We start from the raw sequence: 144179 nt of genomic DNA, 5'->3' as shown, positions 1-144179 counted from the left end.
TCTCCACATGTCCCTTCTTAGGAGACAGGAAGAGCTGAGCATGGTGGAATTATTTATTATTTATTTGATTAATTTAATTTGATTTATTTAATTATTTATTAGAGAGAGAGAGAGAGAGAGAGAGAATGGGCGTGCCAGGGCCTCCAGCCACTGTAAACAAACTCCAGACGCATGCGCCCCCTTGTTCATCTGGCTAATGTGGGTCCTGGGGAATTGAAACTGGGTCCTTTGACTTTGCAGGCAAACGCCTTACCTACTAAGCCATCCCTCCAGCTCTTCTTTTTTTTTTTTTTTTTTTTTGAGGTAGGGTCTCACTCTGGCTCAGGCTGACCTGGAATTAACTATGTAGTCTCAGGGTGGCCTTGAACTCATAGCGATCCTCCTACCTCTGCCTCTGGAGTGCTGGGATTAAAGGTGTGCGCCACCACGCTCGGCTAGCAGATGCACTCTTAAAGGCTGGAGATGAAATTCCCAGGCGAAGAACATGCATCTCACACCAACAGAGAAGCAGCATGGTTTGGCTCTTATCAAGAAAGCAAATAACAAATGCTGGTGAAGGTGAAGGCATGAAGATACCCGCAAATACTGCTGGTGTGAATGTAACTGCTGCAGCCATTATGAAAGTCAGTATGAAGGTTCCTAAAAAAGCTAAAAATAGCACTCAGGAGGCAGAGGTAGGAGGATTACTGTGACTTTGAGGCTGGCCTGAAACTACGTAGTGGATTCCAGGTTAGCCTGGGCTAGAGTGATTCCTACCTCAAAAAAGGGGTGGGGGGCTGAGAAGATGGCTTAGTGGCTGAAGGTACTTGCTTGCAATGCTTTCAGGCTCTGGGTTTGAGTCCCTAGTACCCACTTAGAGCCACATGCAAAAAGTGGTACGTGTGTCTGGAGTTCATTTGCTGTAGCAGCAGGTACACCTGTTCTCAATCTTTCTCTTCGCTTTAATCTTAATTAAAAAAAAAAAAAAAAGGCTAGAGAGATGGCTTAGTGGTTGAGGTGCTTGCCTGCAAAGCCTAAGGATCCAGGTGGTTTGACTCCCCAGAACCCATGTAAGCCAGATGCACCTGGAGTGCGTTTGCGGTGGTTAGAGGCCCTGGTGTGGCCATTCTCATTTTTTCTCTCTCTTTGATGAATGATAATAAATGAATATAACTTTTTAAAAAGTAACTTTAAAATGTTTACTATTAATATTATTAACAAGATGTTTCATAGGGATATATTATGTGTTGGTACCTTCTTTTCACTTGTCCCTGCCCCCATTCCATTGGGGATGCTCCTCAGTGGGGTTGCAGGTGTTCCCCAAGGGGTTGTAATTTATGCATTGTGGGAGCAGCAGTCAGTTACTTTGGTGGGGAGGGAATGCCTCCGGGCATTATGTCTCAACCTGTGGCTCTTACAATCTTTCCGCCCCGCTCTTGCGCAAAATTCCCTGAGCTGTGGTGGGTGAGTTTTAAGTCTACTTCAGTGATGAGCTCTTAGGAGTTTCTAGATCTCTTCTTTGTTAAGTGTTGAGTATCCTCAGGGTCTGTCTCTTTCACCCTGGTGCTGATTATCAGGTTCAGCATGGAAGTGGCACTCTTGCTTATGTCCCTGAGAGACCAAATATAACCATTTTAAGTATAAAAAAAAAAAAAAAAAAAAAAAAGGCCCAGGCCTGACTTAAAGAACTAGCCAGCCAATGTGCTGACCTTTTGCTTCTGTCAACTTTGCTTGCTTAATTGCTGCCTTTTCCTCTAAAGTTTCTGAGGAATCTCCACTTCAAGGTCATTGCAGAGAAACACTCCACTGCGGGGGGCCTCTGGCCTCTGACCACCTGCTTAGATAAGAAACTGAGGAATCTCCACTTCAAGGACAATGGAGATGACTTCATCTGCCTGGAGTGCCCCTAGCTCCTGCCCCCAACTTTGCCCGCTGAAACCCCAAGCCAATCAGAACTGTTTACATCAACCACTCATGTATCTATCCCCTACTTCTTTGTCTGAATTTCTATATGAACCCCTTCCCCCAAAAGAAAGGGGCTCCCTCCCTCACTACCGCTGTGCCGGACTGTGGGGATGGAGCCCAGGCCTAGGCTTGCAATAAAGAAACCTGTTGCTTTTGCATTCGAGTGTGTCGGCTTCTGTGGCGGTTCTCTGGGTGACTCCTGGGTGACTGGGGGACTTGGCTCCTGGTCAGGGGTCTTGGCACAATAGTCCCCACTTCCTCTGTGGATTCAGCTGTGGTTTGGCTGAAGTGCGAGGGGTAGTTTATTTAAAAAGTAACATTTTTTTTGGTTTTTGAGGTAGGGTCCCATTCTAGCCCAGGCTGACCTGGACTTCACTCTGTAGTCTCAGGGTGGCCTCGAACTCACGGCAATCCTCCTACCTCTGCCTCCCAAGTGCTGGGATTAAAGGCATGCGCCACACGCCCGGCTTTAAAAAGTAACTTTTTAAAAAAGCTAAAAATAGATCTACCATATGACCCAGCTATGGTATTCCTTAGAATATACATGAAAGAACACAGGTCAACCTACCCCAGAGACACTTGCATGTCTACGTGGACTGCAGCACTGAGCCCTGGAACCAACCTAGGTGTCTGTCAAAATCTACATGACATGGAAGCAGAAGGGAGACAGACGGAGGGGCGAGCAAGGGAACCGGCAGGAGTTTAGAGGGGTGAACTGGAGAGGCTAGTGGTGAGCAATAATGAGCAAACTACATGATATATGTATACTAAAATGTCATAGTTAAACTTTTTACTTTATATGCTAATTTTAAAAATAGCCAGGCATGGTGGCACATGTCCTTAATCCCAGCACTCAGGAGGTAGAGGTAGGAGGATTGCTGTGAGTTCGAGGCCACCGTGAGACTACATAGTGAATTCCAGGTCAGCCTGAGCTTGAGTGAGACCCTACCTCGAAACCTCCCCCCCAAAAACGAACACTTTTTTTTTTGAGTCCACTTAACTCCCTTTTCCAAACTCTTTTGTCTTGTTAAACTTTCATAATTTGCTACCTTGTCTATCTCATTCAGCATGTATATATCTGCCTTGAACTGTGTCTTTGAGGCTCTATTTCCTTTCTCATCCTTAGATGTGTCTGGGATTCCAAATGCCACCACAGCATGCAGCTTTTTGCCTGGTGCTGGAGCTCTGAACCCTGTGCCATTCCTGCAGGGCCAGCGCTTTATTCAGGGAACCATCACCCCGCTCCCCTCCCAAAGATTTTAAGTGTTCCAACATCACCTTCTGAAGGTGCCCTTTTACTTTCACTCGGCATGTGATGGTGTGTCCTTTATAAGGTCTTCCAATGTCACTCTCGCGTGTGTGCCTAACATCTCTGGATAGGTTCAGACCATGAGCACCACTGCAGATCGTTCTTGGCAAGGTCAGCTGAGTGTCCCTCATCCTGTCTGTAGGTGGCTTAGAATTGCCTTTTGCAAACAGAACCCAGGCTAGAACTGGAATGCAAGTAGAATCTGTGTCCTCCTAGCTCTGGTAGCTTGTGTCGTCCCCCAGGCCCACGTTTGGCTTTACTTCTCACAAGGAGCTGAGTTTGAATCCCCAGCAACCAGTGGAGTGTGGCGCCACATGCCTATAATCCCAGTGCTGGGGAGGCAAAAAAAGAGATTGCTAGCTAACTTGCCTAGCCAAATCAGTGAGCTCTAGGTTAAGTGTTAGAGCCTGACTCAGAAATGAGGTGAGAGGACTGGAGAGATGGCTCAGAGGTTAAAGGTGCTTGCTCCCAAAACTTGATGACTTGGGTTCAGTTCCCCAGTACCCAAGTAACACCAGATGCACAAGGTGACACATGTGTCTGAGTTTGTTTGCAATGGCTAGAGGCCCTCATACACCCATTCTCTCTCTCTCCCTCTCTCTCTCTCTATCTGCCTCTTTCTCTCACATATAACTAAAAGAAAGAGAGAATTGGGCATGGTAGCGCACACCTTTAATCCCAGCACTCAGGAGGCAGAGGTAGCAGGATCACCATGAGTCCGAGGCCACGCTAAGACTACATAGTGAATTCCAGATCAGCCTGGGCTAGAGGGAGACCCTACCTGGAAAACAAAACAAAACAAAAAAGGAGAAAAGTGATTAAGGAAGAGAGAGACACTTACCTCTGGCCTCTATGCCGTCACTCGGGCATCCACCCACATGTATGCGCACACACACACACACACACACACACACACACACACACACAGATGTAACTGAAAAGTTAGCTTTAGCCTGATGCACAAGGCGGAGCATGCATCTGGGGTTCATTTGCCATGGCTAGAGGCCCTGGCATGCACCTGTTCTCCCCGCACACCCATAAACAAATAAGTAAACAAATACATAAAATATTCTTAACAATTAGCATTAGGCAAGAGAGCAGGCACTTCCCCTCTGAGGAGGAGAAAAGCAGCAGGGGTGCAGCAGCTGGAGGGTAAGTCCCCATGACAGTGTCCTTCTTGCAGAGGATTTAGATGGCCACCTGCCCCCCCCAACCCTTTGGGGCCATGTGGGTCATATATTCCACGCACCATCAATCTGGAACTCAGGATACTGAATCTGGAACAACTTCACGGAAACGCTAATGACATGACATCTGTGTCTGCTGTACCAGTGTCCCTCTCCACTGTCACAGTGAGATGGCACCCGGGCGTGCCGTAGCTGTGTCCCTCTCTACTGTCACAGCTAAAAGAAGCCTCGATACACTTACTCCACCTTTACTTTCTGGAGCTGCCTTTGCTCCAGCTGTTATTCCCAGCCTAGTGATGGGCCAGGCCAGGGTTGCAATCTTCCAGTACGCTTCTCCCTGACCACAGCCATCTGTGGTGTATGCAGTTCAAGGGTCCTTGGTGGACTTTGGAATGAACGGAGAAGTCTGTCATCTCAGATCTGACTAAGTACCAATTTCTCTCACTTTACCAAATAAGAATAGTAAGTACTCTATGGCTGTCAGGATGTCAGTAGGTTCAAGCAAAATAATAAATATGAACTATTTTCTTAATCATATGTGTATTTGTGTATAAACTTATTTTTATTTTATTTATTTACTTGAGAGAGAGAGAATGGGTATACTGAGAGTGAGAGCGAGCGAGCGAGCGAGTGAGCGAGAGAGAGAGAGAGAGAATGGGTATGGGTATACCAGGGCCTCTAGCAACTTCAAACTCCAGATACCTGAGCCACTTTGTATATCTGGCTTTACACGGGTACTAAGGAATCAAACCCAGGTTCTTGGGCTTTATAGGCAAGCACCTTAACCACTGAGCAATCTCTCTCCAGCCCTTGTTTTAATATTTTTTAGTTTTGTAGAGGTCGGGTCTCACTATAGCCTAGGCTTACCTAGAACTCACTTTGTAATCGCAGGCTGGTCTCCAAGTCATAGTGATCCTCCTACTTCTGCATCCTGAGCATTGGGCTTAAAGGTGTACACCACCACACCTGGCATTGTGCATGATCTTGATTAAAAACAAAAGTTATCCTTGGGCTGGAGAGATGACTCAGAGGTTAAGGTGCTTACCTGTGAAGCCAAAGGACTCAGGTTAGATTCCCCCAGTGCCCACATATGCCAGATGCACAAGGCAGTACATGCATCTGGAGTTCATTTGCAGTGGCTAGAGGCCCTGGTACACCCATTCTCTCTCCCCCTCTTTCTCTCTCTCTCAAATAAATAAATAAATAAATTTAAATTATTTTTTTTAAAGTTGTCCTTACCAAACTGTTTCTCTGTGTATAATTTGATGTGTATAATTTGACTCTAGATCAATGTAGGGCAGAAATTCTCCCATTTTAAAGATGTGGAAACTGAGGTTCAGAGAGGCAAAGTGATGCCCTTAAGCTTACCCAAGGTCTGGAATTTGAATCCAGGGTTTTTGATAGATAACATGGTCACAATCATTTAGAGTTCGGGCTGAGTATTCAGGGATATGAATGTCACTGGGTCGACCTCCAGGAAAAGGAAATGAAGTAGAGGTTTAGAACCTATGACCACAAGATTTGTTGGCATCCCATGGTTGTTATGAAGAGGAGGAGAGTGATATGTGCTGGTGCTTGCCTGGAGAGGAGAAGCAGCTCAGAGGTGTGGAGCAGAGGATCCATGCCTGTTCAGTGCCTGAGAACAGGGAGCTGACAGATCTGGGTATTTCCATGAGGTCAGCATGAATGAGGGCCGAGCCAGCCCAGTGGACATGGCTACAGTGACATCACCTGCGTTTAAAGGATACCGTAGTGAAGATTCCCCAGGCTGAGCCAGGTCAAACTGACAAATAGTTTAAAATATTTGCTTTTTGCCAGGCATGGTGGCACACACCTTTAATCCCAGCACTTGGGAGGCAGAGGATTGCCATGAGTTCGAAGCCACTTTGTGAATACAGAGTGAATTCCAGGTCAGCCTGAGCTAGACTGAGACCCTACCTTGAAAAACCAAAATAATAATAGTAATAATAAAATAAAATATATATGTGTGTGTGTATAGATACTTCTTTCATAATAGTAGATATATGAGAGTGGTATGAGGGAATTATCAGGTTTATTGTCTACACTTACAGAAATTGCCAATAAAAAGTTAGTTTATTTTAAAGTAAATATAGGGGCTGGGGGGATGGCTCAGTGCTTAAAGGCAATGCTGGCAAAGCTAGCCTGCCTGGGTTTGAGTCTTCAGTATTCAGTAAAGCCAGATGCATAAGGGGCATATGTGTCTGGATTCATTTGCAGCGGCTGGAGGCCCTGGAGCACACATTCTCTCTCTCTCTCTGCTTCTTTCTCTCTCAAATAAGTAAATAAATAAAACATGTTTTAAGAAGTAGATATAGGGCTGGAGAGATGGCTTAGTGGTTAAGCGCTTGCCTGTGAAGCCTAAGGACCCCGGTTCGAGGCTCGATTCCCCAGGACCCACGTTAGCCAGATGCACAAGGGGGCGCACGCGTCTGGAGTTTGTCTGCAGCAGCTGGAAGCCCTGGCGCGCCCACTCTCTCTCTCTCTCTCTCTCTCTCTCTGTCTGTGCCTCTTTCTCTGTCTGTCGCTCTCAAATAAATAAATAAAAATAAACCAAATTTTTTTTTAAAAAAGTAGATATAAACAAACAGAACAGCATGAACAACATCTTTCACTGAATCGCCTACATTATGCTTGTCACTAGTTCTCATTAATCTTCTAAATGGAAATGTTTCCAGAAATGAGAGAACATAATTGTAATTTCTAAAATCATTTTGTGGAGTTGAAGGCGGCTACTAATTTTCAGAACATTTTTCTATTGGTCACATGAATAATGAATAGCTTTTCATATACATGTACTTGTGCAATTACAGCACTTTTTAAAAAAAGAGCAGTATTACAAGCAATGTAAGGCTATTTCCTACTATACAGGACCAGGCAGTAGATATGCCAGTCGGACGTCAATGAATTCAGGTAAGATAGTGCACATTCTCCTCTATATCTTCCTGGGATATGATGCCAATGCCCTCTCTTTATCACAATGGGGATGAATTATTTGTATTATATAATGTGATCATATTTTCTTTGGATAACTTTTTTTTGTGTTGTTTTTCTTTGCCACATAGGGTCTCACTCTAGCCTAGGCTAACCTGGAATACACTCTGTAGTCCCAGGCTGGCCTTGAACTCATGGTGATCCTCCTACCTCTACCTATCCAGTGCTGAGATTAAAGGTGAGTGCCACCATGCCTGGCTGGGTAGCTTTTTTAAAATCTTATTTTCAAAAAAAATTATCTAAAATTGTTAATCCCAGCACTCATGAGGCAGGGGTAGGAGGATGGCTATGAGTTCGAGGCCACCCTGAGACTACATAGTGAATTCCAGGTCAGCCTGGGCTAGAATGAAACCCTACCTCAAAAAAAAAAAAAAAATCTAGAATTGGGCCTGAGGAGATGGCTCAGGTGTTAAGTATACGTCCTGCCCAAGCATAAGGGCCTGACATTGGAAGTGACCCAGTTTGAGTCTTCAGATCCCAGGAAACAGCTGGGTTTGGGCTACATGCACCTGCAACCAGCGTCCCTCACAGGAGCAGAGACCAGGAAACTACTCAGGTCTGTGGAAAAACAACAAGCTGGGCGCCAGTAAAGTGACTCCAGCTCAAATAAGAGCCAGAAGAGCAATGGAATGGGACCGCCCAAGAGCGTAGGGGCGCCACAAGGGTGCATAGATGTGTGCGCGCGCACATGCACACATATTTTTAAAGGAAAAAAAAAAAGCTCTCTAAAATTGGTCATAAAAATCAATTTGGCTGGGCAAGTGGCACATGCCTTTAATTCCAGCACTCAGGAGACAGGTCAGATGATCGCTGTGAGTTCGAGACCAGTCTGAGACTACATAGTGAATTCTAAGTTAGCCTACAGTGAGACCCTTCTTCAAAAAACGAAAAAAAAAGTAACAAAATTATTAATACTGTGTTTGCATCATCCAAATTTACTATTTTTGTCTTTTGTCTCTGGTGAAAGACCAAAAGAGGCACCCTGGCTACTTCCACCATGGTAAAGCAAACTCGAGCAATACCTCCACCAGCGCGAACTTGGTGACCATCCATCCAGCCTCATTTCTTTTTTTTTAAATTTTTTTTATTAAAAAAAATTTATTAGCATTTTCCATGATTATAAAAAAATATCCCATGGTAATTCCCTCCTCCCCCACACACACTTTCCCCTCTCATTTCTTTTATTTTTTTTTCCCAACAATTTATCAACTCCCACGATTATAAAAAGATACCCTATGGTAATGCCCTCCCTCCCCCCACTTTCCCCTTTGAAACTCCATTCTCCATCATATCCCCTCCCCCTCTCAACCAGTCTCCACCTCTGGACCCACTGGGGCCGCTGAGCTTAGTCCTAGATGTCCAGACCTGGACATTGGCCCATCCTGTCAGAGCTGCGGTCTTTTGCTCGTGTTTTGTATATTATAGGCACCAAAGAGGGCGGGAAAGAGAGAATGAACAAAGGAGTCATAGTATCCAAACATGGTCTGTGAGGGTGGCAGTTATCAAATCAGCACTGCTCTGCTTACAATTTACGTTCATCCGCTCGGTGGAAACGGGCTGGACTCTGCCCAACACCTTTCTCCTTCACAGTGCGCACTTTGGAAGGTTTGGTCAACAGAGGGCGCTAGAAAGACATTACAGGAATAAGACTGCTGGTTCCAGTTCTTCTTTTACCTGCCCATGCAGGCAGAGGTGTCCCTGGACCATCTGACAACCCTCTTGACGTGGAGGTGGGGGCCACACAGCTGAGCCTGCCTAGAAGAACCATCCTGGCCAGGATGGCCCAGGAGGCACTTTGGTCACCTGCCCAGAAAGCTCTGCCACCGTCTCACCCTCCTGCCCCTGGATGGTCCCATGACTGAGCACAGAGACTGACAAAATGCTATCCGTTCCCAGGGAACTATTGTTCGGGCATCTCCACCGGGTCAGCCTGAAGCCAGGCTTCAGCGGAGACCCTTCCTACGGAGCTGGTCCAGTCCTGCTGTTCTTGTTTGCTTCTAGCAATCTCTCTCAGCATAGGTATCTGTTGTAAAGGTGCCTATTTCATCTCTGATTTTATTCATTTGTGTCTCTTCTCTTTCCGTCAGATTTGTTAAGGGTTTATCAATCTTCTTTATCCTTGCAAAGAACCAACTCTTTGTTTCATTGATTCTTTTTTGTTGTTGTTTGTTTCTATTTCATTTTCTGCCCTAATCTTTATTATTTCTTCCTGTCTACTGATTTTTGGTTTGCCTTATTCTTTTTCCAAGGCTCTAAGGTGAAGCATTAAGTTGTTTACTTGTGATCTTTCTAAATATAGGCACTTAAAGATATAAATTTCCCTCTTAGGACTGCCTTCATTGTGTCCCAAGGTTTTGGTATGTTGCTTTCTCATTACCATTTCATTCTATGAATTTTTTGATGTTCTTCTTGATTTCTTCATCGACCCATTCATAATTTACTAGTGCACTGTTTAGTTTCCGTGGTTTTGTTATGCTGTATAGCTTTTCTTGCTGCTGATTTGTAGTTTAATCCCATTGTAATCAGATAGAGTACAAGGAGTTATTTCAATTTTTTTTATATTTGTTAAGATTTGCTTTGTGTCCTAAATACATGGTATATTTTAGAGGATGTTCCATATGCTGCTGAAAAGAATGTATATTCTGAAGCATTTGGGTGGAATATTCTGTAGATATATGTTTGGTCCATTTGTTCTATGATCTCATTTAATCCAGGTGCTTTGCTGGTTTTTTTTTTTTTTTTTTTTTTGCCAGAATGACCTGTCAAATGATGAGTGTGGTGTATTGAAGATACCAACTACAGTTGTGTTTGGTGTTATCTGTGACCTTAATTCTAGTAGTGTCTGTTTGATGAAATTGGGAGTCCCATGTTAGGTGCCTATATGCTTGGAGTTATAATTTCCTCCTGTTGAATTGTTCCTTTAATGAATATAAAGTGACCTTTTAAAAATTTATTTATTTATTTTTAGTTATTGAAGTAGGGTCTTACTGTAGCCCAGGCTGACCCAGAATTCACTCTGTATTCTCAGGGTGGCCTTGAACTCAAAGTGATCTTCCTACCTCTGCCTCCCAAGTGCTGAGATTAAAGGCATGCACCACCATGACTGGCTTTAAAGTGACCTTTTTTTTTTTTTTTTTTTTTTTTTTTTTGAGGTAGGGTCTCACTCTGGCTCAGGCTGACCTGGAATTCACTATGTAGTCTCAGGGTGGCCTTGAACTCTCGGCGATCCTCCTACCTCTGCCTCCCGAGTGCTGGGATTAAAGGCATGCGCCACCACGCCCGGCCCATTTTTTTTTTTTTTTTTTTTTTTTTTTTTTGAGGTAGGGTTTCACTTTAGCTCAAGCTGACCTGAAATTCTCTATGTAGTTTCAGGGTGACCTTGAACTCATGGCAGTCCACCTACCTCTGCCTCCCAAGTGCTGGGATTAAAGGCGTGCGCCACCACGCCCAGCTCAAAAGTGACCTTCTCTATCTTTCCTGACTAATGTTGGTTTGAAATGTATCCTGTCAGATATTAGGAAAGCAGAACCTGCTTGTTTTCTAGGTACATTTGCTTGAAATAATGTTTTCCATGTTTTTACCTTAAGATAGTGTCTGTATTTTATGGAAAGGTGAGTTTCTTGGAAGCAACAAATACAAGAATCCTGCCTTTTAATCCAGTCTCTAAGACTGTATCTTTTGGTTGGGCCATTGAAGCCTTTGATATTGAGTTGTTATTGAATGGTATGCATTTATTTGTGCCATTCTTCTTGTTTTCTAGTTCTTTCTGTTTTTTTCTTTACTTTCTTATATTAACTATTATTTGAGTATGGTTTATTTTTTCCCCTGGTTCCTTATATGTGTGCTTTTCTTTCTGTTCAGCATGAAGGATCCTTTGAAGTATTTTCTGTAGAGCTGGTTTAGTGGTCATATATCCCTTTAGCCTGTTTTTGTTGTGGAATGTCTTTATTTTTCTATCAATTTGGATAGACAGCTTTGTTGGATAAAATAATCTTGGTTGACAGTTGTTATTCCATACCCTTCTGCCTTTAAAAATATTTTTATTTATTATTTGAGAGAAAGAGGGGGAGAGAGAGAGAAAGAAAGAGCAGGAGAGAGAGGGAGAGAGAGAGAGAGGGAGAATGTATGTACCAGGGCCTCTAGCTACTGCAAAAGAACTTCAGACACATATATCACCTTGTGCATCTGGCTTATGTGGGTCCTGGGGAAGTGAACCTGGATCCTTAGGCTTTGAGGCAAGTGCCTTAACTGCTAAGCCATCTCTCTCCAACACCTCTTCTGGCTTTTAAAGTTTGTGTTGAGTAATGTGCTATTATCCTGACAGGCTTTCCTTTATAAGTGATGATCTTTCTAATTGCTTTCAATATATTTTCTTTGGTTTGTGTTTAGTAGTTTAATTATAATATGGTGATGAGAGGTTCTTTCCTGATTTTGTCTGTTTGGTGTTCTAAAGGCTTTCTATATTTGTATTGGCATCACTTTCGCTATTTTTTTTTTTAATGTTCATAGCAGCTTTATTTATAATAGTCCAAAATGGGAATACCCATACATTCCTTCAACAGATGGGAGGTTAAACAAACTGTGGTACATCCATTCAATGAAATACTACAAAGCAATGAAATGGAATAAACTATGGATATGCACAATAGCTTGTTGAATTTGCAGGAAATTCCATGGAGTGGGGCAAGCCCATGCAAATGTTACACCCTATATGCTCTCATGTCAAGCATTTATTTATTTTGAATAGTGGCAGACAGAACCCTGGCTGACAGAGCGTAGCAGTGGGGGTCAGGGTGGGGGCCACGGATGGATATGGTTATAAAAAGGCCATGAAAAGAACTGTTCTGGGGCTAGGGAGATGCACACATGAAAAAGCACTTATCATATAAGGATCAGTAGTTGATTTCAAATGCCAGAACCTATGTAAAGTCAGACACTGCAACTGATGCTTGCGGTGTGGCAAAGTGGTAGAGCCTAGCAAGCTGGAGACCTGAGGTTTAATTCCCAGCACCAGAGAACAAGGAGAGAGGGAAAGAGGAAGGAGAGAAGGAAGAAAGAGAGAGGGGAGATAATCAAACAAAAAGTTTGTTCAAAAATTGTATACTCGAAGGGGACTGGAGAGATGGCTCAGTGGTTAAAGGCACTTGCTTGTGAAAGTCTGATGGCTCTGGTTCAATTTCCCAGTATCCACATAAGCCAGATGCCCAAAGTGGTGCATACATCTGGAGTTCTTTTACAGTGGCAAGATGCTCTGGTATGCCCATTCTCTCTCTTTCTCTCTCTGCCCCCGGGCCCCTGCTCTCCTTGCAAGTAAATAAAAATATTTTAGCCAGGCATGGTGGTGCACACCTTTAATGCCAGCACTAGGAAGGCAGATGTATGAGGATCGCTGTGAGTTTGAGGACAGCCTGGGACTACACAGTGAGTTCTAGGTCAGCCTGGGATAGAGTGAGACCTTACCTCAGAGAAACTATATATATACATAATTTTAAAATGTATATATGGCTGGAGAAATGGCTCAGTGGTTGTAGGCACTTGCTTACAAAGCCTAATGTTATAGGTTCAATGGCCCAGTACCATGTAAATCAAGATACATGTAGGGATGAACACATCTGGAGGTCATTTGCAGTGGCAGGAGGCTATGGTGTACCCATACACACTCACTCTCTCCCACTCTCTTGATCAAACTAATAAGTAAATAAATAATATTGTTTATAGTCTAAGTGGAGTCAGGGGAGGGGATAGAGGAAAAGAAGGGATGGGGAGGATGGTTAATCCACTTTCCCTATTTAAGGGGAAATTTTCTTCTATGAATTTGTTGAAAATACCTATTATGCCTTTAGAGTGAAATTCTTCTTCTACTATACCCTGAATTCCTTTTTAAAAAAATTTAAATGTATTTTTGAGAGAGAGAGAGAGAGAGAGGCAGATAAAGAGAGAGAAATAATGAGCATGCCAGAATTTCCTGCCAATGCAAATGAACTCCAGATACATGTGCCACCTTGTGCATCTGGCTTACATGGGTCCTGGGGAATTGAACCTGGATCTTTTGGCTTTACTGGCAAGTGCCTTAACCACTAAGCCATCTCTCCAGCCCTTGTCTTTCTTGTTGTTGCAGTGTACTATATTCGCCACATGTCTTCTAGTTTAGATTTCTGTCTTCTCCTTGATCAAATCTACTAGTGAGACTTTGTACAGTTTTCTATTTGACTTACTCTGTTTTGAATTTCTAGTATTTCTGATTGGATTTTTTTTTTTTTTTTTTTGAGGTAGGGTTTCTTGTAGCTCAGGCTGACCTGGAACTTACTATGGAGTCTCAAGGTGGCCTCCAAGTCACAGCAATCCTCCTATTTCTGCCTCCAGAGTGCTGGGATTAAAGGCATGAGCCATCATGCCCTGGTGGAATTTATTTTTATTATTTCTATTTCTTTACTCATGTCTTATATTGACCTCTTTATTTCATTAAGTTGGTTTCCTGTGTTCTCTTAGGATTTCTTCAGGAGTTTATTTTCTTCTTTGATTCCTTAGATTTCTTTCTTTCTTTCTTTTTCTTTTGAGGTAGGGTCTTACTCTAGCCCAGGCTGACCTGGAATTCATTATGTGGTCTCATGATGGCCTCGAACTCACAGCGATCCTCTTACCTCTGCCTCCCAAGTGCTGGGACTAAAGGTGTGCACCACCACACCTGGCTCCTTTGATTTCTTTGATATAATATATAGATATAATATATAGATATAATCTTTTTATTTTGAAATTGTTGTCAGACATTTCATCTAAATCAGTCTCACTGGAGGTCATTTCTGGTGGGTTTATAATTTTTGGTGGGATTAGATTGTCTTGATTTTTTGTATTATAATGTAGAGATTTTTGCATCTTGAGTTAATTTGATACTTGGGTCCATTTGAAGTGGCTGCAGGCCCTGGACTGCCTATTCTCTCTGTCCTTCTTCTATCTCTGTCTTCTTGCAAAGAAAGGAAATAAATGAATGTTTAATTTTTAAAATCTCTTATTTAAATATATTTACTCATTTGTGAGTGGGGAGGTGCATAGGGCCTCCAGCCACTGCAAATGAACTCCATATGCATGTACCACTTTACATGGTTTTACATGGGTAATAGGGAATCAAACCCAGGTCATTAGACTTTGCAGGCAAGCACCTTACCTGTTGAGCTGTCTCCAGCCCCCCAAATTCTCTTGAACATTCATTTGAAAAAAATTTTATTCATTTATTTATTTGAGAGAAAGAGAAGAAGTGAGTATGGGTATGCCAGGGTCTTCTGTCAGGGCAGGTGAACTTCAGGCACATGTGCCACTTAGTGCGTCTGACTTTACATGAGCATTGAGAGCAAGAGAGACAGGGGGCGGGGAGAGAGAGAGAGAATATATGGACACATCAAGGCCTCTTTCTGCTGTAAGTAAACTCCAGATACATGCACCACTTTATGTGTCTGGCTTTATGTAGGTACTGGAGAATTGAACCCAGGTTGATAGGCTTTGCAAGCAATCACCTTTAACTGCTGAGCCATCTCCCCAGTCCTATTTCTCTTGTTAATCTGTTTTTTTTTTAAAGATTTATTTTTATTTATTTATTAGAGAGAGAGAGAATGGGCACAATAGGGCCTCCAGCTACTGTAAATAAACTTCAGACATATGTGCCACCTTGTGCATCTGGCTTATGTGGAACCTGGAGAATTGAACCTGGGACCATAGGCTTCACAGGCAAGCACCTTAATCACTAAGCCATCTCTCTAGCCCTGATCTGTCTTTTATCACTTTGATTTGTGGACCCCCACACCTTTGAAGGGAAAAGACATTTCCCTACACTCTCAAAACACTTGCCTCCACTCCTGTGAAGTGTTGAGGTGACTGGCATTGAAAAGACTCCTGTGGTAGGTCCTAGGAGGGAAGCAGTTACTGTGGTTTGTCCAAGTGAAGATGCTGTTCTCATCAAAATGCCTCTAAATTCTTGCCGGGCGTGGTGGCGCACGCCTTTAATCCCAGCATTCGGGAGGCAGAGGTAGGAGGATTGCCGTGAGTTCGAGGCCACCCTGAGACTCCATAGTGAATTACAGGTCAGCCTGGGCTAGAGTGAGACCCTATCTCGAAAAAACAAAAAAAAAAAAAAATAGTTATGCTTATGCCCCTAGGCATAAATATTTGGTCATAGAAGCCTCTTTTTTGCAGTGGGTAGTGACTACTGGGAGACTCAAAACTCATCAAAATTCTGAGAACAGGGCTAGATATATGGCTTGGCAGTTAAGGCACTTGCCTGCAAAGCCAAAGGACCCAGGTTCAACTCCCCAGGACCCACATAAGCCAGATGCACAAGGTGGCGCATGCATCTGGAGTTCATTTGCACTGGCTGGAGGCCCTAACACATCCATTCTCTCTCTATCTGCCTCTTTTTCTCTCCTCTTCCCTCTTTCTCTCTCTCTCTCTCTCAAATAAAATAAAAATAAAACATATTTTTTAAAAATGTTGAAAATAAGTGACTATTGAATGCTCAGTATTACGGGGACTTCTATGTAATTCCTTTCAAGGCTCAGAACCTTTCAGAAGAGGGGTGGAAAGAATGTAAGAGCTGGAGAATGGGGCGAAGTGCTGTGGAATGACATGGCACTCATGAGTCACAGTGGTTGCTGTTATCTGCACAAGATCAGGCCTGTCAACATTCCATCATGGATGGTTGAGGGGCTCATAGGACCCCACCTGTCTCTAAGAAGTTCTTGGCAGTCAATGGTTTTAGGGGGAATAGGAGTCATTTTCTTTAGTGATGTTGCCAACTGCTAAATAGTTCATGCTCTGGTAAATAACTCCCCACCCATGCTCCTGTAAGCAATCCTATTAAAACTCAGTGGGACACGACACGTAAAAAAGCATTGGGGCTGGAGAGATGGCTTAGTGGTTAAGCACTTGCTTGTGAAGCCTAAGGACTCTGGTTCAAGGCTCGATTTCCCAATACCCATGTAAGCCAGATGCACAAGGTGGCACATACATGTAGCATTTTTTTTCAGTGGTTGGAGGCTCTGGTGCATCCATTCTCCCTCCCTCTCTCTCTCTCTCTCTCTCTGTCTCTATCTCTGTCAGTCGCTCTCAAAAAAAAAAAAAAATCTTAAAAAAAAAAGGCCAAGTGTGGTGGTGCACCTTTAATCCCACACTCGGGAGGCAGAGATAGGAGGATCGCCATGAGTTCGAGGCCACCCTAGACTACATAGTGAATTCCAGGTCAGCCTGGGCTACAGTGAAAAGAAGGCATGGAAGAAGGGGCAGGACTAGTTGTTCAGAAGGAAGGAAAGGAAAACAAAAGAAGGTAATGGGAGTGAATATGGTCAAAATACATATACATTTTTTAAAATTGTCAAAAAACAAATTTTATAAAAGAGAAAAGGGGACTATAGAGATGGCTTAGCAGTAAAGGCACTTGCCTGCAATAAGGACCCGGGTTCAACTCCCCAGACCCCACATAAGCCAATGCACAAGATGGCACATGCATCTGGAGTCTATTTGCAGTGGCTAGAGGCCCCGGTGTGCCCATTCGCTCTCTCTCTCTCCCCCCTATCTTCCTCTGTAATAAATAAGTAAAAATAATTTAAAAGAAGACCCAGTGGTGATGAGGACCACAAACTATGACTACCCATGTCATCAGAGAGGATCAATTTGCAAAACAGAGCTCACCTCAGATAAGGAATGCATCCCCATGGCTGACTGTCTCCCAAAGGCCCATGTGACAAATAAAGGCTTGGTCACCAACCTGTGGTGTGGTGGCAGTGACAGAAGCTTGAGGAGGTGGGGCCTAGTGGAAGTGAGCTAATTGGGGGCATGTCCTTGAAGAGATTATGAGAACCCTGCCCTCTTCTCTGTTTGGTTCCCAGTTAGCATGAGGTAAACAGACCTCTCCACTGTGCTCTCTTGGCACTGTGCTCTGTTGCCCAAGTACGACGTGGTGAGGCCAAGTGACTATGGACTGACACCTCTGTAACCATGTGCTAACACCAACCTTTCTAAGTTTGTTATCTCAAGTGTTTCGTTACACCAATGGAAAGCTCACTCCCAGATGAATGAATTACCATAGAAAAGTTCTCTTCTTCAGGGGTCATATTAACACAGCTTTCCCCCTGCCTCTTCTTAAAAGTATGCTGTATTAGTCAGGATTCTCTAGAGGAACAGAACTGATAGAATGAATTGTATTAAAAGGGAATTTATTGGATTAGCTTGCGGCTGTCCAACAATAGCAGATTGCAGGCTCAAGATTCAAGGAACCTGGTAGCTGCTCAGTCCACGAGGCCGGATGCCTCAGCAGTCCCCATCCACCACTGAAGGCCTGGAGGTGTCCTGGAGAGATGCTGCTCTGCAGTCCTCGATGCTCTTCAGTCCACGCTGCTCTGTGGTCTACGCTGCTCTTCAGTACATGGTGCTCTGCAGTCCACACTGGTCTTCAGTCCTCGCTGGTCTTCAGTCTGCACTGGAAGGCAGCAAGCAGCACTGCAGCCAGGCGGAGGAAGGGATTTTCTCCCAGAGCTTCCTTAGAGAAAGCCCCTCTGAGAAGGGCTGCCCACTCTGGGGGAAGGACTTCCTCCTGCAGTTAATCCTTCCTGGAAGCAACCTCAGAGACTCACTCATGAGGAATGTCTGGATTCCTGAACAGATCAAGTTGACACAGAACTCAACCATCACATATGCCATTAGGTAAAAAGCATTGCTGACTCCAGACCACAAGTCCAGAGAGTCATTCCTGGCTTTTCTTAACTTTCTGACTTGATAGCATTTCCTAGTTGTCTAAAAAATAAGATTATTATTTTTTTTTTTTTTTGAGTGTGAGACCTCTGCTGCTCTCAATACCATATATATGGGACATTGTTCATTTATGTTAGTTTATGAGATGGAGGGGCACTCATTTCCTTCCAAGTCACTTGAGCACTTGAGTTACCTGGGGAACAGTTTCCCTGCAACTCCTCATAAGGACAGCCAGGGATATCACCAAGGCTGGGACCTGAGCTTCTCAAGTAAGGTTCCAGAGGTGCCCTATGGAAGAAGAGATACCCAGAAGAGGTTCTGTATTTTAGCTTTCTCAGGAGCCTATATCTAACACTGGAATCCAACTAACCATTGGTTGTAAATGAAGCCACGTGTCAGTAAGAATCAGTAACCAGCAGTTGGAAAGATGATTAAATGGCTATAGCACCTGCCTGCATGCCTAATGCCCTGAGTTTGAGTCCCCATATCCATGTAGGGCCAGGCTCACACAGTGGCACACGGGTCTGAAGTTCATTTGCAGTAGCTAGAGGGCCTGACACGCCCATTCTCTCTCCCTCTCTCTCTCTCCCTCTCCCTCTCCCTCTCTCAGCTGCGGAGTGGTGGCACACACCTTCAATCCCAGCACTGGGAAGGCAGAGTTAGGAGTATGTATGTGAGTGTGAGGCCAGCCTGAGATTACATAGTGAATTCCAGGTCAGCCTGGGCTAGAGCGAGACTCTACCTTGGAAAAAAAAAAATCAGTAACCTGTCAGTCATGCCTTTGGAAGAAATGGTGGGAAAGACTTTCTCACTGCTGGATTGACAAGGTTTGACAGAACACTCTCGCTTGACAGGAAGACAACACAACACGCATCCTACGTCTCTGGGCAGCCAGCCTGTCCAGAGCATGTGCTGGCCTCACCAGCAGAAGGGCAGACACTGTCATGGGGCATGGATCATTCTACCTCTTCTGGGTGGATTCATGCCTTCTTTTGTACTTTCTCCCTAGGGCCTTAGCATCTCCTAAAGAGCACATGTCCCTTACAGCCCACCATTTTGGCAAAGGCAAGTGTTTTGGCAGCAAGGCCGTTAGTGATAGTAGGGGCTGATGGTAATCTCAGCAGCCAGGGCTCAGGGGAAGGCAGACAGCTATTACTGACAGCTGTTAGAGCCTCGTTTCTGTGCGTTTTAGTTTCCCCAGCAGAGTACACAGACATCACCATCATTAACATTTAATTGTGATTTAGTGTGTCTGCACAGGCTGAGACAAGTAAAGTGCAGCCCGCTGCCTAGATACCAGTTCAACCCCTCCAGAGGTCATTCTGAACTGCACCTGCTCAGGCTCAGGCAGCTTTTCAAGGTCATTTCCATTTCTCAAGGCTTCCTCCTGCTGAAGCCTTCAAAGTTAAGCCTGAGTGATAGTAAGAATGAGAGTAAAATTTCAAAATCTTTATCTTCCCTGTGACTATATACTGAGAAAAAATAAGAACTAAAATTAAGTTAGGGGCTGGGGAGAACGCTCAGTAGACAAGAGTGCTTGCCACGCAAACACAAGTTGAGTTCAGTCTCCAGCATCCACGTAAACAGCTGGCCATGGCCACACATGCCTGTAACCCAGTTCTGAGGGGGTGGAGACAGGAGGATCGCTGGGCTCACTGGTCAGCCAGCGCCAGGTTCAGTAAGAGACTTGTCTCAAAGAACCATGTGGGAGAGCAACCAAGGACCTCCCATGTTCTACTCTGGCCGCTGCACAAGTGTCCACAGGGCACATGCAACTGACACACAGGTATATGCGGTATGTATGCATGCCACACACTAGAGAAAAAAATCAAGTTAAATCCCAGGGTTTTGTTTTGTTTTTCTAAATGGGGGTCTTACTCCAGTCCAGGCTGACCTGGAATTCACTATGTAGTCTCAGGCTGGCCTCAAACTCACTGAGGTCCTTTAACCACTGCCTCCTGAGTGGTGGGATTAAAATCATGCACCACCACACCCAGCATATCCAGTTTAAAAATATTTTATTAATTTGCAAGCAGAGAGAGGGAGAGAGAGAAAATGAGGGGTGTGCCAGAGCCCCTTGCCCTTGCATGCTCCAGATGCCTGTACCTCTCTGTGCACCTGGATTCGTGTGGGTACTGGGGAATCAAACTGCTAAGCCGTCTCTCCAGACCTATCCAGGTTTACTTTAAAAACAGAAATATCGGTCCCAGTGACGTCTTTTTTTTTTTTTTTTAAGAAATACTAAGCTTTGGGGCTGGTGAGATGGCTTAGCAGTTAAGCGCTTGTCTGTGAAGCCTAAGAACCCTGGTTTGAGGCTCGGTTCCCCAGGACCCACGTTAGCCAGATGCACAAGAGGGCACATGCATCTGGAGTTCGTTTGCAGTGGTTGGAGGCCCTGGTGCGCCCATTCTCTCTCTCTCTATCTATCTGCCTCTTTCTCTCTCTGTCTGTTGCTCTCAAATAAATAAATAAAAATAAACAACAACAACAAAAAAGAAATACTAAGTTTTGTACTTCTAGCTCCTTTTTAAAGTGTTACTTGTGTCTGGAGTTTGTTTCCAGTGGCTAGAGCCCTAGCATGCTCATTCTCTCATAAACAAATAAATAATAAAAATAATATAGCTGGGCGTGGTGGTGCACGCCTTTAATCCCAGCACTCGGGAGGCAGAGGTAGGAGGATCGCCATGAGTTCAAGGCCACCCTGAGACTACATAGTCATACATACAGGTCAGCCTGTGCCAGAGTGAGACCCTACCTCGAAAAACCAAAAAAAAAAAAAAAAAAAAAAAAAAAGTTAAAAGTATTACCTATTACCTAACAAAGCTCTACTAGAATGCTACTAGAATTCTATCTCAGTAGCTGGTAATAAATGAAGTCTCTACCTTGCTGCAGAACTGTTCCTTTAGAAAGCTTGCAGTAGGGGCTGGAGAGATGGCTTAGTGGGTAGGGAGCATGCCTTCAAAGCCTAATGATCTGGGTTCAATTTCCTAGTACTCATGTAAACCAGATGCACAGAGTGGTGCATGCATCTGGAGTTTGTTTGTGGTGGCTAGAGGTCCTGGTGTGTCCATTCTCTTTCTTTCTCTGCTTGCAAACAAATAAATAAAAAGCATTTTTTAGGGCCAGAGGGATGGCTTAGCGGTTAAGGTGTTTGCCTGCAAAGCCAAAGGACCCAGGCTCTATTCTCCAGGACCCACATTAGCCAGATGCACAAGGTGATGCATGTGTCTAGAGTTTGTTTGCAGTGGCTGGAGGCCCTGGGACACCCATTCTCTCTCCTTCTCTGTCAAATAAATAAATAAAAATTATATATATATATAAACTTTTTAGGAAGGGCTCGAGAGATGGCTTAGTGGTTAATGTATTTGCCTGCTAAACCAAAGGACCCAGGTTTGAGTCTCCAGTACCCACATAAAGCCAGATGGACATAGTGGTGCATGCATCTGGGGTTCATTTGTAGCGGCTAGAGGCCCTGCCGTGCCCACTCTGTGTCTCTCTTCTCTCTATGCTAATAAATAATAGATAAAATATTAAAGAAAAAGTAGCCGGCCGTGGTAGCGCACATCTTTAATCCCAGCACTCGAGAGGCAGAGGTAGGAGGATCGCTGGGAGTTTGAGGCCACCCAGAGACTAGTGAATTCTAGGTAAGCCTGGACTAAAGTGAGACCCTACCTTAAAAAAAAAAAAAAAAAAAAAAAAAAAAAAAGAGAAGGTTGCAGTTGCAGACCCTTTTGTTTTCCTCCTACCTCTGCTTGCCAGGTGCTGGGATTAAAGGTGTGTGCCACCACACTTGGCTTCAAGGACTCTTTCTTTTTAAAATATTTTATTTATTTATTTGAGAGAGAGAGAAAGAGAATGGGCATGCCAGAGCAAACAAACTTCAGATACATGTGCCCTTGTGCATTTTTTTTTTTCCAAGGTAGGGTCTCACTGTAGTTCAGGCTGACCTGGAATTCACTGTGTAGTCTCAGGATGGCTTCGAACTCAGTGATCCTCCTACCTCTGCCTCCCGAGTGCTGGGGATTAAAGGTGTGTGCCACTATGTCTGGCTATTGTGCATCTATCTTATGCAGGTACTGTAAAATCGAACCTGGATCCTTTGGCTTTGCAGGTAAGTGCCTTAACCACCAAGACAAGGTGTCAGCACCTTGTCAATCACCTCCTATCACAAGGCTCTGAGAAGTTTGCTTCTGCCCCAGATAGACGCCAGCTGGGCCAGTCTTTGCTCAGGTGTGCACTGGCTCCTCACCCAGCTCCCCCAGTTTGCCAGCCTCGTGCATATATATGGAAGCTGAGTTTGTTCTCACTGGACTTACTTCTTCCCCTTTGCAGTGCAGTTAGCACAGAAGCAGCTGTATTTGTAGTGTTTAAACAGTGTTATCCCTACAGAGCTTCACCTCGGACACAGATTAGATACATGTACACAGCTGTCCCAAAGCTGAGGGGGCCAAGGTTATGAATTCTGTCTCCATATGCATCGAGGTCATCTGTGTCCATCTCTGTTGGGTGTTTCAAAATATCTTTTACTGAGCACAGGGGAGGCCAGCAAGGGCAGAGCTGGCTCGGCACACACCACGTCTGCTCTGGGTTTCTCATCACTACTACTTCAGTTCACAAGTGCAGATGGTGGGGCTCACTGCTACTTCTTTGCTGCAGCTGGGGGTCCCTACGTTCTCCCTATGGCCCCTCCTGCACACGCCCATTTCTCGTTTTGTCTCTAACACGCCCAGCTCTTCTGTTCTTTTAGCGTCAAATCCATGGCCTCGCTCTCCCCTAGTTCTTTCCCAAAGACTCTACCGCCCACTTCTCTCACTCTGGTGCCTAGAAAATTTATCTTCCATACTCTCGTCTCACTGTTTCCACTACTGGCTCATGGTTCGTGTATCTGTGCCTTACCACATCTAAAAGAATGCAGACAAGATAGCCTACTTCTTTTGTTTTCTACCAATGGCTACCATCAGGCTAAGTATACTAAAACCATTCAGTGAAATGCATTTAAATGTGTTCATTGAGCTTTCAATGACTTTGACAAATTTCAGCAAAAGGATGAGTGTCTTCATCATTTCTAGGGCAGACTTCCATTATAATCCTAAAAATGCTTGTGAGCATCAGGATAGTTTTACTGTACTTTAGAGAGTAGTCATTTGCCTATGAAGTTTTTTGCAATTTTGTGATAAAATATTTTACTATAAACTAAAAGCATTTAGCATATAGCATCAGAACAGCTAGTTCTTAAATTGCTGTTAGTCTACATTTTCAGTTTTATGCATCTCTTTATGATAATGTATCTTCTGATCATTTTAAAGGAGGAGGGAAAATAGCTTTAAGATATCTTTGACTGAGTTCATAAAACTCAGAAGTTAGCAATTCAAGCCACCAATTCTCTGTGGTAATTGCATCATTGTTTTTTTTTTTCCTTTTTCAAGATAGGGTCTCACTCCAGCCCAGGCTGACCTGGAATTCACTATGTAGTCTCAGGGTGACCTCAAACTCACGGCAGTCCTCCTACCACTGCCTCCCGAGTGCTGGGATTAAAGGCGTGTGCCACCACACCCAGCTAATCATCTTTTTTGATGTTTTGTTGTAATCAACTTTTATTTTACTCTTTTAAAAAATTTTACTTATTCAAGACAGAGCTTTTCACCACTGCAAATGAACTCCACATACATGTGTCACTTTGTGCATCTGGCTTTATGTGGGAACTGAGAAACTGAACCTGGGTTCTTTGGCTTTGCTGGCAAGCACCTTAACTGCTAAGCCATCTCTCTACAGCCCCACTTTTTTTTGTTTACTCTTTTTTTTTCTTTTCACAATTTTTATTAACATTTTCCATGATTGGAAAAAATATCCCATGGTAATACCCTCCCCTCCCCACTTTCCCCTTTGAAATTCCATTCTCCATCATATTACCTCCCCATCTCAATTGTTTACACTTTACATAAGCTGCAGTTGACAGGATAAGCAAAAAGACATCTTACTGTAGAAAAGTAAAATTAATATAGTGTCTACCATAGTGATTTTCCATAAACAGTTATTAGAACTATCAAATTATAATTTTGGGCTGGAGAGATGTCTGGAGTGTTTAAAGGTGCTTGCTTGCAAAGCCTGACAGCCTGGATTTGATTCCCCAGTGCCCATGTAAAGCTAGAGACACACAGTGGTACATGTATCTGGAACTCCTTGCAGTGGCTAGAGGCCCTGGTGTGCCCATTCCCTCTCTCTCATTCTTGCAAATAAACAAGTAATATTTAAAATATCATACTTTCCTTGGCATGCTTGCTCCTCCAGGATGGGGACTGTCCAGGTATGTTCTGTGTAACCCCAGGATGCCCAGCGCTGTTTTCAGATATGGTAGCTTCCTGTTGCTGCCGATGTGATAGTTTCCTATTACTACAAAAGCAGTGGCTTAAAACAACACGTATTTATTATCTAAAAGTTCTTTATGCCAGAAGTCTGGAAAGAGGGGCTGGGGAGATGGCTCAGCAGTTAAAAGTACTTGCTTGCAAAGCCTGCTGACCTGGGTTTTTCAATTTCCCAGTACCCACGTAAAGCCAGATGTACAAAGTGACACATGCATCTGGAGTTCATTCACAGTGCCAGGAGACCCTAGCATGCTCACACATATACTCTCTTCCCTTCACAAACAAAACAAAACAAAACCCCATAAGTCTGCAATGGGTCTTGCTAGGCCAACAGCTGTCAATAGTCCTTTCTGGAGGCTGGCTCACCATTTTTGGCTTCTAGCAGGCAATCTCCACTCCTTTTCTCAAAGCTCCTTCCACCTTTGAAGCCAGCACTGGCCAAGTGAGTGTTACATTATTCTTGTTCTGCAATTAGTATATGGCCTTGGACAAGTTACCTTAACTTGTCCAGTTTGCCCACCCGAGGAGAAAATATAGTTCCTGCCTATGTAGAGTGTTCTAAGGATTACATCAGCTAATTTACACAAAGTATTTATAGTAGTTTAGGGCACACAAAGTGCTATGCAAATGAGTATAGTATTACAATGGTGCAACATGCTGAGACAGAGAACCTGGAATGTGAATCAATTTGCCATTTCCACTGGATATCTCTTAGGAGTAATGCTTTAACACAGCGGTGTTCCTAAGTAAGGAAACTTAACACTTTTTCTTTTCTTTTTTCTGAGGTAGGGTCTCACTCTAGCCCAGGCTTACCTACTACTCATTCTGTAGTCCTAGGCTGGCCTTCAACTCACAGCAATGCCCCTACCTCTGCCTCCCAAGTGCTGGGATTAAAGATGTGCACCACCATGCCTGGCTCTCCACCTTTCTTCTTCCTTCCTTCCTCCCCTCCCCTTTCTTTCCTTCCTTCTTTCTTTTTCTTCCTCCCTCCCTCCTTTCTTAAGATGTTGCTTTTTAAAGTGCATTCTGGGCTGGAGGGATGGCTTAGCAGTTAAGGCACTTGTCTGTGAAGCCTAAGGATCCTGGTTCAATTCTCCAGTTTCCACGTAAGCCAGATGTACATGGTGGCACATGCGTCTGGAGTTTGCTTGCAGCGGCTGGAGGCCCTGGGGTGCCCTCTCTCTCTCTCTCTCTAATAAATAGATAAATTTAAAAAAAAAGCATTTCATTTACCTATTTAGTTGAGACAGAGAGACAGAGGCAGGTAGGTCGAGAGAGAGAATAGCAAGCCAGGGCCTCCAGCTACTGCAAATTAACTCCAGACACATGCGCCACTTTGTGCATCTAGCTTTATGTGGGTACTGGGGAATCGAACCTGAGTCCTTCAGCTTTGCTGGCAAATGCCATAACCACTAAGCTATTTTCTTTTATTTTAAAAATTTATTATTATTACTACTTATTTGAGAGAGAGAGAGAGAAAGAGAGAGGGAGAGACAAAGAGACAGAGAATGGGTATTCCAGGGCCTCTAGCTGCTTCTAACAAACTTCAGATGTATGTGCCACTTTGTGCATCTAGAGTTTGAGGGTCCTGGGGAATTGAACCTGGGTCCTTTTGTTTTGCAGGCAAGCACCTTAACCACTAAGCCGCCTCTCCAGCCCCCTCCACTTTTCTTAGACTGGGGTTACCCAACTATATTGTGAAAAGCAGAGAGGTACTATTTAGGTTGAACTTAAAGGAACAAAGACCATTAAATAAAAAGGTCTCATCTCTCAAATGACAAAGCAGTAGCAAGAAAGACAAATCCAAGTGAAGGCATAATTAATGGACCCACAATGCTTAGTGAAGGGTAAGAGCACCCAGTAATGGGTATGAACGTGATCATGGAATAATTTCACAGAGTACTGTTGTGGTAGGGAAAAGTTAATAAAGAAAACAGACCAGATGATACTCTAAAACAGTTTCTATTGTACAAGCCTTTACCAGGGAGACAGCATGACCCCAAGTCTCTCCCTAGCTATGCAGTTGCACCCTGATTGTGTTACCTGATTAGTGCAACCATAGATACAAACACTCCTGAATAAGCAGCTTTCTTTTCTTTCTTTTTTTAAAAATGTATTTGAGAGTGTGAGAGAAAAGAGAACAGGTACACCAGGGCCTCCAGCTACTGCAAACTCCAAACACGTGTGCCACCTTGTGCAAATGCCTTACGTAGGTACTGGGTGATTGAACCTGGGTCCTTAGGCTTCGCAGGAAAGCACATAACCACTAAGCCATCTCTCTAGCCCACAAATAGCTTTTGGTTCTACATTTGTAATTTCTTATCACTGATTATTGCTAAGGCTTGTGCCACCAAATCATGTAACCTTAGAAACCTGTAACCCACCAATAGTATAATGAATTCAAGATATCGAACTGCCTGCCATATAGTCTAAAAAACCCCTGGGCTATCAGAGCTTAGTACTCAGGCCTTGGAAGCTACTCCTGAATCCATGTGGACACGAATAAATTTTTTGATTCTCCACTCTATCTCTGGTGCCATCTCTGTGTGACTTGGTTTCCTGTAACAGCATGAACTGCTTTCTGGGGAGAAGCCAACAAGCACTTGCTCGCCTTGGCAGGGCACTCCCCCAAAAATAAAGGCCTATTCTAAAACAGTTTACCTTGGCAAACCAATGAGTGTACTGGGCTTTCTTATAAAGCACGGGCAAGAAGTTATTTATAGGAGTGTTGCGGAGACCCAAAGCAGCCACATTGAAAAGTCTCAACCCAACCTCCCTATGGCTGTGTAAGTGAGACTCCTGTCCCTTGATCTTCCATCCTCTAAATCCCCAAGGCCACACTCCACACTATCATTGTATACAGCTGGCATGGGGTGGCCGAGATCTCAGATGAGGGTCTGAAGACCTGTCCCCACTCCCTCTATAGGGAAAAGTCAACAAGTTCAATATGGAGAGTCTGTGTGCAGTCACAGCTGCTTCCAATAAAGATGGCAATAGTTTTCTTAGAGGGCTACGTCATACAACACAGAGAGACACTATTTGATTTTTTTTTAATTTAATTTATTTTTTTGGCTTTTTGAGGTAGGGTCTTGCTGTAGTCAAGGCTGACCTGGAATTCACTATGTAGTCTCAGACTGGCCTTGAACTCACAGCCATCCTCCTACCTCGGCCTCCCGAGTACTGGAATTAAAGTTGTGTGCCACCACCTGGCAAGTTCTGGGATTTTAAATATCCCAGTTTCATTAGAGAAATGGGTAAAGAGAGGGATGGGAATGTAGTTCAGTGTTATACCACATGCTTACCATACATAAAACTGTCACCACTGGAAAGCAAAAAAGGTCAGAAAATCATGAAGATATGGCCACAAAGGCTAGGGAGATGTCGAGGGAGATTTTGAACAGAAAAGTAAGGTACAGTATTGAAAAAAATTGAGTACTATGGGAAGGTCACTGTAGCTATAAGTGAGAAATACTTTCCAATTTCCTTTTTTATTAAAAATTCATCCACAGTTCTTAATGTATAATTAAAATATATTTTTCACTTATAAGGTATAGAGAACCTTTAATAAAACTTATATAATAAATAACTCAAGTTTGAAAATGCATTATCAGACAGCTTCAATGTATTTTTCTTCTTTACTTTGAGACAAGGTCTCACGTAGCGCGGGCTGGCCGTGAATTCTCTCTTTGCTGGAGAACTCCTGAACCTCCTGCTTCCACGGCTCAAGTGCTGGGATAACAGGCGTGCTACCATGTCCAGCTTACGATATCTACTTGAGCTGTTTTCTTCTTCTTGGTGGCACTGAGGATTGAACCCACGACCTCATGTATGATAGTCAAGTGTCCTACCGCTGAGCTATGTCCCCAGTGAAGCTTCATGCCTTATGGTGGAAGAAGAGTCTAGTACACCCGGGAAGTCAGCAGGCAATCTCAGCAGTTCTTCTGCTTCTTCTTGCAAAGCCTCTGCTTTTTCATGCAACAGCATCTACAATGAAAATCCAGTCATGAGGTCCATTTGCTAGAGACTTGCCAGCATTTTTCTGTCTTGTGGAAGCTGAGTCCTTGCATATCAGTAATCCGAAAGTAAATCTAAAAGTGAGACTGAAAAATGGCCACTTACAAACAAGTAATTTCAGTAAAAGAAGCTGAGGACTAGTTAAAACCATTTTAGCTGATCACTGTTCAGTGCATCAACAAGGAGCTTTCATACCCTCAAAGATTGGCTTTATTGAACACTTCAGTACTTCCAAATTAATTTTTAGTCTATAAAAATCTAAGAGAATTTTGCAAAAATTCTGTTAGCTCCTAAAAATATTATCCTTCCATACATATCTTATTCCTCAACATTTAGCATGCTTTAAAAACCCCATCAGTAGTTCTAAGAAATGTTTTATTCAAGCTTCTAAAGTGAACATGATCCCTGTCTCCCTCTCCTGATTTCTTTTTAAAATATTTTATTTGGTGAAATGGCTTAGTGGTCAAGGTGTTTGTCTGAGAAGCCTAAGGACCCCAGTTTGATTCCCTAGGACCCATGTAAGCCAGATGCACAAGGGGGCACATGCATCTGGAGTTTGTCTGAAGAGGCTAAAGGACCTGGCATACCCATTCTTTCTTTCTCTCTATCTGCCTCTCTCTCTCTCTCAAATAAATGAATAAATAAAATATTTTTAAAAATAAAATATTTTATTTATTTATTTGCAAGCAGAGAGAGCAAGAGAGAGATAGAGAAAGAGAGAGACAGAGGAGCACACCAGGGCCTCCAGTCACTGCCAATGAACTCCAGATACATGCACCACTTTGTTCATCTGGCTTCATGTGGGTACTGGGGAACTGAACCCGGAGCATTAGACTTTGCAGGCAAGCACCTTAACTGCCAAGTCATCTCTCCAGCCCCTGCTTTATTTTTAAATAGCTTTCCTTCTTTCCTTCCCCCCTCCCCCACCTCTGAGGTAGGGTCTCATTCTAGCCTAGGCTGACCTGGAACTCACAGTGTTCTTACCTCTGGGATTAAAGGTGTGAGACACCATGTCTGGTCAGAATTTTTTTTTCAAGGTAGCGTCTCCAGCTGAGGCTGACCTGAAGTTCACTATGTACTAGTCTCCAGCTGGCCTTGAACTCACCACAATCCTCCTACCTGTGCCTCCTGAGTGCTGGGATTAAAGGCATGTGCCACCACACCCAGTCAAATATCTAATGTACAAAAATATGAGCAAAATGAAATGATTGGCCTACCTCCAAAAACCAAAAAAGAAAGAAATGACTGCTTTCAGCCATGAAGTCTTGAAGTAAAACTGTTATGCAGCAGTATGTGCCTAGAAACATAAGAGCTGGAATTATCAGTTTCAGCTTATCATCTTTAACATATAGGCAAGTATAGAAATAGACACGTGAGTTCTGTCTATTGAAAGAACCTGGAAGCAATGGACATGGCTAGCTCCTAAAACTTGTCTACAAACACTGCTTTCACAGAAAGAAATAGTGGTTCTTTGGGAGGTCAAGGAAAATCCAAGGTGAACCTGGGCAGCTTGCTAGTCAGAGTGCCAGCAACTAATTACTGTTTCTCAGCTCCAGGTGCATCCTTCATTGTCTTCGAGAGACACTTCGACACTAGATGCTGCATCCGTGTTTTCTGTGCTCAGTGGCACCGTGTGAAGCTTGACGGGCAGATGGCATTGAAGGGACTTTGGGAAGAAGAGCTCTCTCTTCCCATGTGTCTTCTTATTGTTCCTGCAGGATGAGGTTAGTGTGCTCACATTCAGGGTGCTCATTCTAGTGAGTTGCAATTGCATTCCTGGGACAGCTTCCCATCAAGTTCTCAGGGCATTCAAGCTGACTTCCACAAAGTTCAGTAACCTCCCCAGGCAGCTGCTCCCTGCCCGCCCACACTGGCTTTAGCTCCATGCAGGTATCTATTGTCCACTGGGCCACAGCCACATCCTTTCCATTAGAATCTTACCGGAAAGAGGTGGTCTGGGTAGAGGTGGACCCTTTCTCCAAATGTGTTTCTTCCTATAATCTTCTGTTGACTCTTTAGAGGCCAACCTCTGTTCAGTTACTAATTATTTATATTAAACCTTTCTGTTCAAATTACTGTTTTCTTTTTCTTTTCTTTCCTTTTTTTTTTTGGCCTCTGAGGTCTGGGGAGATGGCTCAATGATTTAACAGCACTTGCTTAAGAGCATGATGGTGCAAGTTCAATTGTCCAGTGCCTATGTAAAGCCAGAGACAAAGTGGCACATGAATCTGTTCCTAATGCGCCTATGGCAAGGGGAGGCAGAGCCAGAAGAATCTGTGTGTCACCAGTCTAGCTAACTGGGCAAGTGGACTAGCACATGCAGCAGCAAAACAAGGCAGATCCTGTCTCCAGAAAAAAAGAAGGAGGGGCTGGGCCAGAGAGATGGCTCAGTGACTCAAGTGCTTGCCTGCAAAGCCTAAGTACCCAGGTTCAATTCCTCAGTACCCACATAAAGCCAGATGTACAAAGAGATACTTGCATCTGGAGTTTGTTTGCAGAGGCAGGAGGCCCTTGTGCCCCCATTTTCTCTGTCTCTTCTAGCCATCTCTCTGTGCTTGCAAATAAATAAACAATAGCTTTTTGCCAGGTGTGGTGGTGCATACCTTTAATTCCAGCATTTGGGAGGCAGAGGTAGCAGGACTGCCATGAGTTCAAGGCCAACCCGAGACTACATAGTGAATTCCAGGTCAGCCTGGGCTGGAGTAAAACCCTACCTTGCAAAACAAACAAACAAAAATCTTTTTTAAAAAGGCTGAAGGAGGGTGCTGGAGAGGTGGTTTAGCAGTTAAGGCATTTGCCTGCAAGGCCAAAGGACCTTGGTTCAATTCCCCAGGACCCATGTAAGCCAGATGCACAAGGTGGCACATGTGTCTGGAGTTCGGTTACAGTGGCTGAAGGCCCTGACACGTCCATTCTCTCTCTCCCTCAAAACTAAAAAAAAAAAAAATTAAAACAAAACAAAACAAAAAAAGGATCTGGGTATGGCGGCACACACCTTTAGTCCCAGCACTCGGGAGGTAGAGGTAGGAGGAGGATCACCTTGAGTTTGAGGCCACCCTGAGACTGCATAGTGAATTCCAGGTCAGCCTGGGCTAGAGCGAGACCCTCCCTCGAAAAACCAAAAACCAAAACAAACAAACAAACAAACAAACAAACAAACAAACAAAAAACGGGGGGAGGGGGTTGGAGGGATGACTTAGTAGTTAAGGCACTTGCCTGTAAAGCCAAAGGACCCACGTCCGATTCCCCAGGACCCATGTAAGCCAGAAGCACAAGGTGGCACATGCATCTGGAGTTCATTTGCATTGGCTGGATGCCCTGGTGTGCCCACTCTTTCTCTCTCTCCTTCTTTCTCTCTCTCTCTCTCTCAAATAAATAAATAAATAAATACATTTTTTTTAAAGGCTAAAGGAACTTGTTTACCCACCAGAGCTAAATGGTGAGACCCTATTGCTGAAGACATCACAGTCTGTGGCCACAGGACATTGGGAGATCATGCTGGAACTGAAAAGGAAGCCCGCTTGCTGCTGGCTAGCTCTCATAGTGCTGGGAGATAAAGGTCATTAACAGCATGAACAGTGGACCCTGCAAACTATAAAATCAACCAGCTAGGCATTACATATCAGTGTACTAGTGGCACACAGGCTATGGGGATAGTCAACTGGTCTGTGATGGGAGATAAAGCCTAAAGGAGAGATAATGCCTGTCAGAAAGTCTTCTGAATGCCTATGCTTATCCCCTTTGCTTCATGGTGCTCAGTCTCAGCTAGACAATCTTTATACAGATGGCAGCAAACACCGGGGAGACCCAAGACCCATCAGTACAACATGAAAAAAATGCTGACTGCCTACCATGAATTGTCTTTATCCCATCTGCCAGAGTGCAGGAGACATTACAGAAGAAATGGCAAATCAAATATGAGAGCTGCTCTCACTGCTAACCCAAGAACCTCTTCCATGGAGATGGTGGTAGATACTGAGGAGACTCAAAAGTCATCAAAGCAGAAAATCAGAGGTTGCTGAGAACTCAACACTAAAAGAGACTTTTAACATACCTGCAAGGTCTCAAGGAACATTTAAAAGAGGAGGTATAAAGACTGTAAGAGGGCTGGAAGGATAGTTAAGTGGTTAAGGTGTTAGCCTGCAAACCTAAAGGACCCAGTTTTGATTCCCCAGGGCCCACATAAGCCAGATACACAAAGCGGCGCACAAATCTGGAGTTCCTTTGCAGTGGCCAGAGGCCCTGACACCATTCTTTGTCCCTCCCTCTCTCAAATAAATAAATAAAGTTTAAAAAACAAAACAACAACAACAAAACATGAGTGGAGGATAGAAGAAAGCTACCTTATAAAAAATATATTATTTATTTGAGGTATACACACACACACATACACACACAGAGAGAGAGAGAGAGAGAGAGAAATAGGCAGGTAGAGAGAGAGAGACAATGGGCACACCAGGGCCTACAGCCACTGCAAATGAACTCCAGATGTGTGTGCCCCCTTATTCATCTGGTTATGTGGGTCCTGGGAAGTTAAACCTGGGTCCTTTGGTTTTGCAGGGAAGCACTTTAACTGCTAAGCCATCCCTCAAGCCTGAAAGCTAGCTTTATTTATTTATTTATTTTTGGTTTTGCGAGGTAGGGTCTCACTGTAGCCCAGGCTGACCTGGAATTCACTATGTAGTTTCAGGGTGGCCTCGAACTCATGGTGATCCTCTTACATCTACCTCCTGAGTGCTGGGATTAAAGGTGTGCGCCACCATGCCTGGTGAAAGCTACCTTTTTTTCTTTTTTCTTTTGGTTTTTCGAGGTAGGGTCTCACTCTGGTCCAGGCTGACCTGGAATTAACTCTGTCATCTCAGGGTGGCCTTGAACTCATGGCAATCTTCCTACCTCTGCCTCCCGAGTGCTGGGATTAAAGGCGTGCGCCACCACGCCCGGCTAAAGCAACCTTTTTTAAAGGCAGTTTTGGTTAGAAATTGAGGCACAAAGAGAATCAAGAGATACCACCCCACATTCCATCTTTCCCTGACACAAGAATGGTACAAATGGACTCTTGGAGTCTGATCAAGACTGATCTACAGAGCCCTCTGTTGCCCACAGTCCATCCCACTACTTGGCTAGAAGACCCAGATGAGAGGGCTCCAGGATCCATCCTTCTTCTCCACAAACAATTGTATCTTCCCCTTGTCTAACGGCTCCTTCTTCCAGTTGTGTCCCCACCCAATCCACTCAGCTGTTTCTCTGCTTGGCCTGCCTGTTTCTCTTTGCTGGGGCCACAAGGAGACATGTGAGTCTGGCTTCCTGCTTGCCCTGCCTGGCTGAGTGAGGGCTGGGAGGGAAAAGAGCATAAAATTGTTTTTTGGTCTGTGGGATCTTTTCTGCTTCTCTGCTTTACAGTTTGGGGTAACTTTTTTTTTTTTTTTTTTGGTTTTGAGGTAGGGTCTTGCTATAGCCCAGGCTGACCTGGAATTCACTAGGTAGTCTCAGGGTGGCCTTGAACTCATGGCAATCCTCCTACCCTTCCCTCCCAAGTGCTGGGATTAAAGGCATAAGCCACTACACCTGGCAGTTTGGGGTAACTTCTGTCTTTAATTACATGCATGATTTTCCTCTGGCTTCTGAATCTACTATGTGCATATTTTCCTTACACTCCAGATCTACCACATGGGTGCTCTCACCAACTCTAGGCTTGCTACCTGCGTAATTTCTTCAAACTCGGGGTAACCATGAATGTAATTCCTTCAATCCTCATCTCTCCTCTGAGTTTCTGGTTTCTGCTTTGGTATTTTCCCTAACCTCACCATTTGCCCTCTTAACCTCCCTCTACAGGAAAGCACATAGCAGATGCCACGCTGGTTTCTCCTAAGTCTCTATACAAACGTGGAGATTCTACTTCCTATGTGTTCACTGCTCTAGCTTTCCTTCCTAGATCCTAATTTCCTTAAATAAATACCATAATTTGTGATTTTCCCTTCAATAAACTTAATAGTTCATAATTTATCCTTCTTGAGTCCATTTTTATTATTTTTGGTTTTTCGGGGTAGGGTCTTGCTCTAGCCCAGGCTGACCTGGAATTAACTATGTAGTCTCAGGGTGGCCTCAAATTTATGGCAGTCCTCCTACCTCTGCCTCCCGAGTGTTGGGATTAAAGGACTGTGCCACCACGCCCAGCTGTTTTTATTAAATTCTTTATTAAAGGTAGGACATAATCCAAAACTTATGGTTCATAAATTCTTAGAGACCCCCCTTCCTGAACTCCAAAATCCTGCATAATGAGGAGTATGGGCACACCAGGGCCTCCAGCTGCTGCAAACAAACTCCAGATGCATGCACCCCTTGGTGTAGCTGGATTTACATGGGGCTGAGGAATCACACCCAGGCCGCCAAGTTTTCAGGCTCTGAATGCAAGTAGCTGAGTCATCTCTCCAGCTCCTAAGAGGCAACATTTAACCTCAATATGCTGGATGACTTTTGTACTGCTAAGAGTACCTAGAAATAGACTAACAAGGCATTCATAAACTGAAGACCAGGTGGCAGGCATGCTGAGGAAAAGGACTGGGAAAATGCTATTAGGAGAGAAGGGGAGAACTGAGAAGCATTCAGAGTTCCCTGGATTTCAGTGAATATTTAGTTTTTTATTGTTTAGTCTGTCCCCTTCCTCTCTCTAGAAAGCTCTGTCATTATAGACTCAGTATTTGTACCCACAAATTATAAGCATGTTTTTGTGTCTAAAAACTGTTTCATGAGTGAAATATTTTGTTCTGACCTTTAAAGTATAAGGAGACAGCACACTGAGAGACTGAAGAGTCAGAGGTGGTGTGCTTGCTTACCTTTGCCGACGAAACAATTTGCTTGGCCTGGCGTCTTGATAAATGATCAATTGTCCTTATTAGCACTTCTGGATTGGCATTAGCTAAATGCACTAGAGTTTTGTAACCTGCATTGTATAATTGTTTTGCTCGACCCTAAGGTGTTAAAAAATACAGTAAGATAAGAATTGTAATTAGGAAAAAAATCCACAAGCAAGAGACAGGAACACTAAAAAAATAAAGTAAACATAAAGAGACAACACTTCAGAATGCTAGGAAATTTATAAAGATATATTTGGGTGACTCTAGTTGGACTACAAGAGAGATCTCTTTATGCTGGATAAACCAGCTAGCATTATACACTAGACCAGGAATGAGAAACCCAGTACGATGCTTAGACAAAAGGCTTTCCCTCAGATCTGGGTGCGCTTGTGGGATATGTGTGCTTACCAAGCAGAACTAAAATCCAAATACTCTGAAGCTGATGGCTGACTATAAACAGAAGGCTGATAAACCAGTTGGGACCCTTTCTTCTCACAATCTTAGAGAACATAAATGCCCCTTGATGGCACCAAATCAACCAGCAGAGTCCAGCACTCAGCAGCACTCTGCGGGAGGGGAGGAAGGCAGGGTGGCCATCACAAAGGTTAGGACAGACATTCTTTTGGGAGAGCTCAACCTTTTCTTGAGGTTTTCACCATACCTGCTTCTCAACTAGCAACATTTTATTTTAAAAAGAAAAAGAAAAAAAAGACTTCCATGACAAATGGACGATAAGGCTATTCCTATTGTTTCACAAACTTCACAAACTGGGAAAACTTGGTATTTCTGTTAGTGGGAAGCTCGGCTGAGCAAGCAGGAAGCACTGACCTCTAAGACTCCGGTGACTTCCATGAGCGGGATTAGCTCGGCCTGTACGCAGTATGTCAGCTTCTTGGTAAGTTCCACTAAGAGGGCTTTGTATACCCAAAACTCCTCCAGTTCCTGCAGAAAGCAAGGGCATGTAAAAGCTTAACTTACATAAGTTATTTCAAGTGTAGCAGGCGTTCAGATAGGATGTTCTGGAGCTCGGTTAAGCCAGACATGAAAGATGATTCCAAGCACAAGTATTAGGAGAAAAAATAGTGGGAACTTGGTAATTTGGGAAGAAGAAAAAGATTAACAAATAGTAAAATAGGGCTGGAGAGATGGCTTAGTGGTTGTCACTTGCCTGGAAGCTTAAGAACCCAGGTTCAATTCCCCAGTATCCATGGAAGCCAGATGCATAAGGTGGTACATGTATCTGGAGTTTGTTTGCAGTAGCTGGAGGCCTTGGTGCGCCCATTCTCTCTGTCTGTCTGTCTCTCTCTTTAAAGCAAATAAATATTTAAAAGATAGAAACAGGGCTGGAGAGATGGCTTAGCGGTTAAGCGCTTGCCTGTGAAGCCTAAGGACCCTGGTTCGAGGCTTGATTCCCCAGGACCCACGTTAGCCAGATGCACAAGGGGGCCCACGTGTCTGGAGTTCGTTTGCAGCGGCTGGAGGCCCGGGCACGCCCGTTCTCTCTCTCCCTCTTTCTCTCTCTGTCGCTCTCAAATAAATAAATAAAAATAAAACAAAAAAATTAAAAAAAAAAGATAGAAACATATAATCAATATACTAGGAAGTAAGTGTATAGCTTTTCTTCCCCAACTAAAACCAATTCTTACCTCTGAGAATTTACTCTCAGGACAAAATACTAAATATGGAAAGATTCATATGCAACATTATACTCGATGCAGCATTATTTCAACTAATAAAATTACTGGAAATCAAGCTGGACATGGTGGCACACACTTTTAAAATTTTTAAATTAAAAAAAAAATTTACCGGGGTGTGGTGGTGCACGCTTTTAATCCCAGCACTTGGAAGCAGAGGTAGAAGGATGATCTCATGAGTTTGAGCCCACCCTGAGACTATATAGCGAATTTCAGCCTGGTCTAGAGTGAAACCCTACCTCGAAAAAACAAAAAACAAAACAAAACAAAAAAAATGTATTTATGTTTATTTATTTGTGAGAAGAGAGAGAAAGAGAGAGAGAGAATGGGCCTTCCAGGGCCGCTAGTCACTGCAAATAAACTCCAGGCTGATACAACACTATGCACATCTGGCTTACGTGAGTACTGGCAATTGAACCTGGGTCCTTAGGCAAGCATCTTATCTACTAAACCATCTTTCCAGCCCCTCAATTTATTTATTTTTTAAAATATATTTTATTTATTTATTTGAGAGAGAGAGAATGGGCTCACCAGGGCCTCTAGCCACTGCAAAAGAACTCCAGACACATGTGCCCCGTTGTACATCTGGCTTATGTGGGTCCTGGAGAGTTGAACCAGGATCCTTTGGCTTTGCAGTCAAGTGCCTTAACTGCTAAGCCATCTTTCCAGACCCCCTCAATTTATTTTTTAAAAATGCTGAATTCTGGAACTGGAGAGATAGCTTAGTCATTAAGGCGTTTGCCTGCAAAGTCAAAGGATCCCAGTTTGACTCTCCAGGACCCATATAAGTTAGATGCACAGATGGCACATGCATGTGGAGTTCATTTGCAGTGGCTGGAGGCACTAGCGCACCCATTCTCTTTCTCTCATGCTCTTTCTCCCAAATAAATAAACAAAATATATTTAAAAAAACTGCTGAATTCTTATTTTAGCAGTATATGTACCAAATATATTCTTGAAATGTTCCATTACAGCAGTTTATTTTTTGGTTTTTCGAGGTAGAGTCTCACTCTAGCCCTGGCTAACCTGGAATTCACTATGGAATCTCAGGGTGGCCTTGAACTCATGGCAATCCTCCTACTTCTGCTTCCCATGTCCTGGGATTAAAGGCATGCGCCACCACGCCTGGCAGCAGTTTATTTTTTAAAGGTCCTTTCTGGCCTGTGAGTTTTATTATAAGAGTATGTAATGCACAGAATACTGTCAACTAGCCATAATGCAGCCACTAAGAAAGCAGCTAATGTGGATAGGAATATAGCTCAGTTGGTAGAATGCCCGCCCAGCATGCATGAAGGCTTCCCTGTGTTCAGTACCCAGCACCAAATCACACTGGGCCTGGTGATAGATACATGCTTGTAATCCCAGCACTTAGGAGGGTGGAAACAGAGGATCAGAAGTTTAAGGTCATCCTTGGCAACATCGTAAGTTTGACGACAATTTAAGCTATAGGAGACTGTGTTTAAAAATAAAACAAAACATATATACATACATACATACATACATATAGCCCTGAAATTGCATTAATGTGGGTCTGCCTACTGCATAGGTTACCAGTTTTCCTTACTGGTTAAACTTCTGTGAAATTTTTTCTACTATCTATAGTAAAAATCATCTCTGAAGCTGGGCGTGGTGGCACATGCCTTTAATCCCAGCACTTGGGAGGCAGAGGTAGGAGGATCGCTGTGAGTTCAAGGCCACCCTGAGACTACATAGTAAATTCCAGGTCAGCCTGAGCCAGAGTGAGACCCTACCTCGAAAAAAAAAAAAAAAATCATCTCTACTTAAGACCCTATTGCTGAAGACTGCACATACTTGGGCTGCAAGATCACTGAGAGATCCTACTAGAACTGAGCTGAAAACCTCCTCCATGTAGACCAGCTGACAGAAAGCTGGAAAAAGCCACACTGCATGCAGCTCAGTGGGAGAGAGAAAAATCATCAGTGAAGATACTCAACAGTGGACACTGCAAGCCTTATATTTGGCCAAACATGCCAACGGGTGCAATAGTGGCGCGTCTGTTATGGGGGAAACCAACTGCCCTCTAATTTGATTGGAGGCCTGCTCCATGGGAGGGAACACATTCCTGGTACTAAAAACCTACAACAGATGTAGTCATGAGCTCTAGGGCTGTAACATCTGCTGCTGTCTGGCTAAATGTATATACTATGCTCATCAAACTGCCCAGTAAGCACTTCTCTTAATGTTCATACCCATATATTAATGCTACTCTCACAGAAATATAACACACAAGATGAGAATGAGGCAGCTCCAGTAGGCAGATTTTGTATATATCCTCGAGGCATGTTAAATTTTTCAGATACACTCCAAATGTTGGTCTCTTTCAGCAAGGAATAAAGAACGAAAGACAGATAGAGTCTGTTGACAATGTCCTTATCCACCTTCTGAAAGACCCAATCAAATAAATTCATGTAGTAGATGGACAAAAGGTAATGTGAATGAAATAGCAGTAAAGGTTAGTAAGAGGAGAGGGGTTCACTAGAAATGCTTTATTTGCAAAGCATTCCAGCCTGGGTTGAATTCCTAAGCCATCTACATAAACCCAGTTGCAAAAAGTGGCACAAGTGTCTAGTGTTTCTTTGCAGAAGCAAAAGGCTCTAATGTGTGTACACGTGTGCACACATACTCAATTCTGTATTAGGTGTGGTTTAATCTCAGCACTTGGGAGGCTTAAATATGAGGACTGCTGTGAGCTGAGGCCAGCCTAGACTAAAGAGTAAGCTCAGTTCAGGTCAGCTGGAGCTAGAGAGAGACCCTACTTCAAAAAATAACTACCTCCCACCAAAAACCAAAAAACCCCACATTTGTTTCTAAATATCTTTTTTTTTTCTTTTTTCCAAGGTAGGGTCTCACTCCAGCCCAGGCTGACTGGAATTCACTATGTAGTCTCAGGGTGGCCTCAAACTCATGGTGATCCTCCTACCTCTGCCTCCCAAGTGCTGGGACTAAAGGCATGTGCCACCATGCCTGGCTGTTTCTAAATATCTTAAACCATTAGTGGTGACCCCAAAACAGGAGTAGCTGCATATTTTCTATTTATCCTTATGTACTTGAGTTGATTCAATAATTTTTACATTCTTACCATTTGCACGTACATAGTACTTTTGCAAGGAGATAGAAATATTTTCCATAAATGTTGAGTGTTTTGCAAGTAATACAGTAAGTGAGAAGTGAGAAAACACAGAGTGACTAGCTGGTTTCTGAATTTAGCAACAGTTACAATGAGAAGATGCACAGTGTACCTATTGCATGTTTAACTGCATTACCTCACAAAAATGTAACACACAAGATGAGAATGAGGCAGCTCCAGTAAGCAGATTTTGTACATATCCTCGAGGCATATTAAATTTTTCAGATACACTCCAAATGTTGGTCTCTTTCAGCAAGGAATAAAGAACGAAAGACAGATAGAGTCTGTTGACAATGTCCTTATCCACCTTCTGAAAGACACAATTAAATAAATTCATGTAGTAGATGGACAAAAGGTAATGTGAATGAAATAGCACTAAAGGTTAGTAAGAGGAGAGGGGTTCACTAGAAATAACATTGACTTTTGTTTGCTTGCTTGCTTGTTTTTTGAGGTAGGGTCTCACTCTAGCTCAGGCTGACCTGGAATTCACTCTGTAGACTCAGGGTGGCTTTGAACTCATGGCAATCCTCCTACCTCTGCCTCCTGAGTGCTGGGATTAAAGGCATGCGCCACCACACCTGGCTAGTAACATTGATTTTTAATATAGGTACTTACGTTTACCAGTTTTCCAGTTACAGAAAAGAAATATTGCAGATTATTTCCAGTTTAAACTAATCTTCCTTCTATGGGGATAGAAATGGGCTTAATTATGGGCCCCCACCTAAATGTCCAAGGTCTTACATCTGGTATCTATAAATGTAACTTTATTTGGCGACAGGATCTGTGCAAACGTATGTAGCGCAGGACTACACTGAATGAAGTAATTAGGGTTTACAGTGGGCCCTAAATTCAGTACCTGGTGTCCTCCTAAGAAGAGAGTACACAGAGACACAGAGAAGAAGGCAGTTTGAAGGCAGAGGCTGAGGCCAGAGAGGTGCATCTATAAGCCGTGGAACGGGAGTGCTAGCAGCCACCACAGCTAGGAGAAAGATGGGAGGGTTTCTTCTTCCACGCCTACCATGGGGACCAGTGCTGCTGGTTATATTGGTTTTGGACTTCTGGTTACCTGAACTGTGAGAGAGTAGATTTCTGATTTGGATGGTGGTGGTGGTGTATGTGTGTGTGTTTGAACCCAGGGACACCCATATGCTAAGCATGAGCTCTATTACTGAGCTATGACCCTAGCCATTTTCTACTGTTTTAAGCCACCCATCTGTGAGTAATCTGTTCAGAGCAGCACTAGGAAATGAAGGAAGGAGGGAAAGAGGAAGGGAGGGAGGCATCTATATTTGCCATGGTGTATTTATGTGTAACTGTAAGACAAATGCATGCAGATAAATATGTTGGCAAGCTTGTGTATAGTATGAACTGTAGGTGACATGCTGCAATTTCCCATGGTCGTGACAGTGTTTCTAAAGCTAACACAGTGAGAAGGAAAGTGCTTCCTCACTCTACAACTTCTGCTCTAAGCACCTGCTCTTGCCTATGATAGCTAGTGGTTTTATTTTATTCATTGCTAGTATCAAGCAAACTTAGAAACAATCCCATGCTTAAAAAGAGGATGCATTGAAGGAGAAGAAGCAGGCATGGCTACAACCTCCACACTTAGGAGGCTATTGTCTACACAAATTTAAAAGCTAGAAAGGGGACTATGGAGATGAAGCTCAGAGCTTGCCTAGCATGCATGAGGTTCTGGGCTGTGTCCCCATAAAATAATGCGTGGTGGCACATTCCTGTAATCCCATCATTCAGTAGGTGAAGACAGAGGGATCTGAAGTTCAGTCATCCTTGCTACATAGCAAGTTTGAGACCAGCCAGGTCTACATAGTGGGTTTTAGCCAGGCCAGCTGGGGTTGGAGAAGGATGCTTTCTCAGTCACCAACCACCCCAGCAAAAAAGGAAACATAAAGATTAAATCAGCAACGGAGAGGAGAAAGGATATTAACCTCATTAAATCAACTTAAAGACATGGTACCTTCCTGATGGCTTGTCCTGATGCTTTCTTCCCAATAAAGCTTTCAGAGACTCCAAGAAGAGTGGCTACATTTTGTTCTGCCACACTGAGCTGACTGAACTGCACAGAGGAGGAGTAAACATAATGAAAAATATCATTTGAGATAAATCTAGTATTTATTTGGAGGTCAAATTTTCATGATTTTAAAGGATATGAAAAATGGTATAAATTTATTTACAGCTATTACAAATCATAAAATACAGCATTAGGATATATCCTACTTTAATGGAATTAGTCATATACAGTGAACAATGTTTCAAGTTGGGCATGGTGGCACACATCTTTAATCCCAGTACCAGGAAGGCTGAGATAGGAGGCCAGCCTGGGGCTATAGAGTGAGTTTCATGTCACCATGGGCTACAGTTAGAATGAAACTCTGGGCTCGAGAGATGGCTCAGTGGTTAAGGTGCTTGCTTGCAGACCCTAATGACCCAGGTTTGATTCCCCAATGCCCACATAAAGCTGAATGCACAAAGTGGCATATGCATCTGGAGTTCCATTTGCAGAGACTAGATGCCCTGGATGCCCATTCTCTCTCTGTGCTTGCAAAGAAATAAATAAAAGTATTAAAAAAATAGAATGGGACCCTACCTGATAAAAAAATATCTCCCTTAAAGAAAAAACAAGGGCAAACAAACAACAAAAAACAGTATTTCGGTCACAACAGACTACATGTATAATGAGGGTTCAATAAGATGCTATGGCCTAGTGATACTATAGCTGTCTACTTGTATGGGCACACTTTGATATTCCTACTGATGAGCTTGTCTAACAATGTGTATCTTTTCTTTTTTTAAAAAAAATTTAGTTATTTATTTGTAAACAGAGAGAGCAAGAGAGAGGAGAGAATGGGCGCACCAGGGCCTCCAGCTATTGCAAACAAACTCCAGGTGCATGCACCACTTTGCATACCTGGCATGGGTACTGGGGAATTGAGCCCAGGTCATTAGACTTTGTAGACAAGCACTTTACCCACTGAGCCATCTCTGCAGTCTAACAATGTGTTTCTTAGAACATATTCCATCACTGAGTGACACATGACACATGCACAAAAGACATACTACAGTACTGGTTTTCCTGGATGATGTGACTATGTTTACTGTTTGATAGAACTGGGAGAGGGAGAAGAGAGAAAAGACAGAAAGTAACTGTACCATACTTAAAAAACTTATAGTCGTGATTTTAAAACATGACATTAGCCGGGCGTGGTGGTGCACCCCTTTAATCCCAGAACTCAGGAGGCAGAAGTAGGAGGATCGCTGTGAGTTTGAGGCCACCCTGAGACTCTAGTGAATTCCAGGTCAGCCTGGGCTAGAGTGAGACCCTATCTTGAAAAACAAAAACAAACAAACAAACAAAGTTAAAAAAAAACATGATATTAGTGGGCTAGAGAGATAGCTTAGTAGTTAAGGTGCTTGCCTGTGAAGCCTAAGGAACCAGGCTCTATCTCCCCCCCACACCCAGTACCCATATAAACCAGATGAACAAGGTGGCACAAACATCTGGAGTTCATTTGCAGTGGTTGGAGGCGCTGGTGCAACCTTTTTTTTCTCTCTCTCTCTCTTTCTTTATATATATATTTGGTTTTTCAAGGTAGGGTATCACTCTGTAGCCCAGGCTGACCTGGAATTCACTACAGAGTCTCAGGGTAGCCTCGAACTCACAGCGATCCTCCTACCCCTGTCTCCCAAGTGCTGGGATTAAAGGCATGCGCCACCACGCCCAGCTTCTCTCTCTCTTTCAAATAAAAGAATTCCTGAAGTCTTAAAAAAAAATGACATTAGAAAAGTCGTTAATTTCCCGACATTAAAGGCTGTATATTGAAGCAGGGCGTGGTAGTGCACACCTTTATTCCAAGCACTTGGGAGGCATCGGTCGGTGGACTGCTGTAAGTCCGAGGCCACCCTGGGATTACATAATGAATTCCAGGCCAGCCTGGGCTACAGAGCGAGACCCTACCTTGAAAAACCAAAGGGGGAGAAACCCAGCTGTATACTGAGGGCTTAAGGGTGCATCTTCAGGCTGGAACACATGGTTAGTATAATTAGGACCCTGTGATAAATCCTCAACACCAAAAAACAACCAACCAGGCTGGCCACTGTCTCCAATACGCATTCATTTAGCCAACCTGTTCAAGGTAAAACCCCAACATGCTGTACTCTATCACCTATTTTTGTCACATGCAGGGCTAATTCTATTTGATACTGGCTATTGGATAAATCCTTCACAGTTACTAAAATCACTGGATTTGGTATATCATAGTACTTCACTATGAAGAGCTTTCACAAAACTAGACCGTCAGTCATCACCAGATCTGAGTAGCACTGTCTTTGGGGGATGAGACCAGAGATAATGCTTTTTTCTTCTCTGGACCTTTCTTAATTTAAAAAAAAATTAAAAAATATTTTATTTATTTGCAAGCAGAGATATATGAACACACACAAACAGAGAGAATGAAAGAGAGATAGAAAGAGAGAGAGAGAGAGGGCATGCCAGGGCCACCAGCCATTGCAAAGGAACTCTAGATGTATGCACCACTTTGTATACCTGCATGGGCACTGGGGAACTGAACCTAGGTTGTTACACTGTGAAGGCAAGCACGTTAACCACTGTGCCATCATCTCTCCAGCCCTGTAATAAAATCTTTCTAGAGCTTGGGAGATGGCTTACAGGTGACTCTTGCTTGCAAAGTCTGCTGGCCTGGAATCAATTCCCTAGTACACAGGTAAAGCTAGGTACACAAAGTGGTGTTTTTGTCTGGAGTTTGTCTGCAGTGGCAAGAGGTCCTGGTGTGCCCATTCTTTCTCTCTATTCTCTCTCTCTTGGTCTGTTTCACTCTTTGCTTGCAAATAAATATACATACCAAAATGCACCAAAAAAAAAAACCCATTATTTTATACAATATGTTTAAAAAAGGAAAAGCTGGGTGTGGTGGTGCATGCCTTTAATCCCAGCACTTGGGAGCCAGAGGCAGGACTGCTGTGAGTTTGAGGCCAGCCGGGGCCTACACAGTGAGCTCCAGCTTGGCTGAGGCTAGAGTGAGACTATACCTTGAAAACAACAAAAACAAAAAAGAACTCTGAAGGACAAAGAGGCCCAATTCCAAATATATTTCAATGGGGGGAGGGAGGGAGTTACCATGGGGTATTGTTTACAATTATGGAAGTTGTCAATAAAAAACAAAACACAACAAAACAAATATATTTCAACAGAGAGAAAGAAAAAGTAAATAATCACTTGACAAGCTCATTTGGCAAAGATCATATTATCCTTCGTAAACTAAGTACTCTAAGTTGCTGTTTGTTTTCTTACCTGTCTGAAGTACACCATCCAATCAGGGTCACACTGAGGAACCAGATCATACGGGGTTGTCAGGTAGATTAGATGGAGAAGGCTTTCAAGTACAAGTCCTTCGAGACCTTTCTTTAAGTCTCTATAGAGAATGTTACAATAAGCCAAATCTATAGTTCCTAAAAGAAAGGTATCTTTTATTACTATTAAAGGGGGAAAGAGGCAACTTTAAATTTTAACTTATTAGAGAACAGAGAGAGAGAGAGAGAGAGAGAGAGAGAGAGAGAGAGAGAGAGAGAGAGAGAGAGAGAGGGAGGGAGAGGGAGAATAAGAGAATAGGCACTCTAGGGCCCCTTGCCACTGCAAATGAACTCCAGATGCATATGCCACTTTGTGCATCTGACTCTATGTGGGTCCTAGAGAATCAAACTTGGTCAAACCCAGGCCTATAGGCTTTGCCATCTCCCCAGCCCCAAAGAAACAATTTTGAATAGAGACATATAGCTGGGAATGGTAGCTCATGCCTGTAATCTCAGCACACAGATCAGGAATTCAAGATTAGCCTTAGCTAAGTAGCAAGATTGAGACCACACTGGGTTGGTTACATGAGCTACTGTGTCAAAAAACAGTCTTGAGCCGGGCATGGTGGCACATGCCTTTAATCCCAGTACTTGGGAGGCAGGGGTAGGAGGATTGCCATGAGTTCAATGCCACCCTGAGACTACATAGTAAATCCCAGGTCAGCCTGGGCTAGAGTAAGACTCTACCTTGAAAAAAAAAAAAAAGTCTTGAGTGGTTTGACTTTAAGGAAGTATGTTTAACCTCATAGAGTTTTAGTTTCCTCAACTTAAAAAATTTTTTTTCTGTATTTTATTTATGTATTTATTTGAGATAAAGAGAAAGAGGGAGAGAGAACAGATGTGCTAAGGTCTACAGCCACTGCAAATGAACTTCAGACACATGTGGCCCCTAGTGCATTTGGCTTACATGGGGTCCTGGGGAATTGAACTGGGGTCCTTTAGCTTTGCAGGCAAGCACCTTAACCACTAAGCCATCTTCTTCAGCCCTATTCCTTAACTTAAAAAAAAAAATTATTTCAGAGAGAGAGAAAAAAAACAGAGAAAGATAAAGAGAGAACTGGGCCTCAGCCACTGCAACTGAACTCCAGACGCATGTTGCCACATTGGCTATATGTGGGCACTGGAGAACTGAACTAGGGCTGTCAGGTTTTGCAAGCAAGCACCTTTAACCACTGAGCCATCTCTCCAGCCCTTTTTTTCTTCCCCTCCTATTATGCAGGTCTTGTGTAGGTAGTATCAACCACAGCAAGGTCATGAATATCAAGGCCACTTTGGAAGGTTATTTTAATAGTAATACATATATTAGAAAGCTCTGATCCAACTATTCTATTTTTGACGATGTAGCCAAGAAAAACATTTCCATATGTACCTAAGATATACAAATTGAGAAGCCCATGAAGCTGTTTATAATTGTGAAAAACTAGAAACAATGCAAATGACCATAAATAAAAGGATGGTTGAATAAACTGTTAAGCCATACTATGGATGACTACAGTATTAGGAAGAAAATGTGGCTGGGCGTCATAGGGTTAGGATACTCCCTGCTACTCTGAAGGCTCAGGCAGGAGGATCACACGTTCAAGACTGGCCTGGGCTACAGAATATATTCTAGATCAGCTTGCACAACTCAGTGAGGCTCTGTCTTAAAAAAAAAAAAAGGTTGGGGATGTAGGTCAGTGGGAGAGAGTTTTTCTATCAAGTATGATGCCTCAGGTTTAATCCCTAGTACTACCAAAACAGAGGGGCAGGGAAAAGAAAAGAAACTTAAAGAAATTGATCTGTTGGGCTGGAGAGATGGCTTAGCGGTTAAGGTATTTGTCTACAAAGCCAAAGGATCCCAGTTCAATTCTCCAGGACCCATGTAAGCCAGATGCATAAGAGGGTGCATGCATCTGAAGTTTGTTTGCAGTGATTGGAGACCCTGGTGTGTCCCCCTGCCTCTTTTTCTATCTCAAATAAATAAATAAAATATTAAGAAATTGGTCTGCTAAGATGCTCATGTACTATAAATAAGCCCAATCCCATGGCAAGTGAGATGTAAGTATGCAATCTGTATGACATTATGCTAAGCATACAGCTGCTACATATCAATAAAAATTATTTGTTTAGGGGCTCAGCAGTTAAGGCACATGCCTGCAAAGCTGGACAACTTGGGTTTGATTCCCCAGTGCCCACATAGAACCAGATGCACATGAGTCTGGAGTTTGTTTGCAGTAGCAGGAGGCTCTCCTCCTGCTCAAATAAATAAATAAACATTAAAAATATTTTCAAATAGTACTTGTTAGGGCTGGGAAGATGACTGAGTGGATAAAGGCATTTGCTTACAAAGCTTGTTGACATGGATTTGATTCCCCAGTATCCATATAAAGCAAGATGAGGGCTGGAGGGATGTCTTAGCAGTTAAGATGTTTGCCTGCAAAGCCAAAGGACCCAGGTGTGATTCCCCAGGACCCACGTTAGCCAGATGCACAAAAGGGCACATGTGTTTGGAGTTTGTTTGCAGTTGCTGGAAGCCCTGACACACCCATTCTCTCTCCCCCCCTCTTTCTCTGTCAAATAAATAAATAAAGTAAAGCAAGATGAACAGAGTGGCACATGCATCTGGAATCTTTCTGCAGTGGCAGGGGACCCTGGCACATCCATTCTATCTTTTTCTTGCTGTTCTCTTGGTAAAAATTTAAAAAAAGAAATTAAATTTGTTAAAAACAATACTTAGACCGGGCACACGCATTTAATCCCAGCACTCAGGAGGCAGAGGTAGGAGGAGTGCTGTGAGTTCGAGGCTACCCCGAGACTACATAGTTAATTCCAGGTCAGCCTGAGCTAGAGTGACACCCTACCTTGAAAAACTAACAAACAAACAAATAAGCAAATAAAAACAAAACTTAGAGCTACATGTGTTCATGTATTATGAAGAGAAAAATACAAAAAGGTGTGGAACATATACCACCAGTATTATTTTTGGTAGGCTGTATGTAGCTGCTGAGGGAGGGATGACTTTGTTTTTCGAGGCAGGGTCTTGCCCTAGCCAAGGCTGACCTGAAATTCACTCTGTAGTCTAGGGTGGCCTCAAATTCACGGTGATCCTCCTACCTCTGCCTCCCAAGTACTGGGATTAAAATCATGTGCCACCAAGCCCAGCAATCTTTTTTTCTACATACTTGTGCAATATTTTAATTCATTATAATTAAGAATATTTTTCAACTTTTGGAAATTCCAGTATCTTATAAGATTAAGCTAATATAAAATTACAAATCCAAATTAAAGATAGGAAATAGTTTAATTTCTATTTTTTCCAACATATTTCCCAAGATACTAGTGACATTTGGGTGAACTCTTACCCAGGTAAGCAGGATGCACAAGGGGGCACACGCATCTGAAGTTCATTTGCAGTGGCTGGAGGCCCTGGTGCACCCATTCTCTCTCTCTCTCTCTCTGACTTTTTCTCTCTGTCTGGCATACTCAAATAAATAAAAAAAAATTTCTTAAAAATTTAATTTTTAAAAAATATTTTATTTTTATTTATTTTTTTAAATATTTTTTGTTGTTGTTCATTTTTATTTATTGAGAGTGACAGAGAGAGAGAGAGGGAGAGAGGTAGATAGGTAGAGAGAGAGAGAATGGGCGCGCCAGGGCTTCTAGCCACTGCAAACAAACTCCAGATGCGTGCGCCCCCTTGTGCATCTGGCTAATGTGGGTCCTGGGGAATCGAGCCTCGAATTGGGGTCCTTAGGCTTCACAGGCAAGCGCTTAACCGCTAAGCCATCTCTCCAGCCCTATTTTTATTTATTTATTTGAGAGAGAGAGAGAGAGAGAGAGAGAAAATGGGCGTACCAGGGCCTCCAGTCACTGCAAACTCCAAATGTGTGTGCCTCCTTGTGCATCTGGCTTATGTGGGTTTTGGGGAGTTGAACCTGGGTCCTTTGGCTTTGCAGGCAAGTGCCTTAGCCACTAAGCCATCCCTCTAGTCCTTAAAATATTTTTATTTATTTATTTGCAAGCAGAGAAAGCCGAGGGCGGGGATGGAGGAAGGGCATGCTAGGGCCTCTAGCCGCTGCGAACAAAATCTAGACACATGCACCACTTTGTGAATCTTGCTGAACCCCTTTTTTTTTTTGAGCTGAAACTACCATTTATTTATTTATTCCTGCTTGTCAAGTAACAACACTGAGAGGTACATAGACCTTATCACAACTATAGCAGAGAAACCAACCACTGCCATCTGGTAACATTTTGTGGGATTCAAGTCCAAAGCACTCTAAATTCTCAACAAGTAGAAGACCAGGCTGAAAGCCATCATGTCATTCTCATGGTTGAACTCTTACCCTTAAAAGAAGCTCGTCCCAATTTTGTAATATGAAAATTACATTGTGACTCTTCTTCAGAATTATGAATAGTGTCTTTCTGTAGGAGTCCTTTCTCGATCAGGTATTGAAGTGATTCAACAGTTATTTCCCAGAGACTTTTCTCTTTCAGTAAAATCTTTTGCTGAACACCAAAAAGCGTACCCTTCATAAATTGGTATATGTCACAAAGATTTGTTGCAATCTGAAAAAAGTCAAAGAGCACTTTCCTTAGTTAAAGGCTTTACTTGTTTATTAATCAGTGTTACTCATCCCCATATCTCAAAGCTGTTCCAATAAACAATTAGCATAAAATCTATGCAACTACAAAAATTAACAAGACAAATGATTTAAGGAAAAAGAAAATTATCACATTCATGCTTTTATGAAAACATGTCCACATTTTTTTGGGGGGGGGTCTTTTTTAAGGTAGGGTCTTACTCCAGTCCAGGGTGACCTGGAAATCACTCTGTAGTCTCAAGGCTGGCCTCACACTCACAGTGATTCTACTATCTCTGCCTCCTGAGTGCTGGGATTAAAGGTATGTGCCATATCTGGCCGACATTTTTCATTCAAAAACTTTTTAGGTTTTTATAGTATCTCTAAAGCTCAGCTCTGTTTATTTCCAACCAGTTTTTACTAATTCCACTCCTTCTAGAATCTTCTCTTCTCCCATTCTACCTGCCTGTGGAAGTATTCTTTAGCTTTAAAAATTAGACTAGGGCTGGAGAGATGGTTTAGTGGTTAAGGCATTTGCCTGCAAAGCATAAGGACCCAGGTTCAATTCCCTAGTACCCACATAAGCAAGTTGCACAAGGGGGCACATGCATCTGGAATTTCTTTGTAGTGGCTGGAGAGCCTGGCATGTTCATTCTCTTTCCCTCTCCCTCTAAAACTAGATACATAAAAATATAAAAATTAGACTATAAACTGGGCATAGTAGCACATGCCTTTAATCCCAGCACTCAAGATGTAGAGGTAGAGGATCACTGTGAGTTCAAGGCCAGCCTGAGAGTACAGAGTTGAGTTCCAGGTTAGCCTGAGCTAGAGTGAGACAAGCCTAGGCTACAGTGAGAACCTACTTCAAAAACAAAAGAACAGACTACAAATAAAAAATAATCTACTATAACAGAATGAGGCAATATTTTGCCTGAAATATTACCTAAAAAAAATAGTATTTTTCTTTTGCCTGTTGTTTGTTTCTCTATTCCTGTTCTCTCACTCTCTTTTCTCTCCTCTTCATGTTCATTATTTCAATGCAAAAAAATAATCATAAGGGGCTGGAGAGATGGCTTAGTGGTACTTGCCTGTGAAGGTTAAGAACCCAGATTCAATTCCCCAGAACCCATATAAGCCAGATGCACATGGTGGTGCATGCATCTGGAGTTTGTATGCAGTGGCTAGGTGTACCCATTCTTTCTCCCTCTCTCTCATAATAAATAAATATTTTTAAAAATTTACACTTTGGGCTGGAGAGATGGCTTAGTGGTTAAGCACTTGCCTGTGAAGCCTAATGACCCCGGTTCGAGGCTTGATTCCCCAGGACCCACGTTAACCAGATGCACAAGGAGGTGCACACGTCCCGAGTTCGTTTGCAGTGCCTGGAGGCCCTGGCATGCCCATTCTCTCTCTCTTTCCCGCCCCCTCTCTCTGCCTCTTTCTCTGTCTGTCACTCTTAAATAAATAAATAAAAATAACAACAAAAAAATTTTAAAAAAATTTACACTTTACTCCTTAATTAATATTAAGAAGGAAAACTGATGAATTAAAAAAATCTAAGGTGGGCGTGGTGGTACACGCCTTTAATCCCACCATTTGGGAAGCAGAGATATAAGGACCGCCATGAGTTAGAGGGCAATCTCAGAAAAGTATGTTATGCTATTGAGCTTTCTTTCTTTCTTTTTTTTTTTTTTTTTTTTTTTTTTTTGAGGTAGGGCCTTGCTCTAGCATAGACTCACCTGGAATTCACCATGTAGTCTCAGGCTGGCCTCAAACTCACGGCAATCCTCCTACCTTTGCCTCCCAAGTGGTGGGATTAAAGGTGTGTGCCACCATACCTGGTGAGCTTTATTTTTCTACTTGATGAAATCTCAAAAGTGTTTCACATTTTAATAAACACATCATAAGGTAAAAATGTTATAAATGAAAAATGTATTTAATATGCATAGTCTATGGAACATGATGGCTTAGCAACACTATGCTCTACAGAATACTGGCTGCTGACCCTCAGGAGTGCACAGCCATGGCCTACTACAGCGGCTCAGCATTACAAGAAAGTACTGTATTGTAGGATTCTGGGCGCATACCACTCCTAATATTGGCAGAAGTACTGGACTGTCCACATAAGGATCTATCATTTAACAGTCCCTTGTATTTCCCACAACACCCACCAAAGCCTGGGACTTTTATAGGTAGCAATTATAATCTGAGCTTGTATACATAATTTTTTTTTTTCTTTTTCTGTTTTGGTTTTTTTTTTTCTTTTTGGTTTTTCGAGGTAGGGTCTCACTCTGGTCCAGGCTGACCTGGAATTAACTCTGTAGTCTCAGGGTGGCCTTGAACTCATGGCGATCCTCCTACCTCTGCCTCCCGAGTGCTGGGATTAAAGACGTGCGCCACCATGGCCGGCTGTTTTGGTTTTTTGTAGTAGGGTTTCACTCTAGCCCAGGCTGACCTGGAATTCACTACATAGTCTCAGAGTGGCCTCGAACTCAACAGTGATCCTCCTACCTCTGCCCCTGAGTGCTGGGATTAAAGGTGTGTACCACCATGCCCAGCTTGATTTTATATATTTCTTTATGTTTATTTACTTTTCTGTAAGCCAAGAGAGGGAGATAATGAGAATTAGAGAGAGGGAATGGGCATGACAGGGCCTTTTGCCACTACAAACAAACTCCACATGTATGTGCCACTTTGTGCATCTGGTTTTAGGTGAGAACTGGGTAATCAAACCTGGGCCATCAGGCTTTGCAAGCAAGCACCTTTAACCAATGAGCCATTTCTCCAGACCTATATTTCTTTTATTCTAAATATACATATGCAGATCTGTAATTTTCCTGTCATAGGCTGTACTTCTCCAGATTAGAAGTTTGCACTTCTTTCACCCTTTAGAGTTTGCCTAACTTTAAAAATCTCTATTATCTCAGATAATAGTAATAAATCTTTAAACATACCTTCAAGCCAACTAAAGAGAGAAACAAACTTTGGATTCCTTTAGTGAATTCCTGAACAAGATGGCTATAGCAGTTTTCCAGTGGTCCATTTATTAGTTCCAATACCTATAAAAGTTAAAGCAATGTTATATTTTTTATTATTAAACATAACCAGTGCTCCACATTTAGTATTATACTTTGTGCAAATCTTGGGGAGCCCCCCCCAAAGAAAAAGAATTTAACAGGTATCCTTATAAGAAAATTGGGAAGTATCTTTTCATGGTCTGAAATATATCCAAGCTACTCTTAAAATCTTAACTATAGGGCTGGAGAAATGACTTAGTGGTTAAGGTGCTTGCCTACAAAGCCTAAGGACTCACATTCAATTCCCCAGAACCCAAGAGAACCAGATGCACAAGGTGGCACATGCATCTGGAGTTTATTTGCAGTGGCTGGAAGCCCTGCTGCCCCATTATTGCTCTCTCTCTCTCTGCCTCCTTTTTTCTCTGTCTCTCTCAAATAAATGAATAAATGAATAAAATATAAAATTAAAAAAAAACTTAACTTGATAGGAAAAGGATATATCATTTAAAGGAACATAAATAATTGGCTTTTTAATCTTATTTATTTGTTTAAGAGAGAGACAGAGGCAGATAGAGAGGAAGAATGGGTGTACCAGGGCCTCTAGTCATTGCAAAGGAACTCCAGATGCATGTGCTTCCTAGTATATCTGGACTTATGTGGGTGCTGGGGAATCAAACCTTGGGTCTTTAGGCTTTGCATTAAGTACTTTAGCTGCTGAGCCATCTTTCCAGCCCCAAAAACTGTTTAGTATTTTTTTAAATTACTTTAATTTTTTAAAAATTTATTTGAGAAAGAGGCAGATAGAAAAATAAATGGGTGCATCAGGGCCTCTAGCTACTTCAAACAAACTTCAGACCCATGCACCACCATGTGTATCTGGCTTACATGGGTCCTGGACAATCGCACCTAGGTCTTAGGCTTTGCAGGCAAGTTCTTTAACTGCTAAGCTGTCTCTTTAGTCCCCAGTAACAGGTTTTTAGGAGATCATCTCATATCAGGGCTAGACCAAAGACCAAGAAAACTACATATGTAAACAATAAAAATAAGAAAAATAACAACAACAACAAAAACAAAAACAGAGCAGACTGATTATCACCTGCTGCTTGTCTTTTTCTTGCAATATAAGGATACTCTCTCCAATGGAATCTATTCCAGCACGGCCAGCTCTGCCAGTCATCTGTTTGTACTGGTTTCTCTTAATGAATTCCTTAGCAACATAGGGAGCACGTAAAATAACTCTATGGATTGGATAAAATTAAAAGTATTAGTTTACCTATAGCAATAGCACCTTACTTTTTCTTTCTTTCTTTTTTTAGAGAGAGAGAAAGACAGAGAGAGAGAAAATTGGTGTACCAGGACTTCAGCCACTGAACTCAAACTCCAGATGCTTGTGTCACCTAGTGGGCATGTATGACCTTGCACTTGCCAAACTTTTGTGTGTCTGGCTAAGGTGGCATCTGGAGAGTAAACATGGGTCTTGGGGTTTGCAAGCAAGTGCCTTAGCCACTAAGCCACCTCTCTAGCCCAGCACCTTACTTTTTAAACTCTTAATTTCATCAGTTATTAAATTTAATGACATGTGAATGCTTAATAAGTAACTACATTTGTAATAAACCCATGATGTCTCAGGTTCTTATGTGTATTATTGACAATTCCTTCAAGATGTTTAGTAATTTGTTATTTTATTTTCTTAAAAAGGAATGAACTGAAGTTCAATTTGCTTACCTGAAACCATAAAATTAGTAACTGCTAGAACCACTGTTTGCACTCAAGTCTAAATGGTAGTGAGGCTGTGTTCAAATTATAGCAATAGTTTTTGGATTTTATGAGAAGTAGGTGCCTTAAACCATTGAGCCATCTCTTCAGCCCTGGGTATTGGATTTTATATTCTATAAGTGAAGTTTGGTCATCAACACCACTCTATGCATATTTGTGTCTTTGAATTTATATTATCTTTTACTGTAAGATACTGTACATTTGAACTCCCCCCCCCCCCAGGTAGGGTCTCACTCTAGCTCTGGGTTACCCAGAATTCACTAGGTAGTCTCAGGTGGCCTTGAACTCACAGTGATCTTCCTGTTAGGTCAGGACAAAAGCAGTCACTGAGTACAACAGATACCAGGGGGAGGGTCATGCACATTCCTCAAGGAACCACCCAGCCATTATCCCTCCCTTGCCTAACAATGCCTCAGGTCTAGGTTCCCTGCCCCTTATCTCCTACCTGGTCACTTCTGGTCTCTCACCCTATGGCTAATGTAAAGAACAAAGGAGTTCCTTCCCTTCCTCACCTTTCCCTAACTGAAGAGCCTATACAGCCCACTATCTGTAACCCCAAGTTGACTTCTCCACTCTTGAGAGTCAGTCCTGGAAGCTTGTGCTTTTCCCCCCGAATAAAAGCTTCCATCTTAGCCTCAGAGTGGTCTGCATGGTTATGGTCACTCTTGAACCTTACACTTCCTACCTCTGCCTCCTGGAGTGCTGGGATTAAAGGCATGCATCACCACACCTGACTCATTTGAAATTTTTTTGGTCTATAAAAATGGTAATTTCAATCATGCTCAGCTATAAAGAAGTCTATAGTTAGCTTTCCTGTTCAAAGGCAAGAGTAAGTCCATCATTGCCTACACTAGGCAACCTCTCTTGTTGGTGTGGTCTATCTGTTGTTGGCCAGGAGGTAATGTCTATATTCTGCTCATGCCATTGTTCTCCCCTGCCACCATGGAACTATCCCTTGAGTCTATAAGACAAAATAAACTCCCCCCCCCCCACAAGCTGCTCTTGGTCAGGTGATTTCTGCCAGCAATATGAACCTGACTGCAACAGTAAAGTTGGTACCAGAGGAGTGAGATTGCTTCTAGACACTTGTCTTTGTGCTTTTGACCTTTTGGAGTCTTTTGGAAAAATGTGGAAAGATTTGAAACCCTGGCCTAAGAAATGCCTTGCAGTGTTGTAAGTACAGCTTAATGGACTATTCTGGTCAGAGTTGAAAGACCTGAATGCAGTGAGAACTATGGACTGTGAAGTTTGGCTTGTGAGGGTGAGAAAGAGCTTTGCTTGGACGGAGATAGAAGCAGCTTGTGTGAGAGGCTTGCCGTTATGCCCACGTCCCGAGAACTTGTGCAGGGTTGCTTTGTATAGAAATGTACTGGTGTACGCACAGGGATGTCACTAACTCAAAAAACCAAAAAAAAATTAAAAGAAACAAACCAAGCAACACAGCAAGTGCTAAGAAAACATTTGACTAATCTCACCCACTACTTACAGACAGACAAGGCAAAATGTATGCCTGACCTTCGTGCTGGTAGGTTGACCCCTGCTGCCAAGGTGGATGTGCAGGTGAAAAGGCAGAGAATACCAGCAGAATAGGCCTCTTCCAGGAGCTTCCTTTCATCGCTAGTTAAACCACTGTGGTGGTAGGCAACTCCAAATGGGATGGTGCACTTTAAGACAGGACACAGGTGGCCACTGGTGGAGCTTTTCAAGCTCTTAATCAATTCACATTTTTCTTTCTCCTTGTGTTTTAGATAGTCTCTAGAAAAAAAGATCCATTAGAAACACGAACCCTTGATTTGAGTGAAGGTTTTAGCATTTTCTTACAGCACAACTTTTTAAAAAACGGCTGGAGAGATGGCTTAGGGGTTACGGCATTTGTCTGCAAAGCCAAAGGATCCTGGTTTGACTCTCCAGGACCCATGCAAGCCAGATACACAAGGGGGCTCATGCATCTGAAGTTTGTTTGCAGTGGCTAGAGGCTCTGGCGCACCCATTCTCTCTTTCTCTCTGCCTCTTAAATAATAAATAAATACATAAATAAAAATATATCACTCAAGCAAGGGCCAAAGGATGAGTACCCTTGTCTATTACTCTTCTGCCTTATTTCCTTGAGACAGTCTCTCTTAGTGACCCTGGGACTTAATCATTTTTTGGTTAGACTGGAAAGCCCCAGTGATCCTCCTGTCTACCTGCTTCCTTGCTGGGGTTACAGGCATGCACGGCCATGCCTGGCTTTTATTTTTCCTTTTAAGTATTTGAGAGAGAGAGAGATAGAAGAGGAGGAGAAGAATATAGGCATATCAGGGCTTCCTGACACTGCAAACAAACTCCAGATGCATGGGTCACTTTGTGTGTCTGGCTTTAGGTGGGTACTAGGGAACTGAAGCTGTTCTGTCAGGCTTTGCAAGCAAGTATCTTTAACCTTTAACCGAGCCCTCTCTCCAGCCCAATGCCTGACTTTTATATGGGGTGAACTCAGACCCTCATGTTTGTACCTTGCAGCAAGTGCTCTTATCCACTAAGCTATCCCTAGCCTCCTAAATATATAACTTTTATTGGCATGAGTACATAAAATGTTCTTTTTTGATTCTCACTTCATGAGCCATTTGGCATTCTGGTCCCATCTTCTTCTGGTCACAGAACACTATAAAAAAGTGAATAGAGCTAAACAACAATCCAGTTGTTCATATAACACAACACTCTGCATGTGACTTCCGAAGGTCCATGAACTTCCTGAAGCTCATTCCTATGCTTCATGGATATACATGGATGCCAGCTTTAGATTCTATGTCATAAATGCTTTGTTTTTCTACAATGTATGTCTTTATAGAAGATGGTTGGTTTTGAGACACAAATTTCCTAAAGATGTAAACACATCATAATCTCTACATGGCAAAACCACTGTCTAGATACTAACACTTTTGAAATCGTAATATCCTATATGATTAATGCCTTATATTATTTTATTTTTAAATTTTATTTATTTATTTGAAAGAGAGGCAGACACAGAGAAACTGGTTAGAAAATGGTTAGGCCAGAGCTTCCTGCTACTGATAAAGACCTTCAAACACATGTGGCACTTAGTGCATCTGGCTTTACATGGGTACTGGGAAATCAAACTTGGGTCCTTAGGCTTTACAAGTGAGTGTCTTAACTGCTGAGCCATCTCTCCAGCCCATATTATTATAGATAATTTATAAATAAATTATTTTTCCAATATTTATTTGTAAGCAGAAAGAAACAGAACAGAAAAACAGGGAGAGAAGGGCCTCTAGCTACTGCAAATGAACTCTAGGTAACTACACCACTTTCTGCATCTAGTTTTGCATGGGTACTAGAGGACTGACCTCAGGTCATTAGGTTTTGTGAGCAAGTGCCTTAACCACTGAGTCATCTCTCTAGCCCTCAAATAAATGTTTTTAATTAATTGATATACTTAATCAATTTTTATTTTATTTTATTCTATTTATTTATTTTTCTCAATTTTTATTAACATTTTCCATGATTATAAAAAATATCCCATGGTAATACCCCCCCCGCACTTTCCCCTTTGAAATTCCATTCTCCATCATATCCCCTCCCCATCTCAATCCAATTTTTATTTTATTGAGATAGGGTCTCACTTTAGCCCAGGCTGACCTGGAACTTGCTCTATAGCTCATAATGATCCTCCTCCTATGCCTCCCAAGTGCTAGAATTAAAGGCATGTGCCACCATACAATATACTGAATTTATAAACAAATTATTTTAAGAAAACATGTGAAATGAGTGATTTATCAAGAAAACTATCTTTTTTTTTGGTGGGGAGGGCAGTTTTGAAGCAGGGTCTCACTCTAGCCCAGACTGACTTGGAACTCACTTTGTAGTCCTAGGCAGGCCTCCAACTCCTAGAGATCCTCCTATCGCAGGGACCCCAGCCTCCCAAGTGCTAGGACTAAAGGTGTGCTCCACCATACCTGGCTATACTTCTTTAGTTTTTTCCGGACAAAATCATCACTGTAAAGGCAGACTATTAATTACTAAGATGCAAGTCCTCAATCTAATCCCAAACATTTGTATCTTTCTACAATTCAATGAATTTAATCTAAACCATTAGGATTAGGAAATGTGATTGTTAATCTCTGTCAACTTTAAAATCTACATGAAAACAGATCTCCTGGCATATCTTTTAGGAATCTAGAAAGATTGGGACCTATTCTAACTTCCAGGTAGTTCCATCCCACATTAGAATGAATAAAAAAAGAAAGCTTAAAAAAAAAAAGAAGGCTAGCTGAGCATGAACATTCATCTCTCTACTTCCTTCTTGTGAAGTGACAATGTGACTCTGCCTTCTTGCTCCTGCCATACTTTCTCTGCCATGATGAAGATGAATTTACCCTCAAAACTATAAGCCTAGCTGGGTGTGGACATGCACACCTTTAAGCCCAGCACTTAGGAGGCAGAGACAGGAGACTGCCATGAGTTCAAGGCCAGCCTGGGACTACAGAATGAATTCCAGGTCAACCTGGGCTAGAGAGGTACCTTACCTTGAAAACAAAACAAAACAAAACAAAAACCCTGTAAGCCAGAAACAAACCCTTTACTTCCTTCAGCTAATTCTGATTCTGATTGGGCATTTTGTCCATGTAGCAACAAGACTATAACAGATACAGGAAGAGAGATGGAGGATAAGCAGATGAAAACCCATGTTACTAGTTTACGACTACTAATACAGCTCTAGCTAAGTGGCCAGGGGTCTAAAAAAAATGATTTAGCCAGGCGTGGTGTGTTGGGCCCTGAAAGGCCCAGGCGTGAGGTCTAGTGGAACTTCCTGAGCCTAGCTAAAGTTTGGCGACCTGTCTCTGGCCAGCTATGACTCAGCAAGATGCCTAATGGCTTCTGGCCTGCTACCTCCGCATGCCAATTGTAATTACCATTTCAATAGTTAAAGTTTACTATTGGCCCTTACCTCTTTCCCATCCTAAAATCCCCGCCTTCGTCCCCAACATGATATAGGCAACTGCTCAGAGTAATAAAGCGAGTTGTTTCTGCATGGAAAAGATTCCCGACTCAGTGTCGTTATTCTCTGGTGGCCAGAAGAGGTTTCTGAGTCGTCCGACGCTCATCATCCCCTCAACCCCTAGGGAGGAGCCAGCAGGCCTGGTCCTGCCCTCGGCACTACCTGAGCGGAAGGAGCCCCGCAGTAGTGGTGCACACCTTTAATCCCAGCACTCTGGAGGCAGAAGTAAAAGGATCATTATGAGTTCGAGTCTACCCTGCAATTATTGAGTGAATTCCAGGTCAGTCTGGAAGATGATCTGGAGAGATTGCTCAGGTCAAGGTGCTTGCCCACAAAGCCTAACAACCTGAGCTTGATTCCCTAGGACCCATGTAAGCCAGATGCACAAAGTGGTGCATGCATCTGGAGTTTGTTTGCAGCAGCTAAAGGTCTTGATACACCCATTCTCCCCCTCTCTCTCTGCTGGGCATGGTGGCACATGGGATGCCAAGGTAGGAGGATTACTATGAGTTTGAGGCCAGCCTGAGACAATATGCTGAATTCCAGGTCAGCCTGGGCTAGGAGACCCTACCTCAAAAAAAAAGTGGGTGGGGGGGCTGGAGAGATGGCTTAGCAGTTAAGATGTTTGCCTGCAAAGCCAAAGGACTGAGGTTCAATTCTCCAGGTCCCACATAAGCCAGATGAACAAGGTGGAGTATGCATCTGGAGTTTGTTTGCAGTGGCTGAGGGCCCTACTATACCCATTCTCTCTGACTCTGTATAGGCCCCTCTCTCTCTCAAATAAAGGATTTACAAAAAGAAAGAAGGGCTAGAGAGATGGCTTAGTGGTTAAGACACTTGTCTGCAAAGCCTAAAGACTCATGTTCAATTCTCCAGATCCCACATAAGCCAGATGCATAAAGGTGAGGCAAGCATGAGGTTGCACATGCCCACTAGGTGGTGAAAGCGCCTGGAGTTCAAATGCAGTGGCTGAGGCCCTGGCATGCCAGTTCTCTCTTTGTCGCTGAAATAAAATTTTACAAAAGAAAGAAGGTAGCTGGGTGTGGTGGTACATGCCTTTGATCCCAGCACTTGGGAGGCAGAGGTAGGAGGATCACCATGAGTTCAAGGCCACCCTGAGACTACATCGTGAATTCCAGGTCAGCCTGAGATAGAGTGAGATTCTACCTCAAAAAAATGAGGGAGAGTAGAAGGGAGGGAGGGAGGGAAGGAGGGAGGAAGGAAGGAGGGAAGCAAGCAAGAAGGCAAACAAGCAGGCAAAGACAATGGCTTTTCAGTTAGATAGAAGGTTAAGCTGAAAATCTGATTCATCCCTACCAGGATTACAGTGGGTTACCTTTTGACTGTCTAGGTTAGTAGTGCTTGCCTTTAGTTATAAATGCTACTTGCCTGTGTCCTGCTTCCCGGGATTCTGACTTGTCTAGAATAGAGTCTGAGCACTGAGATGGTCCAATGGTTAGCCAAAGTTTCAAATCTAAGCCTTTTTACTAGTTACCACTCTTGCATGAGTAACTGGGATTTTTCTATTTTACATGTGAATTTCAATTAAATGTTCTTCCTTTGAGGTCAATTCCTTCAGAATCTAGTATAACACAATGCTCTATAAGAAGTAATTAATGTTAATAAACAAAATAGAATAGACAGGCTACAATTTATGACTAAAAACAGAACAAAGTATTTTTAAAAATAACATACTTGCTTAAAAATTTGCATAGCATTTCTGCTACATTTTCACAGTTCTTCTTACTGGGACAGAACACTATGCAGGAGTAATTCGGAATGACTTCTGTCACCAACGCTACCAAGTGATCAGGGTCCATCTTTTTCAGGGCGTCGGAATACTGCAAAACAACAACATGTAGGAGCCAGTTTGTTTGGAACCATGAAAGCCCATCCATTTTTATTAGCAAGAGCTGAAAAGTTAGTAAACCATCACTAACTCTCAAGTTCTCATTTATCTGATTTTTTTTTTTTTTGGTTTTTCAAGGTAGGGTCTTACTCCAGCCCAGGCTGACCTGGAATTCACTATGGAGTCTCAGGGTGGCCTCGAACTCACGGCAATCCTCTTACTTCTGCCTCCCGAGTGCTGGGATTAAAGGCGTGCGCCACCACACCCGGCTATCTGATTATTTTTAAAGAAAAAGGTGAAAGATATTAAACATCAAAATGTTAAACTCCACTGTACCCTTATTAGATATTTGTTTTTTAGGGATTATTTAGTTAAAATAGAAATGTAAGAAGTGAATTCAAGAACTAAAGACAGTGTTATTAATAACTGTATACATGCCACTGAATCAGAACAAAAGTTTGGAGAGGAACACAAACTGAGCCTACCAACAGTCAAAGACTTGCTATTTTCAAAAAAACAGATTCAGTAACACACTGTTAGAAAAAAAAAAATAACAGCAAACTAAGATAATATTTGTAACAGTATATGGGTAGAAGAATAAAAATGAAAAAAAGGATAAAGTTATTTGAAACCCCCTTAGTTCCTTTTACTTTGCTAAAAAACTAAGATATAGATTTAGAAGAATGTATTTCAGAATTCTATAAAAACTCTTCCTACTCTTTTTAGTATCCTTTGTATAAGTCATAAACCATTAACATTGGAGACATTAATATTTTTACACACTAATATATCAACTGCACAAACTATAGATTATTCTTCAGTTACAGAATGAATAAACACCTTCAAGACAAGGTTCCAAACTGTCTTGTTTCTGAGAGCCAAGGAATACCACTCTGTTTATTTAATTGGACAGGTCATTCTGAACAGCTTCATAAGTATGTTCCTCCTCTCAACTTAGTAGCTATTTGAATAGCAAGTATTTTAATTCTTAAGTAAACACAGGAGCTCACTAACAGGATGTGTACATGAGGCAGCAGTACTGCCCTTCGAACATTGAAGTATGAGATCAGACAGCCTTCTGTGTGTCTGATTCTCACATGGTATTTGTACACAACTGCTATGAAGTCCCCACCTTCACAAAGGCATGATGCCAAAGAAAGGAATACAGTGTGGTGTGAAAACTTGAAACTGGGGCTGAGGTGCAGCTTAGTGATAGTGTCTACTTAGTGCACATAAATTAGGCCCTGGGCTTGACATCCAGCACTGCAAATACAACAAAGGGAAACTAGCAGCATTCAAACAGTAGTTTGTATTTTGTTCAACACATATTAAAGAGCAGCCATTTCTCCCAGGGCTGACAATGAATCTTGCAGTGTCTCAGGATGCCTAAGCTGGAAGGACGGGAACCCGGGGTATAAGGATTATCACCATACCTTATAATTAAGCAGACGGGAAAAAGTCATGCCATTCACAGCTTGACAGTCTACTGAATATATTGCATCATTTATTTTCAGATATTCTTTTAATTCAACCTTGAATTTAAAAAAAGTACAATTAATATGAAATTTCTATTGAAAGTGTAAAATATGTTGTGATAAAGGACAGCTATACAAAGATCTTAGCTTATTTATGATACCTAAGACATGCTTCAACTTAAAAATTCTGGCTTTGGGCCGGGTGTGGTGGTGCACTTGGGAAGCAAAGGTAGGAGGACCAGTGAGTTTGAGGCCAGCCTGGGACTACATAGTGAAGTGTAGGTCAGCCTGGGCCAGGGCACATGTGTCTGGAGTTTGTTTGCAGCAGCTACAGGCCCTGGCACACCCACTCTCTATCTGCCTCATTCTCGCTCTGTCACAACCAAATACTTTTGAGTTGAACAGGACATATCAAAAAGGAAAACAAGGGTGGAGGGATGGTTTAGTGGTTAAGGTGCTTGCCTGCAAAGCCCAAAGGACCCAGATTCCATTCCCCAGGACCCATGTAAGCCAGATGCACAAGGAGGCACATGTGTCTGGAGTTTGTTTGCAGTGGTTGGAGGCCCTGGCACTCCATTCTTCTTCTCTCTCTCTTTCTGTCTCAAATAAATTTTAAAAAATTTAAAAAAAAAAAAAACAGATTTTTTTTTTTTTTTTTTAAGGAGAACCAGCTAGAGAGACTCAGAGGCTAAAGATAACTTGGTGTAAAACCTGACTACCTGGATTTAATTCCCCAGTACTTATAAAGTCAGATGCACAAACTAGTGCCTATATCTGAGTTTGTTTGCAGTGGCAAGAGGCCTTGGCATACCCATTTTCTTTCTCTCTACTTGCAAATAAATAAAATGTTTAACACATACACACACACACAAAAGGCTCTCTGATCACTTGGGAACTTCCAGTTGTGGGTGAGTTTTTACCTCCGCCCAGACCCAGGTCCAGCTGGAAGGGGCTCAGCCTAGGCCCTAGCCCAGGCCCAGCCAGGAGGGGCCCAGCCCTTACTCTCTGCATGGGTTCTTTATCCCTTCCGGCTCCCCACATGGCAGGAGCTCCATGAACTTTCTTTTTTCTTTCCATGCTGTTTTCAGAGATCCATCTGGTCACATGGACTCCTGAGCTACATGTGGTGTACTTCTCTTCTCCCCACTTTATCTCCCCTTATTTCTCAGTCTTCCCCTTTCTGAACTCCTTCATAAAATCTAAATAAAATGTGTTATTTAAAAATTAAAAAAAGGAAAGGAAACCAGATACTTTTTAATGTTACAAGTAGAAAGGAGTCATAGTTTCACAGTCTTTTCTTTTTGTTAAGGAGCTATTCAAGATCTAAAACTGATAGTCATCACGTCTAACTACCATTATTATTTTCAATTTAAATATTTGTAGATGAAAATAGTTTGCAAACATAGCTCACTGATTTGTTTTTGTTGTTTTACTTTTTTGAAGCACAACCTTAAAAGGATTAAAAGGTATGCACTACCACAGCTAGCTCTCAGCTCATTGATTTATTTTTCCTTCCCCTTCCTTCCTTCCTTTTTTTGATTTTTTGAGGTAGGGTCTCACTCTAGCCCAGGCTAACCTAGAATTCACTATGTAATCTCAGGGTGGCCTCGAACTCACAGTGATCCTCCTACCTCTGCCTATCAAGTGCTGAGATTAAAGGTGTGCACCACCAAACCCAGCTTCATTAAGAAGAAAATTATGCCGGGCGTGGTGGCGCACGCCTTTAATCCCAGCACTTGGGAGGCAGAGGTAGGAGGATCGCCGAGAGTTCGAGGCCACCCTGAGACTACATAGTGAATTCCAGGTCAGCCTGAGCCAGAGTGAGACCCTACCTCGAAAAACCAAAAAAAAAAAAAAAAAAAAAAGAAGAAAATTATTCATTTATTTGCAAGCAGATATAAAGGGGAGAGAGAGAGAGAGAGGGAGAGAGGGAGGGAGAGAATAGGCATGGCAGGGCCTTCAGCCACTGCAAAGGAACTCCAGATGAATGTGCCACTTAGTGCATGTGGCTTTATGTGGGTACTGGGGAATGGAAACCTGGTTGTTAGGCTTTGTAGGAAAGCACCTTAGTTGCTGAGCCATCTCTCCAGCCCCTCACTGACTTTTTTTTTTTCAAGGTAAGGTCTGGCTGTAGACCAGGCTGACCTGGAATTTATTGTGTAATCTCAGGGTGGCCTCAAACTCACAACAATCCTCCCACCTCTGCCTACCAAGTGCTGGGATTAAAGGCATGTGCCACCATGCCTGCCAAGAAAATATTTCTTGAGCTGGAGGGATAGCTTAGCAGTTAAAATACTTTCCTGCACAGCCAAAGGAACCAGGTTTAATTCTCCAGGACCCACGTAAGCCAGTTGCACAAGGTGGCACATACATCTGGCGTTCATTTATAATGACTGGAGGCCCTGACATGCCCATTCTCTCTATCTACCTCTCTCTCCCCAATAAATAAATAAATAAATAAAATATTTTTTACATATTTAAAAAAATAATGATGCTTGTTTGCAAAACCTGATGGCCTGGGTTCAATTCTTCAGTATCCACATAAAGCTAACATACAAAGTAGAGCTTGCCTTTGGAGTTTGTTTGCTTAGACAAGAGGCCCTGGCCTGCCCATATACTCTGTTTCTCTCTGCAAATAAATAAAAATATCTAAAAACCAAATTAGTTCTCAAAATTTTTCATATTTGATAGAAATATAAAAACATTCCAAAATGAAATTTGGTAAAATTATTTTCTGAAAAATTTAGACACAGAACTTGTCCACTAGTAGTACTGCACACAGACAATATATGCACATTAAAGCTGCCTTTAAATAACTACGAACTACATTTCTTTATGTTCTATAATTATTGGATTTAAGTTTAAATCCACGTTAGCTGAGCATGGTGATACAGTTGGAGGTGGAGACAGAAGGATGAGAAGTTCATGTTTATCCTTGGCAATATAACAAGTTCAAGGCCAGCCTAGATTACATGCTACCCTGTCTCAAAACCAAAATAAATAAATAGTTAAACCCAAGTTAAGTTTTTACTTATTTAAAAATATCTTATAATTGGGTTGGAGAGATGACTTAGTGGGTAAGGTGCTTGCCTGTGAAGCCTAAGGACCCAGGTTTGATTCTCCAGGTCCCATGTAAGCCAGATGCACATGGTGGCACATACATCTGGCATTCCTTTGCAGTGGCTGAAGGCCCTGCCACACCCATTCTCTCTCCCTCTAAATATATATATATTCTTACAATTGCCAGGTATGGTGGTATACACCTTTAATCCTAGCACTTAGGATGCTGAAGTAGAAGGATCACAGTGAGTTCAAGGCCAGTCCTGGTTACAGAGTGAGTTTCAGTTCACCCTGGGTTAGAGTGAGAACCTACCTTGGGAAAAAAAACAATACATATATATATATATATATACATATATATATACACACACACACACACACACACACACACACACACACACACACACACACACATATATGGAGAGAGAGAGAGGGAGGGAGGGGGAAGGAGGGGGGAGAGGGAGGGAGGGAGGGAGGGGGGAAGGATACATACATAATATACTTTAGAGTCTAAGAGGTGAAAATATAAGAGTTCTGAGAAAATTCATTCAGTAAATGTGCAGTAGGGGCACGTTAGGACAATCAGTGCTACAGGTGCAACACACACATTTTAGTGACTTGAAACAAGACCCCTGATCATCCACTGACATCTTCTGCATACAAGCTTTTCACAGGTAATAGGTGGGTAAGTGGAACGATGAACCTTCATAGCATTACTTTTATGTCTAAGGCAACTACATAACGAATCTATACAGTGCAAACCTTAGTTACATACTGGTCTAAATTGACTGGTGTAATATTCAGCTTGAAGGAAATCTTGTAGGTCTTCTACATTGTTTAACGTTGCACTCATACCAATAATTTGAGTTGTTCCTAAAACAACAAACACAAAACCCAAAGTATTAAGAAAAATGTGTCATTTATATCCACATTTAATGGCTTACTTTCTTCCTGAGCAACATGGAAAACAAGGAGAGAAAGCTAATAAAACTACAAATATAAGTTCAGTATCTTTTATCTGAAATGCCTGGTACTAGGAATGTTTAAGATTTCCATTTTTCCCCCAGATTTTTGGAATTCATGCATATGCATCAGGAAGTATCTTATAGAGATGACTCAAATTTAAGTACAAAATTTATCTAATGTACACATTACACTGTCTGCGGGTAATGTTATAAAATACATCTGCTTTTTGACTGTGAGCCATCAAAAGAGGTTAGTGAAATTTCCCATCCATGCATCATGCTAGTACTAAAGCAGTTTTGGACTCTGGACCATTCTGGATTTCTCACTTCATATTAAGTAGGACTAACTTGTATTTAATCAGAGGAGTAATCAATCTAGCAATGAAAGGAAGAAATCTTTTAAGCATCCTGAAAGTAACTCAAGAAATAGGATATTTAATAAAATTTATAAACAAATAAGCATAAATTTAAGAATAGTATACAAGACTAAATGAGTATCTATCTATCTATCTGAACTTTCTTTTTTCCCTCAAGGGTCTTACTCTAGCCCAGGCTAACCTAGAAACTCACTCTGTAGCCTCAGGCTGGTCTCAAACTCACAGCATTCCCCTTACTTCGGCCTCCCAAATGTTGGGATTAAAAGTGTAAAGGCATGTACTACCACCATGCCCTATCTTCTTTTCTTTTTCTTTTTCTCTGTTTTTTTTTTTTTTTTTTTTTTGGTTTTTCCAGGTAGGGTCTCACTCTAGCCCAGGCTAACCTGGAATTCACTGTGTCATCTAAGGGTGGCCTCGAACTCACGGCAACCCTTCCAACTCTGCCTCCCAAATGCTGGAATTAAAGGCATGTGCCACCACGCCTGGCTGTTTTCCTTTTTGTTTTTTTAAAGTATCATATTTTGTCTGGCCTAGAACTCCCAGCAATCCTCCTGTCTCAGCCTCTTGAATATACGGGCTACAGACTGAGGCAGCACATTTGGCTAGTAACAGATTTTTGTTAATCAAAAGTCTTTTATGGGGCTGGAGAGATGGCTTAGCAGTTAAGGCATTTGTCTGCAAAGCCGAAGAGCCTAGGTTCGATTCCCCAGTACCCATGCAAGCCAGAAGCACTCTCCAATACTTAGAGACCACTACAGAAGAGGTGGTGGAAACAATGTAAGGGCCAAAGGTTAGGGAAGAGTGCTATGTGACACTGCCTTCCAGAAACCAAGCTGTGGTTACATTCATGACCTTGCAGCAGCACAGCACCTGCACAATATCAAGTCCATCAAGGATGTTGGAAGAGGGCAAAAATAAATAAATAAATAAATAAATAAATAAATAAATAAATAAATAAATAAAAGACATCAAAATAGAAGAGGGACTAGTTGGAAAGAGGCGGTTCAGTGGAAAGGGGTGGGGAAGGGGGACAGAAAGTAATGGGAGATTAGGATCACAATATATTATGTACATATATGAAAATTGTCAATAAAAAGCTACACAATGGCCAGGTGTGGTGGTGTATGCCTTTAATCCCAGCACTCAGGAGGCAAAGGTAGGAGGATTTCCATGAATTCGAGGCCACCCTGAGACTACATAGTTAATTCCAGGTCAGCCTGGACCAGAGTGACACCCTACCTTGAAAAACAAACAAAATAAAACAAAACAAAAAGTTAAAAAAAAAAAGAATTTGGTGAAGGAGAAAACCGTGATTCATCCACCTTTCTCTCTCTCTCTCTCTCTCTCTCTTCCTTCCTTCCTTCCTTTTTTGGTTTTTCGAGGTAGGGTCTCACTCTAGCTCAGGCTGATCCGGAATTCACTCTGTAGTCTCAGGGTGGCCTTGAATTCATGGCAATCCTCCTACCTCTTCCTCCCGAGTGCTAGGATTAAAGGTGTGTGCCACCGTGCCCAGCCGATCCACCCATATTTTTCTAAAGGCAGAGGGAAGGCCAGTAAGCCTTGGCTAGGGAGATGGCTTAGTGGTCAAAGCTCATGCCTATGAAGTCTAAGGACCCAGGTTTGATTCCCTACTACCCACATAAGGCAGATGATCATGGTGGGACATACATCTGGAATTCATTTGCAATGGTTGGAGGCCCAGGTGTGCCCATTCTCTATCTGCCCTCTGCAAATAAATAAATAAGTGAATATTTTTTAAAAAGAAAGGATGAGGGGTTGAACTAAAGTTAGTGAAGAGGCTGGGCATGGTGGCACACTCCTTTAATCCCAGCACTCGGGAGGCAGAGGTAGGAGGATTGCCATGAGTTCTAGGCCACCCTGAGACTACATAGTGAATTCCAAGTCAGCCTGAACTAGAGTGAGACCCTACCTTGGAAAACCAAAAAATTTAAAAAAAAAAAAAGTTAGTGAAGAGAAGCAGGAAGAGCAGTGTAGTATGTTCATGATAGGATGTGATTGCTGATGGTTTTTAAAAGAAGATTATCAGACCTTACCCAGCTATATAGGAGGCTGAAGCAAGAAGACCGTTTCAACTCAGGACCTTTAGGCTAACCTAGGCTATATGGTAAGATCGTACTGCTGAAAAATGAAAATTAAAAAACTATTCTGGCTTAAAAAGATTCTAGCTTGGCTGTCTGGCTGATAAGTGGTGACGGGGTATTCGGAATGAGAGTACGTTTGAAGGAAAAGGAGATAAATGCTGAATAAGTCTCACAACACATTCAAGTATGGCTGTCCAGTGTGCAGGTGATATGACGAGGAAGAGCTAAGACCTGGAAATATGACTGAGAGTCAGCAGCACACAGGAAGTGCTTGAAGTCTGGAGTAAAGGTGACAATTAGCAGTAATATTCTACAGAGACACTTGTACAAACCCCTCCCTCCCTTTGGCTCTCAGACTATTCAAACAATGGATTCTAGAAATGGGAAAATCCATAGGAGAGTCCGAGGGGAGCTTGCTTCCCAGAAAGAAATTGCACAAAGTGCTGACAAACTGTCTTACATGGGACTAGTGCCAAGACAATGACGTGCCAGTGATGGGCCGCCCACACCTTGATCAGGGCAGCTTAGCTATGTGTCTCCTTCACCCTCTATTTAAACCTAAACCTCATTTCTGGATCCCAGAGATGGACTGGGGCAGGTGGGACTAAATGGACCTCTTCATGTATTTGCCTTCCCAAATTGGTCTCATTGAATAAATCTCCTTTCTCTGCTTTTCACTGTTACTTTAAAAATTTTTTTTAGCCATTTAGGATGGGGACAAGGCTGACTTGTTAGAGCTGCCAGGCTGGACCCTACCAACTCTAGTAACAGCCAGAACTGTAGGAACCGAGGGATCATTGTAATCTGACAGGGAGGTGATCCTTTCCCTCATTCCCTGCTTCAGGTTCTATAGAACTTATTGCCATGTGACACAGCTTATGTCTTCTGGCTTATCTGCTCATTGTCCTTTCATTTTCACTAACACAGAAGCTTGCTGGAGGCAGGGATTTTATTCTAGTCACTTCTGTATCCTTAGCACTGAAAATAATGCCTGCCATGATAATAGGTACTCAGTAACTTTAAACAATGAGTGCCAAGTGCTACAACTTGCCTAACTACAATAACTTTCACAGTTTTTTTTTTTTTTTTAAGTAAGTCTTGCAGGCAGCAGGTGTGGCTTGGCTTAGTATTTATGTGTACACTTTCCATATGGGTTTAATCCTTACCAGCCTGCATGAAAAACTTACATATCTTACAGGCTCGAGGGGATGCTCCATGATGGCGGGGAAAAGGAAGGCATGAGCAGAGGGTGGACATCACCCCCTGGCCAACATAAGGTGGACCATAGCAACAGGAGAGTGTGTCAAACTGGAAACTGGCTATAACTCCTATAAGCCTGCCCCCAATAATACACTCCCCCCCAGGAGGCGTTAGTTCCCAAATCTCCATCATCTGGGAACCTAGCAATCAGAACACCTAAGCTTATGGGGGACACCTGAGTCAAACTACCACAGAAGCCTAAGGACCTATGTTTGATTCTACAGGTCTCACATAAGCCAGATGCACAAGGTGGTACATATGTCTAGTTTGTTTGCAGCAGCTAGAGAACCTGATGTGCGCATTCTGTGTCTCTCTCTCTCTCCGTCTCAAGTAAAAATAAATTTAAAAAAATTATACAGGGCTGGAGATATGGCTTAGCAATTAAGGCACTTGCCAGCAAAGCCAAAGGACCCATGTTTAATTTCCCAGTATCAACATAAACTAAGATATGGTATTTATAGTTAACAATGTCTCCATTCTAAGCTAAGCATTGCAACACCAGGACAACATAGAAAGGACACTGGGAATGGTTCATGCAAACAGAATCAACCGCTTTATTAGAATGACAACGGTGGCAACGATGAGGGCATTGGCAGCAGCAAGCTTACTGAATGCCACGTTAGGCACATTACTCTTGTAATCCTCATGATGACTTCATCAGATCAGTGCCACTATTACAGCCATTTCTTTCAAATACAAAAATGCAGAGTTTGAGTAATGGGACTAAGCACATGTAAGTAGTGAGTGAAAGTTGAAGACGGAAGGCTTGATCAAATACCACTTTACTTATCCTCCTACTTCTCACCCATCCATTCTTCCAAAAAAAACTTAAAAGCTTACTTTAGCAGTTAAAAAAAAAACTAAGGCAGGAACTTTAAATACCTGTTTCTAGGTTCCATAATCTAGCGGCAGAATCGAGTCTTTTACACAGCGATTAATCCATCAATACTCACTGCTAGCGTAGAGGATCTTTGCGAGGGTCATCTCCAGAATGGCACCACGGCTCCCTTCACCAATCATGTGCAACTTTGAGATTCAAGGGGCAGGAGCAGAGAAGGAAATTTTCTTATGATGTCCACATAAAACATGAATATTCTGTCCCCTATGACATGAATATTTAATTCTTGCCCTATAGTTCTTTAGCATTTTGGACTGAGCAACTATATATCGTATATTTACATTATTCCTCTATGTTTTAAGTTAATGAGATGGGGTAGGGAGGAAACATCCTACCACATCTGTTATTCATAAATATCATTAGAAAATTGTCTACACATACATGTCAAGAAAAAATAAGACCAAATTTAAGATTACCAAGCATTGAATTTCGTCACTTTGTATTGTCTATATAACACATAATTATATATAAAACATGTAATTATAATAAAAGCAGTTACTTAGTATTTATAGATACTAAGCAGACCCACAGAATTATACAAATGAGTGCAATAGGCTGGGTGTGACGGCTCATGCCTTTAAACCCAGCATATGGGAGGCAAAGGTAGGAGAATCATTGTGAGTTCAAGGCCAGTCCAAGACTACAGAGTGAGCTGCAGGTCAACCTGGGCTACAGTGAGACCCTACCTTGAAAACAAACAAAGCCAGGTGTGGTAGCACACTCCCTTAATCCCAGCATTCGGGAGGCAGAGATAGGAGGATCGCAGTGAGTTTGAGGCCACTGACACTACATAGTGAATTCCAGGTCAGCCTGAGCTAGAGTGAGACCCTACCTCAAAAAAACAAAACACACAAAAAAGAGTGTAGGTCAGTACAGTAACCGTTGGTAAGTTACACAAGTAGTAACTAACCTCATCGACAACAACCAGACCCAAGCTGCTGATCCTTCCCGTTTCAATCAAGGAGTTCACCAGGCTATGTCCTTTCTCAATAGTAGCAACATAGAGTGACTTCTTCTCTCTTCTTCTAGTGGGAGGGAATCTTCCTTTACTTGCAGCATATTCTTCAACAAAGAAGCCAAGTTCTACACCAAAACTGGATAAGCCAGAAATCTAGAATATTAAACAAAAATACAATTAAGAACTCTAGCTGGGTGTGGTGGCGCACACCTCTAATCCCAGCACTCAGGAGGCAGAGGTAGGAGGATCACTGTGAGTTTGAGGTCACCTTGAGACTATATAGTGAATTCCAGGTCAGCCTGGGCTAGAATGAGACTCTACCTTGAAAAACAAAAACAAACAAACAAACAAAAACCAACTCTAATTATTAGTACTAAGAGGGATTAAAAATATTTTTATTTATTTATTGAGGGGGGGGAGAAGACAGCTAGAGAGAGAATTGGTGCACCAGGGCCTCCAACCACTGCAAAAGAACTCCAGACACCTGCGCCACCTTGTGCATCTGGCTTATGTGGGTCCTGGGGAATCAATCAAACCTAAGTCCTTTGGTTTTGTAGGCAAGCGCCTTAACCCCTCAACTCTCCAGCCTGGGTTTTTGGGTTTTTTTTTAATGATAAAGTCATCCCCATCAATGGGAACAGACATATATATCAACGAATAGGCATATATATCTAAGAAACAATGTAAAAATAAGGTTTGGTCTTTGCAAAATAGACAACATAATAAATGTGAAAATAAACTGCATCTGTCTAATTTGAGGGAAAATATCAGAATGATTCATTTATTGGGATAAGTTGGTTAGTTTCTACTTGAAAAAAAACCTAAATGTTAATGGAGAATTTAAGATGCAAAATGAGGGCTGGAGACATCGCTTTGCGGCTAAGGCACTAGCCCACAAAGCCAAAGGACCTCAGTTCAATTCCCTAGGACCCACCTAAGCCAGACGCACAAGGTGGCACATGCATCTGTAGTTTGTTGGCAGTGGCTGGAAGCCCTGGCACGCCCATTCTCTCTCTCACTATGCCTCTTTTCCCCTCTCAAATAAATAAATAAAAATAAAATATTTTAAGATGCAAAATTATAATAGGTAATCAGCATTTGAAGAGATTGTAGGTTAGTACTCTATGCCATTTTTGTCCATCCTAAAATATCATAAAGAGCTATAGATATTACATATGGTAGCTTTCAGATCTTAATGTCACAATCTTAAACACACACACACCTTTTCTTGGACAATTGCTACATATGGAAGGATCATTAAGACATCTTTCCGTCGGCACAGCAGCTCTTGTAGCATTAAAATCTCAGCTACGAGGGTCTTTCCACCACTTGTTGGCAATGAATATATTAAATTTTTCCTTTTCTGCACAGAATCCAGTGTTAAGCAAGTATGTTGCCATTCTGTGGAATTCAAAGAAAAATTTTAAGAAGGATTTATTTTCCCCTTCCATAATTTCAAGTTTCCCAAGAAGAAAAAAAAAAATACCTTGGTGTGGCAATCTTCTTATAAGGGCAAAGGGGATTATAATCAACCATAAATGTAACCCCCCCAAATTCCCAAATGTGCAGTAGGACAGCTAGTGAGGGTTTAGTTCAGACCTCATCAGCAGGGTAGCAACTAGGGCACCTCACAACAGCTGCAGACTGTGGTGGATTCTTCTGGGATTCTATATCCACACCAATGAAAGCAAGATGTACAAATACTTAAAAATTATTAAGGAACTTGACATGAATATATGGTTTTAATATTATAATGACTAGGGTTGGGCATGGTGGCGGACACTTTTAATCCCAGCACTGGGGAGGCAGAGATAGGAGGATTGCTGTGAGTTGGAGGCCACCCTGAGAGTACATAGTGAATTCCAGGTCAGCCTGGGCTAGAGTGAAACCCTACCTCAGAAAACAAAACAAAACAAAAAAGAAGAGAGAGGGAGAGAGAGAGAGAGAGAGAGGGAGGGACGGAGAGAAGGAGAAGAGCTTGGCTAGGAAGATGTCTTGCTGAGCAAGTACAGGGACCACAGCTCAGATCCTGAAATAAACATAAATACCAGGTGGGTGTGACCACTGCCTATAATCCCAGGAGGTAGAGGCAGGGATGGAGTGGGGGGCAAGGTGGCTATTCTTGGTTCAGTTGAGAGAGCTTGTGCTACCACGCCTGGCTTTGTTTGTTTTCAAGGTAGGGTCTCACTGTAGCCCAGGCTGACCTGGAGCCTTAAGTAAATAAAGTGGAGAGTGACTAAGGAAGAAAGCTCTGGGTTCCACATATACACATGTGCACTAGCACACACATGTGCCCAAATGCATATGAACATGCAAAGAGGCCACACAAAAGAAAAATTATTTAGGGGGCTGGGAAGTTGGCTTAGTTGTTAAGAGCACCTGCTTGCAAAGCCTGTCAGGCCAGGTTCAATTACCAAGACACCTATCTAAACCAGGTGCCAAAAAGTGACTCAAACTCTAGTTTTCATTTGCAGCAGCAAGGGGCCCTGGTGTGCCCTCCCCCCACACACATGCAAATAAGTTAAAAAAATGTAAGTGCCTTAGTAAAGTTCTTATTTAGATGTTACCAGCATGAGTCATTAGTATCTAATCTGGCATGTTCTTGACAAAAAAATCTAAATTGCAAAACAATTGTGCCTTTCTCTTGTTTTATAGATGAGGACTGCTTAATTAGAAGGCCACAATTCATGAGGCTGATAACTTTTAGCAGTTGAGATTTACTATTAAGCACAATGTAGTAAATGTAGTGCTAGTTACATAAGAACGAGGTGAGTCTGCCAGTCATGTCATGGCTGAGGATGGTGGCATATGCCTGTAATTTGAAAGGCAGAGGCAGGAGGATCACAAATTTGAAACTGGCTTGCACTCACAGAGACCCTGACTCAAAATACCAAGGCTCACTGAGGGGGCACATGCCTAGCATGTACAATGTCCTGGGTTCAATCCCTAGCAGCACACAAGAAAAAAAAAAAAAAAAAGTACACCACAAAACAAAGTCCTAGCTGGACATGGTGGTACATGCCTTTAATCCCAGAGTTTAGGAAGCAGAGGTAGAAGGATCACTTGAGTTCAAGGCCAGCCTGGGTTAGAGTGAGACCCTTCCTGGGGCAGGGGGAGGAGGGAAACAAAGTCCTCAGCTAACTGCCCTCAGCAACTTTACTTTGGCAGGAGATGAAGGGTAAACAGAGAACCTGATGACCAGAAGAAAGGGAGAGAGAAGAAAGTTAGCATTAACTTCAAGGGAAAGACTTAAGTTGTTTGTTTTTGTTTGAGGCAGGGTGTCATGTAGCCCAGGCTGGACTTGAACTTGCACGTTAGCCAAGAATGAGCTTGAACACCTGATCCACTTGCTTCCATCTCCCACGTGCTGAGATTACAAGAGTGTACTACCATATCTAGTGTTATATTGTTAACTATTAAATCATGACCTCACAGTTTAGAACTTATTAGACTCTTATAGTCTGATTAGACTGTATTTTTCCTCTAGTTCTACTTCTCTGAGTTGCAAACTTATGTTTTCAAATAGTTCATAAGATCTAAAGGACTTCCAGATATACCGAGGGAGTGATAGTATAGGCTGTCTAAAATGACTCATTTCCAATAGATGCAAGGACCTAGTTATATTACTAGTGGTCTGTTTTTGCACTTAAATTGTAACTGCAGATATCTTTACTTAGTTTTTAATCAATGGCATTACTGATTTCCTTAAGAACCTAAGCATTCAAAGGAATTTCAACACGAAGGTTTAATAAAGCCAAAGCCAGCCAACAACAGCTAAGAAAACTGTGAAACAGACAATAAGAGAAAAAAAAAAAAAAACTTACAGAAGAAACAACCAAGCACTGTGTTAAGGGACAAAAGTTCCAGTAACTGGTGTGGTCAGTAACAGAAAGTATAATCTACTGGGGTCAAGTCTGGTAAAGCACTGGGTTTAAGACACCCTAATCATTACAACTTAGGTGACAACACAGAATCCAGAATCTGAGTATACTGAATTACTTTAGGAAGAGAGACAATAAGGCCAACTGGCTTGAGAAGTATGTCTGTTAGGGAAGAAAAGAGTCCACTAGTGGCAGGATGGAGATAGGTGAAGACAACTGATATTCTAATTATTCAAGATGAGAACTATGACCACAAAAGCATCTGCTTCTACTGATTTGAATTAATATTATGGTAACAATGGCAAATGTCATTTTAGCAAAAAAGCATTACCATATAATTTTTCAATTCCTTTTAACTGAACAAAAAGATCTCGCACTTTGCTGGGCAGTGAATAAAAAGGACCAAGATCATCTGAAGGTGACTCAATTGCTTCCTTAGCAACATTCATTTCTTCAGATAGGAGAGTCTCTTTGAGTTGTTTACTCCTAGACAGCACTGGTGTGTGGGCCTTGGCATTTCCAGTCATAGCGCTCTTTAGATGGTCTTTAACACTTTTCCTCCTCCTTCCATCTGACCCAGTTCCAACCTGAAGAGACAAGTCATCACTTTGCTGGCATTGCTCTATGTGACTATGGGACAATTCTCCAGCCACTGCCTTGTGTGAATATCCCTCACTTTCATCTGCAGTCTGATTACCCAAATCATTTGAAGAGTTCTGCAGCTTTTCAAAGTATAACACTTGGGAGGAGGGCACATCATACAGAAGATCGTCTCCACATCCAGCAGAGCCATCTGCATCACCGCTCAGGGCCGCTGTGTGCTCACTAGCTTTATGCTCAGCAAGGCTGCAGGCGGTAGAGACACTGAGTTTGTCTGCGGCGTGTCCTGAACAAAGATCTTTGCTGGCAGGGTCTGCAGTACATTTCCTCTGTTCTGGAAGTTGCATGTACTTCTGTTCCAGATCATCAACTTGAGCTAAGAGAGAGTTCTCTGTAAAGCTGTCATAGTCACCAAACATATCCTCTTCACTGTCATTCTGCTGGAAAGGAGATAAAATTACTTATGGGAAATTCCATCTTCATTAAGAATAAAAGCTCCACTACTACTGTTGTTTGGTTAAATGAATATATTATGCCCACCAAACTGACTTCTGAATATTTATGTTACTCTCACTTTTGGTTAGAGAAGCTTCTCTTTTCAGATGATGACCACTGGGAAGACTCAAAACTCATCAAAGTGCAAAAAAACAAAACAAAACAAAAAAAAAAAAACTCATCAAAGTGCAGAGAGGAAGTGATCATGTTCGGTGCTAAATAAAACATTTCTACCACACCCTCCCAGGCTCAGGGACCACAGCAGAAGAGGTAGCAGAAAGAATGGAAGAGCCAAAAGAAGAGGAGGAGTGCTTTGCAATATGGTCTTCCAGACACAAAATGGCTGTTGCATTCATGACCTCAGAGTGGCTGGCTCTACCTACACAAGACTGCATAATACGAGGGCAAATAATAATAATGACAACATCAAAATAGAAGAGAGACTAGTTGGAAGGAAATAGTGGAGGTAGAGGGGAGGATAAACAAATGAGAGTGGTGGGATGGATTATGATTGGGGTACTTTGTGTACACGCATAATGACTATTAATAAAATTAAAAGATACACACAAATAAAAAATCTTATAAAGAAGCCAGGCATGATGGCACACACTATCAATCCCAGCACTTGGAGGCAGAGGTAGGAAGATCACTGTGGGTTCAAGGCCACCCTGAGACTACACAGTGAATTCCAGGCCAGCCTGAGCTAGAGCAAGGGCCTACCTCGAAAAACAAAACAAACAAACAAAAAGGATAAAAGCTTCAAACAAGAGCAGTACCAACTATTTATTATATGCAAGATATTCTATGACTAGATATTTGTAGTAGACAGTTTCCTGTTGCTGGGATGAACATCCAAACGAGGCAGTTTAGGGGAGGAAGGGAATTATTTCACCTTACAGATCCAAGAGGGAGTTCCATCAATGGTGGAAGAAGCTGCTAACTTACACAGATCCAAACAGAAAAATTGCAGCAAACAAAAACCCAGCACTGCACGCCTTTAATCCCAGCAGAGGCAGGAGGATCACCATGAGTTCAAGGCCACCCTGAGACTATATAGTGAATTCCAGGTCAGCCTAGGGTGAAACCTTACCTTGCAAAACCAAAAAGCAAAACAAACCAACAACAAAAAACAAAACAAACAAACAAACCCAACACCAGCACACACACAAAGCAGCCAGAGCACAGACTTTCTCTCTCACACCTTTGGTCTGGAATTCAGATCCACCCCCAGTGACACCTTAGGCCTGGACTACAGGATCCCCCCACCAGTGACACCTCCTCCAGCTGGGCGACTGGAGATCCAAGTTACAAGTTTAATTTTAATATCTGAGTCAATGGGGGATATATACTGAAACTAACACAATATTATGATCAGGTTAATGAAATAAAAGCCCAGAGAGGCCTAACCTGTTCCTGGGGAATTATGTTGATAATAATAATGGGATTCTTATTTTTTGGTGAGTCCAGCTGCAGGCTCTAACATTAAGTTTAAACACCAGCATCTGGGATTTTTCTTTCTTTCTTTTCTTTTCTTTTTTTTGGTTTTTCGAGGTAGGGTATCGCTTTCTAGCATAGGCTGACCCGGAATTCTCTATATGGTCTCAGGGTGGCGTTGCACTTACAGTGATCTACCTGTGCCTCCCGAATGCTGGGATTACAGGCGCGCGCCACCACCCCTGGCTGGGATTCTGATTCTTAAATAGCAAGAATGGTGGACCTCTACAGCAATGTAAGAACACTAGAGGCTTCTGGCAACTGCCATCAGCCCCTCCCAAGCTCTAACATGACCCATAAAAAATCATAGCTGAACCACGACCCCACTGCAAAGAGATTCTGTCCTGCATTTGAAATTCAGACAGAATGTGAGTAATGCCATGTAAACTGGAGGTGACAATATAATGAAGCTACTTGGGGTGACAACTTCATTTCTCAACTTCCGGGGACCTGATCACTGCTAAAAATTTAGATCGTACAGCTACTGTAACAAAGTAATCAGCACGTAACGAGTCTTTGATAAACATTAAGGTAGAAGCAGCATTAATCTCGGGCTGTATGTACAATGTTTCTGCCTGGGGTCTGCAGTTTACGTCAACTACAAGTGGGGATAACATGCCAAGACCTCCTAAGCGCAGCAGATTCAAAGCGGCAACGAGGTTAGGAAGCAAACGGAGGCTATCATCCGTTTGCTTGGAGCGGTCCTGAGCTGTGCCCCGCCTCCTTCGGTAGGGCCCTGGGCGGGCGCGGCTCCCCGAGACGTGGCCCGGGCAGGGCAGTACCTCGACGGGCCGCGCGCTGTCAGTTTCCGCCGCCGGCCCTCGGCCACCGCGTCCACCTCGTCCTCGTCCAGCTGGGGCTCGGCCGAGGCGGGAGAGGCAAAAAGGCTCTCTAGGCTAGGCCGGGTCCTTTTGCGGACCGACACCCGCCGGCGGATGCAGGAACCACCCTCATCCATGGCTAGGCTCCGGCGTCATGCCATGACCCGGCCGGCAAGCTCAAGGAGAAGCGGCGTGGAGAAAAAGCGCTGGCCTCTAAGTCCTCCCCGTGGACAGAACCAAGTTCTTAGACTGCGATCCCGAACCGGAAGCTGATGCACAAGCGTAGGTCCTCTGCCGCGCCAAGTTCGAATGCGGGTCACGTGGCTTCCGGCCCGGCGAGGACAGAGCCCTTAGTGCTGCGCAGGCGCATGACTATAGTCCGCTTACTTTTTCAGCTCCGGAACCTTTGAATGGAAGGCCCGGGCCCGCAGGGGAAGCGTACCGGAAGGGACCTGTTAGGGCGCTTACGAAAAAGGAACGGAAGGCTAATCGCGACGAACCATGGCAGCACTGGCTGCTGCTTGCGGTGGTCCGGGAAGGAAGAAGTTGACCGCTTGGGTCACGGTTGCTGCCTTCCGCACGCAGGACAGAGATCACGCGGGTAAAGCTTTCATGATAGCATAGCAGACCCTGCCTTCATTCTAAGTCCCTGTGAGCAAAACGGAGATTTCTAGACGATTAAGATGAGTAGAAATCTGTAATCCCCATGACTAGTTCTAGAGCGGAAGAGGACTTGAGCTCCCGTCAGTTCTGTTCAGTGTGAAGTTTTACTTCTCTGCTTTTCTATCAGCAGCTGGTCTGTCACTTGCTTCCCTTTGGTCTGGCACTGCTTTTCTGTTACTTCTCCTGTTATGTGCATTAAAATATGGTAACGGGGCTGAAGAGAGAGCTCATCTGGTGAAGTGTTGGCCTTCAAGCATGATGACCTAAGTGCAAAACCCAGTACACATATAAAAAGAAAGAAAGGGCTAGGGAGATGGCTCAGTGGTTAAAGGCACTTGCTTACAAAGCCTGCTAGTCCAGGTCAGATTTACAAAGTGGCACATGCATTTGGAGTTCCTTGCAGGTAAAAGGCCAAGATGCACCCATATTCTCTTAAATAACTATTTTTAAAAGAATCATGTTTTTATTTCTTTTCAAGCAGAGAGAAAGAGAGAATGGGAGCGCCAGGACCTCCAGCCACTGCAAACTCCAGATGCATGTGCCACTTTGTGCATCTGGTTTTATGTGGGTACTGGAGAATTGAACCTAGGTCGTGACAGCTTTGCAAGCAAGCACCTTAACTGCTGAGCGATCTCTTCAGATCCCCCCCCCCATTTTTGTTTTGTATTTTGAGGTAGGGTTACACTCTAGTCCAGGCTGACCTGTAATTCACTCTGTATTCTCAGGGTGGCCCCAAACTCACAGCGATCCTCCTATCTCTGCCTCCTGAGTGCTGGGATTAAAGGCATGCGCCACCACCTTCCAAATATATTTTTTTTCTTTTCACAATTTTTATTAACATTTTCCATGATCATAAAAAATATCCCATGGTATCCTCCCTCCCCCCCCCCACACTTTCCCCTTTGAAATTCCATTCACCATCATATTACCTCCCCATATCAATCATTGTACTTACATATGTACAATATCAACCTATTAAGTGTCCTCCTCCCTTCCTTTCTCTTCCCTTTATGTCTCCTTTTTAACTTACTGGCCTCTGCTACTAAGTATTTTCCTTCTCACACAGAAGCCCAATTATCTGTAGCTAGGATCCACATATGAGAGAGAACATGTGGTGCTTGGCTTTCTAGGCCTGGGTTACCTCACTTAGTATAATCCTTTCCAGGTCCATCCATTTTTCTGCAAATTTCATAACCTCATTTTTCTTTGCCGCTGAGTAGAACTCCATTGTATAAATGTGCCACATCTTCATTATCCACTCATCAATTGAGGGACATCTAGGTTGGTTCCATTTCCCAGCTATTATAAATTGAGCAGCAATAAACATGGTTGAGCACCTAAGGAAATGAGATGAGTCCTTTGGATATATGCCTAGGAGTGCTATAGCTGGGTCATATGGTAGATCAACCTTTAGCTGTTTTAGGAACCTCCACACTGATTTCCACAATGGCTGGACCAGATTGCATTCCCACCAGCAGTGTAGAAGGGTTCCTCTTTTTCCACATCCCTGCCAACATTTATGATCATTTGTTTTCATGATGGTAGCCAATCTGACAGGTGTGAGATGGAATCTCAATGTAGTTTTAATCTGCATTTCCCTGATGGCTAGTGACGTAGAACATTTTTTTAGATGCTTATATGCCATTCGTATTTCTTCCTTTGAGAATGCTCTATTTAGCTCCATAGACCATTTTCTCATTGGCTTGTTTGATTCCTTATTATTTAACTTTTTGAGTTCTTTGTATATCCTAGATATTAATCCTCTATCAGATAGATAGCTGGTGAAGATTTTTTCCCATTCTGTGGGTTGCCTCTTTGCTTTTTTCACTGTGTCCTTTGCAGTGCAAAATCTTTGTAATTTCATGAGGTCCCAGTGATTAATCTGTGGTTTTATTGCCTGAGCAATTGGGGTGATATTCAGAAAGTCTTTGCCAAGACCAATATGTTGAAGGGTTTCCCCTACTTTTTCCTCTAGCAGTTTCAGAGTTTCAGGTCTGACATTAAGGTCTTTAATCCATTTGGACTTAATTCTTGTGCATGGAGAGAGAGAAGAATCTATTTTCATCCGTCTGCAGATATATATCGTTTTCCCAACACCATTTGCTGAAGAGGCTGTCTTTTCTCCAATGAGTATTTTTGGCATTTTTATCGAATATCAGGTGGCTATAGCTACCTGAACTTACATCTGGGACCTCTGTTCTGTTCCACTGATCTACATGTCTGTTTTTGTGCCAGTACCATGCTGTTTTTGTTACTATGGCTCTGTAGTATAGGTTAAAATCAGGTATGGTGATTCCACCAGCCTCTTTTTTGTTGTTCACTATTATTTTAGATATTCGAAGTTTTTTGTGATTCCAAATGAATTTTTGGATTGTTTTTTCTATTTCCATGAAGAAGGCCTTTGGAATTTTGATAGGGATTGCATTAAATGTGTAGATTGCTTTAGGTAAGATTGCCATTTTCACAATATGGATTCTTCCAATCCAGGAACAAGGGATGTTTCTTCACTTTCTAGTGTCTTCTGCAATTTCTTGCTTGAGTGTTTTAAAGTTCTCATTGTATAGATTCTTTACTTCCTTGATTAGGTTTATTACAAGGTACTTTATTTTTTTTGTATGCAGTTGTGAATGGGAGTGATTCTCTGATTTCATCCTCTGTGTTTGTTGTTAGCATATATGAAGTCTACTGATTTTGTGTATTTTGCATCCTGCTACCTGGCTGTAGGTTTTGATCAGCTCTGACAGTTTGCTAGTAGTCTTTAGGGTCCTTTATGTATAGAATCATGTCATCTGCAAATAATGATAACTTGATCTCTTCCTTTCCAATTTGTATCCCTTTTATTTGTGTCTCTTGCCTTATTGCTATGGCTAAGACTTCCAAAACTATATTAAATAAAAATGGGGACAGTGGATCTCTTCAGCCCCCCACTTTTGTTTTTTTTGAAGTAGGGTTTCACTAGTCCAGGCTGACCTGTAATTCACTCTGTATTCTCAGGGTTGCCCCGAACTTACAGCGATCCTCATACCTCTGCCTCCCGAGTGCTAGGATTAAAGGCATTCGCCACCATGCCCGCCATCTAAATATTTTTAAAAAAATAAATAGGGCTGGGGAAATGGCTCAATGGTTAAAGGCGCTTGCTTGCAAATCCTGTGCTAGGTTTGAGTCCCAGTATACACATAAAGCTAGATGCACAAAGTGGTCTATGTTCCTGAAGTTCATTTGCAGTGTCAGGAAGCTCTGATGAGCCTATACACATGAGCACACAAATAAAATGTAACAATAAATAATAAAGAAGTGACATGATAACCAAGGAAAGCAACATTTACTTGCTAGGGGAAGAGCACAAATGAGGGGCTTCATGGAAATAAAAGCTCTTTCCCCCAAACTTTGGAAGTCATTCATTTTAAGTTTTATTGAGTCCTAAATCTAAAAAAGATGTTGCCAGTCATTGAGTATAAATATAAACCTTTATTTCTGTCATACATGTATTTGTTATCATTCGGTATTCAGCTAATGAAAAGCATTGGTTTATTGCTGTTTCTGTTTAATTACAGTACTGTTGAGAAGAGGTTGTTCACAATATAAACCTGTAACCAGCAATGAGGATATGGTAAGATTTTATTTTTATTTTAAAATTTTTATTTATTTATTTATTTATTTGAGAGTGACAGACACAGAGAGAAAGACAGATAGAGGGAGAGAGAGAGAATGGGCGCGCCAGTGCTTCCAGCCTCTGCAAACGAACTCCAGACGCGTGCGCCCCCTTGTGCATCTGGCTAACGTGGGACCTGGGGAAACGAGCCTCGAACCAGGGTCCTTAGGCTTCACAGGCAAGCGCTTAACCGCTAAGCCATCTCTCCAGCCCAAGATTTTATTTTTCAGTAAAGCACTTCAAAATATAACCAAATTCTTATATTCTAGTTAGAGTTCAACTATAGTGCAAAATAATGGTTAACTTTAAGTTTGGAATTACAACTTACTGTCATTACTAAGGGAATTTTGAAAAGAATTCCTAGACTCCTGGCAAGAAACATAGCTTCTGTTAGTACCATATTTTCATCCTAGATATGAAATATTAGGACACTGAATTTAAGAATTACAAAAGGTGGCCTGATAGAAAAATTATAGCTAATGGAACTTAGGGACTGACCTATCTGTCTCATTGATCAGTTTTGGTCATCACTTTTGAGAAATAAAAGATTCAAATTAAAGTTTTTAGCAGGACATTTAATCAGCTTCTAAACTGTAGTTGTACTTTTTTTTTTTTTGGTTTTCCGAGGTAGGGTCTCACTCTGGTCCAGGCTGACCTGGAATTAACTCTGTAGTCTCAGGGTGGCCTTGAACTCATGGCGATCCTCCTACGTCTGCCTCCCGAGTGCTGGGATTAAAGGCGTGCGCCACCACGCCCGGCTTCTGTAGTTGGACTTTTATAAGTTTAAAGTATGAACATACTCTTGGAGAACAGATACTATAAGCAGATATTTGACACCTAATCACACCATACGAAGCACCTACCCTTGTGTTGTCATTATTTGTCATAGTCATATAGGTTAACGCAATATAAAAGTTAAGGAGGGCCGGAAAGATGGCTCAGCAGTTAAGGCACTTGCCTGCAAAGCCTAATAGCCAGATTTGATTCCCCAGTACCCATGTAAAGCCAGATGCACAAAGGGGTGCATGTGTCTAGAGTTCATTTGCAGTGGCTAGAGGCTTTGGTGCACCCATTCTGTTTGCATGTTTCTTCTCTCTCTGCTTGCAAGTAAAATGTTTCCTTAAAAGAAGAAAGCTTAGTGTGCCACCGTGCCCTTAATCCCAGCACTCAGGAGGCAGAGGTAGGAGGATCACTGAGTTTGAGGCCAGCATGAGACTACCTAGTGAATTGCAGGACAGCCTGGGCTAGAGTGAGACCCTGCCTCAAAAAGGGGGAGGGGTGCTAGAGAGATGGTTTAGCAGTTAAGGCACTTGCCTGCAAAGCCAAATGCATAGGTTCTGGGGAACTAAACTTGGGCTCTCATGCAAGCATTTATGAACTGAGCCCTCCCTCTAGCCCTGCAAACTAATTCTAAATTCAGAAGCTGTAGCCAAATGTGATGTTGCACACCTTTAATTTCAGCACTCTGGAGGCAGAGGCAGGAGGATGAGACCAGCTTGCACTTCATGCTCAGTTCCAGACAAGCTAGGACCACATAGCAAAATCCTGTTTCAGAAACAAAAACAGGGCTGGAGAGATGGCTTAGCAGTTAAGCGCTTGCCTGTGAAGCCTAAGGACTCCGGTTCGAGACTCGGTTCCCCAGGTCCCATGTTAGCCAGATGCACAAGGGGGCGCACGCGTCTTGAGTTAGTTTGCAGAGGCTGGAAGCCCTGGCGCGCCCATTCTCTCTCTTCCTCTATCTGTCTTTCTCTCTGTGTCTGTCGCTCTCAAATAAATAAATAAAAAATTTTAAAAAGCGGGGGGGACAGCTGGGTGTCGTGGTGCACGCCTTTAATCCCAGTACTCAGGAGGCAGAGGTAGGAGGATGAGTTTGAGGCCACCTGGAGACTACAGAGTGAACTGCAGGTCACCCTTGGCTAGAGTGAGACTCTTATCTCAAAAAACCAAAACTAACCAACCAAACAACAAAAAAAACCATGGCTGGAGAGATGGCTTAGTAGTTAAGGCACTTGTCTGCAAATCCAAAAGACTGGGGTTCAATTCCCTCGTACCTACATAAGCTAGATTCACAAGGTGGCACATGTGTCTGGAGTTTTTGTCTGCAGGGGCTGGAAGCCCTGGCACTCTCAATCTCTCACGCCCCCCCCACCTCTTTCTCTTCAAATAATAAAGTAAAAATTTAAAAATACATGCACAGAGCATGAAAATAGAAAGAGTTCTGAGAAGGAAGAGATCTAAAGGAAGTGGGACATCAGGAGCATAATGGAATATAAACTATATAATATATCACAAGAAAACATTCTTGTATGCTAACAAAAAAATTAGTAAACATTTTAAAACAACCCTCTGTACTGGAGACAACCAGTGTTGCAGTAGGAGACAGGCAGTGTATCAAACATCAGAGACAGAAGAACCAAAAGGGCCCATACAGACTTACATAGTGAAGTTTGAAATTTGGTGATTAAAATATCTGGTAGAGAAATATGGGGATGGATAAACTATTTAACAGTTAAACTAACTATTGCACTATAAATTTTTCTTAAAACTCATGCCTTTAATCCAGCACTTGGGAGGCCGAGGTAGGAGGATCGCCTTGAGTTTGAGGGCAGCCTGAGACTACATAGTGAATTTCAGGTCAGCCTGGGCTAGAGTGAGATCCTGTCTCAAAAAAATGCTGAGTGTGGTGGTGCATGCCTTTAATCCCAGCACTTGGGAGGCCGAGGTAGGAGGATCACTTAGTTTGAGGCCATCCTGAGACTCCATAGTGAATTCCAGGTCAGCCTGGGCTAGAGTGAGACACTACCTCAAAAAACAAGAAGAAAACTAAATCGAATTTTAAATAAATTAAGATGGTTTAGTCATCTAATCTGTGCAAAGAATCAGTTTATCACTCTTGAACTGTTTCTCATGAGTCCTTTTCTGCAGAGATTATACTGTTTTCCAGAATCCTCCATGAGTTAATTCCTTGTTAGCCAAATAGACACAAAAGCTCTTGTACAAAATATGTATGTACACAGTAAAAAAAATAGGTATTATGCACTTTACATGGATGTGAATATAACCTTACACTGTAATGTTTTAAAACTGAATATTAAGAGCTGGGTGTGGTGGCCCATGCCTTTAATCCCAGCATTTGGGAGGCTGAGGTGGGAAGATTACTGTGGGTGGCGGGGGGGGGGGGGGGGGTACAGGGGACAAACAAACCTGAAAAATAATATTTGTATCATGACTCTGTTCTTTTACCCTAGCCTATACCAATGGAAAATCCTTATAAGGAGCCTCTGAAGAGATGTATCTTGTGTAAGAAACGTGTAGACTATAAGAATGTACAGGTGAGGACTGGTTTTATTTGTTTGGTACTTGATTTAAGGATTTTGCTTTTAAGTAGAAGCAACTGGTTTAACTTAATAATTTAAAATCTGGTCATAGTTTTATATTAAGTTATTTAAGAGCCCCTTGACTTACTTGTACTTACTATTATTTTAGTTCAGTCCTTTTCCTTTTGCTATTTCAAAAGTAAACAGTAACTCAACATGGCAGTGTTTCTCAGCTGCTATACATGAATACTTTGGGGAATGCTCCTCTGATGGAGTGATCTTTGTAGCTCACCATCCATCATTGCTTACAATACTATCTCTCGTTAAGCTTTCAGAAAATTTGATGTGGCAAACTTGGGGAGTAACTGATACTGGTGTAAAGTCTGATCATGTATTATTGTGGCTATGTGATAGCTCTAATTTGTTAAAAGCAGCACTACTTCAAATACCTATGAAAAAGTCAACTTTTTTTTTTCAAGGTAGGGTCTTACTCTAGCCCAGACTGACCTGGAATTCACTATGTAGTCTCAGGGTGGCCTTGAACTCATGGTGAGCTTCCTACTTCAGCCTCTGGAGTGCTGAGGTTAAAGATGTGCACCACCAAACCTGGCTTTACTTTTTTTTTTTCTTCAAATTTTTATTAATAATTTCCATGATTATAAAAAATATCCCATGGAAATACCCCCCCCCACTTTCCCCTTTGAAACTCCATTCTCCATCATATCTCCTCCCCATCTCAATCAGTCTCCCTTTTATTTTGATGTCATGATCTTTTCCTCCTATTATGATGGTCTTGTGTAGGTAGTGTCGGGCACTGTGAGGTCATGGATATCCAGGCCATTTTGTGTATGGAGGGAGTATGTTATAAGGAGTCCTACCCTTCCTTTTGCCCTTACATTCTTTCTGCCACCTCTTCCGTATTAGACCCTGGGCCTTGGAAGGTGTGATAGAGATACTGCAGTACTGAGCACTCCAGTCACTTCTTTCCAGCACCATGATACCTTCTGAGTCGTCCCAAGGTCACTGCCATCTGAAAAGAGAAGGTTCTCTATCAAAAGTGAGAGTAGCACTAATACAAGGGTATGAACATTAATAGAAGTGCTTACTGGGCAGTTTGATGAGCCTAGTATATACATTTAGCCAGACAGCAGCAGACATTACACCCCTAGGGCTCAATGGCTTACTTTTTTGATACTAGATAGATGATAACTTTTGTTGCTACTTAGTTTAAAAGCTGGCTTTTTAACAGAATGAGATATAAGGTTGTTTTTTTTAAAAAAATTATATAATTAGGGTTGAATAATAAGTATACTAACATAATATTTTTTCCCTCCAAATGCAATTCAAAAACAGCTTTTGTCCCAGTTTATTTCTCCATTTACTGGATGCATTTATGGAAGGCATATAACAGGTATTCTTCAATCATAGAAATTTAAATATAGATAAGAGTTGCATCAATCTTTGTCTTTCATTTCAGGTTCGGTTCCCCAAAAACCTATGTAAGCCAGATGCACAAGGTAGCACATGTGTCTGGAGTTCATTTGCAGTGACTGGAAGTCTGGCGTGCCCATTCTCTCTTTCCCCCTCACTCTGCCTCTTTCCCTCTCTCAAATAAAATATTTAAAAAAAATTGCCTTGAACAAAAAAGTAAAAACAGATGCTGCAGGGACTGGATTTAGGTGCTTAGACAGACTTTTCTTTGGCCCAAAAGATCATTCTGGCCAGGTATGGTAACACATGCCTTTAATCCCAGCACTTGGGAGGCAGAGGTAGTAGGATCTCTGTGAATTTGAGGCCAGCCTGAGATTACAGAGAGAATTCCAGGACAGCCTGGGCTTGAGCCAGACCCTACCTAAAAGAAAAGAAACAAATAAGGTTATTGTGCTATTACTCAGACTTTACTACAGGCTGACAACATAAAGACTTTGTGTTTAAATAACACTGTGTCCTTGATGTTGTGTCATATACTGCAATCATTTCTACACTGTAACTTGGGTATCAGCAATTGATGCTTGAATTTTGGCTAGATCCAAGGTGTCTCATTTGTGTAGCTCTGTTTTAAATAGTGCTACGTGGTAGGGTTTTTTTTTTTTAATTTTATTTGGGGGGGGTGGAGAATGGGCACATCAGGGCCTCCAGTCACTGCATATGAACTCCAGACATATGTGCCACCTTGTGCATCTGGCTTTATGTGGATCCTGGGGAATAGAAATCAGGTCCTTAGACTTTGCAGGCTTTGGTGGTTTTTTGGTTTTGTTTTTTTGGAGGTAGGATCTTACTCTAGCTGACTGTAGGCTGACCTGAAATTCACTATGGAGTCTCAGGATGGCTTCAAACTCTCAGCAATCTCCTACCTCTGCCTCCAAGTGCTGGGATTAAAGGTGTGCACCGCCATGCCCAGCTTCGTGGTTGGGGTTTTAAAAATATTTTTGGTAATTTATTTGAGAGAGAGTGAGTATGGGCACACCAGGGCCACCTGCATGTGCCACCTATGTGCATCTAGCTTTACACGGGTACTGTACTGGGGAATTGAACCCAGGCTGACAGACTTTGCAAGCAAGTGCCTTTTAACTGCTGGGCCATTTTACCAGCCCCATGTGATTTTTGTTGTTGTTGTTGTTTTGGTTTTTTTGGTTTTCGAAGTAGGGTCTCACTCTGGTCCAGGCTGACCTGGAATTAACTCTGTAGTCTCAGAGTGGCCTTGAACTCATGGCAATCCTTCTACCTCTGCCTCCCGAGTGCTGGGATTAAAGGCGTGCGCCACCACACCTGACTGATTTTTGTTGTTCTTGTTTTGTTTGTTTTTTGGTTTTTCCGAGGTAGTGATCCTCCTACTGGGATTAAAGGGATGTGCCACCATGCATGCCTGGCTAGTGTGGCCTTTTACAGAAAAAAATTAAAACGTACCTATCTTTGACTTAGAAAATTGTTGTCAGTCTTGAATATTGGCATATTTCTGATAAAAAAGCATTTCTATTTTTTTAATAGGTCTTTGTGGGAAGAAACAAAAGGAAATAACAAAAGCCATTAAGAGAGCCCAAATAATGGGTAAGTGTGCCTAACAGTTAAGAGAGCTCAAATAGTGAGTGAGTGTGCCTAATAGCTGAATTGAATGAGTTTAAACTGTGCTTATTGTCTTTGTAAAGAACTTTCTTTCTCTCTACAGGGTTCATGCCTGTCACATACAAGGATCCTGCGTACCTCAAAGACCCTAAAGTTTGTAACATCAGATACCGAGAATAAATGTTAGGTTATTGCTAATAAACCTGCAAGTAGCTGTATGTTAGCACTGACTCAAACATTTGGGTAGAAAAGTATTTCAACAAATGAAAAAGGAAGTTTACTCACCACACACTCACTGTTTCAGGACAGATTAACGTGTTAATTCTCATTACATTGTACTATTTTGAATAAAGGAGGTGCTTTGTGGTTGTCAGTTACAGCTCATATACAGACACGAATACTGGAAATTGAACGATTTAGGAAGGGATGCTTGTGCTGGACTACTTTGGGTCAAGATTGTGTTCTTACAGACAGGATGGTTCTAGGGATATTAGTATAGAAGGGAGGATCCTTATATTTGAGTCCCTGCTTGGAAGGCTGGGTATGGTGGCGCACATCTTTAATCCTAACACCTGGGAGGCAGAGGTAGGAAGGAGGACTGCCATGAGTCCAGGCCACTTTGAGACTGCCGAGTGAATTTCAGGTCAGCCTCGGCTAGAGACCCTACCTCAAAAAAAAAAACAAAAATAAAAACAAAACAACAACAGTTTGGTTTTCTGATTAGTAAATGTTAATTGTACCTGGTAAAGAGAGTGGGTCTGCTCTTTGCAGAGATGAACATGGGGTGGATGGTGGGTCAGTCCCAGGACACACAAGATAATGGTTCTAGATATTCTCTCTCAGTCAAGCAATCTTTGGAAAGTAGCAGGTAGACAAGCAAAGGTGGAGGTGTGCATTCAGTGTATGTCCAGTAAATGACAACACTGTGTGTAAAAGAAGTACAATACGCCGGGTAGGTGGTGCACACCTTTAATCCCAGAATTAGGGAGGCAGAGGGAAGAGGATCGCTGTGCGATCAAGGCCACCCTGAGACTACATAGTGAGTTCCAGGTCAGCCTGGACTAGAGTGAGACCCCACCTCAAAAAAAAAAAAAAAAAAAATTGACTTTTTCATAGGTATTTGAAGTAGTGCTACCTTGAAAAAAAAAAACAACAAATAAACAAAAATTAAAAAAAAAAATAGGCCATTAAGTTAGGTGCAGTGATGTATACCTATAGCTAAACTTGAGAAGCTGGGGTCAGAGGATCACTTGAGCCCAAGTTCGGAGGCCAGTTCCTGTCTCAAAAACAAAACAAAAACCCGAACACCTTTTACTGTCTGTAGATGTATTGTATTTGGTTTTGTTGTTTCTGGGTTTTTTGTTTGTTTGTTTGTTTCTCCTACGTCTGACTCCCAAGTGCTGGGATTAAAGGTGCGCACCACCATGCCGGCTCTTTTTTTTTCTTTTTTTGAGGTAGGGTCTCGCCTTTGCCCAGACTGACCTGGAATTATTAACCCTGTATTCTCAAGCTGGCCTCAAACTCACAGAGGTCTTCCTACCTGTACTTCCTAAGTGCTAGGATTAAAGGCATTCACCATCACGCCTGGATTATAGCATATATATTTAGTTATCTATTTGAGAGAGAAAATCAGACACAGAGTGTAAGTGTGGGCATGCCTGGACCTCCTGCCACTGTAAATGTACTCCTGACACTTAGGCCTCCAGCCACTGCAAACAAACTCCACATGCCTGTACCACTTTGTGCATCTGGCTTTACTGGTTACTGGGGAATAGAACCAAGGTTATTAGTCTTTGCAGGTTAAACACCTTAACCGCTGAGCTATTTCTCCAGCCTTTTAAAAGGTTGTGATTATGAAATAAAGGCACTTGGGAATGGAGTGTACCTCAGTGGTACAGCACTTGCATACCAGGCACAAAGCCCTGGGTTCAACTGTGCCACAAAAATATAAAAAGAGGGCTGAAGAGATGGCTTAGTGGTTAATGTGCTTGCCTTCAAAGCCTAAGGACCCAGGTATGTTTCCCCAGTAGTCACATAAAACCAGACATGCAAGGTGACACACGTGTCTGGAGTTTGTTTGCAGTGGCTAGAGGCCCTGGCACACCCATTCTTTCTCTCTCTCAAATAACTAAAGATAAAATATTTTAGGGTTGGGTGTGGTGGCACACACCTTTAATACCAGCACTTGGGAGGCTGAAGTAGTAGGATCACCACAAGTTCAAGGCCACCCTGAGACTACAGAGTCAATTCTAAGTCAGCCTGGGCTAGAGTGAGACCCTAACTTGAAAAACCTAAATAAGATAGATAGAATGAATATTTTAAATATATATATTTAAAGATAAAGGCAAAAGAACCTTTATTTTAAAAAATACTTTATAAAAAATATAGAACTTACTTACATATTAGTATAAACAGTAAAAAATACTTTATCTCTGTGTTACTACAAATAGCTGAATATAGTAAAAAAAAAAGGAATTTTCTACAAATTACTATAAGGAGGTACACAGTAAAAATAGAAACAATTGGCCTTAACTTTCAGCCAAATAAAAAATCTCACTTTAGAGATCAAAATGTGGGAGACCGAGGATATTCACCATAACCTTCCATGTTCCCAACATCCTCTTCTGTTTCTGGACTACTTGCAGTAGATGATTTTTCTGGGTTGGCGTTGCCACTTCCAGCGCACGGTGGTCGGTTTGCTGTCTCCAACACTCGTGCTCTCTTTGTGCGCCACCCATCACCCGGGTCTGGGTCTTTACGTTTAACTGTCTGCGCTGTGTGTGCTGGACTGGCTTCAGGAGTGGACAGGTAGTCTACCATTAAAGTCAGGTTGTCTCCCACATTGACATCATGGGTGGTATGACATCGGCTTCCAGATATACACTTGCTTTTCAATGAAATAACAGAAGAATGAAGAATTTCACACTCTGGGAAAAAGGTCCGTAAAGCTTGACAAAGGAAAACATTCTCCTCAGGGTCCTTTTGAACACTCTTCTCTGCTACAAAATTAAAATAAAATCAGAGCCTGACATGTATTTGTTTATAAATCTTCCACAATTAGCTACATGACATTAAAGTGAAAAAGATTTCAACAAGTATATCAAATTATTGAGAGGGGTTGGGAAGTAGCTCAGTGGTAGTACTTGGCTAGTATGCATAAGGCTCTCTGTTCAATCCTCATTACTTTAATAAAATCCAGACAGAAAAATGACATGTTCAGTCCAAAATTCCTAATAAGCTTCTATACTGTAAGAGAAAAATTAGTTGGTTTTTTGTATTTTGAGGTGGGGTATCACTCTAGCCCAGGCTGGCCTGGAATTCATTATATAGTCTCAGGGTGGTTTTGAACTCATGGCAATCCTATCTTTGCCTCCCGAGTGCTGGGATTAAAGGTGCCACCATGTCCGGCTTGTTTTTTCCTTTCAAAGTAGAGTCTCATGCTAGCCCACGCTAACCTGGAACTTACTCTACAGTTCCAGGCTGGCCTTTCAATTCAATGATCCTCCTACCTCTACCTTGGGGGATTAAAGGTGTACATCAACTCGCCTGTCTTTTTATTTTATTTTACTTTATTTTTAGAGTGACAGAGAGAAAGAGGCAGATAGAGAGCGAGCGAGAGACTGGGCGCACTAGGGCTACCAGCCACTGCAAAGGAACTCCAGATGTGTGCGCCCCCTTGTGCATCTGGCTAACGTGGGTCCTGGGGAATTCAGCCTTGAACCTGGGTCTTTAGGCTTCATGGGCAAGTGCTTAACTGCTATGCCATCTCTCCAGCCCTATTTTATTTTATATTTGAGGCCTGAAGAGATGGCTTAGTGGTTAAGGCATTTGCCTGTGAACTCTTAAGGACCCAGATTTAATTCCCCAGTACCCACACAAGCCAGATGTACAAAGTGGTACCTGCATCTACAGTTCATTTGCAGTGGCTAGAGGCCCTGGTGTACCCATTCTCTATCTGCCTCTTTCTCTCAAATATTTGAGACAGGAGAATGGGCACACGAGGGCCTCCTGACACTACAAACAAACTTCAGACCCACATACCACTTTGTGTATCTGGCTTTATTTGGGTATTGGGGAACTGAACCTGGATTGTTAGGCTTTACAAACATAACTTTAAGAGTTGAGACATTTCCCAACCCTAGTTGTGTTTGTGCCAGGGCCTCTTGCCACTGCAAACAAACTCTAGACACTTGTGCCACTTGGTGCATCTGGCTTTACATAGGAACCAGGGAATTAAACCCATGCCATTAGGCTTTGCAAGTAAGCGCCTGTAACTGTTGAGTCATCTCTCCAATCCCCAGCCCTAGTTGTTTTTTGTTTTTTAATACATTTGAGAGAAATAAAGAGATGGGCTCACTAGGCCTTCAGCCACTGCAAAGGAACTCCAAATGCATGCACCACTTTGTGCATCTGGCTTTACGTGGATACTGGGAAGTCGGACCTGGGTCCTTAAGCAAGCGCCTTAATAGCTGAGCCACCTCTCCAGCCCACCTACTTTTGTTTTAATACCAACAAATACAGCATGCCAAGTATGTTCAGTAGGATTTAAGAGCATCCCCAGGTGTGGTGGCACTCGCCTATTAGTCCTAGCATTTGGGAGGCACAGGTTATGAGGATCGCCATTATTTCAAGGCTACCCTGAGACTGCATAGCAAATTCCAGGTCAGCCTGGATTACAGCGAGACCCTACCTTGAAAAACCAAAAGAAAGATTTAAGAGTATTAATGAAATGACTACTATTTTTTTTTTTTTTTGAGGTAGAGTCTCTAGTCCAGGCTGACCTGGAATTCACTCTAGTCTCAGGGTGGCCTCGAACTCCTACCTCTGCCTCCCAAGTGCTGGTATTAAAGGCGTGCGCCACCACGCATGACTTGAAATGACTACTTTAAATTACAGTGTCAATGACTACGCAAATCACACACTTGGCTTTTCCTCTAAGCCATAGTTCACAGTAGTGAGAAAAGCATTAAAAGTATGGATCTGCTAACTTTTACTTACATTGTGCCTTAATCTGTGCTTGTTTTTTGATTTCTTTTAATCTGTTTACATCCATTAGTAGTTTCTCTACTTCTCGCTCACTTTGTTCAACTTTTTGGCATACACTCTGCAAAATAAGGACACATAAAAAGTTGCAAGTTTTCTACTTAACAGTTTAGCCTTATGGGAAATGATCAGTGGAATACAATACAAAAGACTACTTGCCTTATTATTATTTTTTATTTAAGAGAAAAGAGAAAAGGGAAAGAAGAGAAATTAAGGGCACATCAGGGTCTCCTACACTACAAATGAACTACAGATGCATGTGCTAATTTGTGTTTCTGACTTTATATGGGTACCAGGGAACTGAACCCAGGCCGTCAGGCTTTGCAAACAAATGCCTTTAACCACTGAGGCATCTCTCCAGCCTCACTTTTTTTCTGGGGGAGGGGAAGAGAGAGTTGGGTAGTGTCTCACTCTAACCCAGGCTGACCTGGAAGTCATTTTAGTCCCAGACTGACCTTGAAATCACCACTATCCTCCTATCTTTGCCTCCCCAGTACTGGGACTAAAGGTGTGTGCCACCACACCTGGCTCCTTGCAATTTTTTTTTTAGTTTTTGAGGTAGGGTCTCACTCTGGCCCAGGCAGACCTGGAATTCACTATGTATTCTCAGAGTAGCCTCAAACTCACGATGATCCACCTGCCACTGCCTCCTGAGTGCTGGGATTAAAGGCGTGTGCCACACCTGGCCTGGCTCCTTGCAATTTTTTAGTATTATTCAGGAGTACCTCAATAACAGATGCTTGTGTAGTGCTTTATGTTGTATGTAACTTTCCATTTACGTATAGGTTTATCCTACCAGCTATTTCCTTGATAAATAAAATGAAAGTTACATTGCAGTAAAGACCAGAGCTTGAAGATGTGCCTCAGTGATAAAGCACCTGCCTCACATGTATGAAGCGGGCCCAAGCACAGAACCAAGAACAAGCAGGGGCAGCCAGGCCTGGTGATGCGCACTTAGCATCCCAGCACCTGGAAGGCAGAGGAGGCAGAAACTTCCTATCCTGCCTTTAGTCAGGGGTAGATGTGATGGAGTCTTTCAGGTCATTCTTCCCTCCTCCTTTACCTTATATAAACCCATCTTTGCCGGGTGTGGTGGCGCACGCCTTTAATCCCAGCACTCGGGAGGCCGAGGTAGGAGGATCGCTGTGAGTTCGAGGCCACCCTGAAACTCCATAGTGAATTCCAGGCCAGCCTGGGCTAGAGTGAGACCCTACCTCAAAAAAAAAAAAAAAAAAAACAACCATGGGATATATTTTATAATCATGAAAAATGTTAATAAAAATTAAAAAAAAAAAACATCTTTAAAAAAAACAACTATTTATTTATTTGAGAGATACTAGTTGAGAGAGAATATGAATGGGCATAGTAGGGCCTCTAGCAACTAAAAATGAACTCTAGACACATGTGCCACTTTGTCCCTCTGGCTTCACATGGGTGCTAAGGAGTCAAACCCAGGCCATCAGGCTTTGCAAGCAAGTTGTAAGTTTTTCTGCTTTTTCCCTTTTGCCTCAAGAGCATGTTCTGAATAAAAGCTGCTCCTTTGGCTTGGATCATGGCATGAAGAGGACATCCGAGACAGGTCTGGCTATAGCCACCATACAATGAGAGCAAGGTTAAACGTGTGTGGGTATACACCACTGAAATTGTAGTCTCCATTACAGCCACTAAAAGAACACAAGATATATCTCATAAATGTCAAGTTATCCTTGAAAATATTCATATTGGGAACTGGAGAGATATCTCAGTAGTTAAAGGCACTTGCTTGCAAATCCTCCTGGCCTGGGTTCAATTCCCCAGCCACCCATATAAAGCCAGATGTGGACACAAACACGTGTGTGTGTACAAGTATAAAAATGGGAAGAAAAAAAAAAAGGATTGGTGAGATGGCTTGTGATTAAGACACTTGCCTACAAAGCCAAAAACCCTAGGCTGATTCCCTGGGACTCATATAAGCAAGATGCACAAGGTGGCACATGTGTCTGGAGTTTGTTTGCATTGGCCAAAGGCCCTGGTGCGCCTATTCTCTCTCAAATAAATAAAAAACTTAAAAATTCATACTGACCTCTTTGCTCTGAGCTCAAAGCAGTGATTTTAACTTACTTTCAATTGTTCTTGGATTGATGCAAACATTTCATTTATCTTATGTACTTCCTTTAATGACCCATCTTCATTAAAAAAGTCAGAGCTGGAAAAAAAAAAATGATTTCACCAGATAAGTGTACAAGACCTGTAACTAGACAAGTCTATACATATGCAGATGGTAAAAGTACTCCAAATATTCCTTTAATCCCTTTTCCCTTCATTTTTATTCTTGGTTGTGTACTAAGAATCTTACCTGTGTGCTTTTACTGCTCTGCTAAAGCCAGAGGATGCACAGGAAGTGGATGCTGTTTTATAGCCCAGCTGTTCAGACATGCCCAGATTGGCAACCACTAAAGGTACCTTATAAAAAAGTCTGATGGAATAAAATTTTCAAGTATTAATTTAAAATTTAAAAATAGCATCATCCTATCAGAGTATACTATTTTCTCTCCCTCTCTCCCCCGTCAAATAAAATGAATCTCCCATTCCTTATTACTCTCTAAGATAGGATTTCCCCATGAGGCAACTTGAAGCAACTAACTTTTTAAAGTTGGTAAGTTTGCATGGTCTAAGAGAATTGTGTGAAAATACCTTATGTACATGTAAAATTCAGACAGTACAGCTACAGGAAGGATGGTTGGATAAAAGGCCATTATGGGGACTGGAGAGATGGCTCAGTAGTTAAGGTGCTTGCCTACAAAACTTAACCAGCTGGATTTGATTCCTCAGTACCACATAAAGCAAATGCACAGTGGCACATGCACCTGGAGTTCAAAGTGGCTGGAGGCTCTGGTGCATCCATTCTATCTTGTCCTGCTTGCAAATATTTTTTTTAAGGCCACTATGGACAACATTGCTGTTTTCTTTCTTTTCTAATTTTTTGTTTATTTTTATTTATTTATTTGAAAGCGACAGACGAGACAGAGAAAGAGAGAGAGAGAGAGAGAGAGAGACAGAGGGAGGGAGAGAGAATGGGCACATCAGGGCTTCTAGCCCCTGCAAACGACCTCCAGATGCATGTGCCAACTTGTGCATCTGGCTTACGTGGGTACTGGGGAGTTAAGCCTTCCCACATTACAATCACCATTTACCCTTTTTGAGGCTTGTATAAGGCATGTTCCAGGCGATGAGTAGAGCAACTTTCTGTTATTACACTCGGTGTTAACAGCAAAAAGACAAGTTCTTGGCTTGAAAAATGCTTCTGTAAGTTTTTGTGAAGCAGTCTTTCTCTAAATGTCATGATCTGATCTGAATGACGACGGAATTTGTACCAACCAACAACATTCTGGAAGAAAATACAGAAAAAGGTTAAATGCATATCTCAATGGTTATGACTATTAGTACTTGTCTTATTGTAGTTTAGCAATAAAACCTGACAGTCTTGACAGTGAAACCTTGACAGTCTACAATGGGAATTGCAGTGCATGGCTGTAATACTCAGCATGCAGGAGACTGAGGCAGAGGAGAGTGAGTGCAGGCCAGCCTAATCTATACATTCCAACCTTGTCTATCTGGGGGGGGGGCGAGGGGGGGTTGGACGGGACTGAGTTTTCAACTGGTGTTTTTCATTGTTGGGAAAAGTTGGAGATACAATAAACTGGCTACACTTCATAATACTTTACTTTCTACTTTTGTTAAGTCAGCAAACAGACTGAGTTAGTTCCCTTCCATTCTCTGATAAGGATAACATTTTCATGTTGATTAGTGGGGGAAAAAATCTTGACTTTTTTTTTTTTGTTGGGTGGGGGCTTCAGGGTAGGGCTTCCCTCTAGTCCAGGCTGACCTGGAATTCACTATGTAGTCTCAGGATGGCTTCAAACTCACTGTGATACTCGTACCTCTGCCTTCAAGTGCTAGGACTAAAGGTGTGTGCCACCATGCCCAGCTATGACACATTCTTCTTTTGACAGGATCTCATGTATCCCAGACCAGCCTTGAACTCCTCGGTAACAGAGGGTTATGAACTACAGACATGTACGCCACCTTGTGCATCTGGTTTATGTGGGTAATGGGGAATTGAACCTGGGTCCTTGGGCTTTGCAGGTAAGCACCTTAACCGCTAAGACACTGCTCCAGTCCCCAACAATTTTTTCATTCTATTTTTGTGGGAGAAAATGATGGCATAATAGAGGGTGGACATCACCTCCTGGCCAACATCAGATGGACAGCAGCAACAGGAGTCCCAACAATTTTTTTCAAATATATTTTTATTTTTATTTATTTGACAGAGAGAAAGGAGAGAGAGAGAATGGGCAGGCCAGGGCCTCCAGCCACTACAAACGAACTCCAGATGAATGCACTACGTTATGCATCTGGCTTATGTGAGTCCTGGGAAATGAAACCTGGGTCCTTAGACTTTGCAGCCAAGTGCTGTAACTGCTAAGCCATCCCTCTAGCCCAACAATTTTAAAAAATATTTTATTCATTTATTTATTTGACAGAGAAAGAGGGAGAGAGAGCTAGAGAGAGAGAATGGGCACACCAGGGCCTCTAGCCACTATAAACAAACTCCAGACACATGTACCCCTTGTGCATCTAGCTAACATGGGACCTGGGGAATTGAACCTGGGTCCTTTGGCTTTGCAGACAAGTGCCTTAACCACTAAACCATCCCTCAGGCCAACACTTTTTTTAAAAAAATTTTTTATTTTATTTATTTATTTGAGAGTGACAGACACAGAGAGAAAGACAGATAGAGAGAGAGAGAGAGAGAGAGAATGGGCGCGCCAGGGCTTCCAGCCTCTGCAAATGAACTCCAGACGCGTGCGCCCCCTTGTGCATCTGGCTAACGTGGGACCTGGGGAACCGAGCCTCGAACCGGGGTCCTTAGGCTTCACAGGCAAGCGCTTAACCGCTACGCCATCTCTGCAGCCCTCTTTTCCCTTTTTAAAAATTTTGAGTCAGGGTACCTAGGTCTGAGGTCATCTAGGTGACCTCAAACTTGAAGTCCTCCTGCCTTGGCCTTCTGAGTACCTGGAATTATAGGTATGTGTACTTAGTGTCTGAAAGAAACTTCTTTTACTGAATCTTTCATTGTCAAATCACAGCTGTGTACTATCATTCCTAGCAACTAAAATTCCTTTTTCATATTTTAGGAAAATATTTTATTGGGAACTTTAACCTATGAACATATTGCACATTGATTGTAGTCCCACTGTGTTGAAACTTCTTTCACTGAATCTATTTTTATTCTTAGAGATAATAAGTTTTAAGAGAAAAATGGAATAGCTTGAAAAAGCTCTGAATTGGGAGGAAAAACCCTTCTTAATTGCTCAGTAACAGTTAACTGAACATCAAGTTATAAGAAAGATTTAAATTAAATGCAGTATAGCAAAATGTCTATTTATGAAAAACAGAAAATGCAAAGCCAGGTTCAGTGATGAACAAATTCAGGTCCCAGCACTGCGATTATAGGCAAGCTCAAGACCAAGTGACAAGACCACATCTCAATAGGAAAACAAGTAAGTACAGTTATGTAAAGTAACAGAAATGGATTAAGCACACAGGAAAAGGCTATGAAGAAAATATGGAAGACAATGAGATCAGTGCAGATTATAGTGGTTAAGGGAAGGAAGAACATAAGATTAATACTTTTTTTTTTTCCTTCGAAGATCAGGTCTCATTCTAGCCCAGGCTGACCTGGAACTCTGGTAGTCCTAAGAACTCACAGTGATCCTCTTACCTCTGCCTCCCAAGGATTAAAGGCATGAGCCACCATACCTGGCTCACAAGTTTTGTTTTCTGAGGAATGAAAAATATCTCTCAATTTTGATGAAGAACAAACCTTTTTATTTTAAAAGTTTTTTTTTTATTTTTTATTTATTTATTTATTTGAGAGCAACAGATACAGAGAGAAAGACAGATAGAGGGAGAGAGAGAATGGGCACGCCAGGGCTTCCAGCCTCTGCAAACGAACTCCAGATGCGTGCGCCCCCTTGTGCATCGGGCTAACGTGGGACCTGGGGAACCGAGCCTCAAACTGGGGTCCTTAGGCTTCACAGGCAAGTGCTTAACCGCTAAGCCATCTCTCCAGCCCAAGAACAAACCTTTTCTTATGTGTTTCAGCAGATACCAAGATGACAAATGCCACATAAGACTTCATTCAGTCAAAGTCTGTTTTCAGGAGCCCATAATAATACAAATAGTACCAAGAAAGAAAAGGTAATCAGGAAATACCTTTGTGACACTTGGAAGTATTTTCTTCAGTGCATGTTCATTTACTTCACCTGAAGCATTATAAAAGCTATAAAAACCAAAATTAAAGACATTTCAAATGAGCTAGACATCCGAATATAGCATTTTTTTAAATTTTAGCTAATCCTAGCCCATAATAACAAACCAAAATCCATATTAACTTGTCTGCCAAATAAAGCCCTAAAATAAACAGAACAAGCTTACATATTATTAAACTTAAATAACAGAAACATGAGGCACATAATAAACTTTTAACATAAAATGAATTAGCCATTCAATGCAAGTATTAGAAAGTAAGTTCATAGAGCCACTTCACAATTCACTTTATTTTTGTTTTTTAAGTATTTTATACTTGAGAGAGATAAAGAAAAAGGCAGAATGGGTGCACCAGGGCCTCCAGATGCATGTGCCACCTTGAGTATCTGGCTTACCTGGATACTGGGGAACTGAACCTGGGTCCTTAGGCTTAGCAGGCAAGCACCTTAACCACTGAACCATGTCTCCATACCCACTTTACTTAAAAAAAAAATTCAGACTGGAGAGATAGCTTAGCAGTGAAGGCACTTGCCTGCAAAACCTAAGAACCCAGGTTTGATTCCCCAGTACCCACTTAGGCCAGATGCACATGGTGGCACATGCATCTGGAGCTTGTTTGTAGTGGCTAGAAGCCCTGGAGCACTAATTCTCTATCTGTATCTTCCTCTCCCTATCAAATAAATAAAATATTAAATATATATCTTATTTATTTGTTTATGAGAGAATGGGCGCACCATGGACTCTAGCCACTGCAAATAAACTCCAGATACATGTGCCACCTCATATGATTTTATGTGGGTACTGGGGAATCAAACCCAGGTCCTTAAGACTTTTCAGGCAAGTGCCTTAACCATTGAGCCATCTCTCCTTTTTGTTTTGTTTTGTTTTTGTTTTTTTGAGGTAGTTTTCATTCTAGCCCAGGCTGACCTGGAATTCACTATGTAGTCTCAGGGTAGCCTTGAACTCATGGCAATCCTTCTACTTATGCCTCCCAAGTGCTGAGATTAAAGGTGTGTACCACCATGCCTGGCCCTTTGCTTTTCAAGGTAGGGTCCCTCAAGTCTGTAACCTAAAATAAACCCTTTACTTCCACAAGCTCCTCTTGGTTGGCTGTTTTCTGCATCAACATGAAGCTGACTGTGACATCCATTAAAAGCCCAGTATGGTAGTGCTGGCCTATAAACCCCTCAAGTTCAAGACCTATCTGGGCTATGGAGTAAGTTCAAGGCTCACTGAAGTAACTTAATCAGACCCTGTCTAAAAAACTAACTAAATAAATAAAAATAAAAAAGGACTAGCACGCAGAAGGCCCCCAGCATCTAAAGAAAAAAATAAATTCCCATAAGAGATGTTTTAAAGAGCCAAGGAAGAGGCTGGGTTTGTTAAGGAACATGCAGAATTTGTGACTTGGACAGACTAGAATCACTGTAGGTCCAGAAACTGATGGCCAATTCCAGTTCAATGATTTTAAAAAATATTTTATAGCCAGGCATGGTGGCATGTGCCTTTAATCCCAGTACTCAAGGGGCTGAGGTAGGAGGACTACTGTAAATATGAGGCCACACTGGCCCACAGAGGGGTTCCATATGAACTTGGGCTAGAGTAAGACTCTGCTTTGAAAAGAACAACAAAGGGGTTAGAGATTGCTTAGTGGTTAAGGCACGTGACTACAAAGCTAAAGAACCCAGGTTCAATTCCCCAGTACCCATGTAAAAGCCAGATGCAAAAGGAAGTACAAGTGTCTGGAGTTTTTTGGCAGTGGTTAGAGGCCCTGGCATGCCCATTCTACCTGTCCCCTCTCCTTCCCCCCCCCCAAATTTTTTTCAATTTAAAAATTTAATAAAAAAAAAGCCAGGAGTGATGGCACACACTTTTAATCCAAGCACTTGGGAGGCAGGGGTAGGAGGATCACTGTGAGTTCAAGTCCACCCTGAGACTACAAAGTGAATTCCAGGTCAGCTTGGATTAGAGAGAGACCCTTGAAAAACTATAATAATAAGAGGATTAACAAAAAAAAAAAAAAAAAACCCTCTAGCTACAGAAGCAACATAAAAGAATTCTTGGGGCTAGAGAGAAGGCTTAGCAGTTAAAAGTGCTTGCCTGCCAAGCTTAGTGACCCAGGTTCAATTCCCTAACACCCACATTAAGCCAGATGCACAAGGTGGCAAACACATCTAGAGTTGTTCTCAGCAGTTGAAGGTCCTGTGCACCCATTCTCTTGTCTGTCTGTTCACTCTCTCTCTCTGCTTGCAAAATAGTAAATATTTTTAAAAAAGGATTCTAGGGGCTGGAGAGATGTCTTAGAGGTTAAGGTGTTTGTCTGCAAAGCCAAAGGACCCAGGTTCAATTTCCTAGTACCCACATTAAGACAGATGTACTAGGTGGTACATGCATCTGGAGCTTGTTTGCAGTGGGTAGAGGCCCTGGTGTGCCCATTCTCTGTCTCTCTCTCTCTTCCCCTCCCTCTTTCTCTCTCTCAAATAAATACAAGTTTTGTTCTGTTTTTGTTTTTCAAGGTAGGGTCTCACTCTAGTTCAGGCTGACCTGGAATTCACTATGCAGTCTCAGGGTGGCCTTGAACTCACAGTGATCCTCTTATCTCTGGCTTCCAAGTGCTGGGATTAAATGTGTGCACCATCATGCCCGGCAAAAATGCAATTTTTAAAAACAGGATTCTACGATGTCTGACCTTAAATGGTGTGCTCCCATGCCTGGAGAAACCAATGTCATCTCATCATGCATCTGTCATGCAAGCATGAGGGCATGAGTGAGGACCCCCAGCACTTACCTAAGATGCCGGGTGTGGCAGCGCCCACCTGTCTACCCGGCACTGGGAAGGCAGTAACAGAAGGATCCTTAAGGTTCCTGACTAGCTAGTCTAGCAGAATTTATCATCTCTAGGCTTGGTGAGAGACTCAAAAGTAAGGTAGAGGAACAACAACAACAACAACAACAAAAAATCCAAAGCCAGGCGTGATGGTGCATGCCTATAATCCTAGCACTCCGGAGGCAGAGAGGTAGGAGGATCACTGAGTTCGAGACTACCCTGAGACTACACAGTGAATTCCAGGTTAGCCTTGGACTACAGCAAGACCCTACCTCGAAAAACCAAAATGTAAAAACATGTCAGATAGAAGAAACAGGGTGTGGTGGCTCACACCTTTAATCCCAGCACTCAAGAGGTAAGGCAGGAGGATCACTGAGTTCAAGGTCAGCCTGGACTAGAGTGAGCCCCTACCTCAGAGAAAGAAAAAGATAGAGAACCTGGAGAAATAGCTCAGTGGACCACTGGTGCATAAGCAGGAGTGGAGTTCTAATCCAGAACCCATGGGCATAGCTGACCCTACCTCAGTAAATTAAGTAGAAGATACCCAATGTCAAAGTCTGTCTTTCACATGTATTCATGTGTGCCCACACGCATATACACAAGCACATTCACACAAAGACAAAGTAAGGTGGCAAATGATTAAGGAAGACATCTAACATTGACTTCTGGCCTTTATACACACACACATATGTTCATATACATACAAATACACATACATGCATGCATACATACCACATACATGCACCTAAAACAAAATTACATACAACATATATTATATATTATATTTTAATAAAAGTTATATTTTAATTAAATATATATTAACATTTTATATATTACTGCAGGCTGGAGATGTAGCTTAGTGATGGATCATTTGTTTAGTATTCCAAAGGCCCTAGGTTCATTCTTCAGTAACACACACACACACGCGCGCGCACACACACACACACACACACACACAAAGAGAAGATTAGAAGAACCAGGTGTGGTGGTGCACACCTTTAATCCCAGCACTCAGGAGGCAAAGGTAGGAGGATTGCTGTGAGTTCACGGCCACCCTGAGAAAACAGAGTGAATTCCAGGTCAGCCTGGGCTTCAATGAGATTCTACCTCAAAAAACAAAACAAAAAAAAAAAACAAAAAACAACAGAGGAGCTGGACAGATTGCTTGGTGGTTAAGGTGCTTGACTGTGAAGCCTAAGGACCCAGGTTTGATTCCCCAGTACCCACGTAAGCATGATACATAAAGGGGAGCATGTGTCTAGTTTGTTAGCAGTGGCTGAAGGCCCTGGCATGCCCCATTCTCTATATATCTGCCTCTTTCTCTCTCTCTCTTTCTCTCTCTCTCTCAAATAAAGAAAGAAAATAAATATTTATTTGAGAGAGAGAGTATGGGCATGCCTGGCCTCTTGCCACTGCAAACTCCAGACGCATGTGCCACTTGTGCATCTGGTATTACACGGGAACTGGGCAGTCGAACCTACGTCATCAGGTTTTGCAATTAAGTGTCTTTAACTGCTGAGACAACTCTCCAGCCCCCAAGAAGTCTGCTTTCTAATGTATCATCTTGTTTTTTTAGTAACACTTAAAGAAAATGGGGCTGAACAGAGAGCTCAGCCAATAAAGTCCTTGTTTTCTAAACATTGGGACCTGAGTTCAAACCTCAGTACCCACATAAAAAATAAACAAAACTTAAACACAATTTTTTGAAACATTTACATTAAATGAAAACTTTCCCCTGCAATTCTTTATTTCTGAGAAAGTGCTGTACAGTACAGCCCAGGTTACTCATGAATGTGAAGCAAAAGTAATGCTTCAGGTTTCTGAGGGCTGAAATTTCAGCCATATCTACCATAAACACCTCTGGACGCCTTACAATTTTTTATTGCCAACTGTGGGGGTGCATGCCTTTAATCGCAGCATTTATGAGGCTGAGGAGGATCACTGTAAGTAGCCAACCTGTGCTAGAGTGAAACAATACACTGAAGCCCCCCCCCACACACACACCTAGAAACCCCGTCAGTGTTTATTTGAGGCTAACGAGAAGGCTCAGTAGCTAAAGGCGATTCTTGAAAGTCCTGCTGGCCAGGGTTCAATTTCCCAGCACCCACACAAAGCCAAATACAGCAAGTAGTGGGCACATGCATCCAAAGTTCATTTGCAGTGGCAAGAGGTCAAGCACACCCACTGTCATTCTTTCTCTCTCCATCTCTCTCTCTCTCTTTTTTTTTTTTTTTTTTTTTTGTAGTTTAACAATTCATGTAATGGCAAATGACAATCACAAAATTTCCCTGCAGCGGCTACTGCAGATGATTACAGTAGCTGCACTGTCACCTTTCTCAAGGTCAGTAGAAGATAACCCCGAATCTTAGCCACCATATGCAAACACAAAGTAACCATACAAGCAATCAGAGCAGGTTTATCAAAGCACTTATAAAACCAGAGCAGATCATGGAAAATGTTAATAAAAACTGAGGAAAAAAAAAAAAAAAAACAGAGCAGGGAAAAAAAAGGCCTAGGTCTGGGGACACGTGTATGGTCTTGATGTAGCCAATGTTCAGCCTGTCTGGCTTATTATAAAATCAGAACAGCAAGAATATTTGCAAAATGATAATTTTAAAAATATTTTATTTCTTTATTTGCAAGTACAGAGAGAGAGAAGAGAAGAGATACAGAGAGAATGGGTGTGCCAGACCCTCCAGCCAACTCCAGATGCATGTGCCACCTCGTTCATCTGGCTTTACGCTGTACCAGGGAATGGAACCTGGGTCATTAGGCATTTCAGACAAGTGCCTTAACCATTAAGCCATCTCTCTAGCCCCAACAAAATTTTTAAAAGAACAAAAATAAATCAAGTATATGGTGAACATTTTAGCTCAGGGGCCGGATTAACCAGCAATAAGGGTTCTATCTGACAGCCCCTGTTGGTGTAAAGTATAAACTGGGTGGTGATGTGCATCCAACTTGAATTTCAAGATGTGTCAGCAGAAGACTTCATCTTAAGCATAACTAACTTTTTTTTTTTTTTTTCTTTGAGGCAGGGTCTCACTCTAACTCAGGCTAACCTGGAATTCACTACATAGTCTCAGGCTGGCCTCCAACTCAATGATCCTCCTACCTCTGCTTCCCGAGTGCTAGGACCAAAGGTGTGCACCACCACACCTGGCTTTTAGCCATAACTTTCTGAGGGACAGATATTCCAAGATGGCATTCCTCACGTTCTCCTTCCATTAAACTTCAGAGCTAAAGAGGCTCAGACATCACTAAATCAGAATGTTTCTGGAGCTAAGACTATTCAGCTGGTCTAGTTCTTAATGTAGTTGCCCAGAGATAACCAGTCACTTTTCCCTCTCTTAGTCCTTTGAGGTCCAGAGGTCTTGAAAAAAGTTTTTCTAATGAGGCCCCACTCTTAAGAATTTCTTAGTCAACAGTTATTTTTGCAAATGCATTGTATATTAGGACTGTAAGAAGTCTAACTTTTCCTGGAACATCAGTTTAAAAACCTTATACTAATCCTTTTTCCTGTCACCACCAACCACATTCTCCATACAAATCTTTATTTTATCCATATGTTCCTCTACAACTTATACACCTTAGAGATGTGAACAAAAGCAATGTAACAGTAAAGCAATGTAACAGTAAAATAATGATTTCTGTGTGGTTTATATAAGTTATAAAATTATGTCACTAAAATTAGACAATGTTAGGGCTGCAGAAATGGCTCCGCAATTAAAGTACTTGCCTGCAAAGCCTAACGACCTGGGTTTAATTCCCCAGTACCCTCATAAGCCAGATGCACAGGGTGGTGCATGCATTTGGAGTGACTGGAGGCGTTGGTGTGCCCATTTCCTACCTGCCTCTCTCTCTCAAATAAAAAAATTTAAAAAAAATTATACCATGTTATAATTACATTTAGGTTTTGAAAAATTTATTTTTGTATTTTTCTATGTGTACATAAACCTGGGTAAGAGATTAGCAAGCAGGGTGTGGTGGTGCATACCCTTATTGCCAGCACTTGGGAGGCAGAGGTAGGAGGATCACAACAAGTTCCAGGCCAGCCTGAGACTGCATAGTGAATTCCAGGTCAGCCTGGACTAGAGAGAGACAGTATGCTATGGCTAACAGTTGTCCTATCTGTTAGACTAAAAGGGAAAACTTTCACTTTAAATAACAATAGGGAACAGGTTACATAAAGAATATCGTTGTATAGCTTGGTATGGTGATGCAAGCCTTTACTCTTAGCACTTGAGAGGCTGAAGTAAGAAGCAAGTCTGAGGCCAGTTTGGGGCTACAGAGTGTTCCAGATTAGCATTGGCTAGACTGAGCATGTCTTTAAAAAAAAAAGATGCCAGGTATGGGGGGGGGGCACACAACTTTAATCCCAGCACTTGGGAGACAGACGTAGGAGGATTGCCTTGAGTTCAAGGCCACCCTGAGAGTACATAGTGAATTCCTGGTCAGCCTGAGCTAGAGTGAGACCCTACGTCGAAAAAACCCAAGACCAAAATAAATAAATAAATAAAATTGTATGGTAGAGGTAAGCATTTGTTAAAATAAACTTCATTCAAAGGGTTTTATAAAAGGCTTATTTATATTAATGTAAGAGAATGTGTCACTCAGTGAATTTACTATATACAATGACATGACTGGATGTGAGAAGGAAGGAAAAGCAATCTTCTAGGTCAACTGATTCTTGCCAAGAGGCAGTGGAGATGGGCTAAAGTAAGCAATGTAATAAAGAACAAATTATCAATAGATTGTTGTATATTAAATGTTCCTTGAGGTATTTTTACTTTTTAGGTTTTTGGAGGTAGGGTCTTGCTCTAGCCCAAGCTGACCTGGAATTCACTATGTAGTCTCACGGTGGCCTCGAACTCACAGCGATCCTCCTACCTCTGCCTCCTGAGTGCTGGGATTAAAGGCGTGCACCACCACACCCGGCTATGAGGTATTTTTAAAAACTATATGCATGTATGATTGGTGACTAAGATACTCTGTTAATTTTAAAAATTATTTAACTTGAAAAGAATAAATTTTACAAAGAATAATTTACTTGCTCTTACTAATACTATTACTCACCTAAAAAGCCGGAAGCATGGAATATATTTCTGAATGTCTAGAAAAAAAGGATTTTAGTTATGATTATATTAATAATAATTTGCCTATCATACTGAGCCTTAGTTACAATAATAAACCCCTGCCTAACATACTCAGCATTTGCTCCCTGCCAGGAAGAGCTTTACCACTGATAATCTCATTTAATCTTCAAAAACATCTGAGACACAGCCATCATTTGTAACCCCTTGAAGATGACATAATACACAAAGACAGGGGTCCCCAACACAGAGGTACAAACATGGGAGTTTCACTGGGAACTACAATGCTATCTGCCTTCCTAACTGGGTGAGCCTGAACTTGCTCCACCTGCATAGGGCTGGGCTTACACGTGTATGCTCTCACAGCCAGGTTATCTTCTGCAGCACTGAGGATCAAACCAGGGGCCTCATCATGCTAATGCATCCTCAGTCCGAAATAATGCTTAGTGACTATGTGCAACACCCAAGCTCAAGGTTGTTAGGGACAGGAGAGATTTTCTTCAGTGGTGTAGCCATTGCTAAATTGCTCATGCTGTGGTAAATAATGCCCAACCATGCCAATGCAGGCAGCCCTAATCAGACTCAGCAGGTTATTTAGCACAAGAGACAAAGAAAGGGGCTGGAGATAGCTTAGCAGTTAAGGTACTTGCTTTCAAAGCCTAATGACTTAGGTTTGATACCCCAGTACCCATATAAAGCCCGATGTACAGTGGCACATGCATCTGGAGGTCCTGAAGCAGTCATATTCATTCTCATTCTCATTCTCTCTCTCTCTCTCTCTCTCTCTCTCTCTCTCTCTCTCTCTGTGTGTGTGTGTGTGTGATCTCCATCTTCTTGCAAATAAACAAATATTTTTAAAAAAAGAGACAGAGAGAAAGGTAATGAGATGTGAATATATTACCTACAAAACATTATATACATGTACATAACTTGTCAATAAGCAAATTTTAAAATATTTATTTGTGGGCTGGAGAGATGGCTTAGTGGTTAAGGCATTTGCCTGCAAAGCCAAAGGGCCTCAGTTCGATTCCCCAGGACCCACATGCATCTGGAGTTGGTTTGCAGTGGCTGGAGGCCCTGGCATGTCCATTCTCTCTCTCTCTGCCTCTTATCCTCTCTCACATTAATAAATAAATTAAATTAGAAAATAATTTATTTGAGAGAGAGAATGGGCACAATAGGGCCTCTAGCCACTACAAACAAACTCCAGATGCATGTGACACCTTGTGCATCTGGCTGACGTGTGTATTAGGGAATCAAACCTGGATCCTTTGGCTTTGTAGGCAAATGCCTCAACCATTACACCATCTCCTCAGCCCTAAATACTGTTTAAGCTAGGTGTGGTCATAAGCATTTTTAGTCCCAGCACTTAGGAGGCTGAGGTAGGAAGACTGCTGTGAGTTCAAGACCAGCCTAAGCCACAGTGAGATCCTGCTGATTTTAAGCTATATTACAAAGCCATACTAACAAAAACAGCATGATACTGGCACAAAGACAGACACGTAAATCAACGGAACAGAAAGGAGGACCCAGATGTTAATCCAGGCAGCTACAGCCACCTGATTTTTGACAAAAATGCCAAAAATATTCCTTGGAGAAAAGACAGCCTCTTCAACAAGGGGTGGGGGGAAAACTGGACATCTATAGTAGAAGGATGAAAATGGATCCTTGTCTTTCTCCATGCACAAGAATCAAGTCCAGATGGATCAAGGACCTTAATATCAGACCTGAAACTCTGAAACTGCTAGAGGAAAAGGTAGGGGAAAACCTTCAGCATATTGGCATAGACAATGACTTTCTGAATATAACCCCAATTGCTCAGGAATAAAACCACTAATCAACCACTGGGATCTCATGAAATTACAAAGATTTTGTGCAGCAAAGGACACTGAATAGAGCAAAAAGAAGGGGAGAAAATCTTTGCCAGCTCTACATCTGACAGAAGATTGATATCCAGAATACACAAAGAACTCAAAAAATGAAAAAAATAAGAAATCAAACCCAATTTAAAAATGGGCTGTAAAGCTGGGTGTGGTAGTGCACACCTTTATTCCCAGCACTCCGAAGGCAGCGGTAGGATGACAGAATGAGTTCGAGGCCACCCTGAGACTACACAGTGAATCCCAGGTCAGCCTGAGCTAGAGTGAGACCCTACCTCAAAAAACCAAAATAAATAAATAAAATAAAGTAAAAAATGGGCTATGGAACTAAATAACGAGTTCTCAAAGGAAGAAATACAGATGGCATATAAACATCTAAGAAAGTATTCTACATCATTAGCCATCAGGGAAATGCAAATTAAAACTACTTTGAGATTACATCTCACTCCTGTCAGAATGGCTACCATCAAGAAAACAAATGACAATAAACATTGGCAAGGATGTGGAAAAAAGGGAACCCTTCTACACTGTTGGTGGGAATGTAATCTGGCACAGCCATTGTGGAAATCAGTGTGGCGGTTTTTGAGACAGCTAAAAATAGATCTACCATATGATCCATCTACTGAACTCCTAGGCATATATCATAAGGACTTGTCTCTACCTTAGAGACACTTGCACAATCATGTTTACTGCTACTCTATTCACAATAGCTAGGAAATGGAATCAGCCTAGATGTCTCTCAAAAGATGAATAGAGAGTAAAGATATGGTACATTTACATAATGGAGTTCTATTCAGCAGTAAAGAAAAATGAAATTTGCTGGGAAATGGATGGATTTGGAAAGGATTATACTAAGTGAGGTAACTCGGGCCCAGAAGGCCAAATGTCTCATATTCTCTCTCATATGTGGATCCCAGCTACAAATGTTTAGACTTGTGTGTGAGCTGGAACCAAATAATCAGCAGCAGAGGCTAGTTAGTAAGCTGGGAAAAGGCTATAAGGGAGGGAAGAGAAGGAGGGATTTAGGGGATGGTATTGTATATATATAAGTAGAACAGATTACAGGGAGTGGAAAGACCTAAGTGAGGCCAGGGGAAGGGACTGGGTAAGAGGTAGTTGAGGGGGGAGGGTCAATCAAAATTCAAGATATTCTGAATAAGACAGATGGAAGCCTATTTCTTTGGATAATGGCACATCCAGAAGCCATAGATTACTACTAGAAAAATTTCAGTGCCAGGGATGGGATACCTTCCAGTAAGTTGTTGGCCAGGGAGGCCCCTGTTGCCTCCAACATATTACAGGCTATTGCCAAGGCCCTTGGCTTCCCATGAGTAACAGACAGTATGACCCTATTGCTGAAAACTTCACATGCATGGGCAGCAAGGTCACTGAGAAATCAAGCTGGTGCTGAGGTGAAAACCTTATCCCTGTAGACCAGCCAACTGAAAACTGGAAAAAGCTGTACTGCATGCAGTCCTATGGGAGACAGAAGTCATCAGCTGTGAAAACAGTGGACACTGGAAGCCTCAAACTTGGTCAGGCCAAATGAACGAACGAGTGCAACAGTGCCATGTCTGCTCTGGGGGAAACCAACTGCTCTCTAATTGGACGGGAGGCTCACATTATGAGAGGGTATACATACATGGTACTGAAAACCTAATCAAAAGCCTATGGCAGGGGAGGTCATGTGCCTTAGGGGTATAAGGCCTGCACTTGTCTGGCTAAATGCATATATCATTCTCACCAAACTGCCCTGAAAGCACTACACTTAGCATTCACGTTTATATATTAATGCTACTCTTTTGGTTAGAGAAGCTTCTCTTTTCAGATGGCAGTGAGCACTGGGATGACTCAAAAGGTAACATAGTGCTGAGAAGTGACAGAGGAGTGTTCAGCACTGAAACATTTCTATCACACCCTCCAAGGCTCTGGGTCCATTGTGGAAGAGGTGGTGGAAAGAATGTAAGAGCCAAAGGAAGGATACAACTCCTTACAATCAACTGTCCAGACAAAACTTGGCCTCGATATCCATGACCTCATAGCGCCTAGCAATACCTTCACAAGGCCCTCATGATGGATCAGCCCGGGCTAGAGCAACACCCTACCTCAAAATAAACAAGTGATTTGCCAATATATATATATTAAAATAAATATTTATTTATTTGACAGAGAAAGAGGGAGAGAGAGAGAATGGGCACACCAGGAACTCCAGCCACTGCAAGTGAACTCCGGATGCATGGACCCCTGTGTATTTGGCTACCGTGAGTCCTGGGGAATCGAACCTGGGTCCTTTGGCTTTGCAGGCAAATGCCTTACCTGCTAAGCCATCCCTCCAGCCCTGCCAATATATTTTTATAGCTAATCTTTATAAACTCTCATGTTGAGTTTTAATGACTTTAAATATTTTATGTAGTTTGTTTAGTAAAAATCTGCATCTCATTTTTTTTTAATTTTTGTTTATTTTTATTTTTATTTATTTATTTGAGAGAGACAGACACAGAGAGAAAGAGGCAGATAAGATAGATAGAGAGAGGGAGAGAGAGAGAGAATGGGTGCATTAGGGCCTCCAACCACTGCAGAACTCCAGACATGTGCGCCCCCTTCTGCATCTGGCTTATATGGGTCTTGGAGAATCGAACCAGGATCCTCTGGCCTTGCAGGCAAACACCTTAACCACTAAGCCATCTCTCCAGCCCTAAATAAATATACTTATAAATACTGGTTTTTAAAATTTATTTTTAAATTTAACTTTTATTAACATTTTCCATGATTATAAAAAAAAAATCCCATGGTAATACCCTCCCTCCCCCCTACACTTTCCCCTTTGAAATTCCATTCTCCATCACATTACCTCCCCATCTCAATCATTGTGCTTACATATATACAATACCAACCTATTAAGTACCCTCCTCCCTTCCTTTCTCTTCCCTTTATGTCTCCTTTTTAGCTTACTGGTCTCTGCTACTAAGAATTTTCCTTCTCACGCAGAAGCCCAATCATCTGTAGCTAGGATCCACATATGAGAAAGAACATGTGGTGCTTGGCTTTCAGGGCCTGGGTTACCTCACTTTGGTTTTTTTTTTTTTTTTTTTTTTTTGGTTTGTTTGTTTTGGTTTGTCAAGGTAGGGCCTTGCTGTAGCCTAGACTGACCTGGAATTCACTATGTAGTTTCAGGGTGGCCTCGAACTCACAGCAATTCTCCTACCTCTGCCTTCTGAGTGCTGGGATTAAAGGCATGTGCCACCATGCCCAGCTTTAAAAACTGCTTTTTAAGAAAAAAATTAGGGCTGGAGAGATGGCTTAGCAGTTAAGCGCTTGCCTGTGACGCCTAAGGACCCCGGTTCGAGGCTCGATTCTCCAGGACCCACGTTAGCCAGATGCACAAGGGGGCGCACGCATCTGGAGTTCGTTTGCAGTGGCTGGAGGCCCTGGCGCGCCCATTCTCTCTCTCTCTCTTTCTCTGTCTGTTGCTCTCAAATAAATAAACAAAAAAAATTAAAAAAAAAAATTAGGGTAGGGCTGGAGAGATGGCTTAGTAGTTAAGACACTTGCCTGCAAAGCCACAGACCCTTGGTTCAAATCCCCAGGAATCATGTAAGCAGAAGCACAAGGTGGCACATGCATCTGGAATTTGTTTACAGTGGCTGGAAGCCCTAGCATGCCCATTCTCTCTCTCCCTCCCTCTGCCTCTTTCTCTCTCTCAGTAAAAATAAAAAATTAGGGCTGGGGATTAAAGGCATGTGCCACCACGCCCAGCTTTAAATACTGCTTTTTTAAAAAAAAAATTAGGGTAGGGCTGGAGAGATGGCTTAGTGGTTAAGACCCTTGCCTACAAAGCCAAAGGACCTACGTTCAATTCCCCAGGACTCATGTAAGCCAGATGCACAAGGTGGTGCATGCATCTGGAGTTCGTTTGCAGTAGCTGGAAGCCGTGGTGCGCCCATTCTCTGTCTCTCAAATAAAGAAATAAAAATATTAAAAAAATAAGTAAAAAAAAAAATGAGGATATAAAGCTGGAGAGATGACTCAGCGGTTAAAGCACTTGACTGCAAAGCCTAAGGTCCCTGGTCTGATTCCCCAGTACCCATATAAAGGCAGATGGACAGTGATGCATGCATCTGGTGTTTATTTGCTGCAGCTCTAGAGGCCCTGTGCCCATTCTCTCTTTCTTTGTCCCCCATCTCTATGTTTCTCTCTGCTTGCAAATACATAAATAGAATATTTTTAAAAATTAGAGCTATGTGTGGTGACGCATACCTTTAATCCCAGCACTCAGGAGGCACAGGTAGGAGGAGCTCTGTGAGTTCGAGACCACCCTGAGACTACACAGTGAATTCCAGGTCAGCCTGGGCTAGAGTGAGACTCTACCTCAAGAAATCCAAAAAAATAAAATAAATAAAATAAAAAACAAAATTCTCTAAGAAAAACACATGCTGATCCCTTCCAACATAAACTAACAGAAATAAGTGACTCACCAATTGTATAAACAACTTCCACATCATCTATTTGGGAATCAGTGATGCTATTCTTGGCTTCACCTTTCACCTCACCAAGGAGAAAACCCTCCTATGAGAAAATAAGAAGCAGGATATGGAATACAGCAACAGAACTATTTTCAGTCTTGATCATATTTAACAATGCTACAACGTAGTGGCCATATGAAACATAAGTGCTTCCAGTTTAATTTTAAAGCATACGGTTAAATAAAATTGGGTAGCTGTAGGCCAGTTGTGGTGGCGCACGCCTTTAATCCCAGCACTCAGGAGGCAGAGGTAGGAGGACTGCTGTGAGTTCAAGGACACCCTGAGACTACACAGTGAATTCCAGGTCAGCCTGGGCTAGAATGAGACTCTACCTCAAAACCACCCCATACTGGACCCCCTCCAAAAAAAAAAAATACATACATACATACCTACATATATACATACACACACATATATGTATGTGTACACACACACACGGCTGGAGAGATGGCTTAGCAGTTAAGGCATTTGCTTGCAGCCAAAGGATTTTGGTTTGATTCCCCAGGACCCATATAAGCCAGATGCACAAAGGGGTGCATGTGTCTGGAGTTCATTTGCAGTGGCCCATTCTCTCTTCCTCTCTCAAATAAAAGTTAAAAATAAATGAATAATAAATTGGGTAGCTGTAAATCTCACGATGACTTTGGGAAGGGAAAGAGAGGAGCGGGGACTGAAGCAGGTCAAGTAAGCCTTGTGGATGGCAGTGCCAGTGACTGTTAGGAGCACAGGTAGAAGCACTCACCATGCTGGGCAGTGCAAAAGGAGCCAAGCCTGCTTACGGGACTGGGAGAACAGCTACTCGGGAAGCTGAAGACTCTTACGCATGTATTTAAGACAGCGGAGCCCATAATGAAACTCCCCCTATGATTCCACAAGCGCTCTAGGAGTCAGTGAATTTCTAAGGTATGAAATAACAATGATGCTTGTTTTCAGATTTAAATTTGTGTAAAAACATATGGAAGATTAAGGATTTAGAATTTTATATTTTTCTGTGTGCCCAGAGAGAGTAGTGTACATCTCACTCTCTTTTTAAAAGAGGCATAAAGCCAGACATGGTACACGCCTTTAATCCTAGTACTCAGTACACTGAGGTAGGAGGATCACTGAGAGTTCGAGGCCACACTGAAACTACATAGGGAATTCCAGGTCAGCCTGGGCTAGAGTGAAACCCTACCTCAAGAAACAAAAAAAAAAAAAAAACAAAAAACAGCCATGGGCTGGGACTTGGCAATTAAAGGTGCTTGCTTACAAAGTCTACAGATATGTGTGTGTGTGTGTGTGTGTATGTATGTATATACATACATACATATATATACACACACACACACACACACACACACATACACACACACTCTCTCTCTGAGATAATTCAATTATTCCTCTAGGTGCAAGTAAAGACATATAGTGCTTAACAGTAAAATTTCATCTTCTGTAAAAATTAGTTAGGCCAGGTAGGACAAGGTGGCTCATGCCTTCAATCACTCTGGAGGCAGAGGTAAGAGGATGGCACTGAGTTCAAGGATAGACGGGGGAGTACTGAGTGAGATCCAGGCCAGCCTGGGCTACAATGAGACCCTACTTTGAAAACCCTTCCCTCCTTAACCCCCCCCCAAAAAAAAAACAGGGCTGGGGAGATGTCCCAGTAGTTAAAGGCATTTCTTTTTTCTTTGTTTGGTTTTTTGAAGTAAGGCCTTGCTCTATCCCAGGCTAACCTGCAATTCACTATGTAGTCTCAGGGTAGCCTTGCACTCCCATGATCCTGCTACCTCTGCCTCCCACGTGCTGGAATTAAAAGCATGTACCACCACTCCTGGCTAAGGTGTATCTTGTAAAGCCTGTGCGAAGAGGTTCAATTCCCCAGTACCCACCTAAAAGCCAGATACACAAAAGTGGTGCATGCATTTGGAGTTCCTCTGCAATGGCAAGAGGCCCTGGCACACCTATTTTTCTGTCTGGTTGCAATATACATACATACATAAATACGTAAATAATAAAATTAGTTTGGCCAGAACTCTCCATTTCATCCAGTAGGGAGATTTATTTTAAATACTTTTAGTTTATCAAGTTACTTAGCAATTATTACTAGATACTACTTTCCAACATCCAAGTTTTATAACGGGTTTTTACTTAAGTTTTAGAAAGTAATCTTAAAAACTGCTTTTTAACTTCATCCAGTGGTTTTCAAGCTAGGCACGAGGATTCAAAAGCATTTAAGCCGAGCGCAGTGGCATACACCTTTAAATCCCAGTACTTGGGGGGCAGAGGTAGAAGGATCGCTGTGAGTTCGAGGCCACCCTGAGACAAAGTGAATTCCAGGCCAGCCTGGTCAAGAGCAAGACCCTACCTCGAAAAAAAAAAAATTGCGAACAGTGGGGGCGTGGTGGTGCACGTCTGTAATTCCAGCCCTAGGGAGGCAGAGGTAGGAGGATCGCCACGAGTTCAAGGCCACCCTGAGACTACACAGTGAATTCCAGGTCAGCCGGAGCCAGAGTGAGACCCGATCTTGAAAAACCAAAAAAATAAAGAAAAAGTGCGAACAAATATGATTTATCAAATTAAGTGTTTTTTTTTTTTATCACTACGATTTACCAGACACAGGCTCTAAAGGCAGCACCTGTTTTCATCTCTCTTCCGTCCCGAGCCCGAGCGGCGCCGGCGGGACGAGGGCCCTGGGAGGAGCGGGCGGCTCTCGGCTCAGCGCCGGCTCCCGGGAAGGGCCCGCCCTCCGCGAAGCCCGGGCAAGCGCGCGCAGGGATCGCCCCGGAGGCGGCTCTGCCGGCCGGGAAGGACCCGCCAAGGCGCGGGAGGGAGACGGCGCGCACGGCTCACCGTGTCCGAGTCCGTGCTGAGGTGCTGGAAGGTGAGCGCGCCGAGCACAAATCCCGACAGCATCGCCGACGTGCTCTCGCCCTCCATCCTGCCCCGGCGGCGCCCCGCGCGCGCGTACCCGCCCAGCGAGACGCAGCGGCGGGGCGGGGCCTGCAGGGGGCGGGCGTGCGCCTGCGCAGGACTCCAGCGCGCCTCGGCGGAGGCGCGAGCGCCCCCTGTTGGCGAGGGCCCGTGGGCGCGCTCATCCTGGTCCGTCCCCCGCTTCCGCCGGCTTGTAACTGCCGCTGCCATCTCGGCGCGGGCAGGGGCCGAGGCCGCGAGTGTGCTCCGGTGGCTATCTCTGGATAAGCCCCGTGGGGGGGGGGGGTGGGGGCGCGCTTACGTGCAGAACCCAGTTGATGGTCATTTTTAAGCAGGTGATGTTTGTAAAAATAATTGTTTTTCTTTTTCTTATTTTTTTGGACAATTTTTTTTAATTTTTTTTGTGGGAGGAAAGAGTTTATTTTGGCTTAAAGACTCAAGGGGAAGCTCCATGAGGGCATGAGCAGAGGGTGGGCATCACCTCCTGGCCAACATCAGGGGGACAATAGCAGCAGGAGAGAGTGCCAAACACTAGCAAGGGGAGACTGGCCCACAAGCCTGCTCCCAAAAAGACACCGCCTCCAGGAGGCTCCAATTCCCAGATTGCTACCAGCTGGGGACCTAGCATGGACAATTTTTTTTAAGAGCGGGGCTTGGGTTAGAGAGATGGATCAAGGGTTAATGCAATTGTCTTCATTGTCTAACAACCCAAGTTAGATTCCTCAAAACCCACGTAAAGCCAGATACACAACGTGGCGCATGACTGTTCATTTGCAGTGGCTGGAAGCCTTGGGGCACCCATTCTGTCGTTCTTTGTTTTTCTCTCAGCCCTTCTCCCCACCTGCTTGCAAATAAGAAAGAATGAAAGGTAACTAGCTCAGGTTGTCCACGCCTTTAATCCCAGCACTTGGGAGGCAGAGATAGGAGAATGGCTGTGAGTTGGAGGCCACCCTGAGACTACATAGTGAATTCCAGGTCAGCCTGAGCTAGAGTGAGACCCTACCTTGAAAAAAACAAAAAACAAAAAAGAAAGAATAAAAGGAAGGAGGAAAGAAAGAAAAATAAGAGTGTGTGTCTCACTCTAACTCAGACTGGCCTCGAACTCACAGCAATCCTCCTGCCTTCAAGTGCTGGGACTAAATGCATGTGCCACCACGCCTTTTTCTGGTCAATTTTATACACGTATATAATGTATTTTGATCTATTCACCCCCATTATATGGGTAAGATGATGAGGTATTGACAAATATATTTTACATACATGCATATATACATGCATGAGAAGCTGCAATTTCCATATAACTGCAAGTTGGTAAAATATCAGACTACTGAATTGCGTTAGTATTTCTAGGTGGTATTGAATGATTATACATTTATTCCATAAAGTTAGGTTTCTTGCTTTTGGCAATATCACTATGAAATATTTTATTTATTTGAGGTAGGGAAGAAAGGGAGATGAGAGAGAATAGGCATGCCAGAGCTTTTAGCCATTGCAGACAAACTCTAGATACATGTGCCTTGTGCATCTGGCTTTATGTGTGTACTGGGGAATTGAACCTGGGTCCTTTGACTTAGCAGGCAGGCACATTAACAACTAACCCCTTTCTCCAGCCCTAAAGGAAAATTTTTTAAGTATTTTCATTAATTTGAAAGTATTGACAGAGAGAGAGATAGACACAGAAAGAATGGGCACACCAGAACCTTCAGCAACTGCCAAAAACAAAAAAAAAAAACCCTCTAGATGCTTGTGCCATTTTGTGCATATAGCTGTATGTGGGTACAGGGAAATCAAACTTGGGTGGTTAGGGTTTTCAGGCAAGCTCCTTAACCACTAAGCCATCTCTCCAGCCCTTAAAAGAAATAAAAAAAAAAAAAAAAAAGATCTTGAGGCCAGCTGTAGTGGCACAAGCCTTTAATCCCAGCACTTAGGAAACTGAGGTAGGAGGATCACTGTGAGTTCAGTCTGGGCTACTGAGAGTGAGACCCTACCTTAAAAAACACAAAGGGCTGGAGAGATGGCTTAGCGGTTAAGCACTTGCCTGTGAAGCCTAAGGACCCCAGTTCGAGGCTTGGTTCCCCAGGTCCCACCTTAGCCATTTGCACAAGGGGGCGCACGCGTCTGGAGTTCGTTTGCAGAGGCTGGAAGCCCTGGCGCGCCCATTCTCTCTCTCTCTTTCTGTCTTTCTCTCTGTGTCTGTCGCTCTCAAATAAATAAATAAAATATTTTTTTAAAAAAAACACAAAAAAGGGCTGGAGATATGGCTGAGCGGTTAAGGCGCATGCCTGCAAAGCCTCAGGACCTAGGACCCAGGTTCGGTTTTACACGTTCCACATAAGCCAGATGCATATGGTGGTGCATGTGTCTGGAGTTCGTTAGCAGTGGCTAGGGACTCTGGTGCGCCCTATGTCTCCAATAAATAAATAAATAAATAAATAAAAATCCTTTAAAAATTATTTAAAAAGAAAAAACACAAACAAGGGGCTGGAGAGATGGCTTAGCAGTTAAGTCACTTGTCTGCAAAACCAAAGGATCCTGGTTCGATTCTCCAGGACCCACCTAAGCCAGATCCACAAGGGGCAAATGCATCTAGAGTTCATTCACAATGGCTAGAGGCCCTAGTGCACCCATTCTCTCTCTCTCTCTCTTTCTCTCTCTGCCTCTTTCTCTCAAATAAATAAGTAAATGAAACATATAAAAAAAAAAAAACACAAACAAAAAGCTGGGCGGGGTGATGCATGCCTTTAATCCCAGCTCTTGGGAGGCAGAGGTATAAGGATTGGCAAGAGTTCAAGACCACCCTGAGAATACATAGTGCATTCCAGTTGAGCCTGAGCTAGAGTGAGACCCTACCTTGAAAAACCAAAAATAAATAAATAAATAAAAATAAAAAAGGAAGGAAGAGTTAGTTAATCAAAATTTAAGAGGATATGAATAAGCCATGTGGAAACCTACCTTTTTTGGACAATTGGGTACCTAGAAGCCATAGATTGTTACTAGAAGAATTTCAGTGCCAGGGATAGGATACCTTCTAGGGAGTTGTTGGCCAGGGAGGTCCCTGATGCCTCCAAAACATTATAGGTCATTGCTAAGGCTCTTGGATTCCCACCAGGAATAGATGGTAAGACCCTGCTGCTGAAGACTCCACATGTTTGGGCTGCAAAGTCTCTGAGAAATCAAGTTGGAGCTGAGCTAAAAACCTCCTCTCTGTAGACTAGCTGACAGAAAGCTGGAAAACTCTATGCTGCATGCAGCCCTATGGGAGAGAGAAGTCATCAGTGGGCACTACAAGCCTTAAGTCTGGCCAACCAGACAAAATGAGCCAATGGGTGCAATAGTGGCTTGTCTGTTATGGGGAAAACCAACTGCTAAGTGGCAGAAGCTTGCTACATGGGAGGGAATACATACCTGATACGGAAAACCTATGATAGGGGAAGTCATGAGCTCTAGGGGTGTAATGCTGCTGGTGTTTGGCTAAATGCATATGTTATGCTCATCTTATTGCCTGGTAAGCACTTTTCTTTTTTGGGGGTGGGGAGCTGTTCGAGGTAGAGTCTCACTCTAGTTCAGGCTGACCTGGAACTCACTATGTAGTCTCAGGGTGGCCTCGAACTCACTGCAATCCTCCTACCTCTGCCTCCTGAGTGCTGGGATTAAAGGCGTGCGCCACCACGCCTGGCATAAGCACTTTTCTTAATGTTCGTACCCATATATTAATGCTGCTCTCACTTTTGGTTAAAGAAGCTTCTCTTTTCAGATGGCAGTGTCCTCTGGGATGACTCAGAAGGTACTATAATGCTGAGAAGAAGTGACAGAGGAGTGTCCAGCACTGAAACATCTCTTTCACAGAACAAAGAAGTGGTGGAGAGAAAGTAAGAGCCAAAGGAAGGGTAGAATTGCTTACAATGCATTCTTCCAGACACAGAATGGCCTGGATATCCATGACCTCACAATGCCTGGTACTTCCTACACAGGAAAAAATGATGACATAAAAATAAGAGCGAGACTAATTGAGAGGGGGAGGGGACATAATGGACAGTGAATTTGTGGAGGGAAAGTTGGAGAGGGGAGGGACTGAGACTACCTAGTGAATTATTATTATTGTCTATAATTATGGATGTTGTCAATAAAACATGTTAAAAACAAACAAACAGGCCAGGTTTGTGGTGGCGCATGCCTTTAATTCCAGCACTCGGGAGGCAGGGGTAAGAGGATTGCTGTGAGTTCAAGGCCATCCTGAGACTACATAGTGAATTCCAGGTCTGCCTGGACCAGAGTGGAACCCTACCTCCAGAAACCAAAAACAAAATAAAAAAACAGGCCAGGCTTGGTGGAGCACACCTTTAATCCTGTAATTCGGGAGGCAGAGATAAGAGGATTGCCATAAATTTGAGGCCACCCTGAAACTACATAATGAATTCCATGTCAGCCTGGGCTAGAGCAAGACCCTATCTCAAAAGAACAAAACATGGCTCAGGGGAAAACCCAACATGGCTCAGGGAAATTTTGCAGAAGAGGGCGCTGAAAGAATGTCAGAGTCACATGTTGGGTCATGATATGCAGAGACATTTATCATACCAATAACTGGGGGCTAACTCCACAATGCATGACCCATTTTCATTAACAAGGAGGGTCTAATGGGAGGGCGTAGATCACAGATGAGCCTAAATAATGGTACCAAACTGCCTGTATTTACTGAAAAGAAAACTAATAAATTAAATTAAAAAAAAAAGAACAAAACACAAAAATTAATTTAAAAAAAGAAAGAGCAATTCCAGGTCAGCCTGAGCTAGAGTGAGATCCTACCATAAAAAATAAAAATAAATAAAAGATCTATGGCTCAGGAGATCATTTGCCATGGCGAAATTGATATTATGACCACTTATGTATTAATGCTACTCTCACTTTGGGTTAGAGAAGCTCTGCTTTTCAGATGGTAGTGACCATTGAGGTGACTCAAAAATGCCCAAAGTGCTGAGAAGAAGTGACAGTGAGCTGGGCGTGGTGGTGCACGCCTTTAATCCCAGCACTTGGGAGGCAGAGGTAGGTGGATTGCTATGAATTCGAGGCCACCCTGAGACTACATAGTGAATTCCAGGTCAGCCTGAGTTAGACTAAGACCCTACCTAGAAAAACCCAAAGGAAAAAAAAAAAAAAAACAAGAAGAAGAAGAAGAAGAGGAGGAGGAGGAGGAGGAGGAGGAGGAGGAGACAGTGGAGTGTTCAGCCCTAGGTGAGACATCTTTATCAAACACTCCAAGGCTTAAGGACTATTGAGGAAGAGAGAAGAAGAAGAAGAAGAAGAAGAGGAGGAGGAGGAGGAGGAGGAGGGGGAGGGGGAGGAGGAGGAGGAGGAGGAGGAGGAGGAGAAGAAGAAGAGACAGTGGAGTGTTCAGCCCTAGGTGAGACATCTTTATCAAACACTCCAAGGCTTAAGGACTATTGAGGAAGAGATGGCTGAAAGAATGTGAGAGCCAAAGGAAGGGAGGAATACTTACAAGGCTATCATCCAGACACAAAGTGGCCTTGATATTCGTGACCTCACAGTGGCAGATGCTACCTACCTACACAAGAGCTGAATAATACGAAAAGTTGCATCACAATAGATGAGAGACAAGTTGGAGAGGAGGAATTCAGGGCAGGGGCGATTTGGGAGTGGGTAAAGTAGCACACTGGGGGCTAAAGAGATAGTTCAGCAATTAAGGTGGTTACCTGCAAAGCCTAACAAGGTTTGACTCCCCAGTACCCATGCAAAGTTAGATGCACAAGATGGTACATGCATCTAGAGTTCATTTGCAGTGGCTGGAAGTCCTAATGTGTCCATTCTCTCTCCCTCTCTCTCTGCTTGCAAATAAAGAAAAAAAAAAAATGGGGCTGGAGAAATGGCTTAGTGGTTAAGGCACTTGCCAAAGGACCCAGGTTCAATTACCTAGTACCCACATAAGCCAGATGCACAAGGTAGTGCATTGCCAGGAGTTTGTTTGCAGTAGCTGGAGTACCCATGTAAAGCCAGATGCAAAGTGTTACTGGAGTTCATTTGCAGTGGCTGTGGTTCTGGCATGCTCATTCTCTCTTTCTCCGTGTTTCTTTTCTATCTCTCTTTGCTTGCAAAAAAAAAAAAAAAAAAATTATACATATACACACACACACACACACACACATATATGTGTGTGTATTAAAATAAAAGAGTGCCAAGATCTCTCAATGGGAAAGGGTAATCTTTTCAGCAAATACAGAAGAACAAAAGAATGAATATGGGCCTTACCCTATACCACATAGAATTATCTGAGAATAGATCCAAGATATAAATGTAAGAGCTCAACCTTCAAGCTGGACGTGGTAGACAACTACCTGTATGCTACCACTTGGGAGGCTGAGGCAGACACATATTGTTGCAATTATCTTCTTACTGTGATGTAAGATTTGGGGGCTCAAGAAGGGTCACCCCAGGCCTGTGAGCCTCAAATTTTGGGCCCTTTCCTTATTTAACAAAGAATTTATAAAACATACTCTAAGCTGGGTGTGGTGGTGCACACCTTTAATCCCAGCTCTTGGGAGGCAGAGGTAGGAGGATTGCCATGAGTTTGAGGCCACCCTGAGATTCCATAGTGAATTCCAGGTCAGCCTGGGCTAGAGTGAGACCCTACCTAGAGAAACAAAAACAAAAAAAAAAATACTCTGAGAAAGAGAAATTTTAAAATAATAAATTTATTTACGTAGCATTCATGAATTACAAGGTTTACTGTAGGGCGGATTAAGATCCAGGAAGGAGGCTAGCTGAAATATTCAAGCCAGGGGAGAATTCTCCTCCTTGCCCAGCTGTTAAGGGAGAGGGGAAACAGAGATAGCCTCCATCACAAAGAAATCTTGGTGTGGGCATCTGTCATGGTGGAAACCAACTGCCCTCCAATTTGACTGGAGGCCCGCTCCATGGGAGAAAACACATCCCTGATACTGAAAACTTAAAACAGGGGTAGTCATGAGCCCTAGGGTTGTAACATCTGCTGATGTCTGGAAAAATGTATATACTATGCTTATCAAACTACCCAGTAAGCACTTTTTTTTTTTTAAGAATTCTTTAAAAAAAAATTTTTTTTGGTTTATTTTTATTTATTTATTTGAGAGCAACAGACAGAGAAAGAGGCAGAGAGAGAGAGAGAATGGGTTTGCCAGGGCCTCCAGCCACTGCAGATGAATACCAGACGCGTGTGCCCCCTTGTGCATCTGGCTAACGTGGGTCCTGGGGAATCGAGCCTCGAACCAGGGTCCTTAGGCTTCACAGGCAAGCACTTAACCGCTAAACCATCTCTCCAGCCCAGCACTTCTTTTAATATTTATACCTTATATTAATGCTACTCTCACTTCGGATAGAGAATCTTCTCTTTTCAGATGGCAGTGACTTTGGGATGACTCAGAAGGTATCATAGTGCTGGAAAGAAGTGACTGAATTACAGAGTAACATCTCAATCACACCTTCCAAGGCTCAGGGTCTAATGTGGAAGAGGTGGTGGAAAGAATGTAAGAGTTGCGGGGAGGGAGGGAATTACCATAGGATATATATTTTTTTATAATCATGGAAAATGCTAATAAAAATTAAAAAAATAAAAATAAAAAAGAATGTAAGAGCCAAAGGAAGGGTAGGACTCCTTAAAACGTGCTCTCTCCAGACGTAAAATGGCCTGGATATCCATGACCTCACAGTGCCTGACACTACCTACACAAGACCATCATAAGAGGAGGAAAAGACCATGACATCAAAATAAAAGAGAGACTGATTGAGATGGGGAGGGGATATGATGGAGAATGGAATTTCAAAGGGGAAAGGGGGGGGGAGGGTACTACCATGGGATACTTTTTATAATCATGAAAAGTGTTAATAAAAAATTGAGAAAAAAAAAAAGAAATATTGGTGCAGGGGTGGGGGAGAAGGGCTCTGGAAGAGGCACATACATTTACATGTTGATGGCAAAGCATAAGAACCAAAAGATTCCCTTGAAAGAAAAGACCAGGACTGAGAGATGGCTTAGCGGTTAAGGTGTTTGCCTTGTGAAGCTGAAGGTCCCAGGTTTGATTTCCCAGTACCCACGTGAGCTATATGCATAAAGTGGTGCATGTGTCTGGAAATCCTCTGCACCCAACCCCCATTTGCCTTTCTTTCTTTTTTTTAATTTTTTTTTTGTTTATTTTTACTTGAGGGCGACAGAGAGAGAGAGAGAGAGGGAAAGAGAGAGGCAGATATAGAGAGAGAATGGGCACACCAGGGCCTCCAGCCACTGCAAACCGAGCTCCAGATGCATGTGCTCCTTGTGCATCTGGCTAATGTGGGTCCTGGAGAATCGAGCCTTGAACCAGGGTCCTCAGGCTTCACAGGCAAGTGCTCAACCACTAAGCCATCTCTCCAGCCCGTCTTTCTTTTTTTTTTTAAGTGGTTTTCCTTGTTGTGATACAGAGAATCATTTTGTTTGTTTGTTTGTTTTTACTTATTTATTTGAAAGTGACAGAGAAAGAAGCAGATAGAGACAGAGAGAGGGAGTGAATGGGTGTGCCAGGGCCTCCAGCCACTGCAAATGAACTCCAGATGCGTGCTCCCCCTTATGCATCTGGCTAATGTGGGTCCTGGGGAATCGAGCCTTGAACTGGTGTCCTTAGGTTTCACAGGTTCAACCGCCAAGCCATCTCTCCAGCCTCTTTCTTTTTTTTTTCTAATTAATTAATTAATTCATTTTTTGTATTTTTTTAAATTATTTATTTATTTATTTATTTGAGAGCAACAGATACAGAGAGAAAGACAGATAGAGGGAGAGAGAGAGAATGGGCGGGCCAGGGCTTCCAGCCTCTGCAAACGAACTCCAGACGCATGCGCCCCCTTGTGCATCTGGCTAACGTGGGACCTGGGGAACCAAGCCTCGAACCGGGGTCCTTAGCCTTCACAGGCAAGCGCTTAACCACTAAGCCATCTCTCCAGCCCTCATTTTTTGTATTTTTGAGGTAGGGTTTCACTCTAGCTCAGGCTGACCTGGAATTCACTATGGAGTCTCAGGGTGGCCTCGAACTCATCGTGATCCTCCTACCTCTGCCTCCCAAGTGCTGGGATTAAAGGCGTGCACCACCATGTCAGGCCTCATCTGCCTTTCTCTCTCTGTATTTCTCTCTCTCAACTAATAAAGATTTTTTTAAACAAACAAAAAGACCAGAGAAGATTAAGACAAAGTGAAGGGCTCAGAGATCAAAGAAAAATCATATATGTAATCAAAGTGAAAAGGTACTCCAAAGCATGACACAGGTAGAAAGCGGGCAGAAAAACACCCAACTAGAGAGAAGTGCTCTTCCCTGTACAGCCAGGCTGGACAGGGGAGAGCCAGACAGATGTGTACTCAGACTAGGGCACACACAAAAGTCCAGGCTGACCTGGACTCCACTATGTAGTCTCAGGGTGGCCTTGAACTCATGGCACTGCTCCTACCTCTGCCTCCCCAGTGAGGCTAGTCTTTGAAGAGCTCATGACTCTTCCTGAAAACTAGAGGTAACGAAAGAGTTAATAACTGGGGCTGGAGGGATGGCTTAGCAGTTAAGGTGTTTTCCTGCAAAGCCTAAGGACCCAGGTTCAATTTCCCCAGACCCACCGTCAGCCAGATGCACAAGGGGGCGCATGTGTCTGGAGTTCGTTTGCAGTGGCTGGAGGCCCTGGCGTACCCATTCTCTCCCTCCCTCTTTCTCTGTCAAATAAATAAATAAGATATTTTTAAAAAATAAGAAAAAGAGTTAATAACTGTCCCTAAGACTGAAAGGCCTTGAAGTCCTGATGCTTGCCATGGTTGATGTACTCACCTTAGCTCAAATGGTCTTGAAAGACCAGAAACCATCTGGGTATCCTCCTTTAGACAGTCCTGGCTAAATAGAAGCCTATTCTGAACAAGGAAAGCAGTTACAAGTTCCTTATCTACTGCACTCTGTTTTTCTTAGGACCCTTCTTTATAAGCGGGAACATCAGCTTATCTCAGTGCTTCAGCCTTCATCCCACGGGAAAGCTGTCGCCCAGTTGTTTCTCTCAATAAACAGTCTATCTGTAGAGATCAAGTCCAGTGTTCTCTTTCACTTTTCTCTTCTACTTTCCTTACAGCCTTAAAAAAACAAAACAAAAACAAACAAACAAAAAAAAACTATTTATTTATGAGAGAGGACCAAACCAGAACTCCTGGCGCAGGTGCAAGTATGTGCATCTAGCTTTTGTGGGTTCTGAAGAATTGAATCTGTGTCCTCAGGCTTCAACAGGCAAGCGCCTTTAACCATTAACCCATTTTTCCAGCTTACAGTTAGTCTTTCCAGACTGATTGGTTCAGGGCTGACCCAGAAGGAGCCAAGATCTGATTGGTTCACAGACTTGGGGGCGTGGCCAAGACCTGATTGGTTCATGGATTCAGGAGGTTGAACCAGAGAAGCTGTCAGGGATAGAAGCCTAGAGAGGGAACCAGGAGATGCCATTCGGCCAGAACTGGGACTCACACATCTGATATTGTTGTTGATGGCAGCTTCCTGCTTCCCCAGCTCCTTACCTCGGCCTCCCAAGTGCTGGGATTAAAGGTTATGAGCCACCCTACCTGACTTGCTTTTTTTTTAGGTTTTTAGTTGTTTTCTGAGGAAGGGTCTTGCTCTAGCCCAGACTGACTTGGCATTCACTATGTAGTCTCAGGGTGGACTTGAACACACGGCAATCCTCCTACCTCTGCCTCCTGAGCGCTGGGGTTAAGGGCATATGTCACCATGCCAGGTGTTTATTTCTGTATTTTTCAGAAAGGATTTCCCAATGTAGCCCAGGCTGGCCTGGAACTCACTCTGAAGCTCAGGTGGTCCCACACTCTCAGCAGTCCTCCTGCCTCTGCCTCCTGAGTGTTTTAATCTGCCTCCCAAGTGCTGGGATTACAGGTATGCACCACCATGTCTGGCCTCTTAAATTTAAATCTAATTGCCATTGTGGAGGTACTAAGAAATGGAACCATGAAAGAGTGGGTAGGTCTTGAAAGCAAAGTCTCCTCATGAATAAATTAATGCTGTACTTTCAAGAGTAAGTTCCTGATCAAAAGAATGGGATCAGCTTGATTTCTTGTCTTCCCTGTCATTCAGGCCTAATTCTTCTCCACGTAACCCTTTGCCATGGGGAAAACTGTCAGAAGACCCTCAGTCAGTGGGCTCTTTTTGTTTTACACTTTCCAATTTCTAAAATAGTAAGAAACCCATTTATTGGTAAATTCCCCAATGTGATGTGTGTGAAGGCAGCAGAAGACTGACCAAGGCAGTTCTCTCTGTGATGCATGGTCTAATTCAAGGGAAAGGGGAGAGATGAGGTGACCTTCTTGCTTTGGCAACAATAGCCACCATTTGTGAGTTGTCCTCTGACATCTTAGCCCTTTGCCTGGGATTTGAAATCTAAAGAAAAGTCATGTAAGCCAGGCGTGGTGGCGCACGCCTTTAATCCCAGCACTCAGGAGGCAGAGGTAGGAGGATCTCCGAGAGTTCGAGGCCACCCTGAGACTACATAGTGAATTCCAGGTCAGCCTGAGCCAGAGTGAGACCCTACCTCGAAAAACCAAAAAAAAAAAAAAAAGTCATGTAAAATTGTGGGGTTCAGGAAGGGTCCTCAAAGTTTATCAACCCCAAGATTGGGTTGTGTCCTACCTTTATCAAAGAATTGATAAAGACAGACTCACAAAGGATAAATTATGAATTAAGTTTATTTAGGGAGAACTCACAAATTCTGGGATTTATTTAAGGGAGATTGGGATCTAGGAAGTTTAGAACAGTCATAAACATGTGTGAGTCAGGAAACCACTGCCACGTGGAAATACTGCATGATTTATAAAGTTCAGGAAAGAGAAATTGAGGTTTTGGGGTATAAATAACTGGAATAGAGCCACAAGCCTGTGGAGGGAAGTTAAAAGGGCAAACTGTGAGGCTCAAGTAAAGACAAGAGGGGAAATAGCAAAGCAGAGACCAAGAAATTCAGAGGAGAAATAAGTAAGAGTTACCCCCATTGTTACCCCGAGTTTAAAGAAATTACCCAGGTAGCAGGCCTGGAGTCAGTGAAAGCATCATGTGTAGAGTATAAGGAAAATAGGCGTGTGGTAGATTCATAGACCAGAGCAAATCCTGCATGTAATTGAAGTGAGAAGTTTCCCCAAGGTATGAAACAGACAAGCAGAGAATTATTTTAGACCAAGAAACAATATTATGCTCTCCCTTAGCCGGGCATGGTGGCACACGCCTTTAATCCCAGCATTGGGGAGGCAGAGGTAGGAGGATCACTATGAATTTGAGGCCACCCTGAGAATACAGAGTGGATTCCAGGTCAGCCTGGGCTAGAGTGAAACCCTACCTCAAAAAACCAAAAATAAAATAAAATAAAATAAAATCAAAAACAACATATACATACATACATACATACATACATACATACGTACATACATACATATAATGCTCTCCCCACTAGGCTGGGTGAGAGGCAAGCCAGACTCACATGTATCCAAGCAGCATCAGGCAAGTCTAGGAGAATCCCAGAGAGAGAGGAAAAAAAAAAGGGTAAAACAGGAAGAGGAGGAGAGTCTTTATAAGCAAGGGGAAGGCTGGATTGGTTTGTAGATTTGGAGGGCAGATGGGGGGGGGTTGTGGGGGGGTGGCCAGTCAGCCCACCTGGGCTATCTGGGGTAGTGTGATAGACTGTGGACATCAGGGGGCGCTGTAGACCAGTCTCAATCAGATACTTTTTTTTTTTTTTTGATCTTTCAAGGTAGGGTCTAGCTCTAGCCCAGGTCTACCTGGAATTGTCTCAGAGTGGCCTTGAATTCATGGTGATACTCCTACTTCTGCCTACTGAGTGCTGGACATTTCTTTTTTTTTTAACTTTTAAAAATATTTATTTGAGAGAGAAAGAAAGAGGCAGAGAGCACCCCGGAGCCTGTAGCCATTACAAACCAACTCCAGACCCATGCACCACCTTGTGCATTTGGCTTACATAGGTATTGGGGAATTGAATATTGGTCCTTTGGCTTTGTAGGCAGGTGCCTTAACCACTAAGCCATCTCCCCAGCCTCACAATTTCCATTTCTGCCAAGAGTTCCATTCTTGTGCCAGAGTGATGTGGTTTCTCCTGATTCTTTCTGAGCCTTAATCTCTAACTGGAACTACCTAAAAGAAGCTAGCTTTCTCCTATCCTTCAAAAACATCTGAATGATTATATGGTTGTGAGACTATCTTAGAGTCTAATTTGTGCTAAAAACCAATGACTCTTCACTTGGACATTTCTGCTTTCATATTGTACCTGTCTCCTTTTGAGGCAGGATAAAAAGGCAAGAGGGGCTGAAGAGATGGCTTAGAGGTTAAGGAGCTTACTGTGAAGCCTAAGTTCCCAGGTACAATTCTCCAGGTACAACGTAAACCAGATGTACATGGTAGCACATGGGTCTGGAGTTTGTTTGCAGTGGCTGGAGGCCCTGGCGCACCCACACCTCACATATACACTGTCCTCTGCTCTTTGACTCTAATAAGAAAATAAAAATCTAAAAGAAAAAAAAAAAGAAAAGAAAAATCTAACAGAGCCATTGTGTGGTAGCGCATGTCTTCAGTCCCCCCAGTCAGGAGGCACAGGTAGGAGGATTACTGTGAGTTCGAGGCTACCCTGAATAGTGAATTTCAAGGTCAGCCTGGGCTAGAGTGAGACCCTATTTCAAATAAAAAGGGCAGCTGGGCATGGTGGCGCATACTTTTAATCCCAGCCCTCAGGAGGCAGAGGTAGGAGGATCACTGTGAATTTGAGGCCACCCTGAGACTACAGAGTAAATTCCAAGTCAGGCTGGGCTAGAACAAAACTCTACTGCAAAAAATATATAAATAAATAAAAAATAAAAAGGCAAGAAAAAAGCCAGGAGGCATGAGAAAGGAAAACAGCCATTTGCCCTTGGAATCTGGTTTATGTCAAGGATATGTATGTATATATGTACACACACACACACACACACATGTTTTGAGGTACGGTCTTGCTCTAGCCCAGGCTGACCTGGAATTCACTATGTAGTCGTAGGGTGGCCTTGAACTCATGGCAAACAGTGACACATGCATCTTAAGTTTGCTTGCTGTGGCAAGAGGCCCTGGTGTACCCTTAATCTCTCTCGCTCTGCTCCCCGACCCCCCAAATATATATATAAAATTTTGGTTTTTCAAGGTAGAGTCTCACTGCAGCTCAGGCTCTCCTGGAATTCACTATGTCATCTCAAGGTGATCCTCCTGCCTCTGCCTCCCAAGTGCTGGGATTAAAGGCATTCACTACCATGCCCAGTCTTCCCTTCCTCCCTCCCTCCCTCCCTCCCTCCCTCCCTCCCCCCCATATATATGTGTATATATATATATATATATATATATATATATATATATATATTTATTTATTTATTTATTTTTGGTGTTTCGAGGTAGGGTCTCACTCTGGTCCAGGCTGACCTGGAATTAACTCTGTCATCTCAGGGTGGCCTTGAACTCATGGCAATCCTCCTACTTCTGCCTCCCAAGTGCTGGAATAAAGGCATGTGCCACCACACCCGGCTTCAAAAATATTTTTTTTTTTTAATGTATTTTTACTTTTATTTTTTGGTTTTTCGAGGTAGGGTCTCACTCTAGCCCAGGCTGACCTGGAACTCACTATGTAGTCTCAGGGTGGCCTCGAACTCACAGCGATCCTCCTACCTCTGCCTCCCGAGTGCTGGGATTAAAGGCGTGCGCCACCACGCCCGGCCAAAAATATTTTTTAAAGCTACTGTTGTAGTCATGTTCATGTTGCTGGCAGAAAACACCCAACCAAGGGCATCTTATGGGAAAAAGGGTTTTATTTTGGTTTACAGACTCTAGGGGAAGCTTCACGATGGCAGGAGAAAAGGATGGCATGAGCAGAGGGTGGACATCACCCCCTAGCCCACATAAGGGGGACAATAGCAACAGGAGAGTGTGCCAAACACTGGCATGGGGAAACTGGCTATAACACCCATAAGTCCGCCCCCAACAATCCACTCCCTCCAGGAATCATTAATTCCCAAATCTCCGTCAGCTGGGGAGCTAGCATTAGAACACAGCTTTATGGGGGACCCCTGAATCAAACCACCACAGCTACTAATGAGGGTTGGAAAATAATTCAGAAGTTATTTAAATGTATTTGCTTATAAAGCTTGCAGGGCTGGGTTCAGTTCCCCAGTACCCACATAAAGCCAGACGCACAGCACCGCACATGCATCTGGAGAGCTTTTGCAGATCCTAGAGGCCCTGACAAGCCCATGCTTTCCCTCAGGAATGATCTCTCCTCGCCCCTTACAAATAGATAAAAAATGTTTGTTTTAAGCCAGGGCATGGTAGTGCACACCTTTAATCCCAGCACTTGGGTGGTGGAGCTAGGAGGATCACAGTGAGTTTGAGGCCGCCCTCAGACTACAGAGTAAATTTCAGGTCAGTCTGGGCTAGAGAGAGATTACCTCGAAAAAAAAAAAAAAAAAAAGTTTTAAGTTTTTATCCCCACGTGTAGTCTCCCTCTGGCCTAGGCTGGCCTGGAATTCACTCTGTAGTCTCAGGCTGGCCTCAAACTCAGCTATTTTCCTACCTCTGCTTCCCAAGTGCTAGGATTAAAGGCTTATATCACTATGTCTGGCCAGTTTAATTTTTTGGTATTTTACTTATTGATTGATTTTCAAAGAGAGAAAGAAAGAAGATAAGAGAGAGGAAATTAGTAATGTCCAAGTTTTCACAATGATAGGGAATGCTATCTTACAGTCTATTGAAAATGGTTTTATATTTAGATTATATAGCCGGGAATGGTGGCGCATGCCTTTAATTCCAGCACTCCGGAGGCAGAGGCAGGAGGGTTGCCGTGAGTTTGGGGTCACCCTGAGAGTACAGAGTGAATTCCAGGTCAGCCTGGACTAGAGTGAAACCCTACCTTGAAACAAACAACAACAGTTTATATGTAAGTGGGTATATGAAGATGTTTAAACACTGGGAAATATTCTCATTACTTAAGTTTCAATTTCTGTTCATTAGCCCATTACAGGCAAGAGTTAGAGATAAGGAAGCAATTTTCTTTTTGAAAAATATTTTTATTTATTTATTTGCAAGCAGAGAGAGAGAGAGAGGCGAAAGAGAGAATGGGCATGCCAGGGCCTCCAGCCACTGCAAATGAACTTCAGCTGTATGCACCACCTTGTGCATCTGGCTTTACGTGCGTACTGGGGAATAGAACCTGGGTTGTTAAGTTTTGCAGGCAAGGGCCTTAACTGCTGAGCCATCTCTCCAGCCCTTTTTTCGTTTTTGTTTCGGGTATGGCCTCTAGCCCAGCCTGACCTGGAACTCACTCTGTAGCCCCAGGCTGGCTGCTGACTCAGTGTCAAGAGTGCTGGGACTGGGCTGGAGAGATGGCTTAGTGGTTAAGCGCTTGCCTGTGAAGCCTAAGGACCCCAGTTCGAGGCTCGGTTCCCCAGGTCCCACGTTAGCCAGATGCACAAGGGGGTGCACGCGTCTGGAGTTCGTTTGCAGAGGCTGGAAGCCCTGGCGCGCCCATTCTCTATCTCTCCCTCTATCTGTCTTTCTCTCTGTGTCTGTCGCTCTCAAATAAATAAATAAAAAATTTAAAAAAAAAAAAAAAAGAGTGCTGGGACTAAAAGGTATGAACCACCATGCCAGGCAGCGATTGTCTTTGGTGTTTTTTTTTAAGGTTCAGAGAAATAATATTATAACTTAGAGCTTTAAGAGAAGGGAGATTTAAAGGAAGGATGGAAAACATAGCTCTTGCCCAAGGAGGCAAGACAGGGTTCGAGTAGCCCTGAATTTAAGAAGAGGAAGCAAGGCAAGAGAGCTATTGCCCAGGGAGACAAAAGGGTTTGAGAAATCCCCTGGCTTTGTTCTTTTTTCATTTTTAATTTTTTTCAGGTTTTCAATGTAGGGTCTTGTATCCCAGGCAGACCTCCTGGAATTCACTATGGAGTCTCAGAGTGGCTTTGAACTCATGGCGATCCTTCTCCCTCTGCCTCCTGAGTGTTGGGATTAAAGGTGTGCATCCCCATGCCTGGCTTTACCTTTGTTCTTAACTATGCCCACTTAATTAGAATTCTCTGTATCTAAAGATACTCTCTATTGCTTACTGAACACCATTTCGGTGTGTATAACCCCAAATAAAGATTATTTAACACTTAAAAAGACCAAACACAGTTTCTGTAGCAGAAATAACCTCTTTGCTCCTAGGAAACTTTCTCTGAGTGGTTTGGGGAGATGGTTCATGCCTGTAACCCCAGAACAAGAGAGGTGGAGACAAGAGCATTCCTGGGGCGCACTGGCTGCCTACTTCAGCTGAATCAGTGAGCTCTGAGATCAATTAGAAACCCTGCCTTTGGCTGGGAAGATAGCTCAGCTGCTAAAGGTACTTGCTGGCAAAATCTAATGGTCCAGGTCTGATTTCCCAGTACCCACATAAAGCAAGATGCACAAGTAGCCGGTCGGGTATGGTGGCACATGCCTTTAATCCCAGCACTCAGGAGTTCAAAGCCACCCAGTGAATACATAGTGAGTTCCAGATCAGCCTGTGTTGATAGAGTGAGACGCTATCTCAAAAAACAAGAAGAGAGGGGGGTACTTAATAGGATGGCATTATATATATGTAAGTAGAAGAATAGATTAATGGGGGTGAAAAGGCCCAAAATGAGGTCTGGGGAAGAGATTGAATAAAGGAAAGGTGGAAGGACAGCTAATCAAAATCTAAGGATATAAATAAATCATATGTAATCCTACTTTTTTGGACAATGGAACACTCAGAAGCCATAGATTGTTGCTAGAAAATTTTCAGTGCCAGGGATGGGATACCTTCCAGTGAATTGTTGGTCAGGGAGATCCCTGATACCCCCAAACATTATATGCCATTGCCGAGGCCCTTGGTTTCCCACCAGGAATAGATAGTAAGACCCTATCACCGAAGACTCCACATACTTGGGCTGCAAGGCCACTGAGAAATCCTGCTGGATCTGAGCTGATAACCTCCCCCATGTAGACCAGCTGACAGAAAGCTGGAAGAAGCCATTCTACATGTAGTTCAATGGGAGAAAGAGATACCACCAGTGAAGATACTCATCAGTGGACACTACAAGCCTTATATTTGGCCAACCAGGCCAAATGAGACAATAGTGGCACGTCTGTTATGGGGGAAACCAACTGCCCTCTAATTGGACTGGAGGCCCTCTCCATGGGAGGGAATACATCCCTGATACTGAAAACTTAAAACAGGGGTAGTCATGAGCCCTAGGGCTGTAATGTCTACTGTTGTCTGGCTAAATGTATATACTATGCTTATCAAACTGCCCAGTGAGAACTTCTATTAATGTTCACACCCTTATATTAATGCTACTCTCACTTTTGGAAGATAGTCTTCTCTTTTCAGATGGCAGTGACCTTGGGATGACTCAGAAGGTATCATGGTGATGGAAAGAAATGAACGCAGTGCTCAGTACTGCCATATCTGTATCACACCTTCCAAGGCTCAGGGTCTATTGCAGAAGAGGTGGCGGAAAGAATGTAAGAGCCAAAGGAAGGGTAGGACTCCATACAACATGCTCCCTCCAGACACAAAGTAGTCTGGATATCCATGACCTCACAGTGTCTGACACTACCTACACAAGACCATTATAAGAGGAGGAAAAGATCATGACATCAAAAGTAAAAGAGAGACTGAGATGAGGAGGGAGTATGATGGAGAATGGAGTTTCAAAGGGATAAGTGGGGGAAGGGAAAGTATTACCATGGGATATTTTTTATAATCATGGAAGTTGTTAATGAAAAATAAATAAACAATGGGCTGGAGAGATGGCTTAGTGGTTAAGCGCTTGCCTGTGAAGCCTAAGGACCCCGGTTCGAGGCTCGGTTCCCCAGGTCCCACATTAGCCAGATGCACAAGGGGGCACATGAGTCTGGAGTTCATTTGCAGAGGCTGGAAGCCCTGGCGCGCCCATTCTCTCTCTCTCTCTCCCTCTATCTGTCTTTCTCTCTGTGTCTGTCGCTCTCAAATAAATAAATAAAAAATGAACAAAAAAAATTAAAAAAAAAAATAAACAAATCGAAACAAACAAAAAAGGATACACAGTGGTACATGTGTTTGGAGTTTGTTTGCATTAGCAAGAGGCCCTGGTGTGCCCACTTTGCCCTCTCTCTCTCAAATTAAAAAAAAAAATATATATATATATATACATTTATTAAAAAGAGGGGATTTATGAAGAGGGGAGCTCTTCATACTATTTCCTGTTTCCTTCTCTTAAACTAATTAAGTCTCTTTAAACTTAAAAAAAAGAGCCGGGCGCAGTGGCACACGCCTTTAATCCCAGCACTCGGGAGTCAGAGGTAGTAGGATCGCCATGAGTTCAAGGCCACCCTGAGACTCCATAGTGAATTTGAGGTCAGCCTGGCTAGAGTGAGAACCTGCCTCAGGAAAAAGAAAAGAAAGAAAGAAAGAGAGCCTGTCTCACCGTGATGTGGAAAGCAGTTGAGGAAGACACTTGATTTCAGCCTCTGGCCTGTGTAAACACACATATGCACACCACACACACATATACACACACGTTGGAGTCAGCTTCACATTTCTGGCACGCAGAACCTGACCAAGAGCAGCTTGTGGGTGGAAAGGGCTTATTTTGGCCTCCATGCTCGAGGGGAAGCTCCATGAAGGCAGGGGAAGACGTGGCCCGAGCAGAGGGTGGACATCACCTCCGGTCAACATCAGGTGGACAACAGCAGCAGGAAAGTGTGCCAAACACTGGCGAGGGGAAGCTGGCTATGAGACCCATAAGCCTGTCTCAAACAACACATCTCCAACAAGGTCCCGATTTCCAAATTGCCATCGGCTGGGGATCAAGCATTGAAAACATATAAATTTATGGGGGACATTTGAATCAAACCACTACATTCCACCTCTGGTCCCCATAAATTGATAACCACCCATGACGTAAAATGCAACGCATTCAGTTCAACTTTAAAAGTCCCCCTAGTTTTTATCAATCCCAATGGCTGTTCAAACATCCTCATAGTCCAAGGCCTCTTAATTGAGGCTATAAAACCTAAACACCATAATCACACACAATAAACATTCACAGTGCAAAAGATGACATTGGGCATAGCAAAGAAAGATTGAACCAATACAAGTTTTAAAACAAACAACAGGGCAGGGTCTGGAGAGATGGTTTGGCATTTAAGACATTTGCCTGGAAAGCCAAAGGGTCCAGATTTGATTCTCCAGAACCCACATAAGCCAGCTGCACAAGGGGGTGCATGCATTGGAGTTCATTTGCAGTGGCTGGAGGCCCTGGCAAGCCCATTTTCTCTCTCCCCCTCTCCCTCTTTCTCTCTCAAATAAATAAATAAAACATATTTAAGAAAAATTAGCCAGCTGTGATGGTGCATGCCTTTAGTCCAAGCACTCAGGGGGCAGAGGTAGGAGGACTGCTGTGAGTTTGAAGTCACCCTGAGACTACATAGTGAATTCCAAGCCAGCCTGGGCTAGAGTGAGACCTGACCTCGAAAAAACAAAAAACAAAACAAGAAAGAAAGAAGAGAAAAGAAAAACAGGGCAAACAATCAATTCTGTAGCTCCGAGTTTGACAACTCTAACCAGTGACAAGTCTCTGGAGTTCGAATTCCACTCCCCTTAAATTCCACCCTTTACCTGGGCGCCTCACAGCCAGGGAACAATGCATCCTAAACTGGCAGCTCTCCTTGGTGGTTTTTCTCACAGTCTTGGCATTTCAAAAGTCCTGAGGTCTCTACTACAACCCACAGGAAATGTGGTGGCTTGAGTTAGCTGTCGCCCATAAACACACGTGCTCTGAGTGGCGAAGTCCCCAGCTGGTGGTCATTTGGTAATTGGAGCTTTGCTGGAGGTGGTCTATTGTTAGGGGCAGGCTAATTGGTGTTACAACCAGCTCCTTTTTGCCAGTGCTTGGCTCACCCTCCTGTTGATGTTTGCCACTAGCTGTTGCAGAGATGATGTCCAGTCTGCTCATTTTCCCCTGCCATCATGGAGTTTCCCTTCAAGTCTATAAGTCAAAATAAACCCTTTCAGTTGCTTTTGGTTGGGTGCTTTGTGCAAGCAACATGAAGCTAACTGCAACAACAAACAAAAATTAAGAGCCAGGCGTGGCGGCACATGCCTTCAATCCCAGCCCTCGCGAGGCAGAGGTAGGAGGATCGCCATGAGTTCAAGGCCATCTGAGATTACATAGTGAATTCCAGGTCAGCCTGGGCTACAGTGAGACCCTACCTTGAAAATGCCCCCTCAAAAAAAGAAAAGAAAGTTGGATTGGAAAGATGGCTCAGTGGTTAAAGGCACTTGCTTCCTGTGTGCCCATGTAAAGCCAGATGTACAAAGTGGTATATGGTGGTTTGATTCAAGTGTCCCCCATAAACTTAGGTGTTGTGAGTGCTAGGTTCCCAGGTGATAGAATTAACACCTCCTGGAAGGAGTGTATTGTTGTAGTTGGGCTTATGGGTGTTATAGCCAGTTTCCCCATGCCAGTGTTTGGCACACTCTCCTGTTGCTATTGTCCACCTTATGTTGGTCAGGGGGTGATGTCCACCCTCTGCTCAAACCATCGTATTTCCTGCCATCATGGAGCTTCCCCCTTGAGCCTGTAAGCCAAAATAAATCCCTTTTTTTCCACAAGCTGCTCTTGGTTGGGTGATTTCTACCAGCAATGTGAACCTGACTGCAACATGGTACATACATCTAGAGTTTGTTTACAGGGGCAGGAGGTCCTGATGTACACATTTCACACTCTCTCCCTCCCTCCCGCTCTCTCTCTCTCTCTTTCTATCTCTCTCCCTCAAATAATAAAAATATAAAACAAAGGCTGGAGAGATGGCTTAGTGGTTAAAGCTCTTGCCTGCAAGCCAAAGGACCCAGGTTCAATTCTGCAAAACCAGAAGCCAGATGCACAAGGTGATACATGCATCTGGAGTTCATTTGCAGAGGCTGGAGGCCCTAGCACACCCATTCTCTCCCACACTCTCTCTTTATGTCAAATAAAAAAAAATAATTTTTAAAAATATATAAACCAGGTGTGGTGGTGCATACCTTTAATCCCAGCACTCAGGAGGGAGAGGTAGGAGGATTGCTATGAGTTTGAGGCCAGCCTGAGACCACATAGTGAATTCCAGGTCAGCCTGGGCCAAAGTGAGACCCTACCTGGAAAAACAAACAAACCAACCACAACAACAATATACACACACACACACACACACACACACACACATATATGTGACAAAAGAAACTTTCTCTGATTACCAGATAAGGACTTAGGTACCCTCCATATTAGATACCTACCAGTCTATACATTTGGAGAACAAGGACTTTTTCTTAGCTATCATTAGTGGGTCCATCTGATTGGGTAGGCAAGGCAATCTCTGCTCCAAGTGTCAGATGGCTCCTTAGCTTTTGGGCTGCTGGAAGTTAGGGTTCTCTGTGTTCCTACATTTCAAAGGACTTACCTAATACAGGAAGTTAAGTTACAGAGATGGGCAATAAATGGCTAGTGTAGGGACTAAGATAGCCCAGGGTAAATTGGCTCTGGACCTGTAACATTCCAACTCCCCACAATCACCAAGCATTGTTAATCAGTCAGTCAGCCTTGCAGGAGGTTTGCACTGGGTGCAGTTTCCCCCTGGGAACGTTAGTTCCCACGTTTACTGCATGATTTCACAGTCAGCAGTCTGCTGTTGACAATTCCGCTGCCCTGGTTGCTTGAGACTCAACTATTTGTTGTACAGGCAAGTTCCTAAGTTAGATTTTCAGTTTGCTTATGCAAATAATGGGACTGTAGTTCTGGTATGTGCATGCTGTTTTGTTTTTTTGAGGCAGGGTCTCACTCTGTAGCTGGCCTCGAACTTACAGCAATCCTTCTACCTCAACCTGAGGAATGCCTGATAAAAGATGTGAGCCGCCATTCCTGGCTTATGGATTTTTTTTTTTTTTTTTTTTTTTGAGGTAGGGTCTGTAGTCCAGACTGACCTGGAACTCATTTTGTAGTCCCAGGGCTGGCCTTAAACTCACAGTGATCCTCCTACCTCTGCCTCCCGAGTGGTATGATAGAGATGTGTTGGGATTAAAGACATGTACCACTACACTTGGCATTTTTTTTTTTTGTATTATTTTTTGAAGTAGGGATTTTTTTTTTTTTAAATGAACTAAGCAACAACCTCAGGGGCTGTAGCTCAGTTAATAAAATTCTTGCCCAATATGCACAAAGCCTATTGGTGTATCTACAGCACTTCATAAACATAAACCAAACATAGTGGTGCCTACCTGTAATCCCAAGTGGAGGTATGAGTATCAGAAGTTCAAGGACATAGTTGGCTACAAAGTGGGTTCAAACCTGGAATACAAGGGATTCTGTATTAGAAAAAAAAAAAAAATGAGCTGGAGATATGGCTTAGTACTTAAGGCATTTGCCTGGGAAGCCAAAGGGCCCAATTTCAATTCCCCAGGACCCACATAAGTCAGATGCACAAGGGGCAAATGCATCTGGAGTTCGTTTGCAGTGGTTAGAAACTCTGGCATGCCTGTTCTTTCTCTGTCTCTCTTCTCTGTGTCTCTCTGCTTGCAAATAAATAATTAAAAAAAAAAAAAAAGTTTGGCATGGTGGTGCCCTCAGAAGACAGAGGTAGAGGATCACCATGAGTTTGAGGCCACACTGAGACTGCATAGTGAATTCTAGGTCAGCCTGGGCTAGAGCGAGACCCTACCATGAAAAAACAAAACTATACACACACACACACACACACACACACACACACACACACATACACATATATATAAAACATTATATTAGGCTGCTATTGTTGCATAAATAGAAAATGGAAAACATTCCCATTCTGTCTCTTGAAAAATAAATAAGTAAATGATATTTTTTCCCTTTTCTTTGAGGTAGGGTCTCATTCTAGCTCAAGTTGACCTTCACTATGTAGTCTCAGGGTGGCCTCGAACTCATGAGAATCCTCCTTTCTGAGTGCTGGGATTAAAGGCAGGCACCACCACAACCAGCTCAATAATACTTTTTAAAATAAAATAAATATAGCCAGGCATGATGGTGCCTGCCTTTAATCCCAGCACTAGGGAGGCAGAGGTAGGTGGATCACTGTGAGTTTGAGGCCAGCGTGGACTACAGAATGAGTTTCAGGTCAGCCTGGGCTAGAGGGAGACCCTATTTCAAAAAAACAAAACAAAACAAGGAGCCTTTGTCAAAGTGATTAGAGCCCTCATGAATGGATCTGTGTTGTGATTAAAGGAGTTAACTGTGACAGTCCACCATTTCTTGCTCTGACTGGTGCATCCTCACTTGCCCTTTAGTAGTTAGGGTGCAGCAAAGACCCTGCCCAGAAGTTCATGTGAGCTCTTGGATTTCCCAACCTCCAGATCAAGAATTTTTTTTTTTTTTTTCCCCCAAGGTAGGGTCTCACTCTGGCCCAGGCTGACCTGGAATTCACTATGTAGTCTCAGGGTGGCCTTGAACTCACGGCAATCCTCCTACCTCTGCCTACTGAGTGCTGGTACTAAAGGCATGTGCCACCATGCCCAGCTTCGGCTTGACAAATTGACAAAAATTTTTAAAGATATTTTTATG

At 42.7% G+C, this 144179-nt stretch overlaps 3 protein-coding genes and 1 pseudogene across 6 annotated transcripts; 1 reads left to right on the top strand and 3 right to left on the bottom strand.

Moving 5' to 3' along the window:
- Nucleotides 1–27728: 27728 nt before the first annotated feature.
- On the bottom strand, nt 27729–80482 carry Helq (helicase, POLQ like). Of its 3 annotated transcripts, XM_045143029.1 has the most exons (18): nt 80175–80482; nt 77151–77859; nt 74161–74339; nt 72891–73091; nt 72036–72108; nt 67154–67251; nt 63277–63375; nt 61690–61835; nt 56514–56753; nt 54319–54460; nt 53160–53264; nt 49969–50191; nt 45585–45742; nt 42234–42332; nt 40395–40568; nt 36245–36358; nt 35396–35530; nt 27729–28532 (listed from the first exon to the last, which is right to left on the bottom strand). In XM_045143029.1, exons 1-18 carry the CDS (start codon nt 80364–80366, stop codon nt 28404–28406), a joined length of 3216 nt encoding a protein of 1071 aa, XP_044998964.1. In that variant the 5' UTR covers nt 80367–80482; the 3' UTR covers nt 27729–28403. The 3 variants fall into 3 exon arrangements, with proteins under 3 accessions (XP_044998964.1, XP_044998962.1, XP_044998963.1); XM_045143027.1 differs by lacking the exon at nt 77151–77859 and having other exon boundaries at nt 80191–80253; XM_045143028.1 differs by lacking the exons at nt 67154–67251; nt 72891–73091; nt 74161–74339; nt 77151–77859; nt 80175–80482 and having other exon boundaries at nt 72036–72109.
- A 206-nt stretch (nt 80483–80688) lies between these two features.
- On the top strand, nt 80689–91297 carry Mrps18c (mitochondrial ribosomal protein S18C). Its single transcript, XM_045143032.1, has 6 exons — nt 80689–80830; nt 84447–84502; nt 87793–87876; nt 89215–89272; nt 90850–90909; nt 91028–91297. Exons 1-6 carry the CDS (start codon nt 80731–80733, stop codon nt 91102–91104), a joined length of 435 nt encoding a protein of 144 aa, XP_044998967.1. The 5' UTR covers nt 80689–80730; the 3' UTR covers nt 91105–91297.
- On the bottom strand, nt 88846–119557 carry Abraxas1 (abraxas 1, BRCA1 A complex subunit). 2 transcript variants are annotated; one of them, XM_045143031.1, is made up of 10 exons: nt 119432–119557; nt 116555–116645; nt 110183–110219; nt 102226–102292; nt 99141–99334; nt 98303–98422; nt 98068–98152; nt 95923–96028; nt 93482–93923; nt 88846–88891 (listed from the first exon to the last, which is right to left on the bottom strand). In XM_045143031.1, exons 1-9 carry the CDS (start codon nt 119516–119518, stop codon nt 93490–93492), a joined length of 1221 nt encoding a protein of 406 aa, XP_044998966.1. In that variant the 5' UTR covers nt 119519–119557; the 3' UTR covers nt 88846–88891; nt 93482–93489. The 2 variants fall into 2 exon arrangements, with proteins under 2 accessions (XP_044998966.1, XP_044998965.1); XM_045143030.1 differs by lacking the exon at nt 88846–88891 and having other exon boundaries at nt 93420–93923.
- LOC123459107 lies at nt 107521–107709 on the bottom strand (annotated as a pseudogene).
- Nucleotides 119558–144179: the final 24622 nt, after the last annotated feature.

This window comes from Jaculus jaculus, chromosome 2 (genome assembly GCF_020740685.1).
Source record: "Jaculus jaculus isolate mJacJac1 chromosome 2, mJacJac1.mat.Y.cur, whole genome shotgun sequence".
In the NCBI taxonomy this organism is placed as follows: Eukaryota; Metazoa; Chordata; class Mammalia; order Rodentia; family Dipodidae; genus Jaculus; species Jaculus jaculus.
This window is presented reverse-complemented; position numbering and strand designations above follow the sequence as displayed.

What these genes read in the sequence shown, in the direction of transcription:
- Helq (XM_045143029.1), bottom strand. Translation starts at nt 80,366, where the DNA reads ATGGATGAGGGTGGTTCCTGCATCCGCCGGCGGGTGTCGGTCCGCAAA. An exon ending in ACACCAGTCAATTTAGACCA is followed by an intron (nt 63,376 to 67,153) that starts GTATGTAACTAA and finishes TTTAAATTCAAG; the next exon opens with GTTGAATTAAAAGAATATCT. An exon ending in AAGAAAAAGACAAGCAGCAG is followed by an intron (nt 53,265 to 54,318) that starts GTGATAATCAGT and finishes TAACTTTTATAG; the next exon opens with GTATTGGAACTAATAAATGG.
- Mrps18c (XM_045143032.1), top strand. Translation starts at nt 80,731, where the DNA reads ATGGCAGCACTGGCTGCTGCTTGCGGTGGTCCGGGAAGGAAGAAGTTG. An exon ending in TTATGGAAGGCATATAACAG is followed by an intron (nt 89,273 to 90,849) that starts GTATTCTTCAAT and finishes TTTTTTTAATAG; the next exon opens with GTCTTTGTGGGAAGAAACAA. An exon ending in TAAGAGAGCCCAAATAATGG is followed by an intron (nt 90,910 to 91,027) that starts GTAAGTGTGCCT and finishes TTCTCTCTACAG; the next exon opens with GGTTCATGCCTGTCACATAC.
- Abraxas1 (XM_045143031.1), bottom strand. Translation starts at nt 119,518, where the DNA reads ATGGAGGGCGAGAGCACGTCGGCGATGCTGTCGGGATTTGTGCTCGGC. An exon ending in CAATCCAAGAACAATTGAAA is followed by an intron (nt 96,029 to 98,067) that starts GTAAGTTAAAAT and finishes CTTATTTTGCAG; the next exon opens with AGTGTATGCCAAAAAGTTGA. An exon ending in AGCACAGATTAAGGCACAAT is followed by an intron (nt 93,924 to 95,922) that starts GTAAGTAAAAGT and finishes TTAATTTTGTAG; the next exon opens with CAGAGAAGAGTGTTCAAAAG.